Source organism: Platichthys flesus, chromosome 5 (genome assembly GCF_949316205.1).
Source record: "Platichthys flesus chromosome 5, fPlaFle2.1, whole genome shotgun sequence".
NCBI lineage: Eukaryota > Metazoa > Chordata > Actinopteri > Pleuronectiformes > Pleuronectidae > Platichthys > Platichthys flesus.
The window spans coordinates 605,089-749,267 of NC_084949.1; the positions used below are offsets into that span (position 1 = coordinate 605,089).

At 41.7% G+C, this 144,179-nt stretch overlaps 4 protein-coding genes and 1 non-coding gene across 8 annotated transcripts; all 5 read right to left on the bottom strand.

Annotated features, from left to right (window-relative positions):
* Positions 1-19,683: 19,683 nt before the first annotated feature.
* On the bottom strand, positions 19,684-23,837 carry LOC133953333 (fibrinogen-like protein 1). Its single transcript, XM_062387211.1, has 8 exons — positions 23,826-23,837; positions 23,644-23,721; positions 22,658-22,826; positions 21,669-21,828; positions 21,481-21,578; positions 21,251-21,339; positions 20,170-20,375; positions 19,684-20,088 (listed from the first exon to the last, which is right to left on the bottom strand). Exons 1-8 carry the CDS (start codon positions 23,835-23,837, stop codon positions 19,863-19,865), a joined length of 1,038 nt encoding a protein of 345 aa, XP_062243195.1. The 3' UTR covers positions 19,684-19,862.
* A 2,035-nt stretch (positions 23,838-25,872) lies between these two features.
* Positions 25,873-25,963, bottom strand: trnar-ucu (transfer RNA arginine (anticodon UCU)). The gene is given in 2 exon segments: positions 25,873-25,908; positions 25,927-25,963. It is a non-coding gene; the product is annotated as a tRNA-Arg (tRNA).
* Positions 25,964-28,679: 2,716 nt separating this feature from the next.
* patl1 (PAT1 homolog 1, processing body mRNA decay factor) lies at positions 28,680-55,720 on the bottom strand. 2 transcript variants are annotated; one of them, XM_062387566.1, is made up of 21 exons: positions 55,626-55,715; positions 53,342-53,461; positions 49,492-49,597; positions 47,882-48,121; positions 47,484-47,744; positions 44,307-44,395; positions 42,395-42,475; positions 41,448-41,648; positions 41,067-41,168; positions 40,069-40,155; positions 39,163-39,383; positions 38,051-38,195; positions 34,533-34,650; positions 34,332-34,429; positions 33,740-33,799; positions 33,495-33,640; positions 33,219-33,378; positions 32,107-32,232; positions 30,026-30,117; positions 29,302-29,451; positions 28,680-29,090 (listed from the first exon to the last, which is right to left on the bottom strand). In XM_062387566.1, exons 2-21 carry the CDS (start codon positions 53,342-53,344, stop codon positions 29,069-29,071), a joined length of 2,508 nt encoding a protein of 835 aa, XP_062243550.1. In that variant the 5' UTR covers positions 53,345-53,461; positions 55,626-55,715; the 3' UTR covers positions 28,680-29,068. The 2 variants fall into 2 exon arrangements, with proteins under 2 accessions (XP_062243550.1, XP_062243549.1); XM_062387565.1 differs by lacking the exon at positions 53,342-53,461 and having other exon boundaries at positions 55,626-55,720.
* A 10,533-nt stretch (positions 55,721-66,253) lies between these two features.
* Positions 66,254-87,262, bottom strand: si:ch211-89o9.6 (early growth response protein 1). Of its 2 annotated transcripts, none has more exons than XM_062387220.1 (8): positions 86,697-87,262; positions 85,319-85,422; positions 85,122-85,236; positions 80,478-80,605; positions 74,926-75,019; positions 74,374-74,489; positions 69,767-70,166; positions 66,254-68,409 (listed from the first exon to the last, which is right to left on the bottom strand). In XM_062387220.1, the coding sequence occupies exons 1-8, from the start codon at positions 86,989-86,991 to the stop codon at positions 67,760-67,762; spliced, it is 1,902 nt and encodes a 633-aa protein (XP_062243204.1). In that variant the 5' UTR covers positions 86,992-87,262; the 3' UTR covers positions 66,254-67,759. The 2 variants fall into 2 exon arrangements, with proteins under 2 accessions (XP_062243204.1, XP_062243203.1); XM_062387219.1 differs by having other exon boundaries at positions 66,254-68,412; positions 86,697-87,261.
* A 10,787-nt stretch (positions 87,263-98,049) lies between these two features.
* Positions 98,050-108,962, bottom strand: LOC133953342 (zinc finger protein 316-like). Of its 2 annotated transcripts, XM_062387222.1 has the most exons (5): positions 108,574-108,962; positions 106,034-106,107; positions 99,845-99,959; positions 99,254-99,283; positions 98,050-99,172 (listed from the first exon to the last, which is right to left on the bottom strand). In XM_062387222.1, exons 1-5 carry the CDS (start codon positions 108,833-108,835, stop codon positions 98,247-98,249), a joined length of 1,407 nt encoding a protein of 468 aa, XP_062243206.1. In that variant the 5' UTR covers positions 108,836-108,962; the 3' UTR covers positions 98,050-98,246. The 2 variants fall into 2 exon arrangements, with proteins under 2 accessions (XP_062243206.1, XP_062243205.1); XM_062387221.1 differs by having other exon boundaries at positions 98,050-99,283.
* Positions 108,963-144,179: the final 35,217 nt, after the last annotated feature.

The window sequence follows — 144,179 nt, forward strand, 5'->3', positions numbered from 1 at the left end:
GTGCAAAAGCCTCTAGATCAGTGATGTTTGATGGCTTCCATGCTGCAACTGCCTTCTTTAAATCCCACCAAAGATTTTCAATCAAATTTGAATCTGGTGACTGTGAATGCAACTCCAGGATGTTCCAGGATCTTTTTCTCAACCAAGCTTAGGTGGACTTGGAGATTTTGCTTTGGATCATTGTCTTGCTGGAAAGTCCAATGATCACCAAGGCTCAATTTGTCAACAGAAGGAATCAAATTCCTCTTTAAAATGGCCTGGTATTTCTGTGAATCCATGATGCCATGTACACAATAAAGATTGCTAGTTCCTGCCGCAGAAAAACAGCCCAACATCATCTTTGACCAACCTCCATGCTGGACTATGGGGATGGTATTCTTCTGGTCATAAGCCTGTCCGTTCACACGCCAGACATACCGCTGGTCCATACGTCCAAACAGTTCCAGTTTGGTTTCATCAGTCCATAGAACTGTCACCCAAAACTCTGTAGGCTTATCCAAATTCCTCCTGGCATATTCTAGTCGACTTTTGATGTTGCTTGTGGTCAAGAGCTGAGTGCGTCTTGGAGCCGGCCATTAAGTCCTTTATTATTCAGTGCATGTGTTATAGTTGCCACTGCAGCACTTGTACCAGCCTTCATCAGGTCATCCTGTAGGTGTCTTGCAGTCACACAGGGATTATCTGAGTTGTTCTGACTAAGTTGCTGAGGGTCCTTGATGAAATGCTGGGCTTTCTTCCATGGCCAGGCATGTTTGAAGCTGCTCCAACAGTTGTAAACTTCCTTATAATGTTCCCAATTGTGTCTCTTGGAATATAATTTTTTGGGGAGAGGAGATTATTTCAGGTGTGATGAAATAATCTCCTCTCTCAGCTTTTGTGTAAGCTCCTTTGTCTTTCCCATTATTGCAACTCACCTTGAATACCTTCATGGGTGGGGTTTATATATGCATCACAGCTGAAGCAAATGAAGGATCAGTATAGAGTTCCCAAAGGCTTAATAATGTTTCAACTCAACTTTAGGACAAAAAAAACTGTCAGACAGCTTTAAAAACAACAATATTATATAGGGGTTGAATAATTGTGACATGGCTATCTTAACAAAATATACTGCTACACACAAATACTACATCATGCATTTTCCGTGTTGATTTTCTTTATCACTCAACTCATAAAGAAGGCATCCCAAGCAGAATCTTGATCAAAGAACAAGATTCTGTCTATTTTAATTGATAAATCCTTAAAATCTTTGGGGGGTTGAATATTTCTGTTTGCAACTGTACATTGACAGTCTCTGCACAGTCATTTGGGCCTACAGAGTGTGCAGAGACTCCAATGGAAAAGACATCCTGGCGATGAGGCCACAATTGGTAGCCGCTGCTGTTTTTGTGGAAAGAATTTTTTTTTTCCTGTAATTAAGCAAGCATTTAAAATGAAAATATAAGAAAATCAGGTCAAACAAAATCATCATCAATCAATCAATCAATCAATCAATCAATCAAACAATCAAATTTTATTTGTATAGCCCATATTCACAAATTACAATTCATCTCATAGGGCTTTAACAGGGTGTGACATCCTCTGTCCTTAAACCTCAGCAAGAGTAAGGAAAAACTACAAAAAAAACCTTTTAACAGGGTAAAAATATGTAGAAACCTCAGAGAGAGCCACATGTGAGGGATCCCTCTCCCAGGACGGACAGAAGTGCAATAGATGCCACGTGCAGGACAACATCATCAATAAGTCTCTAGCAGCATCGATGAGGGTAGACATCCCGAAGGACAACCCCAACATGACATGCCAAGCAGTCCCGCTGCAAGCACAGTCCATGCTCAGCAACCATCTAGACCACGATCCAACATCCAGACCAGACGCCACTCCAGTCCTCAGTCACCGTCCATCGCCGCCCACCAGGAGGACCCATCACAAGCCACCACCGCGGTCCTGGTCCACCGCCCGTGCCCAATGCCAACGCGACACAGGGTCCGCCACCAGCACCACGATCAGCCCACATGACTCAGAATCCGCCACACTGGATCCAACACCTGTGTGGCGGATCCAGTGTGCACTTCTGTCCGTCCTGGGAGAGGGATCCCTCACATGTGGCTCTCTCTGAGGTTTCTACATATTTTTACCCTGTTAAAAGGTTTTTTTTGTAGTTTTTTTTGTAGTTTTTTTTGCACCCCCGGTGCGCGATCCACAAACCGTAATCCATGGTGCGGCCACAGAGGCCCTGGATCTGCGGGTGATAAAGCAAAGGGATTCCGGGGAAGGGGGATAGGGATGGAGAAGAGGAAGGAGAAGAGGAAGGAGAAGCTGGAAAGAGAAGCTCTGTGTGTCATGTGTCACAAAATAGAACAAGTAACGTTCTGGCGCACTAATTAGCTCTAACTATAAGCTTTATCAAAAAGGAAGGTTTTGAGCCTACTTTTAAACGAAAAGATGGTGACTGCCTCCCGAACTGAAGGTGGTAGATTATTCCACAGCCGAGGGGCTTGATGGCTAAAAGCTCTGGCTCCTACTCTACTTTTAGAGAATTTAGGGACGACAAGTAGGCTTGAATTCTGGGAGCGGAGTGCTCTAGTGGGTTTATAAGGTATTAACAGCTCTTTAAGGTATAAAGGCGCTATATTATTAAGGGCCTTGAAGGTGAGGAGGAGAATTTTAAATTCTATTCTAGATTTAACTGGAAGCCAGTGTAGCGATGCTAATATTGGAGAAATGTGCTCTCTTCTCTTTGTTCTCGTCAGGACACGTGCTGCGGCATTTTGGACAAGCTGTAGAGTCTTTAACGACTTCCTGCTGGAGCCTGATAATAATGAATTACAATAGTCCAGTCTCGATGTAACAAAGGCGTGGACTAGTTTTTCTGCATCTTTTTGTGAAAGGACATGTCTAATTTTTGAAATATTACGCAAGTGGAAAAAAGCGGTCCTAGAAATTTGTTTTAAGTGACTATTAAAGGATAAATCAGGATCGAAGATCACTCCCAAGGTGTTTGGGGCCAAGTATTATAACCTCTGTTTTGTCTGAGTTTAATAAGAGAAAATTGCGGGTCATCCAGGTTTTTATGTCCTTGAGACATGTTCGAAGTTTAGTTAATTGATTACTTTGTTCAGGTTTTATTGACAAATATAACTGGGTGTCATCCGCATAGCAGTGGAAATTTACCGAGTGTGTCCTGATTATGTTTCCAAGTGGAAGCATATATAATGCGAATAAAATTGGGCCGAGCACAGAGCCCTGTGGAACACCATGATTAACTTTGGTGCGCACAGATGACTCATCATTAATTTGCACAAATTGGGAGCGATCAGAAAAATACGATTTAAACCAGTTAAGGGCGGTTCCATTATTGTTAATTAACTGTTTTAGTCTTTGTAATAAAATTTGATGGTCAATTGTGTCGAATGCTGCACTGAGATCTAACAGAACGAGAACAGACACAAGTCCCTGATCTGAGGCTATTAAAAGGTCATTAGTGACTTTTGCCAAGGCTGTCTCCGTACTGTGATTGGCTCTAAACCCCGATTGAAAGTCTTAATATATATTATTTTCCTGGAGAAACTCACACAGCTGATTGGCTACCACTTTTTCTAAGATTTTAGAAATGAAGGGGAGGTTAGATATTGGTCTGTAATTGGCTAAAACCTCTGGGTCTAGCGTGGGTTTTTTGAGTAGGGGTTTGATGACAGCTATTTTAAAAGACTGTGGTACATAACCTGATGATAATGACAGATTGATAATGTTAAGTAATGAACTATCAATAAGGGGCAGAATTTCTTTAAGTAATTTGGTAGGAATGGGATCTAAGATACAGGTTGTTGGTTTAGAACCTGAGTTTAATTTGGTAAACTGATCACGGGTGATCAGAGAGAAGCTGTCTAAGTAATGGGTAGGATTCTCAGCCGTTTCTGAGATCTCTGTTGTTGGGAGGGTATTAGTGCCAATTGAGGGCAGGAGATGGTTGATTTTATTTCTAATAGTTTGAATTGTATCATTAAAAAAGGTCATAAAGATATTGCTATTTAGGGATCGAGGAATACTGGGTTCTGTGGAGGTGTCACTCTCTGTCAGCCTGGCTACAGTGCTGAAGAGAAACCTGGGGTTGTTTTTATTCTCTTCTATTAGTTCTTGCTTTGTGGAGAGCCTTTTTATATTCTTTAACACTATTCTTCCATTCTATGAGGTTTTCAACATTGTTGCTGGAGCGCCACTTCCTTTCTAGTTTTCTTGATAACTGTTTTAACTCATTTGTCTGGGAATTATACCACGGAGCTAATTTACTATGTTTGACATTTTTCTTTTTTAGAGGCGCTATTGAGTCTAATGTTAATCGTAATGAGTCTGCAGAGCTATCGACGAGGTGGTCGATCTCAATGGAGCTCAGGGTTTTAAAGAATTTGTTGTTTATATCTACTGCTAATACGGGTTTAAATGTAATTGGGATTATTTCCTTAAATTTAGCTTCAGCACTATCAGGTAGACATCTAGAAAATGATTTTTTTATTAGTGGCATATATTCAGTTATTGAAAAATCAAAGGTTATTAAATTATGGTCTGATAGAACTGGATTGCGCGGAAGTACTGTTAAATTTTCAATTGCGACACCGTACGATAATACAGGGTCAAGTGTGTGGTTACCACAATGAGTAGGTTTGTGCACACACTGACTGAAACCAATAGAGTCTAGTATTGAAATAAATGCTACGCTAAGGCAATCTTTATTATTATCAACATGAATATTAAAGTCACCAACAATAATAATTTTATCGGTCTTTAGGACTAAGTTTGATAAAAACTCAGGGAATTCCTTTAAAAATTCAGTATAAGCCCTGGGAGCACGGTAAACTACGGCAAATATGATTGGCTGTTGGTGGTTCCTGGATTGGCGTGGAAGACTAAGAACCAGACATTCAAATGACTTGTAGCTGAGTTTAGGTTTAGGATTAATTGATAGACTGGAGTTAAAAATAGCAGCAACTCCACCTCCTCGCCCAATTTCTCTAGGAACCTGTGAATTGATATGACTGGGGGGAGTAGATTCATTTAGACTGACATAATCATCAGGATGCAGCCACGTCTCAGTGAGGGAAAATAAATCTATGTTGTAATCAGAGACTATTTCATTAACTTAAAGAGCCTTTTTTTCCAGTGATCTAATGTTTAAAAGACCACATTTAAAAGTCTGGGTTTCCTGTATTGTTTCAGAGGTTGTTTTAATTTGTATTAAATTTTTAATACAAATTAAATTAATCATCCCATTAACCATTATCAAAATGTAACATTATGTATTTATTGGCAAAAGTAACTCATATTAAAATGTAATAAAACGTTAAATGTCAACATATAGTTTATCTAAGGTTGAAAATATATCCAGAAAAACCTTTTTAAAATTCAAGCCAGGAAGTAAAATTTATCAATCAGTCAAACATAATTTTTATAGCCCATATTCACAAATCACAATTTGTCCCATAGGCCTTTGATATGGTGTGACATCTTCGGCCCGTAACCCTCATAAGGAGGTGTAAGGAAGAAAATTTCTCCAAAAACCATTTTCACAGGGTAAAAAATAAGTAGAAATCTTAGAGAGAGCCACATGTGAGGGATTCCTCACCCAGGACGGACAGAAGTGGTATGTATATATAATTAAGTATGTACAAACTTCATAAAGTAACACATCAACCAAATCAAAATCCAGAGATTTAAATTAAGGCATCACAAAATATGAAGTTGAAAGGATTATTGCAGTAGCTTTTTTGTGTGAAATCACTAAGAAACACATAAGCAAGCTGGAGGGAGAAAATAACATAAAAAAATTGTACTAATAAAACTAAATTTGAGTATCGTGATCAGAATCGTCTGTGCTTTCAGTGTCCAGGTAAGTAGGAATGGGGAATAAGTCAGGAACATCTGCGACAGAGGAGGGTATGGGCTGATATGACAACATAGTCTTAGTAAGACTTGCATTAACTGTACGGGTGATGAGGCCACGAACACAAGGAATTGTACAACATCCGCAGAGTTTATAGATACCAAGGACAATCCTTGGACAATAAAATAGATCATATACGACTGCTGAGGTCAGCGAATCGGACAGTGAGTAACTGCTGTGTGCTTGTTCTCACTGAAACATGGCTTAATGATAACATCCCGACTCCGCTGTACATCTGGAGCAGCTAACATGCTATCGAGCGGACAGAGCCCTCGTCAACGGAGGTAAACAACGTGGTGGAGGAGTTTGTGTTTACACACGTGATGCGTGGTGCCAGGACGCTGTGGTAGTATTCAGACACTGTTCACCACTGGCGGAGTTCATGATAAAAGTGCCATCCTTTCTATCTTCCGAGGGAATTCACTGCGGTTTTAATAATCGCGGTATATATCCCTCCAACCTCCAGCTGCAGTGACAGGGATGCAGCACTTTGTGAACTTTATCAGGCTATCAGCGAACAACAGACAGCACACCCAGATGGATTTATAATCATCGCTGGAGATTTTAATCATGCTGATCTTAAAACCGTCTTACCAAAACTTCATCAGCATGTTAATTTTCCAACAAGGGAGAAATACACCTTGGACCTGGTTTATACCGCACACAAAGGAGCATACAAGGCCTCCCCCCTCCCCCACATCGGACTTTCCGACCACATCACTGTCATGCTAATGCCAGCATATATGCCCAGAGTGATAGTGGAAAGACAGGTCCGGAAAGAGATTACAGTGTGGCCGGATGGATCAAGGTGTGCTCTCCAGGACTGTCTTGCGACAACAGACTGGGATATGTTCAAGCAAGCAGCTACATACAACAACCACATAGACAATGAGGAGCTTACAGACACTATTCTCTCCTACATCCGCAAATGCACAGATGATATGACCCACACAAAGACCATCATCACTCGGGCTAACAAGAAGCCATGGCTGACAGGAGCTGTCCATCGGCTGCTGAGGGCCAGAGACAAAGCCTTCAGAGCCGGGGATAGAATTGGCTTGAGAACAGCGAGAGCCAGCCTGTCCGGTGGCATCGGAAGAGCAAAACAGGACTACTCCAAAAAGATAACCAGCCACTTCAAAGACAGCAGAGACACGCGCAGCCTGTGGCAGGGCATCCAGACCATCACGGATTACAAACCTGCATCACAGACCTGCGACGACAACATCTCTCTGCTTAACGACCTCAACAGCTTCTTTGCACAGTTCGAAGCAACAAACAACACAAGCCCACAGAAAACTCCACCCCCCCTCCCCACGACCAGGTTCTGTGCCTGTCTGCCGAAAGTGTGAAGAGGGCACTCTCCACTATCAACCCCAGGAAAGCAACAGGCCCAGACAATATTCCAGGCCGTGTACTGAGGGACTGCGCAGAGGAGCTAAAAGACATCTTCACGGATATCTTCAACACTTCTCTGAGTCAGGCTGCTGTTCCATCACATCTCAAGACCTCCATCATCATACCTGTGCCAAAGAAACCGGCTTCATCCTGCTTCAATGACTATCGCCCTGTGGCACTGACCCCCATCGTTATGAAGTGCTTTGAACGGCTAGACGCAATCTGCTCTGCTCTCCACCCAGCCCTCACCCACCTGGAAAATGCAGACTCACATGTGAGAATGCTTTTCATAGACTTTAGTTCAGCGTTTAACACCATAATCCCACAACAACATATGTAAACTGGACCAGCTGGGGCTCAACACCTCCCTTCGCAATTGGATTCTGGACTTCCTCAGTGAGAGGCCACAAGCAGTACGGGTCGGCAACAACACCTCGAGCAGCATTACACTCAGCACAGGGGCCCCACATGGATGTGTGCTCAGTCCCCTGCTCTTCACCCTGCTGACTCACGACTGCACATCAACCTACAGCACCAATCACATGGTGAAGTTTGCGGACGACACAACTCTGGTGGGTCTCATCACCAAGAACGATGAGACCTACTACAGGAAGGAGGTCAACCTCTTGACCACCTGGTGCAGAGACCACAACCTCCTGCTGAATGTCAGCAAGACAAAGGAGATGGTGGTCGACTTCAGGAAAAGCCTCACTGAGCACCCCCCACTGACCATCGATGGTGCTGCTGTGGAGCGAGTGAGCAGCACCAAATTCCTGGGGGTGCACATCAGCGAGGACCTCTCCTGGGCCACCAACTCTGCATCACTGGTGAAGAAAGCCCAAAGACGCCTCTACTTCCTCCGCAAACTCAAGAAAGCGAGAGCTCCCATACCCATCCTGAAAACATTATACCGGGGCACCATTGAAAGCATCCTGTCCAGCTGCATCACTGTGTGGGGCAGTAGCTGCACTGCACACAGCAGGAAGAGACTGCAACGCATAGTCAACACAGCTGGTAAGATCATTGGTGCCCCACTCCCTTACGTGCAAGACGTACACCACCCGCCTCACCCGGAAAGCCACCTCGATCGTGAGTGACACCAGCCACCCCGCACATGGTCTGTTCAGCCTCCTACCCTCTGGAAGAAGGTACAGGAGCCTCCGTTGCCGCACCACCAGACTCGGAAATAGTTTCATACACCAAGCTGTCAGGAAGCTAAATTCTCTCCCCTCACTCCCCCCAGCCATATCCTCTAGTCTGACTGGAGGCTTAAATCCCCCCCCCCCCAAAAAACTAAAAACACTCAGGACTCTGCAACAAACTGTCTCTTGTACTTCTTGTACTGTTTGCACTTTATCACTTAAATTACTACGTTTACACTTTTAGAGAACCTTATGCTGCTGTACAAAAAATTCTGTATGTTTACTTCTGCAACAAACTTTCTCTTGTACTGTTTGCACTTTATCATTTTAATCACTACGTTTACACTTTTAGAGAACCTTATGCTACTGTACTTAAAAAATTCTGTATGTTTACTTAGTATTAGGAAATGTCTTGTGTCTTCTGTTGTGCCTGTGCACTTTATATGTCTCACTGTGGGAGAGTGGGAAACGTTGTATCGATTCCTTGTATGTTCTGAACATGTAAGAAATTGACAATAAAGCTACTTTAACTTTAACTTTAACAAGGAAGAGAGCAATTACAGCCACAAAAGAGATAAGCATGCCTTTCCAGTTATTGAAAAGTGTCTGTATGGACTGCCAATCTAATGAGTGGGCGACGCCGGAATTCTCTGTCCATTCTTTACTAAGGGATTTTAAGGCATTAATGACTCTGGAGACAGAACCATCAGGTGTCGTGTTATTAGGAATGTAGGTACAACAAGCGTCTCCGAACACGAAACATATGCCACCTCTTTCAGCAAACAACAAATCCAGTCCCATCCTGTTTTGCCAGGACACAAGGGAAGTGGGGGACAATTGGTCCGCAAGACCTTTGATAGTGTCAGTTGTGTGGTTAATGAAACTTTGCTGATTATAGTAGATATAATTAATCAAATCTTTGTTCTTCTGAACTTCAATAGAAGAACCAATGAACGGAATCAGGTGAACAAACCCACTAGCAATTTTGTTACGAGCCTTATATTCATCAGTAACGCCTCTGGGCATACCAATGGCATCTAAGGTAACGGCGTTATCAAAGCTGCCAAAGTGAACCACAGCACGCTTTGTGATATGGTGGCGGGACTGGGGAGGGAGAGCAGACAGATCACTAACAACATTTTCTGAAATCGGTATAATGTGAACTTCCTGAGCTAACATGGTTATAGCACAAAAACCATTCCAATTACCTGGGAGGGAACGTCTAATATCATCACAAATCCAATACAAATCAGGATACAGATCAATAACAGCATCAAAAGCATCACGTTTCTATCTTCTACCAAAACTGCATCCTCTTCGATTTCCAGGCCAACCTTGGAGGACTGGGGATTTCCAGCAGATCTGGGTCGATAGAGGGTGTGAATTTTGTGACAGGGTACTGAAGTGGCACCGACACACTCATGCTACCGTAGGTCCGATTGAAGCAGGTAAATGTCGCATTAGGTGCAATCAGTATCTTACTTGAGGCTGCCCGCGATGGTGTTGGTGATCTAAGTGACATGTCAGAGCAGGTACTGAAGAGAGTGCTATTTTACTGCCAATGTGTTTGTCTAGAGGCGCGCAGAAAAATGCAGTCTAGTCCGTCCCTCGGAATGACATGTGCCATTATCAGGGAAAGAAACAAGAGTTAACATAGTTCTATAACCTTGACGGGCCAAACAAGATGAGGCAAATGACGTTTCGAACAGTGTAATTTATGTGCTGAAACCATTAGATCCTTTCTAACCACGACAGGGCCCAATTAGCGCTGTATGGATCCAGGGGACCTGAATCACATGTCTTGTGTCTGGTCAAATCTGCATGTGCTGGATGGCTCTGAGACGACACTGCAGGAAAAGAGGAGTTTGTAACATCATCAGAGACTTTTACAGGAGTGTTTTTAGACAAAATAATGGGCAAAACTACAATCAAGGAGATCATGGATAAGACACAAAGTGAGCCTCTGAGGCCACACTACCCTGGATGTCGAAATGGATGCCAAGGCTGTGGCCTGTCCATCGTCTCAGTTGTCAGGCAAATTTCTTCTGTGTTGTGCAGGAAGTCGGGTATTTATTTTTCAGACGACTTTTTACTTCTACCAGAGTTGCCAACTTTCACGCTTTTGCATGTTTTCACACGCACTCACGCCACACATCCAATTTCTCACGCCCAAAAAAAAACGGATCTTTGAAAATAAAAACTATGACTAAATCTATTTTAACTTGTTGACGAGACGAGACGAAAATGTTGGTGGTGGACTAAGACACGATCATTTTTTTAAACATCGTATCAGGCCGTCATGAAGTACCAGGAGCGGGCGAGCGTGTGTGTCTGTGTGTGTGTGTGCTCCCAGATAGCGCACCGGTCCGTTGGCTGGCTCCGCCCCCCGCCCTGCTCAAGGCCTAATTATAGTCCTGCGACTGCAACCGCGGAAGGCCACGCAGCTGCATCGACGGATCCGTTTTGGTTTATGCTTCCTAAACGTGTTGCACTTGTTGCAACGCAATTCACCGCCAGAACACTAGGCGGAGTAACTTTTTTTTTCGAAAACAAAACACACAAAGAAGAGACGTCTTCTTCTTCGTCGAATGTTTATTTACATCGCCACTCCAGCTCCTCATAGCCTATTTCTGGCGGACAAATCAGCCAGTCAGTGACGGGTTATACAAGTGGTCATACTTTCGGATCTCTTCTGCCAAGTGCTCTTCTATTTGGTCCATATTCGTTCTTCTAAATCTTCCGTGATTTCCGCGTATTGTGGGGCATGAAACCGGAAACTAGACTCCAGACGGGATGTAGTCAGCCGACCAATCACAAGCCTTGCGGGCTGCGTGAGGCTCGCGTCGTTTTGTCGTATAGTTAGAAAAATTGGTGGACGCACGCAAGCCGCCAGAGGGCTCTAAAGGGGCGTGTTGCGTGTCTTGCATGCATGCGTGCGTCCGTGCAACACGAGTATAATTTGGCCTTCAGAGCTTGTTCACTTGTGGGAGCAGCGCAGCAGCTTCTTGATCTGAGCAGAAGCTGCAGTTGGTCTCTACCGAGCTTCAGTATCTGTGTTCGCCTCCAGTCTGAACTGCTCTCTTTTTTTTTTTTTATATATATATATTATGCCGACTAAAATATATATTTTTTAGCTATTAGGCTGCAGCTATATGTTTTTATTTATTTAAAAAAAAGTACTTCTTATTTCATACATTTCCCACAAATATTGGGAGGATTCAAATAGCCCTACATAGTTCTGAGTTTATTTTATTTCAAAGTAGGCTGACACTTGCCTGTGTATTGTCTCCTGCTCTTCATAAGCGTTTGGTGATTTCCTTTGTTGTAACAGGTAAACATATCAATAAAATGTCACCAGTTTTCTTTATTGTTGTTCTATAATTTCATAAATGCAACAAACTATAGTTTAGTATAGTATAACTTTATATACAACTTTATTAGCTTTGTTATCAAATATGTTTTGCAGCTCCAGACAAATTTTATTTGGGGGAAGAGGGTCCATTGTATTGCTTAAAAAGGCTATTTTTGCTGTTTAAGCATTTTAAGCACTTTATTTGTTGCGCTTTTTTGTTTGATGGAACATGTGGTGAGAGGCTTTGATTAATGAAAATAATCTTGTGTAATTTTTTGCTGAACATAAATCATTAACTGCTCTTAAGAATACCATTATTAAAAATATAGGTTAGGTTTCAGTTAAGAATTAGTTGAATACCATTGTAATCAAAATGTCAATCAATCTACCTTGGTCAAATCTTAAACTAAGGTCCATTAATTCAGCTATATTGTGGTACATAGACAGTCATTGAGGCACAACAATAGTTTTCTGGTTGAATGTTCAGCTCAAGTCTAGAAGGCCCTACAAGTCATGATCAGAGGAACATGAATCAGAATAAGTTCAGGTATTGCACATCTTTTGCATTCCACCCAAAAATCCACTAGAATGCAGGAAATAACATCTACTTAAACCAACATTTCCTGGGGGTGGACCTTCAGCTATGTCTTTGCTTCTTAGAATGTAACCAATGTTGTCCATCTCCAGTAGGCCACCCTTATCAACGACTTCGGGCCCCAAAGACAACCAGAATGCACAACATGGCTACAACGGCAAATTCCAATTCACTGATACACTCCTGATCAAAATCTTAAGACCAGTTAAAAAATTGCATGAATTTGCATTTTGCACTGTTGGATCTTAGGAATGTTCTAAGTAGAGCTTCAAAATGCAAAAAGAAGAAATGGGAACAAGAGACCAAAAGTTGTGAGCAGGCAATTTATTGAAAACAACAATTTAACTCAAAAGTTTAACACCACAGTCTTTTAAAGCCAAAATCTGTGCAAAAATTTGGATTCCATGTCATTTCCTGTCATGTAATCACACTGGGAAGATCTCTTGATGGCAAAGGCAAAAAAGCTCACCGTCTTTGAACGTGGTAGGATTGTTGAACTGCATAAACAAGGTTTATGTGCCATCGCTGCTGAGGTGCAGTACACACATAGCAGTGAGCGACCATGTACGGCGCTCGGGGAGCAGATGTTGGGGGAGTAAGGTGCCTTGCTCAGGGGCACTAGACAGGGTAGGGAGACCCTTTTTAGACAGATCAATCCAGGTTCGTCTTTTGTTGTCTCTCCGTGGAGTCGAACCAGAGACGAACCAGAGACCTTCTCTGCCCATAGTCCAAGTTTCTACCACTAGACCACCGCCTCTCTTCCTCTTGGCTTCCAACTTTACTGGGATGACAAGGAGATGCCACCTGAGCTGTTTTCTACGTGGCACAGTGGAGGGGGCGCCATCATGATCTGGGGTGCTTTTTCCTTCAATGGAACAATGGAGCTCCAGGTTGTGCAGGGGTGTCAAACAGCAGCTGGCTATGTGGAGACGTTGCAGCGGGCATCCCTCATTACTGAGGGCCCTCGTCTGTGTGGTAACGACTGGGTTTTTCAACAGGACAACGCTCCAATTCACAATGCCCGTCTGACCAAGACTTTTTTCCAGGAGAATAACATCACTCTTTTGGACCATCCTGCGTGTTCCCCTGATCTTAATCCAATTGAGAACATTTGGGGATGGATGGCAATGGAAGTTTACAAAAATGGACTTCAGTTCCAGACAGTGGATGCCCTTCGTGAAGCCATCTTCACCACTTGGCGCAACATTCGCACTAGCCTTTTGGAAACACTTGCATCAAGCATGCCAAAACGAATTTTTGAAGTCTGTTTTTGACACTTTAATTTCTGTTTTAGGAGTTTTTTTTGTTTTTTTTTAGCTGTGATCTTAAACTTTTGATCAGCTGATGAACAGCCTACTTCAGTTAAATTGTTGTTTTCAATAAATTGCCTGCTCACAACGTTTGGGCTCTTGTTCCCTTTTCTTCTTTTTGCATTTTGAAACTCTACTTAGAACCTTCCTAAGATTCAACAATGCAAAATGCAAATTCATGCAATTTTTTAACTGTTCTTAAGATTTTGATCAGGAGTGTATGTTACATCATTTAAATTGTCAAGATTTACTTTATTTAGATGCATTTTTTTTTAATGTGCATCTAAGCCACTCCTGCAGTGATTGATAGTTTTTATATATATGTGCTTTTATCGTGTTCTATGGCACTGAACCAAAACCATGTGCATGTTAACATTTTAAAGTAAAATTTCAGTTTAAGAAACTGAATGCATGTGCACACAGAATGCAGGCTGTATCCAAGCCTTTCCTATGAGGATTCAGTGAAGTTGATTTCTTTATGTTTGAAAGCAAACAGTGCTTAACAGCATATATTTTGGCATTTGCCTAGTTTTCAATGTGTCACTTTATTCATTACAGTCAATGTGCACTTTACTATGTTATTACCTCTTAACATCCTGTCAAAACACAATACATTTTACTTGAGTACTTTTTCATGATATCCTTTTGTATACTTACTCATGTACTTGAGTACTCATGAGTATTTTTACTTCTACTTGAAATTATAATTATATTAACGATACTTTTACTTGAGGACTGTTTCTATTTACATATGAAACACATTGGAACCCCCATCACATCAGATTACATGTGCGTTATAGCTGGAGACTAATGTGAAACTGGAGGAGTGCCTGAAGAAGGTTCAGCAAGACAACGAGGACTACAAGACCAGAAATGATAAACATGCTGCTCTCTCCAAGTATGCGCCCTTGCTGTGTGTTTGTGTTTTGTAACTCCAGTTAGTTGTTCAGTGACAAAATCTGTCTTAATCAAACCTCTCAGGCTTTACACTCTGTGACCATCTGGAGTCAGTGTATTTTCTTTTGGGACTCATTTCAGTGGTAACGACCTCTCTGTAATGTTTGTGGCGTTTCAGCTCACTGACTTTGATGTAAGGAGGGAGGTGACTTCACTTTTAGGCCTGAGGAGTCAACACTAACAATAACTAGGCTGTGGCTAAAGGAGTAGAGCGACCGTTCTCTAACCAGATGGTTAAGGAACCCCGAATTGCACATAGATCACTGTATGTACAGAGAGGACAAGGTCAATACCCTGAGATCCAGGATAACAACCTTCATCAAAACGTCAGCAAAATGATGAAGCTGATGGTGGAAAAAGGAAGAGACAGGGAGAATAACTGTCCCACCTCACCATCAACAGGTCTACAGTGGAGAGAGTTAGCAGGTTCTGGTTTTTGACACACAGACTCCATCACAAAGAAGGCCAGACAACAGCTCTTCTCCCTCCGCAAGCTCAACATTGATTCTTGGATTCTCTACCACTTCTAAAGGTGCACCATAGCTGCATCACCGCCTGGTATGGCAGCTGCACTGCCCTGAACTGTAAGGCTCTACAGAGGCTGGTAAAGTCTGCCCAGCGCATCACCAGGAACTATACAGGAAGACGATGTAGGAAGAAGTCCAACAGGATCATTAAAGACACCTATCACCCCAGCCATAAACTGTTCGGCCTGCTGCAATCTGGCCAACAGAACTGCAGCATCAGGGCTGTCATTCTTCTAAACTTTGCACCTTGCAATATTTACACATCCAATCAATATTACTTAAATTATTTCAGTCTAATCAGAAGTAATATACTTTATTTTAGTTCATAACACACACTCATCGGCCACATTGTAAGGCCCACCTGTGGTGAAGAGGAATTGCTGAAGTTCAAATCGAGCATCAGAATGGGGAAGAAGGGGGATTTAATTGACTTTGAACGTGAGTATTTCAAAAGCTGCTGACCTACTGGGATTTTCACGCACAACCATATCTAGGGTTTACATAGAATGGTCCGAAAAGAGAAAATATCCAGTGAACGGTGAAGCAGATGGGCTACAGCAGCAGAAGACCACACCGGGTGCCACACCTGTCAGCTAAAACAGGAAACTGAGGCTACAATTTGCCCAGGCTCACAAAAATTGGACAATAGAAGATTTGAAAAATCGTGCCTGGTCTAATGAGTGTCGATTTCAGCTACGCCATTCAGAGGGTAGTGTCAGAATTTGGGGTAAACAACATGAAAGCATGGATCCATCCTGCCTTGTATCCATTCTGCCTTGTATCAACAGTTCAGGCTGGTGGTGTAATGGTGTGGGAGATATTTTCTTGGCAAACTTTGGGCACATTAGTACCAATTGAGAATCATTTAAATGTTTATTTTCAATTTTTTAATAAACATTCTTTTGATTCTGTGGTTTTTTAAATACTTTGAGCATGGCTAGAAAGGAGCCTGTGGCCCAAGCATTTTCATTGCACGTGACTGCTCTATGTAATTATTTTGCACATGATAACTAAAGTCTTGAGTCTTGAATCTTGACACTTGGTCATCAAGACTAGAAAAACTCTATGTAAATATATATATTGATATATATATAAATAAACCATAATTACCAGTGAAAAGAATCACATGGGTCTGCATACATTTTCTATACTGTGTGTCATCTGACCATTGAAAACGTGGATATGTGATATGAGTTTATTTTGCTGACTTCGTTGACCCTTCGATTGTGCAGAACTGAACAGTATGTTACATCCTGGTTCTGCAGATCCTCTCAGCTCTGTTTCTGTCACTGTGTCTCCATGCAGCATCACAGCTCTCTGTCTCCCCCTGCAGGCAGCTGTCCAATGAACAGGCCGTACTCCAGCAGACGTTGCAGAAAGAGTCCAAGGTCAACAAGCGTCTGTCCATGGAGAAAGAGGAGCTGCTGTGGAAGTTGCACAATGGCGACCTGCTGGCAAGTCCCCGCCAATTCTCACCCACCTCTTCCTCCAATCAATCAATCAATCAATCAAATTTTATTTGTATAGCCCATATTCACAAATTACAATTCATCTCATAGGGCTTTAACAGGGTGTGACATCCTCTGTCCTTAACCCTCAGCAAGAGTAAGGAAAAACTACAAAAAAAACTTTTAACAGGGTAAAAATATGTAGAAACCTCAGAGAGAGCCACATGTGAGGGATCCCTCTCCCAGGACGGACAGAAGTGCAATAGATGCCACGTGCAGGAGAACATCATCAATAATCTAAGTCTCTAGCAGCATTGATGAAGCACAGTCCATGCTCAGCAACCATCTAGACCACGATCCACCATCCAGACCAGACGCAACTCCAGTCCTCAGTCACCGTCCACCGCCGCCCACCAGGAGGACCCATCACAAGCCACCATCGCGGTCCTGGTCCACCGCCCGTGCCCAATGCCAACGCGACACAGGGTCCGCCACCAGCACCACGATCAGCCCACATGACTCAGAATCCGCCACACTGGATCCAACACCGCGACCCCCGGTGCGCGATCCACAAACCGTTATCCATGATGCGGCCACAAAGGCCCTGGATCTGCAGGTGATAAAGCAAAGGGATTCCGGGGAAGGGGGATAGGGATGGAGAAGAGGAAGGAGAAGCTGGAAAGAGAAGCTCCGTGTGTCATGTGTCATAAAATAGAACAAGTAACGTTCTGGCGCACTAATTAGCTCTAACTATAAGCTTTATCAAAAAGGAAGGTTTTGAGCCTACTTTTAAACGAACAGATGGTGACTGCCTCCCGAACTGAAAGTGGTAGATTATTCCACAGCCGAGGGGCTTGATGGCTAAAAGCTCTGGCTCCTACTCTACTTTTAGAGAATTTAGGGACGACAAGTAGGCTTGAATTCTGGGAGCGGAGTGCTCTAGTGGGTTTATAAGGTATTAACAGCTCTTTAAGGTATAAAGGCGCTATATTATTAAGGGACTTGAAGGTGAGGAGGAGAAATCTTAAATTCTATTCTAGATTTAACTGGAAGCCAGTGTAGCGATGCTAATATTGGAGAAATGTGCTCTCTTCTCTTTGTTCTCGTCAGGACACGTGCTGCGGCATTTTGGACAAGCTGTAGAGTCTTTAACGACTTCCTGCTGGAGCCTGATAATAATGAATTACAATAGTCCAGTCTCGATGTAACAAAGGCGTGGACTAGTTTTTCTGCATCTTTTTGTGAAAGGACATGTCTAATTTTTGAAATATTACGCAAGTGGAAAAAAGCGGTCCTAGAAATTTGTTTTAAGTGCCTATTAAAGGATAAATCAGGATCGAAGATCACTCCCAAGTTCCTGACTGTTTCATTGGAAGCAAGGGCAATGTCGTCTAGCGCAGCTATATCATTAGATAATGCATCTCTAAGGAGTTTGGGGCCAAGTATTATAACCTCTGTTTTGTCTGAGTTTAATAAGAGAAAATTGCGGGTCATCCAGGTTTTTATGTCCTTGAGACATGTTGGAAGTTTAGTTAATTGATTACTTTGTTCAGGTTTTATTGACAAATATAACTGGGTGTCATCCGCATAGCAGTGGAAATTTACCGAGTGTGTCCTGATAATGTTTCCTAGTGGAAGCATATATAATGAGAATAAAATTGGGCCGAGCACAGAGCCCTGTGGAACACCATGATTAACTTTGGTGCGCACAGATGACTCATCATTAATTTGCACAAATTGGGAGCGATCAGAAAAATATGATTTAAACCAGTTAAGGGCGGTTCCATTAATGTTAATTAACTGTTTTAGTCTTTGTAATAAAATTTGATGGTCAATTGTGTCGAATGCTGCACTGAGATCTAACAGAACGAGGACAGACACAAGTCCCTGATCTGAGGCTATTAAAAGGTCATTAGTGACTTTTGCCAAGGCTGTCTCTGTACTGTGATTGGCTCTAAACCCTGATTGAAAGTCTTCATATATATTATTTTCCTGTAGAAACTCACACAGCTGATTGGCTACCACTTTTTCTAAGATTTCAACTCACCGAGGAACTCTGCGTTCTTCCCCACGACTACACAATTATCGCCTAGATAGCCCCATAGAAAACAGCGACACTCCCTTCTCTTGTTTGGCCCCTATCCCCTTTTTAAGCCTTGGAAGGATGGAAGAGAACTCAGCAGAGTTGTTGGATGTTAGTTACCTAATTAAGTTGGAAATTTTAAATGAATTACATTCAAAGATGCTTATTTTGTAAGGAAGAAGACTGCAGTGGAACTGATGCACTTGAGTCTGAGCAGGGGACTGGCCTTGCTCTCTATCAGTCTCGACCAAACGCCTAGTTCATCAACAAATCTTTCTGAAAAAAAATATCAGGCAAACCTCAGGGACTCTAATTAGCGCCTCACTCTCGTTACTACTATCCGTACCATTTTGTGGTCTTTTCAGTGTTGTACAGCTCATCCTGTTCTTTTATACTCCTTCTGTTTGAGAGATATTGGGAAAAAATTCTTTAGATTTGTTACGTATGTAGTTTTGTGGAAAAGGTCTCAAAGTTGTCTAGATTTGGCCAATCAGAAATTAAAGGTACTTCTTGGTGGATTTGGAAGGACACTTTTTTCATTTTCCCCACATTTAAAGAGGATGTTTTTTTCCATCTGCCAAAGAGCGTAGCTCAACCATTGACCTGCTGTGGACCTCCAGAGGAAGTGGATGAACTTGTCCTGGTACTTGTCCTTCTGTTGGCAAACCGGAGGAAGGGACCTTATTGAACCTTTGAATGAATGTCTCTCTATGTAAGCTTTGCAAAAACTCTAACCTAAGCTACTATGTGGCATGTATTCACCCTTTAAAGTTAAATCTGAGCAGGCCAGTTCAGACACCCATAAAGTTTCAAAGCCAAATATGCAGTTTGTTTAATAAGAAGAAAAAACATTATCACTTTGTTTTGTTGTTGGTTACCAAAATGCCTCAGTGGAATATGTTATATTGTACTTTGTACACAGAATAAATACAATACGAGTTAAAATCAACATTATTTTATTTCAAATTATGAAATGAATACAATGGTCAAAGTCAAACTGTCACTGTCTTCACCCAGTTTGTCACCTGTAAGAAATGTGAAAAGATAAAAAAAAAAAAAAAAGAGAGTTTCTCAGCTCCAGTGAGTGGACCCACGCTGTTTCCTCACTTGTTCTCAGCCTATTGGCCAGGAGCAGCGTCAACATCACTGCCTATGCTGTCAAGTTGCCCAAGTAAAGGTGCAATGACTGGCAGTAGATGCTTGAGGTCAGTAGCTCGCACCATCATGACTACAGATTTGATGGAGTACCACCAACCGTGCCATGTATACCACACCACCTCGTCCTCAGCCATGGCTTGGGATGGCCCTTTGTAGTAATTGCCGTTTAGATTCCCTGAATCACACCTGTAATGATAAAAAAAGAGAAACACAAGTTGAATACATGTTATTTGAGAACTGAGTAACACTGAAGGGTGTGTCCATTACCTGCTAAACCACCAGCCTGACTTGCTGTGTCTGATACACTGGGCGTTGCTATTTTCCTGATCGCTGTTGTTCGGCTCACCTAAGGTACTGAATTTGACCCCACTTGGTCCTGTCCATTTCTGCCCAGTAGAGGGGGGAGTGTGAACATCAACCAGCGCGTCCCCTGCATTCCCAGTGTACTCTCCCAAATGAATCTGGTACTCGTCCTTTGAGTGGAAAGAGGGGAAAAACATTCTGAAATAATCTTCGATGAGTACGAGTGTATTTACACTGACACTTTTATCCAGAGTGAATTTCAATTTTTTCCTTTCTTCATAGAAAGCATTATAAGGATTGTTTTGAGTAGAGTAATACGTAGCATCTGGCATCTATTGCACTCCTGTCCGTCCTGAGTGGGGGATCCCCCACATGTGTTTTTTCCCCTGTTAAAGGATTTTTTTTTTTTTTTTTCCTAATTCTTAGTGAGGGTTAAGGGCAGATGATGTTACACCCTGTTAAAGCTCAATGAGACAAATTGTGATTTGTGAATATGGGCTATACAAATAAAATTATTGATGGATTGATAGTGATTACAAATTACATAAAAATATGCAAACAAGGGGGTGATAATAGGATAAGTGTTGAGAGGAAAATTAAAAAAATAGTGAGATGTAGACATATGAATAAATTAGGAGATACCGAAAAGGCTGAGTTGAGAATTAAAGATATGGAACACAGCTGGCAGACCTAGAGCCAGACATCATTGCTGCTATCTCCATAGCAAAGAACATAAAATACAAAGTAACTAGTCTAAATAACACATCTGCTGTTATGGGAAAAAGAAGAGGTGACAAGGTTAAAGACATAGCTGTAAAGAAGAAATGTGCAGTGGATTACAAAAGGACAGGATACGATTAATAGTACAGAATTAATCCATATTGTAACATTTAATAAAAAAAGTTAAATTTCCACCTAAGCGAGTGAAAAAAGCTTGTTGAAAATTAAAGCTTGCTTTAAAACCTTGCATCTTATCAACCTTATTTTGCAGTGACAACCCTCACTCATAACACATAAGGAAGGCTATTTCCTTTCTCATTGTTACCTTTTCATTGTCCACTTTGAAGTTCTTGTACTCTGCAAAGCGTTGATTTCCCTCAAAGTCCTCCATGTCAATGTGTAGGTCGTAGTTTCCTAGAAGACACAGTTTCATTGGTACCCATCACATTAGGCTTGATATATTGTGTAGGTCGTAGTTTCCTAGAAGACACAGTTTCATTGATAACCATCAGATTAGGCTTGATATATCGTCCAAACACTAATGTATACGCACACCTTGGGAGGTGAGATAGTGTAGAGGTTCATTTCCCAGCCAGAATTCTCCATCGGGGGAGTAGAGGTCTCCAAATCCGTGCTTATACTCCACCCATTCTCTGCATACAGAGGACACATTTGCATTGTCAGATTTCTGACACGTGCAACATATGAATTTCTATATTTGAAGAGTTGACACACAAACACACCTGTCAAAGATCTCTTTGCCGTCTCTCCTCCTCTGAAAGACGGTCCATCCTCCTCCATTGCTCATGTCACAGTAAACACTCAGAGAAGTTGGAGAGCCGTCAGGGATGATCACATAGAGCCCACTGGCCACGTTACCGTCTGCAAACACCTCAGAACAGTCTTTGCATAGACACAAACGTAATCTTTACAAGGTGAAATATTCGCCACAGGTTGAAACTGGAGGGTCATCACCACAAACTACTGATTTGCTGCTTGATAAATGTTTGCTCCATTATGATTTGCAAATATTGTTTTATTTTCATTCAGTTTTTCTTGGAAACATGATTTATTTCCTTTTAAAGTTTTTCAGCTAACTTAGAGCAGCTTATTAACATCAGGTCGGCACAGATCAAGATAAGCTTTCGTGTGGATTCCCTGCATAAGTCATATTCTCTCCCTGTTGTCTCCACCAACTCCACTGGAAAATAAGTGTTTTGTAAGTGCTAAATAATGCAAAATGCTACACTGTGTTCACCAACCATTTGTATTCTCCATGTGTATTTTTTCAGTTTGGTATCTGTCCCTTTTACCAGGGTCGTAGAAAGTCCAGAAGCTCTCATTCGGATATTTTTGTTTTTTCGTCTGTATTTCTTCTGTATTTGTAAAGCGCTTTTCTAGTATTGATAACTACTCAAAGCGTTTTATAGTACAGTTTTACCATTCACTTAAATATACAGTGCATCAATGTGCAGCACTTTCACAGATCAAACCTACAGGGGCAATTTGGGGAATCATTATCTTGCCCAAGGACACTTCATTACACGGAACGGGGGAGATGGGGATGGAACTGCCGATCTTCTGGCTAATGAATGAACCACTCTACCTCCTGAGCAAAGTGCAGCCCCACTGGAGAACGTCCAGAGATTATCTGAAATTCAGTGCATGTCTGAAAGTAGCTAATGATGCGCAGACACAAACGTATGTATCTCTGATAGAAATCTAACCCTACCTCTGTACAGGTTCTCGGGACCCAGGTGTAAGTTGGGAATGTTCTCCAGCTGCTGGGCCTGGCTGTTGTGAAGCTCCTGGATGTAGAGGTGCTGGTCATTGATGACATTCACCAGACCCTGGATCTCCACTTTCAAACTGACCACCTTGTCCTCACACGGCACCGGAGCCTGGATAGAGACAGAAAGAGAAGTCGAGTGAGAATTTAAACTTAGATTCGGAACCAGTCGAGAAAGTACTAACAAGTTAAATCCTTCACCCCTTATGGAAAGAATAAATGCTGCATGTTTTACTTGCTTGGCATATTGTGGATGTGCATTACTGTAAATACAGCTTTATATTGTCATATACACTCTCGTCGAGTCAGGAAATGTGGGTGATTAAATGATACCTATAGTTTTATTTGAAGGATTGGTTTTCAAATAGAAGAGAAGCTACTATCAATATAAAAAAAGGCATGGTAAAGATTACGTTTTTTTAAAGGTTTATATCACATCCTCAAGTGATCCATTCTTCCACTGTTCTAGAGAGTCAATGATGAATTTGATCAGTTAGCATACCCAAATCTGCACCAGATTAGAGCTACTGAACATGTTTTCATCATGTATGCATTGTTAGGACAGGAGGCACTGGCAGCCAGGTAACACGCTGAACTATTAAGAGCAGTGATTATAGAGACAGAGCCATCACCCTGAATCCAAAAAGCTACAGTGTATCCAATGCACACTACATGGTCCTCCCATGTATGGCTTGTCTCAGCTGTCTTAATGTTGAAAAATAAGGAGCACAACTACTCTCTATCAAAAACTAGTCTCTGAAATCTGTGGATTACTCACTCAAGTGAGGTGACCACCACAAAATAAATTCCAGTCACCTCTCTTCCAGACAAATATCTCAAAAATAATCATAATGAACAAAAACTATTCTTAGAAATGCTTAGAAATCACAGAATGTACAATGATATACTGATATTTTTGATTTTCTTACGGCCATGCATGCAGCCAGCTGAAGAAGAAGGGCCACTGATGTCCTCGGAGTTCCCATAATAAACGATCCAATCAGTAACTGAATCAAACTGCCACACTCTTATGTGACTGTTTCTGTATCATCTCACTGATACCCCTCCTCTCTCCTATGTCCTGTTTGGCTGTTGGATGTTGCAATATCACTTCACTGCTCATTCTCACCATGACTCTGTATAGCTGGAGATTATTAGAATGCACATAGTCTGACTTTTTGTGAAGTAGCCTCCATCTAGTGGTTGGAGTTAATAGACATATATATTTGTTCATTTTTAACCTTCAAACTGTCCTCAGAAAAACAACAAAAACAACTCTGATACCAATGAAACATGTGTTCATAAACATGACATATTCCTCTCTGTTTTTATAAGGACATAAACAAACATACGCTTATATCAATACATAATTAAACAGTTTACAGTTCCAGTGGATTAGAATTTCATATCATGTTATTATTTTTTGAATAAATTAATATAATAACTTCTGTTTGCACACAGCTTCCCTGTCGAACAAATATAATGATTGCCCTATCCTCCCTCCAGGTCTCCTGCACAGTGGTGAGCACAGAATCATCACAGTCACATCAGACAAGCAGCCCCTCCCACCTCCAACCTGCCATCTCCTGTCCCAGCTGTGGTGTTTTTTCTAGTCTTGTGTGGAGGTGAGTGGTGATGAACAGAGGACTAAGCTACCAGGGCCACGAGTTTACAGCTAATTAGCCAAAACACAAAAACAAATATTGTGTCTTGTTAATGTACATGCATGAGCTAGCTAATGTAATAAGTTAGGGCATACAGGAACTGCAATTAAAGGGAGACACTACAAGTGAATATAGTCAAATTTGTATATAATGACGTAATTAAAATCGCCACATCGATATGCAAATTATGCTATGTTTAAATATGCAGATAAGCTTGAGTGGTGCATTTAAGAGTAATCTACTGATACAAACAGACAGAGGGTAAAACCAACACCATCAACATGTTTTCTTTCCATAAGAGTGAAAGAAGACATCAAACCTAAATAGACACAAATCTCAAACTTGACCAGCACATGAAACACAATTTTGTTGTTTTATTGCCTGTAGAGTTCTGCATTAACCAGTAACTGCAAATTGTTTTATTTTAGGCTCCGCATCTAACAACTCTTCATTCTACTAGTTTGTTCTATACGCTGATAGATCTTTATCAATACATGATACAGACAGCGCTCCCTCAAATCTGAAAGGCGGGTTGTAGGTGCACTGAAAAAAGGTCTTTGTCAAAATCAGTTATTTTGTGTGAGTTTGTTTGGTAAGTATAAAAGTAGTAATAATAATAATAATTATAATGTTTAAGATCATTACTGTATTCAGGCTTTTTTTGAAGTGAAGATGTTTGAATTATTTTGGTGGTATTGAAATAAATAGCACTTCGAAATACACAAAGGATTTATTGTAATGTACAAATATAAACAAATTGTGCAATAGTGCAATTTTTGAGAATTCTTACTTCACTACTTTCCTCTCCCTGTGCAGTCAGTTATTCTAAATAAATACTCGAAAACGTGAACATTGTGGCACAGTTAATTATGTTGTTGCTGCTCTTGTGATAAACCCAGTGAATACTCAAAAAGACCAAAGGGTCATCATAGATTCTCCTATACCCTTAGAGGGGTAGGTATTGCAACCAATTGAATACCTACCCCTGAGTAAGGGGTATTCAATTGGTTGCAATCTTCAACCTTACCCTTAAATGTAATTAAATTCTACACCACAGAACCTTTAATGCACAATAAACATTTAAGTTTACAAGCTTTAGTAGTTTTGTCCTTACCCTTGTTGAGGGTTAAGGACAGAGGATGTCTCACCCTGTTAAAGCCCTATGAGACAAATTAGGATTTGTGAATTCTTGTCGTTCTTGGTATGTACCCTCGGGTTTGAATGCACTTATTGTAAGTCGCTTAGGATAAAAGCGTCAGCTAAATGAAATGTAATGTTATGTAATGTCAATATGGGCTATACAAATAAAATTTGATGATAGACTGAACGAAGTACATAAACATTTGATAAAAAATAAACCAATAAGTGTCCGTTCTAGATGGAATTCAAATTAGTTAGCACGCTTGACCAGATGGCCACACCAGATCATTAATTGGAGTGCTTGGCGTTGCATTTACATAACCTATGGTTAGAATGAAAATCCAAAAACGTTTACGACTCCGGTGGGACTCGAACCCACAACCTTTGAATACCAACTCAATGAAAGACTAGAAGTCCAATGCGCTATCCATTGCGCCACGGAGCCATCAGTAACTTTATTGGATTTATTCGTAATCATTCCGGGGTTATCAGAGCACGGGTTGGACGTGAATACAATTGTAGGCACTTTCAGTCCCTGCAATTGTCCAACTTCACATATCCGGTCGTAGCGGATATAGGAAGCGCACTATCGCGCACGCGACATCCTCGTTTGCTCTGCACGGTATGTGCACGATCCCCGCGGACCGTGACCTAGCGCGGGAGCCTTAGTTGCAGGGCGTTGCAGGACACATTAACTTCATAAGCTTGTATTAATTCCATTTCAAGTAGTTTATTAGTTTGAGTGCAGATAAGGAAATGCTGGAGTTGCCAACATTTATTTTCATTCAATGCTTGTTTATAGCTATGCATGTTCATTGGTGGAATTACTATTATATGTTGTATGTATACATGTATTAGGGTTAGGGTTAGCTAAAAAGTTTTGAAAGGCTTTTCTTCTCTTTAAACGTTTTTGTATGTTTTTATACTGCAGGATTTGAACTACAATATGTGACGATTATTTACAGAAGCTTTCCCAAAAAGCCAGTTTTTTGGAAGGGACATGATATTAATATCTAGGTGTGGCACTTTTTACAGCACTGAAAGAAGTCCCCTTCCTGCTCCCTTTACTGTATGTTTTTCAAGGTATGTTGGTTTTGCTTAATTTTTTATCTTTGTGTTTTACTTTGAATGTTTTCATTTTCATAAAGGGCCTCCCATAGTCTGTATCTCTCTCTCTCATATTGTGCAGGTATCTCTGACTCCAGAGCTGCAGGAGCCAGATGACAACAATTAATTATCTTTGTTGCTATTATATTAACTGGTGTTGCTTTCATTTAAAACACTGTTACATTTCTAATTGTCACTTATTATTCTAAAAACAACCAGTCTGACAGAGCTGAAATGTCAGGCTGTAGCAATGGTTGATGATAACATGAAAACAACAGGACCTGATCCATCACGTCAAGTATGTGCAGTTTACACATTGAGGATTTGGTGTTCACAGACAAGAGGATTGGCAGATATTCACTAATTACCCTATTGATTTAATATTTGTAATATACAAAGTATAAAAACTGTACTTAAGTTTAGGATATTCAAACACGAAGGAAAAAAAGGCCAACATTTTGCTTGCACGGTTCGTATACAGTGGGTACAGAAAGTATTCAGACACCTTAAAATTATTCACTCTGTTTCATTGCAGCCATTTGCTAAAATCATAAAAGTTACATTACATTACATTTCATTTAACTGACGCTTTTATCCAAAGCGACTTACAATAGCACAAAAGTTCATTTTATTTCTCATTAATGTACACTCAGCAACCCATCTTGACAGAAAAAAAACAGAAATGTAGACATTTTTGCAAATTTATTAAAAAAGAAAAACTGAAATATCAGTCATAAGTATTCAGACCCTTTGCTGTGACACTCATATTGAACTCACATGCTGTCCATTTCTTCTGATCCTCCTTGAGCTGGTTCTACTCCTTCATTGTAGTCCTGCTGTGTTTAATTAAACTGATTGGACTTGATTAGGAAAAGCACACATCTGTCTATATAAGACCTTAAAGCGCACAGTGCATGTCAGAGCAAATGAGAATCATGAGGTCGAAGGAGCTGCCCATGGAGCTCAGAGACAGAATTGTGGCAAGGCACAGATCTGGCCAAGGTTAAAAAATAATTTTTGCAGCATTCAAGGTTCCTAAGAGCACAGTGACCTCCATAATCCTTAAATGGAAGAAGTTTGGGACTCAACGATCACTGCAGCCCTCCACCAGTCGGGGCTTTATGGTAGAGTGGCCCGACAGAAGCCTCTCCTCAGTGCAAGACATATGAAAGCCTGCAGAGGGTTTGCCAAAAAACACATGAAGGAGAGCCCTGACCTAAACCCAATTGAGCAACTCTGGAGAGACCTGAAAATGGCTGTCCACCAACGTTCACCATCCAACCTGACGGAGCTGGAGAGGATCTGCAAGGAAGAATGGCAGAGGATCCCCAAATCCAGATGTGAAAAATTTGTTGCATCATTCCCAAGAAGACTCATGGCTGTACTTGCTCAAAAGGGTGCGTCTACTCAATACTGAGCAAAGGGTCTGAATACTTATGACCATGTGATATTTCAGTTTTTCTTTTTTAATAAATTTGCAAAAATTTCTACATTTCAGTTTTTTACGGTCAAGATGGGGTGATGAGTGTACATTGAGAAATAAAACAAACTTTTTTGATTTTAGCAAATGTCTGCAATGAAACAGAGTGAAAAATTTAAAGGGGTCTGAATACTTTCTGTACCCACTGTACATCACAAGGTAACGTCACAAACATATCCAGGACATCAGGGTTAAAGTGGCCGGAATGATACGGATTCATGATTCTGTGGTGGCTTCATGAAGATGATTCTTCCCGCAGATTGTGATGCAACACAGTATTTTAACATCATTGTTGTAAACGAAGTGAGGCCCTGCTTAGTTTATCCAGGAACAAAATTAATAATTCAACAGGTTGTAACAAAGATCAGTTCTACGTGTAAGTGAGGAGAAGAGCAGAGTCACTTGTTAAACGACACTGAGTAATGCGCCAAATTACAAAAAGTCATTCATTAATCGTAATCAAGGTTAAAGTTTGAAAGAATCAGGATATTGATTTGAAGTCATATCGCCCAGCCGTATTACACAAGACCAAGACTTTAATAATGATTATGTTTAGGAAAGACCGGAGTCCACATTCTTATATAATAGAAATATTTTTAATTTGAAGGTTCATGACAGGCATAATTCAAACAAGATATTTTAAAATGCAGATTTAATTTTTAATCGTACACACACACACACACACACACACACACACACACACACACACACACACACACACACACACACACACACACACACACACACACACACACACACACACACACACACACACACACACACACACACACACACACACACACACACACACACACACACACACCCCCCCCCCCACCCCCCGCTGGATTAAAATGACCCACAATGGATTCACCTCATAACTCACTCATGCCATTCCCTCTTACACGCAAACAGAAAGGTCTGCATCAGCAGGGGAAGGTCTCATGTTGATGTCTGAAGTAAATTCTACCTGGACAATGAAGAGATCCTGGGAAAGGCAAAGAACACATTATTAGTTTACTATTCATGACATCACCCAAGTAAAGTTTAAAAAAAAAAAAAAAAAAGACATGTAAAGTAACATTAATACCATATACGATTCAGAGTTCTTTTAAAGCTAAAACAATGAATTATTCAGTACAACCAGTTTCTTAACATTTGTATGTCACCTTGTATGCTTGTGTGTTGATGTAACTCACTGTAACTTGTTCTGTAACAGCTCCAGCCTCTGCCGATCGACATAGCGGGAGAAGAGGGAGAGCAGGTTGGCAGGGGTAATGAGGGGAGGAGAGAGGGACGAGGAGGGAACACTGAGCAGTTCCCTTGTCACAGCAAATACCAACTCAGTCCTGGACAGAGAGAGAGGTTAAGTGTGTGTGTAAGAGAGAGAATAGGGACAATTTTAATTAAAGGGGACATATTAGGCCTATTTTACCGCAGTTGATATGGTTCCTTGGGGTCTTATTGAAATGTCTAACATATTTTGGTCAAAATACCACAAGGATCATTTAATACAGCACCTTTTTACCCTGTCTCAAACAGCCTCCCTCAGATTGACCTGTTTTGAGTGCCCCTCCCCCCCGGTGAGCCGGGCTGCAACAACCCCAGCTCCCAAGCGCAGCCCCGCAGTGAGAGCCTGAGCTGGCGCAGCAGCAGCATCCTTCCACACTGTTGAGTCAATGTTTAGAGGTGTTCCGGGGGTCCCTTGTTTATGCGGCCACTTAAATGTCTGACTGGTAGCAGCAGACATGTAGCGAGACTCCCTACATGGGCATGGTGTGAATATGACGTTTACTTCATTCGTAATCCCATTCGACATGGTAGACATGCAAGATACCCAAATTAATGTGTAGAAGCACTACAAAAGTGGCATTTTCATAATATGTCCCCTTTAACAATGATTTCACAGCATTAATAACTTACCATCGATTGTCATCCATGAGTTGACAGTTGGGGTCTGAACTTTGCATCTTCTCTCCTTCACTCAGGATCAGATACAGAAGTGTCACACCAAACTAGACAGAAACAAGCAGAGAGGTGTGATGTCTGTTTGTGTTTGTGTGTGTGCGTGTGTGTCCACACTGCCTGCATGAGCAGTGTGGTTCAGCTGCTCTTCCAGAAATTCAAGATCTCACTTATTTCTACATGTATAGTTCACAGATAGTGAAAATTCTGATTCACCACAGTTTCAATGTTTATCTGAAGAATATGACACAACAAAAGTGTTAACATCTTGCGTTTCTTTTGACTGACTCCATTTATTTGTTTTAACAAGGATCTTATTTTATTACAGGACTAGAAGATGCAAAACTTAATACCTTAGAGTCTTACGCAGGAAGTGTTGACTGGCTGTTTGTCTCTTAATACTCAAGATTTCCTCTCCCTCCCAGTACAACCCCAGCTCACAAATATAGTAATTCTTAACTGTGGCTAGTTAACAATACACATAACTCTGATTGCAACACACTCCCTCCATGGCTCTGACCACACAAAACCGTAATTACTAGCTACCTAACAATCAACTCTACAACAACAAAATGCCTTAAGTATGTCTTTATTTCTCAAGCAAAACAGGTGTTGAATCATTCTGTAGTCTTAAGAGTGGACTGTAATCATGTGTCATTGGTTTGCAGCACGAGGTTGGGCGGTATCCAATTTTTAATGCTGTTAAAATGTTATTGAAATTATCCCTCTTTTTAATGTGAAGCCCTAAGTGCATGTCATTTTCAGCTGGATTTCTAGCAGCACAAATAGTATTTTTTTTCTCTCGGATTAACAATTAAAAAGGTTACAAATCTTTTTTTTCCTTCTTACTGTCTTCTGAGGTATAGCTGTATTCTGACAAATTATACAGATGAAAAGTTCTGTCATCAATTTCATGGCATATTTTACCATGCAGGCAATGTTGGTGGACAAATTCCATCTCGAATTAGACCGGATGCCATACCCCTAAGCCAGTGTGGGACAATTGCAGGCAGCCTACTTGGGAGCCGGATACGATTTTACGTTTTATATGTCATAGTTTTCAAGACGCGTGAAATTCATTGCAATTCTCTGATAAATGCAAAATGCATTATGGGAAATGTAGTTTGTTTTTTCAGTGCCCTTAGCCTGCAAAAAAAGTATTTATGCTGCATTTCAGACAATGACTGACGATCAAATCAAGGGGGGCATTATTCAAGCAGAGTTTCACTGACAAATACAGCGATGAAAATATTTAAAAAAGTTTCAGACAAAGGCAACGTTTCTGCCAATCCAGACTCAGTCTGTGAGAAATGGAAGCAAGGAGGATCAGTTCCTGCTTAAAGCAACCTATGACGTCCTTCCCAAATCCAAAAACCTACAGTGGTGGCTAAATTAAGATCCATCCTACTATGCTCAACTCCAGCTACCCTCAGACCAAACTTCACTGGTTGTAAAGTAGGTCTCTCCCAGGGTAGGTAAACGTGAAGACACAACTAAGTACTCAGATGCCTGCCAGCAACAATTGAAACGAAGATAACTGCTACCAATGCTTTGCCATCCTGAACATCGAGTGGAGATCCACAGACACCATTTGTCCGAGAAGAGGAACAGGGACAGAGAGGGTCTCCTTCGCTGACCAGGAGTAGTCAGCTGGAGCAGCCCAGAGATTTGAAAATATTTTGCTTATAGCCCCCCCCCCAAATTGTAACTACCACCCTGAGAACAGACTTGGTACTCTGGTCCAACACCCTGCATGTTGTCTACTTCGTACAATTTCTCAGTACCCTGGATAATGTTGATAAAGCAAAAGAGAGAAAAAGGCTGTGGTATACAGACATGGCGTCTGAGGCAAAATAACATGACTCGAGGAAAAGGGTTTGTCCTGTTGAGGTTGGCTGCAGGGGTTGCATTGCAACATTTAAACCACTAGTTAAGCTTAATCACTGGACAACATATGGAAAGAGGTTTATTTATCAGTCTGACCAGATGGTCATTGTTCTTTCTTCTTGACTATTAAGTTATTGAGTTGCTGGGTGTACCTTGTTGTGCAGTACTGTGGCCAGTTGGCCCTCGCTGCCTTGAAGCTCCTGGAGCAGGTCTGTGATGGCGGAGCTGGAGAGTGACTGGATCACAGCAGAAAGGGGCTCCACTAACCAGCAAAGCACCTGGAACGGATACATACCGAGAGTGGAAGAGGTTAATGTGTTCAGAGCATTTCTGGATTCTTAGATGCATCGCGATGCGGACATGGACAACTGTGCACCAATGCAGGTAAAACTGCACACACAGCCAGGACATCAGTGTTAAAGTGACCGGAACGATACAGATTCATGATCCAACATCCTTGATAAATAACTTAATACACATGATTATCAGTTTGTGTAAATAGCAACAGGGACCAGCAGACACACACAAACCTAAAGGCTGGGGACAGAAAAGATGTTCTTCCCACAGGATATGATGGAACGCAATGTTTTAGTTCATTGTTGCAGAAGACGCAACACCCAGTTTTTCCAGAAGCATAAATATGAATTCAGCAGTTTTGTTAAATAAAGATCAGTTCTACGTGTTAGTGATTAGAGCACCACAGCCGGTCGAGGCAGATTAACACACACATTGAGTCTGGTTCTGCTAGAGTTTTCTTTCAGCAATTACTCTCAACAGTCGCCTAAGTGCGGCTCATTGTGGGACCAGTTTGGTCTCTATAAATGTAAGGTCTTATTTTATGATCTGGCTCTTGAAATTGAACTGAACTCCTATTTTATTATAATTCAGTCCTCATTTTGCCATGGATTTTTTGTGTGAAATACTTAGTAACCTTGTTTAGATAAGTGATATGCAAATAGTTATTTTTGTTATTATTAGAGGAGTAATGCACCCCAATGCAGTGGCGCCAGGAGGGGCAGCACACAAGTCTAAATCTATGATTGTCTGTTGTAGCCTGATTTTTTTTATTTATTCATTTTGTAAATTACATCACACAATAGCAGTAACAGTCAATAATATTTTTAAAGCACTTTCTTAATAAAAAGGGACATCATATTACTATTATTTAGGTTATAGCAGAGACACTTTTCCACCATTACCAATCATATTTAAGGAATGTTGCTGTTTTTGATTAGAATCAAGAGGAACATCTTGAATTCATTACCTGGTCCTGCTTGTCCTTCTTGGCCAGGGCAGGAAGGTTGCGTGCAATCGCCATGACAATGGCGGTGGCCTGGGGTGAGGGCAGGAAGGGGAGGAGCCTGGATATGAGCCGCTTGCCCTTCCTCACTGACATGATCATCACACATCGCTCATCACTTACTCTTATCAAGAGGAATAGAAAAAGAGTTAGTTTGTAATTCACATATAAGAACTTCTATGTGCAGCTCTTGTAGTCAGGTGTTCTTATACTTATGTTTAATCTATTTCTCCATCCTACCTATCATCCCACTCCTTCTCTCGCAGAGAGTTGCACAGCTGCACTGTGTTGGTTTTATGCTGCTCCAGCAGAGCCTCCCTGTCCTCCTCTGGGGCCTGGATAAAACGTTTCTCAAAGTCTTGAACCTCCAGCAGCAAACTGTACATCTGTAGGACAGGGTTGGATAGACGGAAAGAAATGGGTCACAGAGGTGTATTTAGGATCAAGGGTTGTATCCGTCTCTACATGCACAGCCATTCTCATACCTTCTCCACAGTGTACAGGATCTGTCGCCTCTTATTCCAAACCTGCTTCTCTCTTTTCTCCTGAAGGCAGACAGACAGGAAGACAGGAATGAGCAGGAGAACTTTTAAGTTTTTAATTAGGGCCACAGTACTACCTCAATGCTGCCAAGGGGGAAGACCTTATAAAAATTTATTTTGTAAATTACAGACCACTGGTCATGACAGTAACAGTTTAAAGTACTTTTTTAAAGCACAAATCATGAGCAAGTGAAGACGTACACATCAAGAAGTCAGTGATAAAAAAATCTAATAAAAATAAAATATAGAAATACATATCAAAATAAGATGCATCAATTGTTTTATCATTGAATCGTAGCCCTCGATAGGAAATCGATTGAAAGACTATATTTTCCAACCCATAATATCCAAGCGAAATTGGGGTTTTACAATGACATATCCTTAGTTGCTGCAGTTATCCTTAACTGAATCAATGTGCATATATATTTATTTACATGTACAGCAAATTTCCCTGCCCCAATCCTCCACAGGAAACACTGTAGAACAGACTTAATTACTTCAAAATAAAAGAAAACCAGTTCATATGCAAACCGACCTCGTCGTCTGTGCGAGTGGTCACCACAGCATCAATCATCTTGCGGGGGTTGTTGACACTAGAGACCGTTAGTTTACCCAGAGATCCTGCAAACTGAACTTTTGACACAATACCAGGCAAGATTCAATACAGGTTTCAAGTGTCCATGTGGGTGATGTTATATGGAGAGAAGATATTCAGGTGTGCTCTGTTTTCATTTACCTGGTCTGTAGGTGTGTTCCACCTTCGCAACCTGTGGTGTGATGAGTTTGGTGGTGTATTCTTTCTTGCTGCTGTCTCTCTCTCTTTCCTGCCGTTTCTCCATCTTTTCATAGTAATTCTAATGTCACACACAAAACACACTCAACATTCTCATCCAATGTTAAAACTGAGTACAGGACTTTGAGCAAGGTATGATTGTTGGCATTATTGTTAAAACTCAATTATAATGATTTATGACGGTAATGGTTTCATTAAACTGCCCTCTAGTTCATTTAAATGTCAAACAGAAGATGTCTATTTCACCAAATCCTCAAATCTGATAATTCTGAGAAGGTAAATTTCATATCAACAACAGAGCAGTATCAGTAAAAACAACATAATGAATCTACTCCCCCCAGTCATATAAATTCACACGTTCCCAGAGAATTTGGGCGAGGAGGTGGAGTCGCTGCTATTTTTAACTCCAGTCTATCATTAATTCTAAACTTAAACAGGGCTACAAATCATTTGAATGTCTTGTTCTTAGTCTTCCACACCAATCCAGGAAACACCAACAGCCAATCATATTTGCTGTAGTTTACCGTGCTCCAGGGGCTTATACAGAATTTTTAATGGAATTCCCTGAGTTTTTATCAAACCTATTCCTAAAGACCGATAAAATTATTATTGTTGGTGACTTTAATATTCATGTTGACAATAATAAAGATTGCCTTAGACTAGCATTTATTTCGATATTAGACTCAATTGGTTTCAGTCAGTGTGTACACCAACCTACTCATTGTTGTAACCACACACCTTGTATTATTGTATGGTGTCGGAATTGAACATTTAACAGTACTTCCGCGCAATCCAGTTCTATCAGACCATAATTTAATAACCTTTGATTTTTCAATAATTCAATATATGCCAGTGATAAAAAACTCATTTTCTATGTCTACCTGATAGTGCTATAGCTAAATTTAAGGAAATAATTCCAATTACATTTAAACACGTATTATCCGTCGATATAAACAACTTATTCTATAAAAACCCGAGCTCCACTGAGATCGACCACCTCGTCGATAGCTCTGCAGACTCATTACGATTAACATTAGACTCAATAGCGCCTCTAAAAAAGAAAAATGTCAATCATAGTAAATTAGGTCCGTGGTATAATTCCCAGACAAATAAGTTAAAACAATTATCAAGAAAACTAGAAAGGAAGTGGCGCTCCAGCAACCATGTTGAAAATCTCAGACTGGAAGAGTAGTGTTAAAGAATATAAAAAGGCTCTCCACAAAGCAAGAGCTGCCTACTATTCAAAACTAATAGAAGAGAATAAAACAACCCCAGGTTTCTTTTCAGCACTGTAGCCAGGCTGACAGAGAGTCACACCTCCATCGAATCCAGTATTCCTCGATCCCTAAATAGCAATACCTTTATGTTTTTTTTCAATGATAAAATTCTAACTATTAAAAAATAAAATCAACCATCTCCTGCCCTCAATTGGCACTAATACCCTCCCAACAACAGAAATCTCAGAAACGGCCGAGAATCCTTCCCATTACTTAGACAGCTTCTCTCTGATCACCCTTGATCAGTTCACCAAAATAATCTCAGGTTCTAAACCAACAACCTGTATCTTAGATCCGATTCCTAGACAAAATTACTTAAAGAAATTCTGCCCCTAATTGATAGTTCGTTACTTAATACAATCAATCTGTCATTATATTCAGGATATGTACCACAGTCTTTTAAAATAGCTGTAATCAAACCCCTACTCAAAAAAACCACCCTAGACCCAGAGGTTTTAGCCAATTACAGGCCAATATCTAATCTCCCCATCATGTCTAAAATCTTAGAAAAAGTTGTAGCCAATCAGCTGTGTGACTTTCTCCAGGAAAGTAATATATATGAAGACTTTCAGTCTGGGTTCAGAGCCAATCGCAGCACAGAGACAGCCTTAGCAAAAGTCACTATTGACCTTCCACTAGGTTCAGATCAGGGACTTGTGTCTGTCCTCGTTCTGTTAGATCTCAGTGCAGCAATCAACACAATTGACCATCAAATTTTATTACAAAGACTTAAACAGTTAATTAACATTATTGGAACAGCCCTTAATTGGTTTAAATCTTATTTTTCTGATCGCTCCCAATTCGTGCAAATGAATGATGAATCATCTGTGCGCACAAAATTTAACCATGCTGTTCCACAGGGCTCTGTGCTCGGTCCAATTTTATTCTCATTATATATGCTTCCACTAGGAAACATTATCAGGACACATTCTGTAAATTTCCACTGCTATGCGGATGACACCCAGTTATACTTGTCAATAAAACCTGAACAAAGTAATACATTAACTAAACTTCGAGCATGTCTCAAGGACATAAAAACCTGGATGACCCGCAATTTTCTCTTATTAAACTCAGATAAAACAGAGGTTATAATACTTGGCCCTAAACACCTTAGAGATACATTATCTCAAGATATAGCTGCGCTAGACGACATTGCCCTTGCTTCCAATGAAACAGTCAGAAACTTGGGAGTGATCTTTGATCCTGATTTGTCCTTTAACTCACACCTAAAACAAATTTCTAGGACAGTCTTTTTCAACTTGCGTAATATCTAAAAAATGTCCTTTCGCAAAAAGACGCAGAAAAACTGGTCCACGCCTTTGTTACATAGAGACTGGACTATTGTTATTCATTATTATCAGGCTCCAGCAGTATGTCGTTAAAGACTCTACAGCTTGTCAAAAATGCCACAGCACGTGTCCTGACGAGAACCAAGAAAAGAGAGCACATTTCTCCAGTATTAGCGTTGCTACATTGGCTTCCAGTTAAATCTAGAATAGAATAAAAAATTCTTCTCCTCACCTTCAGGGCCCTGAATAATATGGCACCTTTTTATCTTAAAGAGCTGTTAGTACCCTATCAACCCACTAGAGCACTCCGCTCCCAAAATTCAGGCTTACTTGTCGTCCCTAAAGTCTCTAAAAGTAGAGTAGGAGCCAGAGCTTTTAGCCATCAAGCCCCCCTCCTGTGGAATAATATACCACCTTCATTTTGGGAGGCAGACACCATCTGTTCGTTTAAGAGTAGGCTCAAAACCTTCCTTTTTGATAAAGCTTATAGTTAGAGCTAATTAGTGCGGCAGAACGTTACTTGTCCTATGTTCTAAAATAGGAAGCGTTTAGTTAAAAAAGGCATTGAGGTATTGATGGCTGATCTACTGCGTGGGCCACATGGTTTTCATCGTACTACCATACAAACCAGTAGCAAGTCAGATTTACCTTGAGCCTCAGTGTACCCCAAGTTCAGCCTGTATCATTGATTACAAGGCAAAAACCCTGATGATGCTAAGACGCAAAGGGAATTTATGACACTTGACACACGGAGCTTCTCTTTCCAGCTCCGTGTGTAACATTAAAATAACTGAATGCTAGAAATATTAATAGTTGAAGCCCTTAATATTATTTGCACTTAACTGACTGAGGTTATATAAAAATCATTAAAACGGCACTTAAGTGAGTAACTGACCTGATAGTAGTAGTCATCAAGGTAAGGGTCAGTACTCTGCAGCTGCATCATCTGGATCTTTGTTACCCACTCTTTCTCCTTCTGAGTCATCAGATTACTGTAGGGGTCTCTGCTGTGCCGGTCTCCTCCAGTCCTGCCATGATCCCTGCAAGGAGGCAGAGATTAGGGCTGTACAATATATAGTAAATGTATTATCATCGCAATATCAACACACGAGATTTATACTTATCGCAATAGACTGCTTGAACTACAATAAATGGTGCTCAGTGTGCCATGCATTCACACTCTGCATGTCAATACATTTGGCCAATCAGGTTAAGCCCTACTGCCAGTGATAATATATTAGATATTATGAACATTGCCAGGTTTTTCCGTCAATGTATCATTGTCGAAAGAAGAGAATAGAGAGAGCATTGCAAGGCAGTTCCGTCAAATCTTGTGCCGCCTCCTCAAGAAAAAATGCTACTGTGGAGTTTAGTTTAGTTGTCCGGAGTCAAATTCATCACTGCGAGCGTTTGATTATATAAAAGAAATGCGTAGCTTATTTATGAAATTCTCAGAACCTGGTACACACACGCACCACAGTTTAAATGTTAAATTGTTTGAAATGGTGCCTTAAAATCAACAGTGATTATAAAATAATGACAGATATTTTTCTAAATTAGTGAAATCTTTCTTCAGAGCAGCACGGCGTCCCTCCCACTCTTTTTCTCTATCTCTCTTTCAGACGATGTATGGAGCTGGAGGAGATGTCGGCGAACCCTTTGTTTGGCGTGATGCGGATGGCGCAGTGCTTAGCAGGATTGATAGACACAGAGGGGAGCAGTAAATTACTGACAGAGCTGCTAAAAACTGTAAAAATATACTTTTCACATGGTAAGTAGACTTAGTGGAGCTGTGCATGGCTCTCTGGGTGCCTGACCCAGACTTGTTGGTGCTGCGGACAGGCTGTGCGCCTTATTGTACTTAAAGGTGACTGGCAAGTTTTCAAGTTGAGTGTTACATGTTTCACCTGCTCAGGGGCGTGTTGAGAATCACATTTGCTTTTTGATGGTGATACAGGACCACAGTGCTGTGTGACACTGCAGCTCGAGCTGCACAAACACACTTACCCTCCTCGGCTCTGCATGCGCTGGGTGAGCATGCGTCTGTGCTGAGGGTGGAGGTGGGTGGTGTTGTGGCGGATGGGGGGCGTGTGGTTAGGGGGACCATGAGGGGGCAGTGGGCCCATTCGGTGACCATGTGGAGGAGGAGGGCCCCCGAAGAATGGCCTGAAAACTCCACCACCTGGTAACAAAGGAGGGGGTGGTCCGCCATGGACAAAACCAGCCACCTGGCGAGAGACACATACCAAGATGATGAAGAGTGTGGGAGGAAGAGTTGTGATTCAGTTGTGAACTACTCAATTAGTGGGGATCCTGTGTCAGTTATAAAGCTTACAGTACAAGTTCAAGAAGGGGACGACCTTCAGCTAGCCTTACCTTGGTATTACGTTGAGGCCGCAGTCTATGCCATTCACAACTACGCTCTTTACCACCTTCAATGTAAAGAATGGCTGATATTCATAGACCCTAGAAATCTCTTAAATTGACTTCTCTACAGCAAATTTGGGTCTTTTCTGATAATTGAGTGAGTTTGTACAAACCCTAGCCAGTCAACCTCTAATGAGACTGGATTTTTTTAGATTTTCATTTTAGATTTGAGGTGAATGGGTTTTTCCTTTTGTCTACGCTTTCAGTTCTCTAAAAATAGTAGAGCAGTCATTCCATGTGTATTTTAGAAAAATAAAGTCCACCTTAATTCTTTTGGTGCTTTCGTAGAATTTCATTAATGAGTTTTTCTCTTTCACAATTATTTTAGTCTTCAGTATTCCATTACTTTGGCATTTCATCACATTACTCAGGAAGACTCATTACAAGTTGTATTATTCTGTTTCCAGAGTTGTCATGTAAATCTAAGTGGTGAGTCAGTAGCATATCCGGAGTCTGGAAAGGGTGTGGGGTGTGTGTGATACTTACTTGAGAGTTGAGCAGCTTGGCCTGTTGAATCTGAGACAGAACTGGAACAACTCCAGGAGGGAAGGGACTGCGACACAGCGGAGAGTTCTGGGCATAATCAGTAGATATAAACTTTACATATAGCTCAGGATAACTTGGAATAAATAAGATGGAAAGTTTGTTACCCTCATTTTTTCTCTTTATTCAGTAAAAGAAAAAGGGTGAAATCTAGAGAAAATTAGTTTACATTACACAAAATTATTCTTAAATAAAATCAAAAACAGTGTAAAAGTAAAAAAATAGATGTGATATGTGCATAGAGCAATACCCATGGCTACCAGCAGAGATGCGAGGAAGTTCTCCTTATATCTCTGTAAATCAGCAACCGATAATGTGTAGGAAAACTAGGGATGGGCATAATTAATCGACGATCGATTAATTGATCATTAAGAATTTCGTCCACGCGGAGGGGAACCCAGACCCACCCGGGTCTGGGTGAGGGCGTGACAACAACCGGACTGAGAGGTCGAGAAACCGTCAAATCGAGCTAGCTGTCAGCGGCTAGCTGCTGCTCGCTCATCAAGGCTAAAGAGTACAGCAGCGCATACTTTAAAGTGTAACAATTGAACTGATCCTGTTTAACTGCCACAGGAGTTGTTCACCTTCTAATAAAGATCTCAATGAGGAAACACGCCGTGTTTTTTCCATTTTCACAGCATTTTTATATAGCCTATAAATAGTGAATTTTAATTCAAAAATATTAAAGATTAATCGAAAATCAATCGTTTATTCTCCCGACGATCGATTAAGACCATTTAATCGAATGCCCATCCCTAAGAAAAACACAATATGAACACTATGAAAAGCTCTGTGATGCATAAGCACAGTTTATCATTACAAACTGACTTGTGTTGTGCCATTAAAACTTTAAAGGACACTTTGAGCACATTATAGGATTTCATGTAAACCCAGATCTGGATAACAGGAAAGGATGGACAGAGGATAAAGGAAAAACTTACAGCTAAGTTGAGGAGGGTGTTGGGGGACAGACGCTCAGGAAAAGGAGGAGGGTATCTGTGCTGGACCGGGGCTCTCACATGAACTGCTGTGGGATGATGCGCCTACAAATACAGATAGAGATGTGCACACATGTATGCTTAAAGGGGACATTATGAAAATTACACTTTTTTTGTGCTTCTACACGTTAATTTGGGTATCTGGCATGTCTATCGACCCCTCTGGAAAAAAACAACCCCCCGGTTTGTTATGGTTCCTCTAAGTCAGAAACGTCATGCTTGAGTGAATGAGAATGAGCTTCCGTATCATTCTCTCGTCACAATGAAATGGGAGTCTCTCTTAAATGGCCTTTTGTAGTACTAGGGTAACAGTTGTCTTCATACCTGATGATTTAGACTGTGGCTCATTGGCTGTTTGGGCGGGGTCCCAATAGGCACAGCCCTAACTGGAGGGGAACCAATCACAGGGGAAGAAGACCGAGGTGGGGGTACCCTCTCTGACAAATCCAATCCTTCATCATTCCTACCCCGAGAAGGTAACTTAGGAAGGCCCACCTCTTTGATGATAGACATTAGTGGACTATCCTGCAAGAGGAAGAAGTTGGTATTTTAACATGAGAACATTTTTAAATGGGATGAGATATTCAAACTTTTGATCAGCTGATGAACAGCCTACTTCAGTTAAATTGTTGTTTTCAATAAATTGCCTGCTCACAACTTTTGGGCTCTTGTTCCCATTTCTTCTTTTTGCATTTTGAAACTCTACTTAGAACCTTCCTAAGATTCATCAGTGCAAAATGCAAATTCATGCAATTTTTTAACTGGTCTTTAGATTATGATCGGGAGTGTAAATTCCCCCAACCTGAACAAGAAATCACGACAGAGATGATTATGTTCTTGGAAGCTGGTCCTGGAATTTGTCCTCTAAATTTAAATGCATATTTTAGCCTTACTAATCGAATACAATGAGTCACAAGAATCTAATTAACAGAAATCCTACAATTTTAATTTAATCCCTCTAACGATCAAAAACAGCAGATAACTTCATGAAAGGACTGAGATGAGGATCAGAGCCTAAAAAAGCTGGAGGCAGACAATTAAAAACCTAACTTTTTCTAGTATGTTTTTATATAATGTCTCCTCAAACATGTATTCTAAAGGAAAAACAAAATATTTGGTACATTTTCCTTTGTGCCCCTAATAATTGTTCTGTGCTCCTTAATGTTTCATAGGGGAGAACATCCACATGTCAAGCCTTGAAACACAAGCTGAGGAAAAGAAATTCAACAAGACAGTGATGAAGAAGAAATAGAGGAGTTAGTGACCCTTACCTCCATGTGCGTGATAAGTCCTGGGGTGACACTGACCGGCCCGAACCCCATATTGTTCTCCCAGATACTGTGAGAGTTCATCTGAGAGTGAGAAAGAATTAAAGCCAAATTCAAGTCAAACAAAAGGATTTTACACAAATTATTTTAAATCATTGTTAATGCAGTGCTTTTTTTTTATTTGGCAAAACAGTTATATCAAATATAATACATCTGATAGTATGATGTTCAACATTGTAGAAAACACTGCAAACACCTGATGTGTATCAAAACACTTTGTATGAAAGATATGTTAATTCATGCAGTGGGACCATTGAGAGACTAGTGTGAAGTCTGGAAGCCATGAACATCACCAGATGCTGGGTTTCCTCCTTTGTGATGCTTTGCCAGGCCTTGACCGCAGTTGTTATTTGTTTTTCTGTCTTAAATTGTCTTAAGCAAGTGGAATCCAAGCTTGATTGGATTGAGATCAGGTGATTGACTCCGCCATTGTAGAATTTTCCACTTCTTTGCCTTGAAAAACTCCTGGGTTGCTTTCGCAGCTTGGCAGAGGGCCTAATTAGTTTGTGAGGCTACCAGTAGTGTGAAGGCTAATCCTGGGTTTTAGCTGAAATGCCAGACGTACAATGTAATTTACTGTATGTTAATTATTTCCATGCTCATTAAAATTTTAATTTATCTTTCAAGTGTTTTCTTGTTTGTACTCGGTTCGTGTCTTGCTATTTTTTTTCCACTGCGGTTCAGAGCACAACAGAGAAAAGTATGTTTCAGTACAGTTTCAATGTTTATCTGTCCAATAAAAGCACTCCAGCGTTTCTGTTGACTGAATCCATTCATTTGTTTAAATTGTGAAATACTTGCAGGAGCGGAAGATGCACCGCTTCATACTGTATAGTACCGATATTTATGCAGCCATTCCCCTGCCGCTGTGCTCCATAAAGTACAGATACTAGTAAAATAAGGTATGGTACCGTTTTTTAACGGCTTGTGCAATACCTCTCTAGTATCTGTATATCGTGCAACACTAGTTCATACGTACACCTCCTCCAGAGTTCATCGCATGTCTGAAAAAAGCTAATGACAGTCGGTGAACCCTGTTCAGAGCTCCTATTGACATGTCCCGAGTGATCGAAACCCAACCGTTCAGCTCTTACTAAATGGTAATGGTAAATGGTTTTGTATTTATATAGCGCTTTTCTAGTCTTGATGACCACTCAAAGCTCTTTACAGTACAGTTTTACAGTCACCCATTCACACACACATTCATACAGTGCATCTATTCGCAGCACTTTGTTATTCTATGGGGGGGCCATTCAGGGTTCAGTATCTTGCCCAAGGACACTTCGGCATGCAGATGGGTCATACTGGGGATCGAACTGCCGACCTTCAGGTTGGAGGATGACCACTCTACCCCTCAGCCACAGCCGCCCTGCTCCAAGGCATATCACTCATACAAGTCTGAACGCACCCATTTGTGTCTTCGATGCATCCTTTGATCTGATCACTCAGATCACATTTGAAGAGAGCAAGTGGCCATATTCTTTTTGCTGTTAAAATGCAAATGCATAGTGGCCAGTTCAAACACGGATTTGTTTGTGGTCACCGCAACAATATCAACACTGAGCAACACATTATTATATTATTCAGCCCACTCTTTCATGACAACACACCCACACTGTCACACACAAATGCAACGTCATTGGCCATATTTGGGTAAAAAACACATTTGGTTATCACAAACACATATAACTTACATGATTATTTGAATATAAAGAAGTGAAGTGTGATGCGATCACAAGTGGTCACAGGAGACATTCAGGACAGATTTTATGTGTGAATTGTGCTGTTCACTTGTGATCAGATCTCTCAGGATGGACGTTAATACCAGGTCTGAACAGGGCCTTCGAAAGCTTACCTGGGCGATTGGAGCAGACCCTCTGCGCAGCATGTGCTGCTGCTGTTGGTAGCTGAGCATTGATGTTGAAGGAGGACCAAGGGAGATTCCTGGAGTAGTACAGGGTTCATTAGAATGCAGAAGATTTTGGTAAACCAAAAGCACTACATAGCAATGTAATACCAAGAACAATATGTTGACAAAACAGAAGATATAATCAGGGATAAACAATAACACCACTGCACCATTTAACTGAACAAAATGAAGTGAATTATTGGATTACCTATGCGTGTTGTTTTAGATGGGAGCATTGCACTTTCAAAGTAGGGGCAGGCTGTCCCAATACTTGCTGGGTTTTAATAATGACTTTTGTTGAATCTGGTTACATTGGCGACTACTGATGATGTGACGGGTTTTCGCAATGACTACTGAAGATGTAACGGCTTCTTGAAGTGCTGTCCTAATTCGTAGGGTAAGATTTCAACCACTACCCCCCCTTCTGACTCCGTTTCAAGGGGCAAGATAACCCTTGAAAGCATGAGGTAGAGAGAAGGGTTGAAATGGGATTGTGTGTAATTCTTGGGATATGACCATAGGCTTATTCTATGAGGTAACAGTGACCCCTGACCAATAACACTGAATCAATTAACCTCTTAAGAGGCGGGTGAGATTCGCCTAAAACGCCTGTTTGAGGAATACCCAAATTAAATTGAAAGCTGTTCTTGAACCATTTGGAGTACATGCATGATCTTGGTCTCTTTTGAAAAGGTAACATTCTGAACTTCCCCCCCAACAGTCAGAATCACTCTAAGTGCTACTGGCATTAGGGCTGAAAGATAAATTGCATTTGCGATAAAATCGCGATATGATAAAACTTGATTTTCTAAATCGCAACGTGCGCGATTAAAACGTGCGAAAGAGAGTAGGGCACTGGGCTGTTGTCCTCACCCACAGCCAGAATGCCGCGGGACAACAAAACTCCTATTAACCAGAAGATAACTAAGCAAGCCTGCATCAGCTACAGGGGCCTCAAGTCTTCAACCGACGTGGCGGACACACAGAGTGAGCTCATCTCGCTAGTGACCGCGGTGCAGGCGGCGGACCTGAAAATCGCTCCCCGGAAAAGCAAGCCGAGCTACGGGGTCCCCCGGTCACCTGCATGCACATCGGAAAGACGGAGGTGTTCAGCATGGGGGTGTTCCTGCTGAGGCCGCTACTGCTCCACTGACTATAACAATGCCGCATTCCTACACTTGTAAAATGCAATGTGAATGTGGAAGTAATGAGAAGTATTGAGAATATGTTACTCAGATTAGTTAATGTAACGGAATATGTTACAGATTACATTTTTAGGCACGTATTCTGTATTCTGTAACGGAATACATTTTGATATGTTACTGATTTGGGAGCAGTAAGACACCTATAATTAAAAAAATGTTTTTATCAAGATGGTAAATTTTGCACACAGGTTTTAAAAAGTGCATGGCTTGTGTTTATAGTTACAATGACTTTGATTAAATAACTTAAATGCACACCGATTTGTTGTTCTTGTTTCTGTAATGAACAGTTAAATAAAAATGTGGGAAAGGCTATTGTACAGTAAATGTATCTAATTGAGTCGGTCTTAATTAAATCATTAATTATGTTTTTTTTGGGGGGGAAAAAGGATTAAAATAAAAAATTTGCATATTAAATCGCAATAGCAATATTTTTTTTTGGGGGGGGGGGGAAATCGCAATAAGATTATTTCCCCAAATCATTCAGCCCTAACTGGCATTGAGTAATAGCAGTTGGCACACATTGAAGTAGAAGTTTCTTTTTTCTTCCGGCAGAATATTTTTTAATAAACAGATGCTTGCAGATGACTCTTGCTGGGACTTATGAGCTGGAAAACACAATGGGACCCTAGCATGAAGCCTTGACTAGCCAAAGTGAAAATATGATAACAATACCACAGCAAATGTATATTTGACAGATTTTTTCCTAAGCGCACGTCTAGGCAATTTCCACAAAGGCCATTTGGAGACTCCAAAAGACCTTTTGTAACCATGGTAACAATTAGGCTAAAAAGGCCAATTTTACACTCAAAATCATACTTTTATATAAAGGAGACAAAACAGGTCATATGGTTTAAAATGTATACAAATATAAACATCTTTAATATTTTTAGCAACATGTAGCAGTCACTACGGGGACGAAACTAGGGGCGCACGACGCTCTGGGACCAGGTGGACACTGTTGCACAATTTTCTGCATGGTGTCTACTTTTTCCCCCCCGTCAAACAGCACATCATTATTTGGGAAATTTCATTGGCTAAACGTTACGCCAGTCATCAGAACAATCGGTTGCAATTGGCTGAGCCTTTACACGTCAGAAGAGGGGCAGGCTCTTTCCAATAACAAGATGCCTCATTGGCTATTGCAGGCTGTGGACAGCCCATGCCAGCTCAGATTGGGTCACGTTAAGATTGACAGCTCACTTGAACAAACAGGATATGGCTATCCACCATTTGGAGATCTTTGTTTACGAGTGAGAGTACCTCCCAGTTTACACGGAGGAGGTGGCTGCGCTGACATTATGCAACAGCTGACAGTGGCTATTCTTTGATGTAATAGTGTATTTTGGACTGATTATGTTACTGGATTGGATCATCTGGACCTTTGGCAATGTACCAACACTGTTTTTGTTGGAATGTTATTGATCTGTGGATTAATATGAAGCTGCTTAGGTGAGTCGCTTCGACTTTGTAATCGTCTTTTTTTCTACTTCAGGTCTGACTGAGACGTTGATTGTACCGGCAGTGGTGACCGGATCTTGATATGGCTCAGAATCAGTGGAATCAGAAGAATCTTAGCTTTCTAACGATAGGTTGCATTAGTACCTAGCTGTAAGACGCAGTTCTGTAAACAACACTATTTGATGCTGATTGGTAAAACAGCGCACCTATAGGCGCAGTCGGGCTGATCGGGAACAGGTTAATATGCTTTTCGCACTTGGATATAGCATGACCTGGATTACTGAGAATCTTTACAGATGAATCAGTTAATCTTTAAATCCAAGTGAATATTTATGCCGAATTTGCACAAAATCCCACAAGGTATTCTGTGACACTGGGTTGATGAGAACTTGACAAACAGACAAAACACAATGTGAATGCACAAAGGCGATTTTAAGTAAAGTACTGCATTCATTGTCACCTGAGATGGAGGGCCCAGTAGGCAGCTGGTGCTGAGGGTGTTGTGGAGGCTGATGTGAGTGGGTGGGATTTGGGATGGAGTGCTGCGGCAGGACTCTGGGTTGATCCAACCTGTGGAAAGTGGTATGGGTGGATGCTGTGGAGCTCAGGGATTGACAGGGCCTCTCAGTGGCTCCGACCCCAGCGATGGCTGGGTCTGCCTCCAAGATGAGTCTGGCCAGGGACTCTGCCAAGTCACCTTCCCCTCCTCGATCCTCAACATCTGAAATTATAGATTTTCCAAAGTCTGAATTATTGTGCTCCTTGTCAGAGCCAAAATCACATTATTTGGCCAGCAATTCTGTCGTGATCCAATCAATTTAGCACTGATGGTTAATCTCTTTTAATCACATGACTGACCTGGTGGAGGCAGTCCGGAGGAAGACGAGGAGAAGTTGAGTGATGGAAGAGATGATGGAAGGGGATGATGGCCTGCATATGTAGAGAGATGGGAAGAGGTTGAGTCATCTGTTCCTCCTAAATCTGATTCTCTCTCCATCCCTCCTCCTCCCCCTCCTCCTCCTCCTCCTCCTTCGGCTCCTTGCCCATCCCGATCATCAAGGTTTGCTAGGCGTTTGTGTTCCTCCTGCCAGTCATCATCTGTAAAAGGAGAAGACGCAAAAAGTGTGATTGGTTGACAGAAACTTATTATTATTTATATGCAAACTTGTGCTATTTAAAGGCAGATTAGCCTTTAATTGTTTATAAATTTAGTCTCCTAAAGGCAAATTCACAAATGAGTATGATCTTGTAGTTAACGACAGTAACCAACAGCTGAAATCATCTTCTTTAAACTTTTCAAACACCGTAATTTCATCTGCTGTAATTGAAATTTAAATAGTATGTCTCAGTGTAATCTGAAATTAAAGGGGACCTATTATGAAAATTCCACTTTTGTATTGCTTCTACACGTTAACTTGGGTATCTGGCATGTCTACCGTCCCAAAAACTCTGTAAAAAACAACTCCTGCGATTTGTTGTGGTTCTTCTATTTCAGAAACGATACGCTGGAGTGCGTCGAATGGGATTACGACTGAAATAAACGCGAGCTAACGCTAGCCGGGCTCCACCAGCCCGGTTAGCTCGGTTAGTAACACAACTTTGACCTTTGACCACCAAATTCAAATTAGTTAATCAGTGAGTCTAAGTGAATTGTTAGATGATTTTATGAAATGTCCTATGGGCAGTCCTAATATATCACATTCACAGGGACGTGAGGTCACTGTGAACATTCCCTTGAGCGGATCATCAGATATAATGTTCATGAAAAAACGTAAACATAATTTGTGAGGCCACAGTGACCTTAACCTTTGGCTGTTAAAATGAAATCCAAGTTCAAGTGTATGTTTGTGCCAAATTTCAAGATATTCCCTCAAGCTGAGATCACCGTGACACTATGTCGATGGAGGGTTGGTTGAAGTGCTTGAGTCCACAACACACTATGGAAGTTTCAGGGGTAAATAGTAGGGCTGCATGATATTAGGCAGATATGCGATAATGTTGTTTAATATCGCATTGACAATATGACTTGCGATAAACATAAACAGTGCCTTGCTAAGGATGCAGAGACCAGGGACAGCTCCACAGCTGGGAGAAGGCACAATGCTCCACAGCTGGGAGAAGGCACAATGCTCCACAGCTGGGAGAAGTCACACAGCCACCAAGTGAGGGGCAGACACCAGGGCGCCATGCACAGCTCCACTATATCCACTTAGAGTTTGGGCCTTGAAAAATATTTAATTTTCTTTTACAGCTTTTAGCAGCTCTGTCAGTAATTTATCATTCCTCTTTGTCACCATAATTCGCACTGTGCACACAGAGTAAATTTTTACTTTTATCAACCAGGGGTCAATTCAAAAATGGATGAGCAGACACAAATTTAGGTATTTGAGGTACACGGAATCTTCACACAAATTTTAAGAATAGTACCTAACGTAAACACATTTGCAATTTAATTATTTGAGACTTACCGATGGCCCCAGCTCCGAAGGTGTCGTCATTGAATTGGTCGATTTCATCTTCCTCTGCTGCCAATCCCACATCTTCCTCCTCCAGCGTACAGTCTTCATCCAGGGACTGCAAAGACAGCAGGGAAGATGGGGAAGAAGAAACAGGGTGAGAATAAGGTGGTAGGGATGCAGAATAGGGCTGCACGATATATCAAAAAACCGTATCCCAGTCAGCGCAATATCAACATGTGTGATAGACTTTTCGCAAAAAAAAGGAAAAAACGATGTATTTGGTGCTCCTTAAGCCTGAAACATGCTTCTGCGACTGCGTCTGCGTCTTTTCACGCCGCTGTGGCGCAAGACTCGTTTTCATTCATGCTTCCCCAACCGTTGCGCGTCTTACAAAGCAATTCCGCGCCAGAACACTAGGCGGAGTAATGCTTTTTGTCGAGACGACCTTAGAGACGCCTTCTTTCTTCTTCGTCGATTGTTTATTTACATAGCCACTGCGGCTCCTCGTAGCCTTTTTCTGGCGGACAAATCCGCCAGTCAGTGACAGGTTATACAAGTGATCATACTAACGGATATCTTCTGCCAAGTGCTCTTCTATTTGGTCCATATTCGTTCTTCTAAATCTTCCGTGATTTCTGCCGGTATTGTGGGGCATGAAACCGGAAATGCAGCTCCAGAAGGGATGTAGAGCAGACCAATCACAGCCTTGCGGGCTGAGTGAGCTTGCGGAGCTTTGCCGTAAATTTTAGAAAAGGGGGTCGACACCCGTCAGCACGTAAGGAGGGATACATAAGCACGTAAGGGACCCGGAAGGGCTCTTGCGCTTACGGGCCCGTGAAAACGCAGAAGCATGTTTCAGGCTTTACATCACACACACTCGCACTCTGTATGTCAATTAGAGGTATTAATCTTAACATACAAAATTTTTTATATTACTGCACATGGCTGCTTTTTCATCAGCTAATACAATCAGTCAGACCAACATAAAGTCTGTTGCGCATTACGCTACATGTCTCAAACTCTAGTACAGTGGTAACCAACCTATTTGACCTACGGAGTGGAGGCTATCACCAGACTGCTTGCTACAGCTGCTAACGTCCTCGCTGTGCTGCGTTCAGGGCAGCTCGGATATTCCAACCCTCCCGACACATAGTGAACATGCAATAGTTTTCCTCGATGAAAAAGTAATGTCCTCGACGAAATTCTTAATGATCAATTAATCGATCGTCGATTAATTATGTCCATCCCTACTTGAAACGCATTCAGAAGGAGGTTTTAACATTTTAAAATGCAAGTTTGTGACATAATTTCAACAGATAAGGATTAAAACTCAAATGAAAGATCACTTTGTTTATTCATCTGGTTATTCTACACAATGGTTATCTGTATATGACACAACATATTTTCAACACTCCCGAATCCGTTTCAAAGTAGAAGCCCTCTAGCGTTTCCCTTTCTTCCAACAGGGCTTTGAATTTTATCGACAGATTGGAAGATGCGCGTCTTCATACCGTAGTGTCCTGGTGTTACATAAACCAACTTGTTTCTAAGGCAATGCAGTAGATAAACCAGTATCTCTTCCGCCAGTAGCGGACACATTGACATGTGAACAACAGACAACCAACACACAGAGAGTTCGGGATCGACAGTGAAGATTGCGAGATCGACCGGTAGATCGCGATCGACCAGTTGGTGACCACTGCTCTACAGCAACTCAAACAAACACAATTTAGTAGCACTTCAATGGCACTTACTTATGGCACTTTGTAGTTTTGCTTATTTTTTTATGAAATTGTACTTCTTGTTGTTCTGGGTTTGTACCCTCATGGTTGAATGCACTTATTGTAAGGCACTTTGAATTAAAACGTCAGCTAAATTAAATTTGACCGGGAGTGTGGTGTATAGGGCTCGAAAGCGCACCTGATTTCCCTTCACTTTATGCCTGATATGCCGAGAAGCTGTCCCAGTTTTCAAGGTGTACAACATCAGCCATCACTTTGCTATGAAGCATGCTAACTACATTAGCAAATAGTCAACGCAAGAATGGTCGGCTATGGCTCAGAGGTTGGCGGCTAATTTACAGACTCAGCAACATTTTTTTCACCGACAAACTGCGATTCAAGTGTCAACTACCAAGCCAATTTTTTTGTTGGCATTCAAAATAGCAAAGGTTAGCAAGCCTTTCTACGAAGGCGAGATTTTGTTAAATTGCCTTGCAAATAAATGCTTTGCTACTCGTTAAAGGCCAAATCCTTTCATGTAATTCTTTTTCCATGTCATTTATATTAGTTCACAAAAACACTCCATCGATCTGGCCCTGGCCCGAACCCTCCGTCATTTTAGAACACATTGTGGCCTGCGAGTCAAAAAGTTTGTCCACCCCTGGTATAGCCCATATTCACAAATCACAATTTGTCTCATGGGGCTTTGACAAGAAACTAAGAACGTCCGGTGGTTCTAGCTCCACCGCTAGTAAGTGTTGATCTGTGGATAGGGAAGTAATGCTTCTGGGGAAATCCCTGCAAACAGGCAATTAGCATATTTTATTTGTTTGTAATTTCAGTTATTACTCAGTCAGCTGTCTGTCAGTGTCTAACAAGAGGGGGGGGGGGCATCAAGATGTGGACTCTACTCAACTACAGACACACTCAGACACCTGCAAAATAATTTCTTATAAAATTAAAACAAAAGAATACTTGATTACTAAATTAATCAATAGCTGCAGCCCTAAATTGCTGCAGACACATTTCTTGTGTTGAAGATTGGGACATTTTGGTTTACTTTTGTGTTACACAAGCATCAGTTAAATGGACATAAGATACAATTGAGGCAGTACTAAAGTGTGGCTACAAGTATAAACACAACCAGTGTCAAGGACACGTTTGTAAATTATTCCCAAGAAACATTAATATTCTAATGGTTTGTAAACTACAGATATAAATTCAAAGTTTTTTGTAAAAGAATTTTAGCCTGACGTTGTCATACTCACAATTCTAGTCAGAATGTGAGTCTGATACCGCTCCATTGGGCTGTGATTATGGGGCGTGTTTCAACCGAACCAGGGAAAAAATGCCTCTTGTCTCATTGGATAGACCTACAACTAATCAGAGCAACGTAGTATGTGACATATGTTAAGCGACGCATTGTGAGTTATTTACTAACGCCGGGTTCACACCGGATGCTCAAGCCTTAAATAACAGGTGGCTCTCATCCACTCCCATGTTAAACCTTTGTGAGGGTCACACCGGAGGCTGAAGCACCGTGCTGCGCCAAGGCTGCCTGGCGCCGTGCAGCGATCGCTTGACGCGAGCGTATCGCGCCAGGAAACACACAAAAAAATTATTTCAAACGATATTGATGACATATTTTATATGATATAAATGATCAGATATGCATCCCATATTTTGAATTCCCCTTCTTTTGTCCTGGAGTTTTAATTTTACCAATGACATTATTAAATGTCCCCCTCTGCCCATCCACTACAGCCACACAAGCAGTGATAAAGATAAAAAAAGATAGAGTGGGGGCTACGTATTCTCCACATAGGCTTGAGTGGATTGTGTCGAGGCTTGTGTCGAGGGTAAGTTACCCTCGACACCCGACATTTAACAGAGCAAACAGCGGAGAAGTTCTTCAACATGGATGACATTAAATTAATAATTGAAGTGGAGAAGTACAGTGAGTCGTATGATCCTCGGAATATGTTGTATAAAGACAACACAAAAAAAGACAAATGTAATAGTACTAGTAATAACAAAAATGGATAAAAACAAACAATAAAACAAATTAATTATTATCACATTCCAATGACATAAAGGGATAGTTGACCGACAAATTGACATCCATTCCATCTACTCACCATAATAGTGCTGATGGAGGACGGGTGAAGTGTTTCAGTCCACAAAACAATTCTGTAGTTTCAGGGGTAAACAGCGTTCCAGCAGAAAAAATTGAACTCAATGCTGTCCTCTTCTTCAGACTGAATTAAACAGAAAAAAATATAAAATGCCTCCATACTACTCATGTGGTGTCATCCAGGCGTCCGCAAGTCCCGACATTAATCGAAACAAGGTAATTTACAACGTGTTTTTCAACTGACATTTTCCTACGAGGCTGAAAACGTGGTGTAAATTATGCTGTTTCAAGTCGAATTTGAATATTGGGTCTTACGGACACTTTTTACATTTGAAGAAGGGCTCGCCATTTACTTCAATTGTTTTGGATTTGGCTGCAATGCTATTTACCCCTGAAACTCCAAAAGTGTTTAGGGGATTCAAAAACTTCACCCACCCCCAATTTGCATAATGGTGAGTACATAATGAGTGTTGTTTCATCTTTAGGGAAACTATCCCTTTCAATTCAAGCAACAAAATAACAGTTCACCACCTCAGATTGTCACCAAGACAATATCATGACAATATGTTGAAGAATTTCAAAGTAAAAGCCCTTGGAAATATACAAAAATGACATTACTGCAAAGATGGCAGAGAGCAATGAGTTACTTGTGCTTTGCTTGAAAAGACTGGCCTTTAAAAGGGAGTCAAATTCCCTAGCCCGAATTATTTTTCTAGTCCGCGCCTGTTGGCACCTATGTAATCCGTTTCATTAGCTAAATTAAATAATTACTAGTTTTAACATCTGCTTCTTAAAATTGTTATGTTATATAGGGCTGCACAATATATCCAAAATGAATAGGTGAAAACATGAACATGCGCGTTATGTATCGCAAAAGTTGAAAAAAACTGTGATAAATGGTGCTCCAACTGCCATGCATTCCCGCTCTGCATGTCAACATATTTGTCCAATCAAATGGTGCCCTGCTGCCTTAGAGAGAAAAATGAAAGATATTCAGATCATTGTCTGGGTTTTCTGTCAATGAATCATTGTCTGAAGGCGGCATGGCGATGCATACAGCAAGAGCTGGGATTGGTCCGCTTGGTAGAATTGCAGAGCTGAATTGAGGTGAACGAACAAACACAGACGTTTTAATTTTCTTCAGTGCAGTTTAAGAAAAAATGATTGAACTTTAAACTCCATCAGTTTCCACTACAACATGATATGCTTAGAAATTCTCTCCATTGTTTTGAAGTAAACAGAGAGGCCAGAGAATTTGTTAATAAGTGGACCAGAAAACGGATGATGCTCAACACCAGAAAAAAGCTCTACTGCCTCTAGCGTTTCGGAGGTGTAATAGCAGCGCGGCTCCCATTTACTCACGCTTAACTATGAATGCTCGGCCCATGCGTGCCTAGGTGTTGCTTGAATGGGGTTTCACGCTATCACATTTAACCATATAACCAACGGGTGGGGTTGAGCCGATGAAAACACTATGTAATATTGAATTTATTACCTAGATTCCATTAATATCTTAGTCGGATGGATGAAAACTTTCCCTGTAGCATGATGTAGCTAAAGCGCTTAAGTATGCCAAGAGTTTAGAATCCTGTTTACCTTAAACACTCATGTTTGTCACGAGTAAATTATAGGTTTGCTTTAGAGCCTCTGGACATACCTCAACATATCAGCAAACTAACGTAATATTCATGTTGTGTCATATCTGCAGTTAGCGAGCGTGTTTTCTCACTCAGACAATGCAGATGCACATCAAACACGAGGTATTAACCTTATAAAGCATTGTGTGTACACGTTATTAGCTCCATTATGTCTGTACAATATTAAATATTATAAGTAAATACAATCCAGGACCTCCTATCCCTGACACTTTAGTACCCTGAAGGGAGCAGGCAAAGCCGTTAGCCGAAAATGCTAATGCTGACGTTACATCAAGTAGGACCCACGTCGTTTTAAAATTGCTGCCCTAGAGACTAACATGATACGGTCTATGATGAGATTATGACTGCTTTCTAACACCAGATAATTATTTATGAAACAAGAAGCCAATATCTTGGCACCAATGTTGAGAAACGGCTCCCTTTCCCTGCGGCTCAAGTCACCAGCCAGGCAGTCTAGCGGCTTCTCAGGCCGCCGCCAACCGGATTGAATATGGCAGGCGCATAAACAATAGACAACACACACCTTGTAAAAACACATGCAGCGGTTTAAAATAATCGCCTGATCTCAGTGAACCATAACAACCAAGACTCACAAAAGAGAAATTGAGTTTTTTGGGACGCGATGCTCACCTGAAATCGAAACATCTATCTTTAGGCTTTCGGGAAAAGAAGTGCATCAGAAACCAGGCGGCGCGCAAGTGACGTAGCCGAGACGTCCACTTGGGCGTGCGTCATGGAGCGACGTGAACGGGCACGCATCTAGGCACAGACAGGGGCGGTGTCGCTATTTGGTTTGAATTGCGCGCTTCCTTGTTGAAGAGTTGAAAGAGATGTCAGTACTAACTACATATAAATTACCATTATATGTTATCACTTTTATTTTGTAATGACAGTAATGAAGTGTCTCAGAGATTTTAAACACATTGACGTTTTGAATAGGTGAACACTTTCACAAAAATAGTTACTCATCTTTAGGTTTCACAAACATAGTTCCATGGTTTTACAGCTATGGCGTTTGGTTCTAATGCTCAGTCCAAATGAATCCTGATGATTATGAAAAGTTTATTTCTGATTCTGGGATTAGATATGACCAAGGACATGCAAGCACCTCCCGAAACAACCCAATTCTAAACCTGGCTTGAATTAAGGTTTTTTGTGGCGGACCCCAGCCCGAGCCAAAGGCACCTAATTTAGCTGCACTGTGTTTGTTTTACTGTGCCCCAATTTAGTTTTCAGTTCTGGGATTTCTGTGTGTGCACATGGCACTGCAGTCTAATGTTTTTTTATGACATTTGGGGGTGTTTTCGAATACAAACGATAATATACATTATCTCAAGTCACTTTGTATAGAAGGTAAAGATCTTAAAAATGATAGAGAGACCTAACTGTTCTCACAATGAGCATAACTGTGGCAATTGTGGAGAGAAAAAACCTCTTATTAACTGGAAGAAACCTCTGGCAAAACCAGACTAGAGGTTGGCGACCGGTTGGGGAGATCAGAGAAAAATGGGGAGGAGTGGTGAGATGGGTCGAAAAGAGGGGAGAAAAGAGAGATAGATAGTGGGGAGGAGAGGAGGAGAGAGAGAAAAGGAATAATAATTATTATTATTATGATTCTAATAATACAAATTATAACTATAATTATTGTTTTCTGGGCGAGAGAGAAAGCGAGCGAGAGAGAAAGAGACAGACATTGAGAAAGAAAAGAGAGAACCCAGAGTGGGAGCTAGTTCCACAGGAGAGGAGCCTGGTAGCCGAAGGCTCTACCTGCAATTAATGGAAAACGTATTTTCCAGATGTGTACCTGATAGTACTGTTGCTAAATTTAAGGAAATAATTCAAGATACATTTAACCATGTATCATACTTCAATTTAAATGACAAATGCTTTAAAAACCCTATTTCCACTGAGATTGACCATCTTGCCGAAACCCCTGCAGGCTTACTACGAGTAACATTAGACTCCATAGCATCTCTAAAAATGAAAACATGTAAAATGTAGTAAATTAGCTCCCCTGGAAATATAGTATTGAAGTATATAAGAAGGCCCTCCTGTAGCCAGGCTGACAGAGAGTGGTGATGGTGGATCACGAAATCAAACAACTTGATGTATTGTGATAGCAACAGAGATGGAAGCTGATGGTGGATCCTGTTGTCAGCAGTGGATCAGGACTTTTGACTTTGGATAATGGTGGTATCTGATTGTGGTGATTTTCAACAAGACTGCTTGATATACAATATTTCTACTCAGATACTCTACCAATACTGACAGTAACCCCTCAATGAATTTACTTTCCATTATGTTATGAACTGTAACTTCTAATAAATGTTAATACTCCTGGCAGAGGGATCCCTAACATGTGGCTCTCTCTGAGGTTTCTATGTCCTTCTTCCCCTGTTAAAAAACATTTTGTTTGTTTTTCCTTACTCTTGTTGAGGGTTAAGGTGAAATTGTGATTTGTGAATATTGGCTATACCAATCAAATTGGATTGATTTATTGATTGAGAAGAGCTACAAATGTTCTGGCTATCACATCAGCTGCTGCCTGTGTTGTCCTTTCACCAACTTCCATAGAACTTCATAACAAATTGGCGTCACGAACAGGATCTCAACACAGCAAAGATACGGTAAGTTACAAATTTAAAGTTAATCTTTGATTTGCCTTACCCTGTAAGAGCTTGACGAGATCATAAAGAAATTTCTGCCATTTGACTGTAAAATCTATATTGATCTACCTGAATCGAAACTGAAATTACCATGGTGTCATCCGATTGTGAATCCTGATCTTGGTGGCTGCTGACTGTGGAATATGATGATTATGATATGTCTACTCAGATATTCTACCATTACTGACAATAATCCATCATTTAATTTGTCTTCCATTATGCTTGTTACGCCCCCTGGTGGCTCGGAGTGGGGCATTGCATAAATGCGACAGGTATGGAGAAGTGAGGGTGCAATCACACAAACCATTACACGATAAAAGGCAAAGAAAGTATTTATTTAAACAAAGCAACACAGGGATCATCAAGGACTCTAAGTGGCACCAAAGAAAAGAACACAAAAAAAACCCCACCCCCCCCAAAAGTACAGCGGGTGGTGCTTACTCTTACCTGGGGTATTAACAAGAAGTAAACCTATGTGTGTGTTATATGTAGACCCCGGAGTATCTTACCTGTCCTTGTTGTCCCAGTGCACACAACAAACAAACATTGACAAAGACAAAGACAAAACCAAAAGTAGGCGGCAGCTAACAACTCAATTAATAAAGACAAAATGAAATCAAGGCACCAGCAAATATCTACGCTAAACCAAACAAAAACCAACAGAGCTCTGACACAGCTCCCTCCAAAAAGCCTCCTCTTCGCTAACAAAAAACAAAGGACTATTTAAAGAGGAAGGGTTGATTGTTGTTCTGGACCAGGTGTGGTGATTGTATTGTTGGCACCAGCTGAGATGATGCTTCTTCCTCTGGCCACTTCAGACGCATCCTGCCCGAGAGCTCCCCCTTCCAGTCCCTGCAGGCATCACCATTCACCCAGGAATAGAAGACAAAAAAACACAAAACAGAACACAATACATGTACACATACAGAACATAAACATGGTTCATAACAATGCTACAAACCTTTTCTTCTAATCAATGCTGCAAATACACTTATGTTTCTGTTGTTCTCCGTTACATGTGGCATCTATTGCATTTTTGTCCGTCCTGGGAGAGGAATCCCTCACATGTAGTTCTCTCTGAGGTTTCTACATAGTTTTTACCCTGTTCAAAGTTTTTTTTTGAGTAGTTTTTCCTTACTCTTGTTGAGGGTTAAGGTTAGAGGATGTCACACCATGTTAAAGCCCTATATGAGACAAATTGTGATTTGTGAATATGGGCTATACAAATAAAATTTGATCGATTGATACAAATTCAATGGATGAAACACAGTGTAAATTCAACATGAAGGTCTTGTGATGGAAATTTGACCTGGTGAGACTTCTGAAATAACGAGATTTGAGAAAAATAGTCTTTTAAGTATACTTTATTCCTTGCAAGGAAGGTCAGACAATCATACAGCATGCAAAGAGCATTCTGCAGCGGGAATGACAAAGAAACAGTTGCTGGCTGGTGCTTTTTATGCAGATGCAGACTGAAAAATTCTTTAAAAACCGAGTGAAGAGATATGTGTGTGTGTGAAGAGTTGAACTACGTTCATGTGTGTGTGTGTGTGTGTGTGTGTGTGAAATATGTGTGTGTGAAACATGTGTGTGAACTGAGTAAATAGTAAAAATCAAAGGAAATAAGACACAGACACATGCTGAAGGCCTCTTAGAGCTCTTGTTGGGGGGAGTCTCAGATTTGTGGCCCTGATGTTATCTTGGCAGTTACGCAAACAGAAATAGTATGCATAAGCAGAGATAATATATAGTGTGGTATAATGGTAAAAATGTCCATTACAGTCTCACATATCAAGCATTAATTTGAACCCCCCAGTCTGTGGCAGGTAAACGTCTCTCAACCAATAAGTCCTTCTGCTTATTTTCAAGATGTAGTTCAAAGAATGCATGATAATATAATAATCAGAACATGTACAAAAGGGACATATTTCTTGAATGTAATGGAACAATTCTTTAGTCAAAACAAAACGCAAGCAAAGTAAGAAAACATCCATTTGACAACACCACACAACACATTACAGAAACGGACACGTCCCGTTGTTGATGCTGCCGCAGTTTGGAGTTGTTAAAGTCGGTGTCCGGCAATGATATTGGAAAATTAGCTAAACTGTAAACGTTTTTGGTTTATTTTAATAAATAATTAACTTTATTACTGCAGATGTCTACTGTTAACCCTCTGATACCCACTTGGCCGTATATGATCTCAAATATGTTGTCTTTAGAGTGTCATGATTCCTCAATGGTTGAGGTTACAAGCTACAACAGCGCTAACTATAAAGTCCCTGTTTGGGAGTAATTAACAGTGCTTAGCATTCACATTCTCCCTTTTCTCCAGGCAATGTATTGGTCATTTTGTGGAACCAAATTTGTTGGACATATATGACGATTTTGTGGCTCCTGTGGCAACAGTATCACTTTAAGGCGTTCCCTGGAAACACCTCAGTTGTCGTTTTCTGTAATTGCAGCGCATTTCTGTATTTGCAGCGTGTTTCTGTAGTTGCAGCGTGTTTCTGTAATTGTAGTGCGTTTCTGTAATGTGTTGCGTTGTCAAATTAATGAAGATTTTTCTAACTTTGCTTTTGTTTTGTCCACTTGCATGTGTTTCTTAAATTGCAGTGTTTTGAGCTCTCAGGGCCACCGTAGAATTCCTTATATATTAAGGACCAGTGATACATAAAGAGAACTAGTTATTTCAAAATTACATTCAAACCATTATTAATCATATGTATAGCACCAACTCTTCCCTCTCATTCAGAGTTGGGACCCTTTTCTCATATCTATGTTGTCTAAAGCGATTACCTCTTCATGGGCATCTGGGGGTAGGTGTAGCCTGATCTTGAAATATGGATTCATTCTGCTTTACCTTAGACCCTAAGGGCTGTTCTGGTTGTTAACAGCAACTTGAACAGACCTTTTCACGCTTTAAAAACTGTAGAGATGGTAGCAGATTTCAGGAGGAGCCCAGCCCAAACCGCCCCCCTCACCATGTGCGACTCCCCAGTTAAAACAGTTGTGTCTTTCAGATTCCTGGGGACGATCATTGCACAGGACCTGAGATGGGCGGAGAACATCACCTCCATCATCAAGAAGGCCCAGCAGAGGATGTTCTTCCTGCGGCAACTGAGGAAATTCAGCATGCCGCGGAAAGTGATGGTTGACTTCTACACAGCCATCATTGAGTCCATCCTCACCTCATCCATCACCGTCTGGTTCGCTGCCTCCACTGCCAAGGACAAGGGCAGACTGCAGTGGATCATCCGGTCAGCTGAGAAGGTCATCGGCTGTGACCTGCCGGCTCTCATAGATCTGTTCCACTCCAGGACCAGTAAGAGAGCAGGCAAGATAATCGCTGATCCTTCCCATCCCAGTCACCGCCTGTTCCAGAGACTCCCGTCCGGAAAAAGGTTCCGGGCCATCAGGACTAAAACCTTGCGTCACCTGAACAGTTTTTTCCCCATGGCAGTGGGGCTCACAAACAAGCCCCCTGCATCACACTGACTCTGCATCACACTGACTCTGCTGGGCCGAAGGTTTTAGAAGTCTGCTTGATACCTGTAAATGAAAGAAGGTTTGGTTTAGGTTATTTAAAGTCTGCTAGAGACTTTGATTATTGATGATGTTCTCCTACACGTGGCATCTATTGCACTTCTGTCCGTCCTGGGAGAGGGATCCCTCATATGTGGCTTTTTCTACGTAATTTTACACATTTTCACATATACACATCAGTCCAAAGCGATTTTTTTATGGGGTGTCACAAGTAGGCTTGCACTAGGTGTGATTTGATTGGAATAAGGCGCAATAGGCCATTTATCAATCAATCAATCAATAAAATGTTATTTGTATAGCCCATATTCACAAATTACAATTAATCTCATAGGGCTTTAACCGGGTGTGACATCCTCTGTCCTTAACCCTCAACAAGAGTAAGGAAAAACTACTTAAAAAAGCCTTTTACAGGGTAAAAATACTTAGAAACCTCAGAGAGAGCCACATGTGAGGGATCCCTCTCCCAGGATGGACAGAAGTGCAATAGATGCCACGTGTAGGAAAACATCATCCAGATTAAAGTTTTTAGCAGCATTGATGAGGGTAAACATCCCGAAGGACAACCCCAAAATGATATGCCAAGCAGTCCCGCTACAATCACAGTCCATGGTCGGCAAACAGCAGGACCACGATCCACCATCCAGACCAGACGCCACTCCAGTCCTCAGTCACCGTCCACCGCCGCCCACCAGGACCCACCATGAGCTACTGCCGCGGTCCTGGTTCACCGCCCGTACCCAATGCCAACGCGACACAGGGTCCGCCACCACCACCACGATCAGCCCATACGACACAGAATCCACGACACAGGATCAACCAACACGACCCCCGATGTGCGATCCACAAACCGCAATCCATGGTGCGGCCACAGAGGACCTGGATCAGCTCTTTTAAATGTTTTTTGGCAAACTCTAATCTGGTCTTCCTGTTTTTGAGGCTCACCAATAGTTTACATCTTGTGGTGAACCCTCTGTATTTACTCTGGTGAAGTCTTCTCTTGATTGTTGACTTTGACACAGATACGCCTACCTCCTGGAGAGTGTTCTTGATCTGGCCAACTGGTTTTTCTTCACCAGGGAAATAATTCTTCTGTCATCCACCACAGTTTGCCGTGGTCTTTGTCGTCGCCAGGCACTAAATTTGACCTCGCCTCCGGCGATTGGACAAGCGTGTTTGTTGATCCAGGATTTGAGAAGGAATAATTAGACACTTATACATGAAGTTCTGGAAATTGAATATTTATTGTAAAACAATGAAATACTTACAGAGAGTCTCTGGGGTTCTGCCGGACACGTCACCAGGTTCACTGGATCATGTCGAGAAGAAACTCACACACATCCTAAGTCCACAGTATTTATACAGACACAGGGGGCAGCACAGAGGCGGTTCTTTTTCTTTGAGAGAATTCAGTTTTTGGCCAGATGTATACTGTTTCCTCAAAGTGCAGTTTTTTGCAAGCACATCACTTTCAACTGACCAGGTGTCCCACTACTGTGGCCTTGGCCAACAGGGAGCCTGCTACATCGGAGAGAGACAGATTAGACAGAGAGGAGGATTTCATATATTTTTCTCACCACGTTTCATGAAACACCTCTTTGTATTAATTCTGGCATGACCTCTCTCTTTCCTGAGAACCTGTGCTTGTTGTGCAAACCCTGTGTCTGAGTCAAAAAGATAGACATCATCCCAAGAAAAGAAACAGTTGTAGCATAAGCATTATTGATTATCTAGATTATGCAGCTAATATTTATTCACATGATATAGGTAAAATATAGTCACAAGATACAGAGAAACATAGATATCTCAACATCTTCCAGGTCTTTTGGTGTTGCTGAGCTCACCAGTGCGTTCTTTCTTTTTAAGAATGTACCACACAGTTGATTTGGCCACACCTAATGTTTTCGCTATCTCCCTGATAGGTTTGTTTCGATTTTTCAGCTTAATGATGGCTTGCTTCACTGATAGTGACAGATCTTTGGACTTCATATTGAGAGTTGACAGCAACAGATTCCAATATTTTCTCTAAGATTCAAATCTTACACTAACTTTCATTGTTCTATAGGAAATACAGTTTGTGGCAAGCGAATTGCCTTCTTTCTCTCTTTTTGTTCCATCTCAATAACTTATCCTCTCATCTCTGAATTGATGTCAACATCTCATGATTATTATCTTTTAAACCATATGGTCACCACTGCTCTGCATTTGTGAGAAAAAATCTATGGCGAGGGTGTTCGCTTTTGCACCGCCCACTGGAAGTGGTCCCCTTTATTTAAGTTTGATCGTGTTCATAGAGAACACGATTAGAGTAACTTCTTATTTAATGGCTTTAAACCTTTCATACAATAGAACCGCAACCTCCAGCGAGTGCTCGTTCACTGCGTAACTTTCAATAAATTGGACTTACTAATTTTAAATTTCATGCCGTAATGTGATTTACATTTAGCCGAATCTGAACAGTAGTGATTATTACTTGATATTGCTGATTTTGAACAGTAGTGATTATTGTCCTCTATTTTTATTGTATGTCCCAAACAGAAGAGGAGAGTTTAGATACTGTCTGTCTCTCCCTGCTCTCCTTTGGATCTGAACTCGAAGGTCATCTATCTTTTTTGCTATTGATACAATAAACTTAACTTAACTATCTGAGTGGTACAGTTGCTCTACAGTATTTCCATTTTCATTATTTTAGCTTGTGCTGCTAAGATAAAGGTTACACACAATGAATATACTTACACTTGTGTTATGTTGATGATTATGTACTTTTACATTTAACACTTCATGGCACATTTCATTAATTCCCTCAAGTATATCACACATTATCTAAATCCTTGATGGATTTTTCTTAATTTGGTCAAGAGACAAGCTCTGTCTCAGAAAACAGTGGTAGTAACATCAGTAGTAAATTCCTAAAAAAACAGGAATGTCAGCACATATAAATTAAAACTTTACTTCCTATTAAGTGCAGGTATGTTGTATCTTGTAGGTATGTTTAAAAATCATTTAATCATCATGTATTCTTTTGAAATTTTCAAACATTAATTCATCAGCATTTATCAGGAACATTTATCACTGATATTTGTGGAAATTGGAGCATTATTCTTTATCTGCTCCAGTTATTTTAATCCCCTCGGATTTTGATCAACTTTCTGGGGTAAATGACCCAGGAACTGACAATTCACCATCAGTCCACTCACACATGTCCACATTAAAGACACAACATTCTATATTTGTATCTGCTTATGATTCCAGCTGGCATTCTCAAGCAAAGCTTTGCTTCGGACCAGACACCTTGTATTGCCGGTTTATCGCTGACTTCAATTGCTTTTCAATTTGCCATTGTTAAATTTTGTTAAAGTTTAGTTTTAACCTCGGCTGTGGACTGAGTGTTTCCCTTTTTGTCATATTCACATTAATTTGAAAGTTAAAAAACATTCATTATACATTCATTAACCCTGCTGTAGCATCAGAGCTTACATTTTGCTTTACTACATCAGTGGTGGCAAACTTAAAGGATTTTGAAAGAAAACTCAGAAAGTATTTCGCCTTGTATACACACTCTTAAAACTATCGGCGCCTCGACTTTGGGATCAGAAAATCGAACGGAGTCTCCTCTTTTCCCAAAGGACACAGAGTAGACAATCCCGTTATTGATTCAAACAAAATAAGCCTCTTCACACTACTTTTGTGTAGTTTAAACCTCAAGTCGCCCGGAGAACAACGACTCCTTTTGGGGCTGTGGGGTTCAGCTACCACACCATAGACTTTTTTGCCTGTGCGGGGCACAACCCATAGTCGCCCCAGAAACTAACCAACCGCTGGTAAACAGATTAAAAACAGATACTAATATAGTGCATTATGACATTATAAATATACAAAATCCAATTTTCACTACAGTTAACTTCCCTTAATTTCTGCTCATTCACTTTGATTCAGGTAGATCAATTTGGATTTGATTCTCATGTGGCCTGAGGTCAGGCATCTCAGAAAAAACGACAGGCGACTCCCCTGCACAGATATATTTGCCTTTGAATGTTTTATTTTATTACAGTCAAATAGCAGAATAGTCAGACCTTGAAAGCATCAGTATGTCACTGTCATCAGGGATGGATTTAAGTATCTGAAACCCATTTTAAGAGTTAAAGATGTGCCCAACCTTATAAGAAACACTCGAGAACAAAAAGGAAAGGGTTCGATTAGGTTTGCATCAATAATGGTCAGAAATCTGTTTATAGGTATTATGTGCAGTAACTAATCTGCATTGAATGTGAAACAACTTAAATAATTCCTTGAAATTAAATTAACTACAAAAGCAATAGAGGGCAGTAACGTACACCCCTGCAGTCCTACTGGGCCCTGCTACAACATCTGCTGTATATTTGGAATGGTAAATCCTGCCAGTTAATGGGCCTTGTTTAGATGACAAAAGATCATGATGATTTTTTTTTATATATATCTCCAATGTATCATTTTATAGAAGATATATATGTGAAGTTTGCTTATAGACGTTAATTTCAGCTTCTGTTTTTTTTTACATTTGTACATTCCCTACATGGAATTTGTCTTTATACAAAATAGACTCCACTCTACGATCACTACTGAGCAGACTCTTGTCACTAAATGATGTCCCCAGCATAAGATGGCAGTGGCTGTATCTGAGACATTTAGTCTTAATCTTTTTACATTGGGAGGAAGTGGAGATGCATCACACATATTTATTTAGTTTTGTATTGGAAGGGCACACATTTTCTGAGCTGAATCGTTGTGGCTGGTCGAAGTTGTTTATTGTAATGAAGAGATCTGAACTAAGATGTAAAATGTAATGTTAAGGGTTTGTGAAAATGACGACAATAGATTTGATACAGCACACAAAAAATGCAAGTAAACAGATTTATAGGAGCAGAATGAGATCTGCTGTTGTAATCCTAGGCATAATCATGCTTGTTTCCATGTCCATATTCGTTTTTGATTAATGATGTCTAAACAGGATGATATTTGACTTCCAGGTCGAACCTTTGTCCCCCGATATAAATATAATTTTTTTGGTAGTTTTTCCTATACTTGTTTAGGGTAAAGGGCAGAGAATGACAACTTGTTACATCCTGAGACAAACTGTGATTTGTGAATATGGGCTATAGAAATACATTTTCATTGATTTAAAACTGAACAGGTGAGGTTCTGCCTGCCAAACAGTTACAGAATTCATCTTTACTGCTCAGATCATTTCTTGGTCACATGCATCTGTCCTGCCTCCAACTATCAATACTTTTGTAATCATTATTCGTATGTATGCAGAGGGACTGGTTGTTGCACTTGAGAAACAAAATGTATTACGGTGAAATTTGAACTGTTATTTTTATTTTTATTTCAATATTAACAATTACAAGATTTTGGCTTAAGCTGGCACCGTTAAAAGTCTTCATACAGTTTAAACCACACATGCAGAACATTTGTTCTTTCCATTCAATCCTTTGTCAAACAGGCTGAACATGGTTGTTATCATGGGCAGTTGGGGCAGCTGTGGCTGACAGCATAGAGCATACATCCTCCAAACAGTAGGTAAGCGGCTCAGATCCATGCCGAAGTGTCCTTGGGCAAGTGTCCTGATTCCATGAATTGCCCCACATAGATGTTAAATGCACTAATCGAAAGTCGCTTTGAATAAAAGTGTCAGCTAAATAACATGTATTGTAATGTAATATTATCACACACCTCTGCATTAAGTCCTGCAATTAACTGTGGTTTCACTTACGTGTGAATTGTGTTTCTGAGAACAACCCAAGAACAGGTTGGAGGAAGACTGGGCAACAACCACAGTCTGAAGTCCATTTTCTTCCATGTGCTGTCTTTCAAATCAAGCTGAATTAAAGAAGCAGTGAGTGCCTGGAACAACTCACAACTCCAAAACAACCTAACCAACATGACTCTAAAAATAACAAAACCTACTTTGGTCAAGACACAAAACATTAGACGTTTTCACATATTGCTGCTGTGCCACTGTTTCACACTAAAGAAAGGCCAGGTATCTGTGGGTGTGTACCTGTACAGATATCTCTGTGAGGACCATTTTGAGTGGAGACCTTAGAGCAGGGTTGTCCGAACTACAGCCAGCGGGCCAACTGCGGCCCGCCATCCATTTTAAGTGGCCCGCATCAAAGTCCACAAATATAATATATTAAAAAAAATATATATAAAAAACATAAAAGAAAACTAAAAATGTTTTTAACTAACAATTTAGTAGCACTTTATTTTGCTTTATTTTTGAAGAAATTGTACTTTCTTGATTCTTGTTGTTCTTGGTTTTTACCCTCAGGGTTGTACAAAATTATTGTACACTTATTGTAAGTCGCTTTGGATAAAAGCGTCAGCTAAATGCAATATAATGTAATAGACTATGGCCCACTGTATTGCATTTCTCAGTTTACACGCCGTCCAGGGGAAAGGATTATGCCAATGGGTGTCCTCACTAAGATAGATATACAAGGTGTGTGTTAGTGTGTGAGTGATATACTACTAAAATCAGCAGAGTGTGTGAGATCAGCCGAGTCCTTATGCTCAACTGAGCTGTGATCCGCAGCCTGTGGCAGACTGCTGGTGCGTCCGCAGATTGCAGATCCAGGCAAAACTCTTCCCACACTGCTCGCAGCTAAAGGGTTTCTCCCCGGTGTGAACCCTCTGGTGCTTTTTCAGGTTCCCTGCCTCTGAGAAGTATTTCCCGCAGGTGTCGCAGCGGAAAGGTTTTTCCCCCGTATGGACTCTCTCGTGGGCCTCCAGGTTTGACAAGCCGGAGAAGGACTTACCACAGACTTGGCAGACATAGCCTTTCCTGCGGTGCTCGCCGGAGGCAATACTGGCTGGCTGGCTTTTACTGAGGTGACCCAGGAGGCTGGCTCGTTGCTGTGCAGCAATTGCTAAATCAATGCTTGCCAACAGTGCTGGGGATCCCCTGAGAGCTAAAGCTGACTGTGAAGCCACAGTGGAGCTCATTATCCTGCAGGTTGAGGTGATACCAGAGACACTTGTTTTATCACCACTGTTACTGTTGGCGGCAGCAGCTGTGCTGGAGGTCAATGTGGTCTGTGCAGAGGGATTGTTGTGTTGCTGTTGTTTCACTGACTGTGCACTTTTAATCATGGCTGGTGTTCTGCTCCATGGATGCTGGGAAGATGGAACCTGGATCCTCTGAGGTACAGACACAGAAGTCCCTGCTGACAGAGCAGGCCACAGAAAAAACATGGATTCAGCTCACTGTCATTACTCCATCCTCCCTGAGACATTCACATCGCAACAACAAATCAGTATCTACAACATGAGCATCATGTAGCTTATTAAAGGTAATACAACTTTTACTGGCCTCTCAGCAGATTCTGCCCCGATCCTTCTATTACATGAAGTACAGTCCGGCCCAAACTTGCAATATACCGCTCATCAAGATGTATGTGTGTGCTTTGTGACGCATTATTCTTTTCCTCTGCCATGCTGAGTGAAGCATAATCTCTGTAACCATCTGTTCACAGCCCACAGACATAGCTAATGTTGCGGATCTATCAACTGAATCAATAAAAACCTCAATAAAAAGAGAAAGTTATCTTAAAAACCAGATGAATTATACATCGTTTCAAAGTTTGACTAACTTTGCAAACGTGTAACAGCCTGCCTCGAAAGGGAACAGTATGGTGTATTCTGCATGTTGTCTGTCCGTGTAACTAAAACAATGGTAATTGACATGTTAATGAATATTGAACATCTAAATCTAACTAATTACTGCAAAGCAGAAAAAAAGACTTCAGAAGCAGTGATGTCTGTTCCCACCGAACTGACTTAAGCAGAGGGAGGTTGAGACATGTGAGCTCGTCTAGCCACTGAGACATAAAAACGAAACTTTCCACTTAATAGCGAGGTGCATTTTAGTCTACAGCGCAAGCTATGCCCAACCTAAACCATACCTCAAGTGTTGATTACAAACAAAAGTATACATTTTAAACTCAAGCAGGCCACAGCATTGTCTCTGTGTGCATCCTACACACAGGTATAAACCAAGCCTTCAAACTGAACCTGTTTTTTTTATCTTGTCATTGCTATCTGTTCCAACATGCACACTTTAAGGATAGAGAGCTCCCCTTACCTTCATGTCATTATGTGATGGGACACTGCTGCATTCACATCTTCACATGCTACATTTTAAAATTTTAAAAATATTCATATATAACACATATTTATACATTCTGTTCTGTGCATCTACTGAGACCGGTTTAGTGACCTCTAACCCTGTTTGAAAAGCTTGCTTCTCAGTCTTTCCACCACAGAACCTGATAAGCCGTTTGATATTTATATCCTGGAGTATATTTTCTAAAAGATCCATCTTGGATGTAAAAATGCCCAGGGTTAGGGTGAGGGTTAGGGTTAATAACCCATAAGCCATAACAGAGAGGCACAGATACATTATCTAAAGAAAAGTTATCAGGAATGTTTCTGCTATTCTTCAGCATCCTGACTTACTATATATACATGTGTAGTTGCTGCAGTTGCCAGTGTCTGATAGGAAAGAAGAAGGCTAATTACCTTGTGACCCAGGGGGCTGGATGTGAACTGTAGAGCATCCAGCTGCAGGGGACAAACTCTGCCCACCACTAATCCTCACTGCTGGGGAGACTGATGGCTCAGCCTCTACAATAGTTACTCCCTCTATGTCGAACTCTACTGAGTCATCAATGCTGAAAGAACATGAGGGGCCACTGGGGGTGGACACAGAGTCATGATCAGGAGCCCAGCGGGTGAAGAATGTCTCGATTTCAAACAGAGAGTACTCAGAGCTTAGCGAGAGGCTGTTACTTGATCTGTGCGCTGCTGGTGGTTGTGCGTTGGGGTTAGCTGACGTCTTGGTGTCTGGTACCCGTTGATGGACTGCCACTTTACTGCTGGAATCTTCTGATATCATGGGGGTCGACTGAGGCTCTGCAGACTGGGCAGGGGAAGGGAGGAGGAGAGATGTTTATTCAGACTTACATCTCTCCAGGTTGATGGGACTCAATGAACAACAAAACACAGGTTGGAAAATATGATATGTTTCTCTTAGTTTTAGATGAGAAGATTAATATGAACTCCATAAATTTGAGTTAAGTGGAGAACTTGTAGTGTTACTACAGGCTAATGTCATGAAATAGTGAAACTACTCTGTAAATTCATGCAAGGGAGCGCAAAAGCAGGGTAGTCCATGTGAGAGAGGATCAAAAGTCAGCATTCATGTAACATTGTGCCAACAGAGCCCTTCACCTATCAGCTTAGGTCTGCAGATTTTTTAATGACCATGAATAGAGTTTGTTCAATCATTAGACAGAATGAAATGAAATCTTGGCAAACTTTTTGTACATAGAGTAATGTACTGGAATAAGTTTCCCTGCATCAATGAATTCCTTGGGTCAAGAAAAAAAATTTCATGCATTTTATGTAAGTGTCCCTTTTCTGTGCTCTAACTCCGCTGTGATAGGGGACTCCTGATAACCATGATCCCTGGGGAGGATTATGATACCTCTCTGCCAGTGTGGATCTGCCTTAACTTGTGAAATGCTGCTGATGACAGGATTGAACTGTAAAACACATTACAGCACTGGCAGTAGGTTCACACTGGGGGCTGGCACTAAACAAAATACCAATACAAATTAACTGAGATCTGATTCTATGTAATCTAACAAAAATATTGTATCACAATTTTGTAATGTATAATAAAAAGACAAATTCATGTTGATGTTTTTTTATAAAGTTTTAATTATTTACAGTACAAACTGTGGACACTGAGGAAGACTTTACAAAATCGTGACACAATAGCTGTATACATTTGTGCTACAGTAACACTTTAAAAAAAACACTCCTCCAGAAGAGTTTCTTGTAGATAAAACAAAGAGGACACAGATTTCACAGATCCTGTATTGTTATGAGCAATTGAATGCATTTCCACTGGAAGACAACCGCTTAAATAAATTATAATTAAAAGGCAGACACGATTACAAAGTTAATGATTCTCCAGACAGTTGTTCAATTATGGCCTGGAAAGTCAAAAATATCTCAATCTCAGTGGCTGGGTTTTTCTTGTTTTAGTATCTGTGTGATTGATACGTCAGCATCTTAGGTTGCAATGCAAAGATTCAGTATCAGAAACAGGCTCATATCAGAGATGGACTATCATTTCTATCTTCCCATGTTTGTTAGCATATCTGATCAAGTGCAATGAATGAGTAATCCATCCTCACACTCTGCAGCTCTCACTTTCTGTTGTTAACACAAACAGACCCAAACACTCTTATTCCCTAATTGTTTCCAAACATGTTTTGCACAGATGTTTCACATGAAGAGTACTTGTTGCACAAAGGGCATAATAATGATACTCTTCCTGGCAGGCCTTAAATGTGAATCATCTGTCCGGGAAATTCACTCACACTCACCACAACACAAACACTGACTGCAAATTAAATCGGAATTTTTTTTCAATGTTAAGATACTTTGCATGGAAGCCAAAACGTATGCACAGATTTGTCACATTTAAAGCATTGTTGCATTTTCTCAAAAAGTTTTTTTTGTACATGTGGTATCATCAGTGATGGAGAAATAATAACATCCTTCAGTTTTAGTAAAAGTACTACTACTAAACTGTTAGTTACTCAGTTACACCTTAAAGTACTTCATTGAAAATCTTCAGTAAAAGTACATCTGTATTATCAAGAAAACAAAATAAAAGCATTTAATGAGCCATGTCACTGCTATACTGTTAAATATTATATAATTAGTTTATCATCACTTATTTATGAATGTCAAAGTAGGATGTTACTGGGATGGTAATGGTTCAGCTCTTTTCAAATGTTTTGTATACAACAGCAGTTAATGACTATTTTCACTATAATTTTCTCTTCTGAATGATTATTTGATCAGAATTATTATCGTTTGCAAACATTCTTAAAATAGTGAAAAATGTCAGTATGTACTTAAAACTTACAAAATGTCAGCATTCTCAGCGAGGAATGTTTGTGTAAGTGTTTCTTTATGGGGTTAGATCAGGGTCAGTGTGTCTATTTGTAATTTAAAGGTTTTTTCAGGTTGTTTTCAGTGTTCGCATTATTATGCAATCTGCTGGATATTTTATTTATATTGACAGGAACTTAACAGCACTCAAAAAGAGTGTTTTAGAAAAGCGATTAGTTATTGTACTATGGCCTGTTTTATAAAACAGTGGACAGGATTCAGGATTCAAGTGTAAGTGTGCACAAAATATGAAAATGGCGCATGCAAAAAATAAATAATAATAAAACCGTGCACACGCACACCTGAACGCAATGTTCCCTTTATAAATCAGTCCACCTGAAAATGTTCGTACATGGATCTGCCTCATATTCTGCCCTCTACAAGCCTATTTTCAACCATAAATGGTGAATGCAAAGCACCAATATTATTAATTGTCCTGCTGACCAATGGGTTTCATGTTGAGTCATGACAGCATCATGGCATTAAGCGATGAAAAGAAGAAGCTAAACTCTCTGAAACTGAGATTGCATTGTTTGTTAGTGAGGTGGAGAGCGATTTTATGGGACAGCATTGATGTCATCAATAAAGAAAATGCACTGATACACTGCTGCTGAAAGTGGGTTTTAAGAAGAATTTTCTTATAAAAGGGTCCATATTTTACACCTTCCTGTGATTTATTTGAGGTATTGGTACCCCTAAGATGACATATCAGTGGTTTAAAGTCAAAAAATGCTATGGTGCACCAGAAAGAACAGGCTGTTTTTGCCTGCCTCTTTAATTATTTATGAGCCCCTCCTCTGATTGGCTGACTGTACTTTGAGTAGTTTGAGTACTTTGTCTTAGGTTCGGAGGCTGGACTGGTACCGGCAGCGTGGGGCTCAGAGAAGGAGAGGAGTAGCTGACGTCATCCTACCTCCAAAGTTTGAAACAAGCCGTTTCAAAGACATATTTCTTAGAATGGACTGAGTGCAAAAGTCCATGGACTAACAGTTTTCATACTCTGAGAGTCCCTACTGACCCCCTTTAAATAATTACAGTTAGTAAAAGCCCAGAAAATACAGACATTTTACTTGTATGGAGGACATGGACACTTACAGCACAGAAACAGCTGCGTATGGACACAGACCCCAAAGACATTTACCCATCTGTCCTTTGGAGAAAGTGTGGTGTGGTGATGACGCAATTCTGCTGTTGAACTAATAATTCATGCAGTGGAAATGGACATCATACTATTTATTATGTGGGCCAATGTACTACAAGTCTACAAGGCGGAGCACCCATTACTTGTTTATGTTGGCTATTGCTTGAAATATTGTATATGAAAAGCAATTTATCAAAATATTCATGTTGTTTGAAAGTGTATCCTTTAAGAAGGTTCATTTCCTGTGAATATTTTGGCTCCAGCGAGCTACATGTGGTCTTGTTATAATTATGATTATATCATCAATAAAATACATTAGTATTTATGAATTCTTAGTTCTAGATGTCAGATGATGCTGACTGCAGGTCTATGTCTTTGGCTGGTGTCTTTTTTGGTGCTTTTTTAGGTTGCTGGGGTCAGAGAACCTCTCAGGGCAGAGAGGGCACTGGTATGGTCTCTCCCCTGTGTGGATATTCCTGTGGATCTTCAGGTTCCAGAACTGAGAGAATTTTTTGCCACAGATTGTGCAGCCATATGGCCTCTCTCCAGTGTGAGTCCTCAGGTGAGAGTGTAAGTTTGCCTGTGAGCTGAAACCTTTCCCACAAAACCTACATATGCATCCCCTCTTCCTGGGGATTTTCTGATGCATATTAGTGCTGCAGTAACTGCCCTGACCTTTACTTGGACCTGGGTCTGGGCAGGGTTGGGACACCTGAATAGACATCTGCGCCCCCTGTGTGTGATCTAGAGCCTGAATAGGGCTAGATTCGTCTGACAGATCTATAACAGGAGCCTGCGGCTCAAAAGAGGCATGGAGGCTTCTGGAGCTTTCAACAGCCAATAAAATTCCTGATGAATTCTCAACAGCCAACACAGAGCTTCCAGCCTCTGCGCTAATGAGTTTGCCTTGCAGGTATGGCAAGGGGGAGCAGTGTGAGGATGGCCCTGGGAGGCTGTTGTCATAAAAATATCTACTCCCCCCATTCGTCCACAGTGAAGAACTGCCATAGCTGACCTCTGAGAAGCCCTCCTCAGACTCCTGCAGGCCTAAAAGCTGATTGGTGGAGGCTTGCGTGGTGTCATCAAATGGCAGCCCTCCTCTGTAGTCATCTGTGCTCGACTCCACCAACCCTGGATAAACAAATTGACTTTCTTTGTCACACTCAATCAATCAACTACACAAGATTAAATGTAGCTTCTTCAGGCTTCTCAAATGATCGGCTGTACTATGTGGCTTATTTTCCATGCCGCTACAGTGTGTGCTAATCAATGGCTGACCAATAAAAACTGATGGTGACTTGATGTTGTTTTTAATCTGCTGCCATGACATGAGAAGGGGCATTTACATTTGATTATGATAAATGATGAACATGTTTTGTTCAAATAGATTTTTCAATGATTGATCTCCTTTGCCAACGCATAGGAAGTGTGCATTTTGTTTTGAAATAGATAAACTTACAAGTGGACATAGTAGTCAAAAGAGGATTTGGCCGGGCGCACATATTTCATGTATTAAGATCCAATAGGATGATGTCAGTTGAATTTCACAATGCATGAGTCCACTCACCCTCCTGTATGCTGAGGTCTGTTCGGTTATGAGATTCCGACAGTGGCTCCACTTCCTCTACCTTCACCAGCACCACATCTGGCTCATCATCCTTCTGCACATGACAAAGAGAGAACATGTAATGTTAAAAACCACAAAACACACAACATGACTGCACATGACACACATTGTCCATGAGACTAAACGCCTGAGTGGCAGATGCAACTATAGTCAAAATGTGACGAAGATTATCAAGAGATAAACTATATACTAAACTATATTAAGACCTCTGTTTGAGTGGATATCAATTATTACTAGTGTATAGGACTATGGTACTGCAGAGGGGTCGTGAAATGTTTGGTTGATTAGAAAATTTGTTATAAATTTTGATTTATTTTCTAACCAATTTTTTTCCCACAAATTTAAATGTCTTTAAATACACATTAACATGCATCCAACATATTGAGAGGCTGATTTGACCCTCTGCCTGACAACCTCCATCTGTCCAAGGTTAGATAAGTTGTTTGAAACCCATCAGCGTCCGACATTTCACTAATGTATGTGTGCCATCCACAAATAGATTGAGGATTCACTGTCTCTTCTACATGTATGTTTAAAATAAAAACATGAATATATGAACCCGTGATAATTTGAATAGCTTAGTATTGAATGGACAATAACAGGGTAGCTATGTTTATATATGGCACTAGAGCAAGTTTAATATAAAACACAATTTTATACTATATATATATATATATATATATATAGTAGGGGGTCCCTGCTCCATCTCTCCACCAGTTTGGGGGTTCGTGGCCTGAAAAACGTTGAAGACCCCTGCAGTAGAGAAATGCAAAAGCACTGACTAAGGTAATTCATTAACTAAACTAGAATAACCGCACTGCGGTTGTATGCCTCCACCAGCCAGTGCAGTGTCTGTGTACATATTTCTACAATTTCCCCCCCAGATTCATTTATGGTCACTGTGAAATTTGACCTTCGACCAATAAAACATAATCCCTTTATATTTGAGTTGAAGTGACAAAAAAATCAAAAGTTCTCAGGCAGTCTTTAGATATCACATTTAAGAGGCCAAAAAAATTATTTTACAGGCCGATGTGACTTTGACCTTTGCCACCAAAATCCTAGTCAGTGAGTCTAAGTAAATTATGGAAGATGTAGCGATAGGCCGTTTTGACTTTCACGCGAGTCCAAATGAACACTATCAAAGCTCAAGTGAATCTACAACCCTTGAGTCCAAGTTAATGTTTGTACCTGGTCTTGCTTACAGATGGACAACTAAAAATCCTAATGAAATTTACAAAATGTGCATACGAGACGCAAAAATCAAGGCAACCCCATTCGGTTTTGCATGTGCTGACCACAGACAGCTGCTCTCTCTTTATCCTTCCTGACTGATTCTTCTCTAGTTTTGTGTTCTGCTAGTGTCCTTGTCACTATTAGTAGCATGAGGCGTTATCTGCAGCCCAATCAGGTTGCACAGGTTGTCCTGCTCCTCCAGGAAGGCATATCCATACCTTCCGTTGAAAGAAGGCTTGCGGTCTCTCCCAGCATAGTCTCAGGAGCATGGAGGAGTTACCAGAAGACCAGAAGTTACAGCTGGACACGGCCTTAGAAGGCCATCAACCCAGCAGCAGGACGATATCTGCTCCTTTGTTCAAGGAGCACTGCCAGAGCCCTACAAAATGACCTCCAGCAGGCTACAGATGTCCATGTTTCTGACCAAACTGTCAGAAACAGACTCCATGAGGGTGGCATGAGGGCCCGACGGCCTCTAGTGGGACCTGTGCTCACAGCCAAGCACCGTCCAGCTTGATGGCATTTGCCACAGAATACCAGAATTGGAAGGCCCACCATTGGCACCACGTTCTCGTCACAGATGAGAGCCGGTTCACACTGAGCATGCGACAGGCGTGAAAGAGTCTGGAGAAGCTGTGGTGAACGTCATGCTTACGTTAACATCATCATGCGGCCTGAGTGTGTAGGCAGTTCCTTGATGGAGAAGGCATTGATGCCATTGTCCTCTCGTTGCCATCATCTAAATTAATTGAGCGCCTATGGGAAATTATGTATCAGTGCATCCGACGCCACCAGGCACCATCACAGACTGTTCAGGAGCTCACTGATGCCCTGATCAAGGTCTGGGAGGATATCCTACTAGACACCATCCTCCAACTCATCAGGAGCATGCCCGGACATTGTCGAGTGTGCATACAGTTGCAATCAGAAATATTCAACCCCCCAAAGATTTTAAGGATTTATCAATTAAAGTAGACAGAATCTTATTCTTTGATCAAGATTCTGCTTCGGATGCCTTCTTTATGAGTTGAGTGATAAAGAAAATCAACACGGAAAATGCATGATGTAGTATTTGTGTGTAGCAGTATATTTTGTTAAGATAGCCATGTCACAATTATTCAACCCCTATATAATATTGTTGTTTTTAAAGCTGTCTGACCGTTTTTTCTGTTCTAAAGTTGAGTTGAAACATTATTAAGCCTTTGGGAACTCTATACTGATCCTTCATTTGCTTCAGCTGTGATGCATATAAACCCCACCCATGAAGGTATTCAAGGTGAGTTGCAATCATGGGAAAGACAAAGGAGCTTACACAAAAGCTGAGAGAGGAGATTATTTCATCACACCTGAAAGGCCTTGGGTAGAAGAAGAATTCCCCCAAAAATTATATTCCAAGAGACACAATTGGGAACATTATAAGGAAGTTTACAACTGATGGAGCAGCTTCAAACATGCCTGGCCATGGAAGAAAGCCCAGCATTTCATCAAGGACCCTCAGCAACTTAGTCAGATAAATCCCTGTGTGACTGCAGGACACCTACAGGATGACCTGATGAAGGCTGGTACAAGTGCTGCAGTGGCAACTATAAGACGTGCACTGAATAATAAAGACCTTCATGGCCGGCTCCAAGACACACTCAGCTCTTGACCACAAGCAACATCAAAAGTCGACTAGAATATGCCAGGAGGAATTTGGAAAAGCCTACAGAGTTTTTGGTGACAGTTCTATGGACTGATGAAACCAAACTGGAACTGTTTGGACGTATGGACCAGCGGTATGTCTGGCGTGTGAAAGGACAGGCTTATGACCAGAAGAATACCATCCCCATAGTCCAGCATGGAGGTTGGTCAAAGATGATGTTGGGCTGTTTTTCTGCGGCAGGAACTAGCAATCTTTATTGTGTACATGGCATCATGGATTCACAGAAATACCAGGCCATTTTAAAGAGGAATGTGATTCCTTCTGTTGACAAATTGAGCCTTGGTGATCATTGGACTTTCCAGCAAGACAATGATCCAAAGCAAAATCTCCAAGTCCACCAAAGCTTGGTTGAGAAAAAGATCCTGGAACGTCCTGGAGTTGCATTCACAGTCACCAGATTCAAATTTGATTGAAAATCTTTGGTGGGATTTAAAGAAGGCAGTTGCAGCATGGAAGCCATCAAACATCACTGATCTAGAGGCTTTTGCACTTGAAAAATGGGCAAAGATTCCAATCGAGAGGTGTAAGAAGCTTGTCCGCACTTACCGAAATTTTTTTCCAGAAGTTATAAAAGCTAGAGGATGCGCCACAAAGTACTGAAGCTGGGAGGTTGAATAATACTGCACATGCACATGTGTTGAAAGAGTTACATTTTTCATTTGAACTTAAAAGTTAAGTCAACTTCTGTTGTCAAAATAACTAAAATACGCATCAATAAATATCTTTTGTTGTTTGATGAGGTTTTTTTGTCATTTGTCATTATCTGTCATCCACATCACTATAATGTCTATTGAGGTGAGGGGGTTGAATATTTCTGATTGCAACTGTACAGGCACATGGGGGCCATGCACAGTACTGAGTAATATTGAGTTGCTTTGATTGAAATCACCTAAGTTGGATCACCCTGTGATTTTTTTTCGGTGTTCAGTATGATTTTTGTAATTCTCAATGGGTAATGAATTTGGTTTCCACTGATTGTTTAATCATTTTTTTCTAAACAAATTATAGAATGTACATCGTGCGCACAAAATCTTGGACTTTTATTCAATGTGTTTAAATGTGTACCTCATACATCAAATCAAGCAAATACAAAGTAAACTTCAAGTGCATTACAGGACCTAATCACTTGATTAGTGTTGGTTTTTATTGTTAAAACTTAAAGTGAGTGTAGACCGGGGGGGGGGGGGGGGGGGGGGGGGAGTAGGGAGGGAAGACACTCCAACAATCAAGACTCCAGCAGGCAAAAGGTGGCCAGAGACACATAATGAACGTAGCATAAACTTGTAATTTAACATTTGTCACTCCAATGGCGAACCGACTAAATCACAATGCATTTTAGAATTGATAAATTCCCCACCTTTAACTGCTCATTTGTTGTGTTCAATAAACTGAACGTTCATGGCAAATATTATGGTTTACCAAACAAGGACCGTTTTCCAAAGCAGAGAGAATTAAGACAATTTTATTACCATTCTCATTCTATGAACATCATCATATCATCTATGTGTGGTAAAACAATATATTTCCTGCGGTCAAAATATCAATGTACAGATCCAAGCTAACTGTCTCCTGCTATATGTGAACCATTTCTAATAATCTACCTTCCAGTGGGAGCCTATTTGCTGAGAGCCACAGATACAGTGAGGAAATCAGAAAGTGCTGCGAGACAGACAATCTCTGTTTTGGTTGTGATCCAGTACAAGTACAGTATAAACTCCAGCAGAGAAGATCCTCATGGCTCCGGCTGTGTACCACCAAAGCATTTATATAGTAAAAGGTGAAGGAAACAAGAAAGTATATGCCCATCTACACAAGTAAAAATATATAATGTGAAACTTTTAGCAATCTGTTTTAAAACTGGTGCTTATATTCAATCTGTTGAGCAGAACTTTTTTCTGTCTTAGAGGATAGTTCAGATTCGTTACTGGGTCTCTTCCTCAGTACAAATTTCAGGATGGCTCTTTTGCTGGTGTGTTTTTAAGTTTCTAATCCAGGCAAATCCTCTGCCACACATCCTACAGCTGTACGGTTTCTCCCCAGTGTGGACTCGCTGATGTTTCCTCAGGTTTCCAGCCTCGGAGAACATCTTCCCACATGTTGAGCAACTGAAAGGCTTCTCGCCTGTGTGGATACGCTGGTGGATCTCTACCTTCTTTGGCCGGTTAAAAGCTTTGCCACAGTAACTGCAAACGAACAGTCTTTCCTTGGTGCTAGTCCGATGATGTACTGAGCTGCTATCGCTGAAGGGTAGGGACATCAGGAAACCAGTGCCGTAACGAGCACCGCCATCCACCCTTGACGAAGTCGATGGGAAGTCAGCTGCCGCCATCGAGTATGAACAAGACAGCCTTTGTCCTTCCACCCCAACCCCTGAGGTCTCATCGGAAAACTCCTGAACCAAAGGGTTTTCACTTTTAATGTCACACAACAGGTCAAACTGTGAGTCCCTGCTGTCATCGATATACTGCTGTGGGTTTATGGTTTCTTGCAGGGAGTCTTTATCCTCAACAGAATTACTGAGTTCACAGTTAAGAAGAGGAGAGGAGTCACTGACCTCCACTCCTCTGCTGTTGTTGCAGTTTTTGCCTGTAGGCCTGGTCCTGCTGATTTGGATCTGGGTATCCTGCTCTTCAAGCCTCAGTCTCTCTCCAGAAACTCCACGATGGACACATTTCAGCACTCCTTCAATGAGACAACATGGAGCAAAGGATAGAGATAAAAGACTTATACACTGTCTCTTGATGGTCTCATTTTAGTCGGTAGAACCACTATAAGATTAACTGAATTGACAAATAACTAAAAATCTATCTACGATCTGATTTTACAGAGCGATTTTTCAAACTCGGCGTATACATGAAAAAGTGACAAAACTAAACTAAGGCATACAGTATACATTAAATGGCACAAATGAATGAGACAATATTTTGATTAAAAGAATAAACATTTATAAATATACTATGGTCGACAGGCATTCATAACATGGCACATCAATAAGAGCTTTTGTAGGGTGTAGCATCCAGCTAGTGCAAACATTGCTTTCCCTTTGGTAGTGCAAATTTTAACAAAACGTTTGGTTGGCAACTATTTGACCATAAATCAACAAACAATTTCACATTTAAACAGGTTTATAAAACAATATTCTATGGAGGACCATACATGACTTAAGTATAAATAAATAAATAAATAAATGTTTAAATAAATACAGAAAGAGATAAAAAAAGGAAATAAATTAATTAATAAAGATAAATACATTAATAACAGAAACGTCTAAATAAATGTCTTAAATATATTGTATTATATATATTATATTGTTTCCTCCTCCTCTCTGCTGTCTCATTGTGCTCAGTACAACACCAGACGTGACACTAATAGTCAGGACTAGGGATGGGATTAATTAATCGACGATCGATTAATTGATCATTAAGAATTTCGTCGAGGAATTTATTTTTTCATCGAGAAATTCACTAATTACACATTTGACCACGGGGCCAAAAAATGCCACAGGCCTACTCAGTTACCTGCGACTGGCTGCGAGTTAACGTGTATATCCATTTCCAAAGTAAACATTAAGAGGTCATAGTGAAGTGTAGAGTGGGACCATTTTGAGTTAAAAAATGACTTGGTTCACTGCCAATACTGCGAAGCTATCCCCGAGACTGGGGGAGACGAGGAGCCTGCATTGTCTGACAAGGACGAGGGGAGCGCAAACACCGGAGCCGCAGCCAGGCTAGCCAAGTTAGCACGGAGCTACCTGTGTATCACGGGGATGTCAGTCCCCTCGGAGCGAGTTTTTTTCCGATGGCTGGAATGACGGTCACCAGGCTGCGTTCGCGTCTGACCTCAGGGAATGTAAACATGCTCATCTTTCTCACCCAAAATCCGTAGGCTGGTGCTGAGGTTGAATGTGAGTTACTGGTTATTTTTATGAAGGTTTCTCGACTCTCTGCCTTGTTTGATAGTTTTGAGTTACATTTGGCAAAACTTGTCAGACCTAACTATTATACATTTGTGGTTAAGTTGTTGTTTAACATGATTTTTTTTATATTATTATTATTGTTATATTATTTAGGAGGAAAAAAAATGAGGGTCAGTTGTGTTTTTTAGTACTGGCTTCTAGCTGTCGGCTCCGCTGCTTAAGATTACGGCAGCGCATATTTTGTTCATCTTGTAATAAAGATCTCAATGAGGAAAAACGCTTTATTTTTTCACTTCATTTTAATATAGCCTATAAATAGTTAATAGTAAATTAATCGAAAATTCGTCATTAATTCTCCCGACGATCGATGAAGACTATTTAATCGAACGCCCATCCCTAGTCAGGACTACTGACACCTAAATCATCCCAATAAAAAATAACCTTAACTAACCCTCTGAACTTGAACTAGTTCATTTAAGTGTGAACTGGCTCAACGCCGCAAACAGCTAATGGACACCAGTCAGCATTGAGAGGCAGAAATAGTAGGGCTGGATCATTACACTCCTGTGACCAATCCTGCATGAGACTGTGGTTAGGCACCGCCTTTCTCATTAGCATAAGGACACTGAAATCGAAAAATAAATCAGGGAATAAATAAATAAATGTGCAAATATATTTAAGACATTTATTTAGACATTTCTGTTATTAACGTATTCATTTATTTATTTCTGTATTAATTCATTTATTTTCTTTTTTATTTATGTATTTATTTATACATTTATACTTAAGTAATTTATGGTCCTCCATAACATTTGCATAACGTGAATAACTAACTGAGTTAGTATGAGAGCATATGCCTGCTTATATTTTGAGCGTATTTCTTTAAAAGAATATGAATTATTCAAAACTCAGCATAAATGAACGAAATGAAAATATGAATATAACACATTTCCATGACTTTGGGCATTTTTTTTTTCATGACTTTTCCATGTTTTCCATGACTGTAGGTACCCTGTAAATATAAGAGACCATGTAAATACCCATTGAGGTGCAGCATGTTAAAAGTTAACTGATTCTAAACTGCACCGTTATTCTATTGTAAGATTATCCTTATTAATTACAGCTATGAAAAAAATTAAGAGACCACTCCCACAAATGTTTCATATATCAGCATCTCTACGTGTATGGGGCAGCTATTTAATTTCAGTGCCTGTTGAATTCCAATACAGGCAGACTTGATTCTACTGAATGAGGTACTGATTAGGTGATCTGCTGAACCAAATCTTATTCAATGAAGAAAAGTATAAAAAAAACAGTGCTGCGGTCATCACCATCCCCTTGCAATAAGACCAGCTGGATGACAGAAACAGTGCTAGTGGTACCGAAAAAGTAATTGGAAGAAAAAAGTGACCATTGACCTGCAAAACGTTTTGAGTGAGGAAAAGAGGGGTTCAATTCTGGTTTTACTGGCAGAGGGTTACAGTGAGCGTCAGGTTGCTTCCATCCTTAAAATTTCAAAAACAGCGGTTCATAAGATCAAGCTCAAGCAGCAGACATTAGGGACAACAAAGCTACAGACCGGCAGAGGACGAAAAACGATTCTCCACTCACCAGGATGACCGCCAACTCATTCTAACGTCACTCAACAACCGTAGGCTTTACGACGAGGACAGGTAGAAACAGGCTCCTAGGTGCAGGGCTAAAGTCGTGCAATGCTAGAAAAAAGCCCTTCATCAACGAGAAGCAAAGAAGAGCCAGGCTGATGTCTGCAAATGACCATAAGGATTGGACCATAGAGGACTGGAGTGAGGTCATCTTCTCTAATGAGTCAAATTTTCAGCTTTGCCCAACAATAGGCTGTCAAATGTTTAGATGGAGACCTGTAGAGGCTTACAAGCCACAGTGTCTCGCACCTATTGTGAAATTTGGTGGAGGATCGGTGATGATCTGAGGGTGCTTCAGCAAGGCTGGAATTGGGCAGATTTGTCTTTGTGAAGGATGCATGAGTCAAGCCAAGTACAAAGTTGCCCTGGAAGACAACTTGCTTCCTTCTGCTCTGACAGTGTTCCCCAACTCTTGAGGAGTGGATTTTCCAGCAGGACAATGCTCCATGCCACACAGCCAGGTCAGTTAAGGTGTGGATGGATGAAGGACCACCAGAACAGAACCCTGTCATGGCCAGCCCAATCTCCAGAACTCACTCCCAATGAAAACCTCTGGAATGCGATCAAGAGGGAGATGGATGCTCAGAAGCCATCAAACAAAGCCGAGAAGCTTGAATTTTCTGAGCCAGGAGTGGCATAGTCACCCAAAAGAAATGTGAAAGACTGGTGGAGACCATGCCATGACACATGAAATCTGTGATTGTAAATCAAGGTTATTCCACCAAATATTGATTTTTGAACACTTCCTAAGTTAAAATATTAGTATTGTGTTGTTTACAAATTTACTTGTTTTCTTTGCATTATTTGAGATGTGAAGACACTTTAATTTTTGTTATTATCTAACCCTAACCCTAACCCTATGAAATGTAGTCAGTAGTATATGATAAAACTAAAATACATTTTACTCAAACACATACCAAAAAAATGAAAAACCAGAGAAACTGATCATTTTTGTGGTCTCGTAACTTTTTCAGAGCTGTATATGTATTTCAATTTCTTCTAAATAATTTACTTGTCCACATTGTACGCAGAGAGGGTTGACCCTGCTGACACCAACAATGTCTCCGCTGTGGAGAACACTCATGAAGTTGATTCAAAATTCTGTCTGACAGGCTTGGATTGGGCCTCTTCTCGGCCCGGGTTAAAGTATGAAAGTTAAGTCTGTTGTCATGATGAAACTCTCCTGGTTTCCCCTATTCCCTTTTTCTCTGGCTAATTCTCAACACACATTTCATTCTTCCTGGAGATATAAGAGCCTCCTCAAACAAAAATAGGGGTGTGCGATATTAGGAAAGCTTGAGATGGATAACGTTGTTTAATATCGCAATGTGGATATGTCTTGTGAATAATAAACAAAAACAGTCCCTGGCTATGGACGCAGAGATCACAGGCAGGAGAAGGCGCACAGATAATCAGCACCACCGAGGAGGAGGCAAAGCGTGATTTGACCGAACCATTTCCCCTGAATCCCTTTTTGTAGCTAGGATAAAAAGCTATCCGGGTTAGCTCTCCAACTGTGATATATTTTAGTTAATTGACAGAATACACAGGACCAAAACTCTGTTTTTCAAAAATTCTGAAAAAGCAAACACTCCATCGGTATTCTGTCTGTACTCACCATCATCTCCTATAAGTGGCACGTCCACCGTTTCTTCATTGCAAGACATGTTTGCTTCCACCTTCTCTTCCTTTACCAGCATTGCATCTGGCTCCACCAGTTCCAAATCTGGAGACTGCACAACAGAGGACGTTTACCAGTCTGTCAACAAGAGCACGTCAGAATAGCTTCCCAGTACAATCACGCGGTGTGCTTACCATACTTTGGATGTTGCCAGAATGGTTTGCTTGGCTAACTGTGTTGCGTGTAGCAGTTCTGTCAGACCACAGAGTGATATCCATCTGCCGCTCAAACACTCCACCTAACCAAAAACCAGACAAATGTGTATTTAGATATAATGACAGTGGAAATTGTCAGTGACATGACAGTGGAAGCATAAAACCCTGCATAGTGAATTGAAAGCGGTCTCCCCTTTAAAAAAAAAAAACAATCTCTCTCTCAGCTCTGACATTTAAGGCAATACAGTGTCATCTTGAAACACACTGTGGTAACAACGCACTGTGCTCAAAATGGTCACACACCATCTGTAAACGTAAACATCTTCAGTGTTTGCTTTTTTTTTAACTCTTCAACCACTAAACGTTACTTGTTCTATTTTGTGACACATGACACACGGAGCTTCTCTTTCCAGCTTCTCCTTCCTCTTCTCCATCCCTATCCCCCTTCCCCGGAATCCCTTTGCTTTATAACCCGCAGATCCAGGGCCTCTGTGGCCGCACCATGGATTACGGTTTGTGGATCGTGCACAGGGGGTCGCGGTGTTGGATCCAGTGTGGCAGATTCTGAGTCATGTGGGCTGATCGTGGTGCTGGTGGCGGACCCTGTGTCGCGTTGGCATTGGGCACGGGCGGTGGACCAGGACCGCGGTGGTGGCTTGTGATGGGTCCTCCTGGTGGGCGGCGGTGGACGGTGACTGAGGACTGGAGTGGCGTCTGGTCTGGATGGTGGATCGTGGTCTAGATGGTTGCTGAGCATGGACTGTGCTTCATCAATGCTGCTAGAGACTTTGATTATTGATGATGTTGTCCTGCACGTGGCATCTATTGCACTTCTGTCCGTCCTGGGAGAGGGATCCCTCACATGTGGCTCTCTCTGAGGTTTCTACATATTTTTACCCTGTTAAAAGGGTTTTTTGTAGTTTGTCCTTACTCTTGCTGAGGGTTAAGGACAGAGGATGTCACACCCTGTTAAAGCCCTATGAGATGAATTGTAATTTGTGAATATGGGCTATACAAATAAAATTTGATTAATTGATAAACAAACACAGGGGCAAAGACATATGGGCGCACCAGCTGAAAGTGTGTTTGATTCGAAAAACAGCTACAGATTTTGACATTGCTGTACTTAAGACAATTTATGCTGTGGTCTGGTGCTATACAATTAAAACTGAATGAATCGAATAGAACATTTTCACGGCAGCCATTTTGACATAAACCAGTGGTTTAATACAAGCCTACCCCACTAAATAGAGCAGTGCTTTAATTAATGCGATAAGTAACACTTGTGTTGGCCTAATATTTCATATCAAAATGACTGCCGCAAAAATGGTGTATTGAACAGACTCTCTTATCTCACCGGTGGACGGTGAGGACTCCCGGCGCCTGTCGCCGCAGTTTATCTGCACCCTCGGTCGGGTACTGTTCGTGGAGCTCTCTCGGAGCCTCCGCTCGGCGTTCCCTCTCGCCATCTTCAGTTCAAGTAGGTGCAGTTTCCTCTTCAGGGATTTGTTCTCTCTATGACATTGGGACATCTGCAAACTAACCACGGCATAATCATCGTCAACCAGCTTACAGATCTCCGCCACGGCAGCGTTAGCCAGGACTTCCATGATGGAGGCCAGCTGGGTCTGGAAGGCAAGACGGTTGGACATTGTTCCCGCGGTCAGTAGCTCGCTGGCTGCTCAGTCGGTGAAATACAGTTCAACTCCTCTGGTGGGGATAGGAAATGTTGTACGTGGTTAAACCATAACAGCAGTGGTGGAAAACTATCGCGGTAAATGTTTACAGGGCGATTGCTACGCTGTAATGGCCTCTCCTCTGCCGATAAGCTCCGCCCCAAAACATATGGCGTCATATCCGGTTAAATAGTGCCGGAGAAGGATTTATTTCCAGCTTCTTTCATTCATTGTTTTTACAGTAAAACAGGATACATAACAAGATCAGCACCAAAAGAAAATGTACATATAAATGTTTTTTGTACAAACATTTGTCTTTGCTTCTAATGTTTAATTTTCATTTCATGCTTAACTGTGTTTATTTAAAGATTATTCATTAACATAAAACTTATAAAGTTAGAATATCTGAAATAAATGTTATCATGCTTTGCAGGTATTGATGTCATCTTGTGTTACTTGTAATGGTCTATATCTTCAATAGGGGGTCCGCGACCCCTAGGGGGTCCACTGAGGTACTGCAGGAGAGTCACAACATTTTTGGTTGATTAGAGATGTTTTTTATATTTTTTTAATTTGTAATCTTTCCCCCACAAATTTAAATGTCTTTAAATACACATTAAAATGAATCCAACATATTGTAGCGAACGGATAAATGGAGGCAGGAGACGTTTTCTTTCAGTCAGCAATGCACACACTGCAGCTCTGAAACCATGCACATGGTTATAATAAAAACACGAAAATATGAACCTATGTATTATTTGAATAACTTAGTATTGATTGCCCAATAACAGGGTAACTATGCTTATACATGACACTAGGCCCAGTTTAATATAAAACACCATGAAACAGTTAAACAGTTTAACATGGAATGCCTTTTGCATGCACAAATTCATTATTGTCGATGGAGATGCTCACAACCAAAAGCAACACTGTCACAGCATATATTTGTTACGATACACCTATTGTTTTTTTCGAAATGCAGGAAGCACATGACAGGTCAAATATGTGCAGAGTACCTCTGAAAGATGCCCAGCTGTTTAAAAGTAGAGGTGGTTCTGCAACAGAATCTCTGTTTTTTAATACTCATACATTTTTACTTTTAATAGGTACATAATTTCTTGATCCCTCCTTGAACCGTCACCTTATCGTGGTGGAGAGGTTTGCGTGTCCCCGTGAACCTGAGGGCTGTGTTGTCTGGAGCCTTGTGCTCCTGGTAGGGTCTCCCATGGCAGAGTGGTCTCAGGTGAGGGGCCAGACTAAGAATGGTTCAAAACCCTCAATGAATATCGACGAAAGAGGAGATGGGACCCAGCCCGGAGGAAGCCCGGGGCCCCCGTCTGGAGCTAGGCCCAGACGGAGGGCTCGATGGCGAGCGTCTGGTGGCCAGATGCGTTCGCTTTACCGCACCGTTGTAACGAAAAGAGAGCTGAGCCGCAAGGCAAAGCTCTCGATCTACCGGTCGATCTTCGTTCCTATCCTCACCTATGGTCATGAGGGCTGGGTGATGACCGAAAGGACGAGATCACGGGTACAAGCGGCCGAGATGAGTTTTCTCAGAAGGGTGGCTGGCGTCTCCCTTAGGGATAGGGTGAGAAGCTCAGCCATCCGTGAGGAACTCGGATTAGAGCCGCTGCTCCTTCACTTAGAAAGGAGTCAGCTGAGGTGGTTCGGGCATCTGGTAAGGATGCCCACTGGGCGCCTTCCTTGGGAGGTGTTTCAGGCACGTCCAGTGGGGAGGAGACCTCGGGGAAGACCCAGGACTAGGTGGAGAGATTATATCTCAACACTGGCCTGGGAACGCCTCGGGATCCCCCCGTCAGAGTTGGTCAATGTGGCCCGGGAAAGGGAAGTCTGGGGCCCCCTGCTTGAGCTGCTCCCCCCGCGACCCGACCCCGGATAAGCGGATGAAAATGAGATGAGATGAGAATTTCTTGATCCTCTCTGAAACGTTTTATTTTATTAAGCTCTTGGATTGTGAAAGTTTAATTTTTTTTATAGTTGAATAGGGGGATACACAGACTGGACAAGGTTTGCATTAAATCCATGAGTAGAGCAACTGAGAGAGCTTTACAAAGGAAATCCATTTATCTTTGTCTTTACTTTTGGGTAATTTAGTTGGTTTAGTCTAGTCAGTGAGGCTTATTTCTAAGTGGTTTTGGTTGCTTAATAACAGCGTGAGAAACAATAGCAGCCTTTGAGAGCAGTGTAGCTTAAGTTTTCTCGAGCTCCAGTCTGATTTGCATGGCAAGACTTGGAGACATCAGAAATGAAATAAATGACCACTATGAGTTTTTAAGGATTTTTAACAAATTTTGAATGTAATGCTGACTAGTACAGAGTGAGATTATTATTGTGGATAACTTTAATTACTGCTCTTGCAAGTGAGTAAACATTCTGTACTAGAAGAAATTGGAACTGTAGGAGTGTGATTTTATTAACACATCAGTCCACCTTACTGGAGTGCAAATTATAAATGACGATAGTGATACACTAGACTAGGTTTTATTGTTTGAAAAAAGTTTATTTATTCTTTGTTAGCAAGTTGACTTCCTCATTTAACTATGAAATACAAAATATCAAAACCTCCAAAAAAAAATTCGAGTAATTTTGAAAATAAATTAAGGGCTCAGTTTCATGGTAAACAGTGTATCTCAATGTGTGTGTTTACTGGAAAGGAAATGTCAGAATTTCAGAACTTTCCTGAATTTCTTGCAGACATACAGCTGCAATCAGAAATATTCAACCCTGTCTCCTCAAAAGACATTATAGTGATGTGGATGACAGATAATGACAATATATGAAAAAAAAAAAACTTAAACAACAAAAGATATTTATTGATAAATATATGAGTTATTTTGACAACAGAAATTGACTTAACTTTGAAGTTCAAATGAAAAATGTATCTCTTTTAATACTTGTCCATGTGCAGTATTATTCGACCCCCAGCTTTCAGTACTTTGTGGGGCATCCTCTAGCCTTTATATCTTCCAACAAACGTTTTCGGTAAGTGCGGACAAGCTTCTTAAACCTCTCGATCAGAATCTTTGCGCAATTTACACGTGCAAAAGCCTCTAGCTAAGTGATGTTTGATGGCTTCCGTGCTGCAACTGCTTTCTTTACATCCCAGCAAAGATTTTCAATCAGATTTAAATCTGGTGTTCCAGGATCTTTCTCAACCAAGCTTTGCTTGACTTGGAGGTGGTCTTTGGATCCTTGTCTTACTGGAAAGTTTAAATTTTTCGACAGAAGGCATCACATTCCTCTTTAAAATGGCCTGGTATTTCTGAGAATCCATGATGCCAGCTACAAGATCAAGATTGCCAGTTCCTGCCGCAGAAAAACCGCCCAACATCATCAATGACCCACCATCAGGCTTGACCTCGGGGATGGTATTCTTATGGTCATAAGCCTGGCCTTTCGCATGCCAAACATACCGCGGGTCCATATGTTCAAATAGTTCCAGTTTGGTTTCATCAGTCCATAGAATTGTCACCGAAAAACACAGTCGTCTTATCCAAATTCCTCCTGGCATATTCTAGTCATCTTTTAATGTTCCTTGCGGTCAAGAGCTGAATGCCATGAAGTCCTTGTTTATTCACTACACCACTTAGAGTTGCCACTGAAGCACTTGTACCAGCCTTCAACAGGTCATCCTTTGGGTTTCTTGCAGTCACACAGGGGTTTCTCTTAGTTTTTCTGACTAAGTTGCTGAGGGCCCTGAGGGGTTAATATATGCATCACAGCTGAAGCAAATGAAGGATCATTATTACATGTCATTTTTTTTATGGAGTTCTCAAAGGCTTAAATAGGTTTCAATTCCACTTTAGGCCATAAAAACTGTCAGACAGCTTTAAAAACAACAATATTATATAGGGGTTAAATAATTGTGACATGGTTATCTTAACAAAATATACTGTTACCAGTGGCGATTCTAGAAAATTTTACATGGGGTGGCAGAAGGGTGGCAAGTTAAATTCAAGGGTGGCAAATCACACACACAAAGTCAAGTCAAGTCAAGTCTTTTTATTGTTGGAAACACACATGCCTGGTGTCTATATGTATTTATTTATACCAATCGCTAATGAAAACAGTTAACATATTCACATATCCAGCAGCAAAACAATTCATATTTCCCTTCATAATGACAAATACTTTTCTAAATGGCCAATTGAATTTCTAATGTATTAGGTTATTACATACACATGTACATATGTATTATGTATTAGGTTATTACATACAAAATCATGTTTACCAAAGCTAAACTAACTAGCTACCAAAAGATTCACTCATGAATGCTAACCGCGGCGCCATCCGTTTCAATGGGAATCGCGACTCTCCGTAATTTCAACATTAATTTTAACATATTTATAATTCGAAATTCGTCCCAGCCTTTATACCACATACACAATAGGGTCTATAGCATATAACCGAGTCATCCTCTCACATTTTAATGCAGCTGTATAGCGAGCTAGCTACTAGTCCTATCGACTTTTGCAAGCTAGCAATTAAATAAACGATTGAAATTACAACGGAATTGTCTATCACATATGACCACCCATCACATTTTCTTGATTCAAGTTTCAGCTGTACTGTACCTTTTTTCATCACTGCAAGTGTACAGTTGGCTTGTCTCCAGTTCTTTGGCTTTCAAACCGTTTCTGTCTTCATTTGAATGAAGCGGCAGATGCGCACGGTGAGAAGAGAGCAAATAGGATTCATGGACTCAACCATTTTATAGGGGAGGGGGAACATAAAGATTTTAGTTCTTAAACTTAAACAAGTTACCAATGAGATCAACAGCTTCAGTAGCAAAAAATATAATACCATTCAATAAATGTATATTGGAGACACTTCTAACAACCTGGGTGGCAAGTGGGGTGGCAAGCATTTTTTGGGGGGTGGCAGCTGCCACCCCTTGCCACCCCGGTAGTTTCGCCACTGACTGTTACACACAAATACTACATCATGCATTTTCTGTGTTGGTTTTATGTATCATTAAACTCATAAAGAAGTCATCCGAAGCAGAATCTTACTCTTTGAAGAAACTGTAATTTATAAATCCTTAAAATCTTTGGCGGGTTGAATATTTCTGATTGCAAGTGTATATATTCAGCTCCCATAAACTCATATCTTCTAAAATGCTGCTATTTTTTGTTCAATAATTTAAAGTTCACCACTCAAGCACATTTTTTATATTACCAGTGTCAAGTTTACATTACTCTTACTTGCCTTCATATTTGAACATTGAGCTGGGAGAAGCACAATTTCGTTTAGCTGTGCATCTCTTTAGGTATGATCTAGATGAAAATAAAGTTCACTTTGACTTAAATGTTCGCTGTTATCCTCCCCCGGAGCCACGTTCACGTGTGGTTCAAAACGAAAATTTTGGCTAAAAACACAGTGTAAATGACCACGTTTGAATTTGAATTTGAATGTTGGAGCTTTCAGACATTTGGATGACACCACAGGAGCAGTATGGAGGCATTTTATGTTTTTTTTCTGGTGTTTTTACACGTTTAAAGAATTGGTCACCATTTACTTCAACTGTAATGGATTTGGCTGAAACGCTGTTTACCCCTGAAATTCGAAAATCTTTTGTGAACTCTTCATCCACCCCTGCATCGACATAGTTGTGAGAAGATAATGAGTGGATTTAAATTTTTAATCTGTCTCTTCTAGTTGTATGGCACCTGCGTTAAGACACATCAAAGTGGATGCTTTCCAAAGTTCTTCCTTCCTTTTCCAAGGGCTTTCCTTTTGAGCCGCAGTGGAGTGATTTTAACAAAACAATTCATTTCAACAAGATTGTGAGGGACCTATCCAGCATTTTCACACCATATTTCCTACAAATTTTATTGTCATTATAATTGTATTTGTGGTAAGAAAATGTTTTCCTTGTTTGCTTGTGTATATGGTGTAAGAGAGAGAGAGATGACTAAGGTACTCATCTGATAGGCTGTTACAAGCTTTGTAAGAAAAATAACTTAACAGCACTTATGTCAATTATTTGCACAGAATTTATTTAGTATAATTTTTTTAATGTAGCATAACAAGCGGAGGAAATCTGTTGTTACATAAAACCTGTCCGTTTGTGGTTGATTTAGTTTATCACTTTCAAACACAGCTTGATGCATAAATACTGGACATTAGTTACTTTGTCATTTGAAAGACAAATAACTCCCCCTCCTGCCAGCATGTTTTAATCTGAACATCTGAAAACAAATTAGAATCCATGAGTAGTCCAGATTACTGAAAGATAGCAGCACATACATAATGCCGACAGCACAGGCAGATTCATTGCACAAACCCTTTTACATGTTTAATGATACCCATACATTTTAAAACACTGGAAAAGGTTATAACATACTTGTTATAGCTGTGTCCCTACAGCTAGTGCCAATGATATCCAAACAACAACACACAAAAACACAATCGTTCGATATATGTTCTACTTTGCATCATTTTACAGTACATACTTTCTTGATATTTCATTGAGAACAATAATTAAGATGAAAGAACAGTTACAGTTCCCAGTTGGGGAAACAAAGCAGCAGAGGGGTATCATTACATGTACCCCTCCATGTACATAAATACTGTATACAGACAGTGAGTGTGACGGACGCAATCATCAGAACACAACATATAATCAGGACACCATCATACATGAGAAAGTGCAGGTCTGAATTACAAGGTTGATTTAACAAAGAATTTTCAACAGCAGGTGCCTCTGAGAAGGCCACTCATTCACGATACTGTAGCTATATGAGTAGTAGACTACAAGGGACGAATACATTATGAGGAACAAACTGTGTATCATGGCTTTAAGGATTATATGGGGACATTTAAAGTGCTTTAAAGGAAGTCTGTAATTTGAGTTTTTTTTTCTTTCATAGATTCCTGTTGTATTACCCCAGTAGGAAAGGAATATATTATATCAAATATTATTTCTGAGTAAAGGCAGATTAGTCTAGCCCATTGTTCGCCTAGCCTAGCAAAAAGACTAGAAACAGCTAATGTCATCAAGAAACATCTCCCAACAACTCCAGAGTTGTTCTTATTCGCTATTAAATTGGTCTCCAATAAATCTCAATGTGGTTCATTGACAGTACTGCTCAGGACAGGCTTCCCTGTTCCACTGGAACAGCTTCCTTACACCTACCACGGCAAATAAAATAAATGAGGAGTTGGTGTTGTATTTATAGATGGTTGATGTGAAGCATTTCACCATGAGATTCTCATTTCTTAACCTTCTATGTTGAATTTTTCATCTACAGTAAAGCAACAGTGGGGATTTATCTCACAATGTATTCCAGTTAATGATGCTCTAAGTAGGTGTTGATCCTAGCCTGGATGCCAGACGAACTTAGCCCCGCCCACAACATTTGAGGTTGAGAAGTTCGGTCTGGAGTCGCTCCGTTGGGGAGAAATTATGCCCGACCGGGCCAATCAGATTGTCAGGGCGGGCTTTATACGATGATGGACAGATGATCAACGGATCAATAATCAACCACGTCATCAAAGTGCCCTTGGGTTGAATTCGTTTTCAACAAACATGCCTGCCGCTGGAGAGCTCAGATGTGTAGATGCTGCCATTGAGTCTGTTTTAGAAGACATCGACAGCACATTCATTTTGAAAGAGGAACAGAGAACGTGGAGGCGACGCCAAAGCACCGCGCTAATCCCTATCGCGCCGGCGCTTGGCTGTTCACACCGGACACTGAAGCGACGCTGAACCGCCGGGCAGCGCTAATAATATCACCCGTTGATCCAGTAGATTAAAAGCATATACTTAACAGCGTCCCAACATTTGTCTTTCTTGGTGTTGTCTTCATCAACTCAGTGTACTTCTCCACTTCAATTATTCATTGAATGTCATCCATGTTGAAGAACTTCGCTGTTTGCTCCGTTAAATGTCGGGTGTCAAGGGTAAATTATGTATTCTCCACTCAAGCCTATGTGGAGAATACGTAGCCCCCTCTCTCTCTCTTTTTATCTGTATCACTGCTTGTGTGGCTGTAGTGGATGGGCAGAGGGGGCATTTAATAATGTCATTGGTCCAATTAAAACTCCAGGACAACAGAAGGGGACTTCAAACTATGGGATGCATATTTGATCATTTATTTCATATAAAATATGTCATCAATATAGTTTTAAATCATTTTTCATTGTGTTTCCTGGTGCGATACGCTCGCGTCAAGCGCAAAAAATTGACTCAAAGCCGAAACGATCTCTGCAAGGCGCGAGGCAGGCTTGGCGCAGCGCGGCGTTTCAGCCTCCGGTGTGACCCGCCCAAAGCTTTAACATGGGAGTGGATGGGAGCCAGCTGTTATTTAAGGCTTATTAGCTGCTCTTAAGCGTCGCTTCGGCATCGCTTCAGCGTCCGTTGTGAACCCAGCGTTAGTAAATAACTCACAATGCTTCGCTTAACATACGTCACATACTACGTTGCTCTGATTGGTTGTAGGTCTATCCAATTGAGCGAAGAGGAATTTTATTTCCTGGTTTGGTTGAAACACGCCCCATAATCACAGCCCAATGGAGCGGTCTCAGACTTACATTCTGACTAGAATTGTGAGTCTGACAACGTCAGGCTATGTTGATCTCATTTTATGTATGGAATGCCGTTTGAATCTAAATAAAAAAATATATAAAAATAGCACTATACAAATATATAACTGAATCGATATTCTTCAAATGTCGTCTTTTGAAAAACATCATTTTGAAATAAGTAATTGTATTTATTTATTTTTGAAAATGGATCAGTTATATATTTATGTTCTGCTATATTTATTGCTTACTTTCATAGCCATATTTTTATTTATTTATTTTATCTACCTATTAATTAATTAATTCAATTTTGACTAAGACAGCATTCCATAAGTGGAAAGTCCGACCAGATAGCATAAAGAGTTATAGCTTTATCAGACAGTGTTAAGCAGATGTGAGGAAACTCCAGCCTCTAGGCCACATAAAGACTCATGAGACAATTTATAAATACAAAAACACAAAAAAATGACAGCAATTTTTTTTTTTGCAGCAATAAAAAAAACAGACTCACATGTCTGTCAGGGTGTCAGAGTAAAGGACAACAAAACACTGCTATCATATCCAGATTTTTTAGCTTTCACAAGAAACAATTCAGTTGTACAGGCAGGTTTTTATGTATGTAAGATAATATCTAAGTGACTGAAACCTTTATCTGAAGGGGAAATTATGAGGGAGTCTTAATGCCTATGTGGACAAATATTTAAGTGTTACTTTGTCTCAGTAACTGTCAGAGAGTAGATCAGAGATATGGTAAAAGACATTGTAAAAATGCTGAAGGAAATAAATAAGAATTTGTATAACAAAAACAGAACAACTAATCATTTGTGTGTTTGGGATCACTGCTGAGTTTGATACAAAGGCCAAAATACTTTCTTTGCGATCCATGCATGGCTCGACCCGTAGTGATTAGTTTGGGCAGGTTGTGAATAGCATCATCATAACTACTTAAATATGATATTCGATCCCTCGCTAAGAAGCAGTTCCTGCCATCTCATCATATGAAAACTTATGATACATATCAATCACATTTTATTTGTAAAGCCAATATTCACAAATCAAAATCTCTCCAATAGGGCTTACAAGGTGTGATATTCTCTGCCCGTAACCCTCGGCAAGAGTAAGAAAGAAACGACCAAATAACACACCTTTAAGAGAGTGAGTGTGTTTGCGTGCCTGTGTATGAGAGAGATGTACCATTGTGTGTACTTTTGTATTGTTTCCTGTTAGTTTAGTGTATCTCTGTCACTTGGCATAGTCAGTTGACTTTTAATCTAACTCTGGTCCAACAGATCATGTGCAAATTAATATTCTATTTCGTATATTGTCCCTTGCAATTAAATAAAATGAATGAATAAATAAATATGTTGACAAGAGTTTAGCAACACTGTGCCGTCATCCCTCAGCTCACGAACAGCCACTTGATCCTGATGTCACATTTTTCATCACAACATATAGATGTTTCTCTGCTAACTGAGATAACATGTCCCCCCTGCTTCCAGTGAAAAAACTGAAAACCCTTTGGAAACTGAGTATCTCTAAAACAGACAACAGAGCTGTAACTGTGTGGAAATATGAAACCACAGTTGAATAAGGCAAGATTTGACATTTGTAATAAATTGTAGTCAAGGTTTGATGTATTTTAGGTAAATTTTACAGGTGAACTCATTACTCAAATACAACCATAGTAAGTTACGTAAACCAGATGTTCTTTCATAAACCTGACCATTCCATAAAAGGCTGGATTGAGTGATGTCAACACTGAGACACTCCTGTACAGTCCACTATGTGATCCTCTGTCTGCTGCATAGAGGAAGAAAAGGTTGAGGGTCTGACAGGGAAAGCCACCTTAATACAGAGTTCACATACAGTGGGGCAAAAAAGTATTTAGTCAGCCACCAATTGTGCAAGTTCTCCCACTTCAAAAGATGAGAGATGCCTGTAATTTTCATCATAGGTACACTTCAACTATGAGAGACAGAATGGGGGGAAAGAATCCAGGAAATCACATTGTAGGGTTTTTAATGAATTAATTTGTAAATTCCTCTGTAAAATAAGTATTTGGTCACCTACAAACAGTAGCGGCCTAGCCAGTCTCCAGATCTCAACCCAATAAAAAAAATCTGTGGAGGGAGTTGAAAGTCTGTGTTGCCCAGCGACAGCCCCAAAACATCACTGCTTTAGAGGAAAATATGCATGGAGGAATGGGCCAAAATACCAGCAACAGTGTGTGAAAAGCTTGTGAAGACTTACAGAAAACGTTTGACCTCTGTTATTGCCAACAAAGGGTATAAATCACAGTATTGAGATGAACTTTTGTTATTGACCAAATTTTCACCATAATTTGCAAATAAATTCTTTAAAAATCAGACAATGTGATATTCTGGATTTTTTTTCTCATTTTGTCTCTCATAGTTAAGTATACCTATGATGAAAATTACAGGCCTCTCTCATCTTTTAAGTGGGAGAAATTGCACAATTGGTGGCTGACTTAATACTTTTTTGCCCCACTGTATGACTTCTATGGTTTAGGAAAAATATACGTCATGATATCACAGGATACAACCTTCTCTTGTTTGCTCATGCTTAGAGAAGATGCATGAATTCCCATATAAAAGGAATTTGAGCGAATAACCCTTCAGGTGGGGATCAATTTAAGATTGGATCCACCTCATCCGGGGGTCAGTCTACAGTCCACACTGGGACTGCTGCCGGTGTCTGCGAACACTACACATCTGGCTGAAGGACTGTCCACAGCGCGAGCAGCTGTAGGGCTTCTCCTGCGTGTGGACTGTGCGGTGCCTCTTCAGGTGGCTGGATGAGATGAAACTCTTCCCGCAAAGTGTGCATCGATAACGCCTCTCCCCGGTGTGGATGAGGAGGTGGACCCGCAGGTTGTTGGGCTGGGCGAAGCCCTTTCCACAGTGGGGGCAAGTGTAGGGTCTGTCCCCTGTGTGCACCCGCTGGTGCAGCTCCAGGGCAGCTGCACTTGGGAAAAGACGACCACAAAATGCACAAGACACAGGCTCTTTTGAAGAGGTAACTCTGCTCTTATAAGGCCGCCTCTGGCTGGTCGTTATGGCAGAAGGAGCTGAAGGGGGAGGGGGTGGAGCTGGTGCAGTGACAACAGCGGCAGCAGTGGTGGCCGCAGCTGCCATGTCAAAAGAAGCAGCAAAGGCAGCCATTTCATGAGCTCCACCTGTGAAAAGCATAGTTGGAGGGCAATCTAAAATGTCTCCACCTCCCTGTGAGGGAAAGGAGGCAGAGGGGTGTCCAGTTTCTGTGTTACCCAAACCCAACTGTGCTACCGCATAAGCTGCACCAAGATGGCTGACCCTCTCCTGCATCCAGACCAGGTCAAGGCCCAGGCTGTGGAGGCGGTCGGGGCTGGGCTCATCTGATGCTACAGGGGCTGACAGCTGAGAGAGATGAAGTCCTTCTTCCATGCAATCATCTGTCTGGATCTCTGTTTTCAGAGGACCATCTGTAAGGCTCACTCCAAGTTCCCTGCGAACAGCTTCAGGACCCAGGAGGCCCCCACTGCTGCCTGCCAAACTGTTTCCCAGGACCTCGATGGCTTTACCTTTGGCTCGTGGTTGGCAGGTCAGATCCACTGTGGAGTCAGTAGGAGAGGAAGAGGGTTGGTTGGTGGAGGGGGTAGAAGGGGTGAAGACACTTGTGTCACTAACATTACCATGGAGGATCTCTTCATTGGGCTCCAGAGCTGAGGAGGTGCAGAAAGTCAGAGAGCAACAGGGTGAGTGGATTTTAAGGAAAAGGAAAGGGGAACAACTCAGAGACTTGATGAATTGAATTTAGGGACCTCAATGTACATACATTGGGGTGGGGGCAATGTAAGGCGATGTGATAAATTGAGATGCATCAAGATGCATCGAACTGTTGACTAGAAAATACTAATCGAATTGTGTAAATGGTAAAGAATCACACCTTTTTTGGTTGGATTGGTCTGTCTATGGGTGCTAAGGTGGAAAGATAAACTAATTGCAAAGATTTTTAGGGGGAAAAGCATGTCTAAAACACGATGTTAACAAAAAGCAGATCTGTCTGGTACATTTGCTACTATGGTAAATATCTCAAGTTTTCTGAACTTTAAAACAGAAGGTTTTACATGTTTCAAACTCATCAGGTAACTCTAGTTAATCAACCAATAAATATGGTGGTGTTAATGTAGAAAATCTGAAGTTCAGACGAGGTGTAAATGTTTTTACCAATTAACATGTTCAGACTACAGTTAAGGCTGTAAATAAACAAATTAAGCACTCACCATTTGATAGGCCACTCTCTGCCCTTATGTTCACCTCCACCTTGAGGTCCAGGTTGCAGTTGTCTCTTTCCACTTTCTCCTGCTTCACCAGAGCCATCACCTTGGTTTCACCCTGCTGTGAAGGTTTACAGGACAACAATTTGTTTAACTCTGAAGCAGACTCAGCTGCAGAACTGCCACAACCACCGAATCTAAAACTCTTGCGGTGTTGAAAAGAGATGAATTCTTCCATTGTGAAGCACCCTCAGTTTACATGGATTGTGATGAAATCCACGAAAGTTTCCCGTGGCCACAAACTGCTTCACAACCGGGGCAAATTCTCGCCGAATACGGACCGTTTCTGCAGATAAATCCTGAGAGAAAGAAAGCTTGCCGTCGTCGTGCATGAGTTCTCGCTTCTTTGCTTCGCGATACACAAATTCCTTCTCCTGAAGCTTCAAAAAGCGGACAAGAACTGCTCAGCTCTGGTTAGGTTTGGCCGGTGCCAGTGTGCGATGAGCTCGCTCCAAAGTGAAAGCTTTATCAGGAAAGCCGAGCCATCGCGGCAGCATGTCGTTGACAAAGTCGAAGAGTGGCTTATTTCCTTCAGCTCGTTCACGTAGACCAAAAATCGGCAGGTTCTTTCTTCTGCCTCGATTTTCCAAATCTTCTGTTTTTGATTCAAGATAGGCAATTCGTTTAGTGGTTGAGGCGAGTGCCTCTTGAGTGTGCTGCAGCCTGTCTTCTGTTGTTGCTACACGTTTTTCTGCCTCTCAGATACGCTTTGCATTTGCCCGTTCCACGTCTGAAAGTTTACCTTCAATCGCCACAATTGACAAACATCCGACAAACGGTTATCAATGTTGTCCAGTTTTGATCCAAAATCCAAACAGAGGGACTTCAGCTCTGCCAGCACATCAGATATATTAGCCATGCTGTTAGCTATCATTAGCTACCGTCGTCACTGCCAGAGACGTTGATGCCTCGACGATACTTGTGTGCTCTGGTGAAAATATCGTAGGGTTTCGATTCGGATGATCCTGACATATCAAGAGGCGCTCTGTTTGCTCGAAAATTATCGGTGCATTTGTGGGGTTTTTCTAAAGTTTGAGTTCGGTTGTGTGGAGCTTTCAGGCTACGCCGCCATCTTGATCCGGTGTTCCAGTTTAACTCAGAGATGACCCAGTTAATGCAGAGAGAGTAGCTGAAGTAGGGAGGGAGATGCAGATAAAGCTGAATGGACGGTCAGCCACATCGACCATGGAGCTGAAGTTGAAGGTACAAGCCCTGTCATCACTCAGAAAGATTCCCAAGGTCAATGAACAGAAGATTCACCTTGACTCACTCAAGTTGTTCAACCGACTGATTATTTTGGACGAACGGGCTATGACAGTTGAGCTTACACTATGAGCTGACTTCCCTTCCGTTGTCCCTGTTCAGCAACAAAAATCAGAAAATGAACAAGGCAAACAAGGCAGGCTTTTCCAAGACTAGCCTGAAGGATTTAACTGATCCGCTTGGCCTCACTCACTAACCCTCCTCCACTCTGGTGGTTGAGGGTGGATGGCTCCTCTACATGGTGAAGTGGGAACAAGGTCAGAGTTGGCAGGAGATTGCCAACAGTTACCTGAGATACTTGCAGGGTCTTGGCTGTCGCTCTCAGAAGATCATTGTGGTCTTTGATGGCTATAGCAGATCGCCAAAAGATCATGACCACATCAGACGTACCAAGAAGTCATGCTGTGATCTCCAGATTCGACCAGATCTGATACACTGGACACCAAGAGCAAAGTTCTTGGACAACACTCATAACAAGAGTGAGCTCATCCACCTCCTTTCTTCAACATTTCGAAAACATCACTGTCAAGCAGTGTGACAATGATGCTGACACTTCAATTGTGAGAGAGGCATTGGCTGCTGCTAGAGATGGCTCTGTTGAGGTCAGTAACATTTGTGTACATATTTTACAGCTATGATTACTTTGAAAAGAAGAGTATTCTAATTGTATAATGACTTTTTTTAAACAACATTTTCATGGTGTTAACTGGGTTATTTAAATTTTTTATTGTTTTTGGGGAGGCGGGGGTTTTTGGAACCCTTTATTCGTGAATAATTGCTGAAAATGCAGTGAGTGGGAAAAGAGGGGGTGGCTGTTTTTGCACTAAGGAGTGGTTTTGGTGAAAAACTACTGCTTGCAATCAACTCAGAATCATGAAAAAACCCTAGTTTCACCCCTCACAAGTTACTTAAAGCCAAATTTAACATTTTCGATTTTTCAAAAAGCGGTTACAGGTACCCCAACTTTGAGCAATTTTTTAGGAGGTTTCCCACAGGAGTTGAATTTCAACATTTTAAGACATGATATAACACACCTTCCTAAACACAATTGTAAAGAAATTTCTTGGTAAGGATTTAGTTCCCGGATTTTCATATGTTGCCCTCACTAATAAGACGCAAGTGGACTCAAGTCTTCCATCCAGAACGATATTTTCATGATACTTCACGCCCAGTAATAATGTGTAAAATTGGGCAGAGTCAAGCCAGCTAGCCCCCTGGGTCTTTCAGGCGATTGCCTTTTAATCCTGTGAGATTTACCATTCCAGATGAAAGACGCTATGCAGTGGTCCAAAGTTTTAAAAAACTTTTTCCTTATCAAGATAGGAATGTTTTGGAAGAGGTAAAGAAATTTGGTAATAAAACCATTTCAATTAGGTTAACTCGACCAACCAAGGAGAGCGGCAGACCGGATCATCTCACCATATCCTATTTACACTTTTCAAGGAGCACTCCAAAGTTCTTTATAAATAGCAGTGAAAAAGTGGGCGTGATTTCCACTCCAAGGTATTTAAATCCCTTCTTAACTACTTTGAATGGGAAATGTGATGGGGAAATTGAGAGGCAGCCTGATTGAGAGGGAACATTTCACTCTTCTGGAGATTAATTTTGTAGCCAGATATCTTCCCAAAATTAGTATTGACAATTGACGGAACAGCAGTTATAGGGTTAGATGTATATAAAAGTAAGTAATCTGTATAGAGGGATAATTTGTGAGTAAGTCCACCTCGCACTATGCCTGAAAACTCATCAGATTGCCTAAGGGCAATGGCTAATGGCTCTATTGCAATGGCGACGAGAAGGGGTGACAGGGGGCAGCCTTGGCGGGTGCCTCTACCCAGGGAGAAATATTCAGACTGCTGACCGTTGGTAACTACTGCAGCTAAGGGTTGAGCATATAAAAGTTTTATCCAGGATATAAAAGCTTCACCAAATCCAAATAGCTTGAGCACTGAGAACAGGTATGTGAGGGACCGAGCAGGAAGACCAGAGAGCCACAGAGTTTCTTTGAACAAAAAGTAGTTTTTTAATTAAGTTTCCATTAACAAGAGGGGAAAAAAGTAAATTTCACAACTGGTAAAAAGGTAAATTACTCCAACTAGCCTCAAGTATCAAAAAAAGTATATAAAAAAAGAAAAACTCTCAACTGAGAGATGGGCACATATATAGCGGCTGGTCAAGCCACTCAAAAAAAAGAGGGGGATACACAAAGACATACTAACATTGAAAACAAACTACAGCAACAACATAATATCCCAGTACATCCCAGTCTTCTCAGGTTTGAGCTAGAGTGTCTATTTAAAATAAAACCTGTCTGATCTGTGGATATTATTTGTGGTAGTAACTTCTCCAGTCTAGCGGCTAGGTTTTTAGACAGAATTATACAATCGCCATTCAGTAAAGAGATATGGCAATAAGAAGCGCACTGTAGTGGGTCTTTACCTTTTTTAAGAATAAGTGTAATAGCAGCTTGTCATAGGGTTGATGGAAGCTCTTCAGACAACAAGGAGTCATTAAACATGGCTTGGAGCAGTGGGGATAGTTCAGGTGCAAATCCGGCCCAGGTGTTTTATTGCATTTTAAAGATTTAATAGCATCTAAGATTTCTGTGTTTGAGATCTCTCCTCCAAGTGGTGAATTGTGCTCCGGAGGGATAGAGGGAAATGTGAGTTTGTCAAAGAAGCTCTAAATTTTTGGGGAGTTCTCATCCTGTTCAGACCTATATAGGTCACTGTAGTATTGTGTAAAGACCTTGTTAATCCCGGAATGGCTGGTCACAGTCTCACCATGAACCTTAGGTATGAGGCGAGAGGAGTCAGATTGGAAGGCTTGTTGGGCTAACATTTTGCCAGCCTTATCACCAGATTCATAAAAAGTAAAAATAAAAATAAAAAGGCTGGGCTGAAAAACTTGCTTTAGCAAATAGCAAAAAGAACACCTGCTACCTATGCTTAATCTCTTCACTCGTACTCTGTTATTACAGAAAATATGTTTTCCAATAAAAGGATATGTGCACAACACAGAGTCACTAGGAATAACACTCTTTAAGAGTAGCAGGAACAATAAGAGGAACAGATTGTGGGTGACGTGTGCCACCCTTTTTAGATTTGAAAGATAATAAAGCCTAACTATGAAAATATAGTATAAAATAGTATAATTAGCCTCTTAAAAAATATAGTACAACATAGGAAGAGAGAAAAATAGCTTTTCAGAGGCATCTGTACATAAAAAAAAGTTAAACGACCAAAATTAAGTCACAACAACATAGTAGGCAACCAAACGTGGCATATAACTAGAGCATTTTCTAAATCTAAATCAAATTTTTTAAATCCAACCGGGCCTCTTAAGCATCATGTAGCAGTCAATGTAAATCGAAAAATTTCCATTTATAACGAAAGTTGACTAATATGAAGTCCTATGGAGTGGGCTACGGTTAGAGTTCATTTAATAGGATGTATCTGGAATTAGATTACTCACCAGCGTGAAGTTGATAGCCTACCCGCGCTATGTTTCAGCCTGCGTGGAAGCATCCGAGCCCTGATTGCCCGCAAGTCTTCCCAGAGATAAGACAGCTTCGTCGGGTGAGAGAAAGATATGCTTCTCCTGTCTGTCCTTGTCGATAACCTAGAGCTTGGCAGGGAACAGCATCCTGTAGTTTAATCCAGCATTTTCAAACTGCGACTTCACTGGGATGAATGCAACTCTCTTCCTGGAGATATCAACACTTAAGTCCGGGAAAAATTGAATTTGTGATCCACGAAAAGAAATGGAGGTGGCCTCTCTTGCTAGCTTCAGGATGCGCGCCTTGGTCTGGAAGTGGTGAATTCGCACGATGAGGGGACGTGGTGTGGAGTCCGCTGGATTATTCCTGACCATGGCGATCCGATGAGCCCTGTCATTGAGGTAGGGAAAGCCTCCGCGCCAAAAGTTTCTTTCAGCAATGTGTCAATGAATGAAGTGGGATGCAGTCCTTCAACTTCTTCAGGCAGTTCTATTATGCAAATATTTTTTCGCCTGGATCGGTTTTCTAGATCATCCAGTTAATTAGACGGATTTAAGAAGGATTTTGACCGAATGTGAACAGAGTATTCCTGGTTTGCTACCTACTCTGCCAAGTGTCAAACCGGAAGTCCCTAATAGGATTGTTTTGACTCAAGAACTTTTCTATTACAATCAAGAAATATGTCCCATTTGACCTTGTTATGATTTTAATATTATCACTCATCTTCTGAAAACCTTGAAAATAAGCAGGACTAATTGGTGGCTGCAGAGCCCTTACTCAAATTAGCCGAGAGATGTTTGCCTGTGGGGGGTTCAAATTAACTTGATGTGTGAGACCTCCATGTTGAATTTACACAGTTGTATCCATTGTATCATACAGCTTTTCTCATTCCAGTTATTGTTGTTCTCATGATCAAAAAGGGGGAACTGTGAGAGAATTTTCAACCATCCTCATTCAGTAAATCTTCTCAACACGAAGGGAACAGTTTTGTTTGGTTGCAGCCATCTACTGTATGTGCAACACAGTGCTTATTAGCACCTACCTTGCACCTACCATTAGATATAGACGCAGTCAAAATCCCTGCAATTTTTTTCAGGCTTTGTAAATCCCAATACATGTGCTAAATTTAAGTATTTGCATCTACTACTCCCAATATTTCATGTAGAAATGCCTGATATTGCGTATTTATTAAGGCAAACATACTACATGTTATTCTCAGCGCGCACCGTTAGTAGATCAGCTTGCATGTTTTTTTGCCGGTAAAATCAAGTTTGCACACGTTTTTGCACGCACCATCCTTTAGTAGATCAGGCCCATTGTATGTTGATCTGTTTTCAGTGAAACACAGAATCATTCTGGCGATTAATCTTTACCTCTGAAATGTGATGAAAGGATTTTTCTTCTGAGGAGGGATGAAGAGACACCAGAGGCTGATGGTCATCAGGTCCTGTAAAATAACAAAAGACCCTGAGCAAGTACTGTCCAATGAAGCTTTTACGCCTCTATACCCTGTCTGAAAACCTAAAAACCTCCGGCAGTGGCTAAATGAAGATCCACCCTGCCTGCTATGCTCATCACCATCTCCCCTCAAATACATCCTCACTGGTTGTAAAGTAAGTCTCTCCCTAGGTATGTAATAGTTTGCCCTGTTAAGGTTGGCATCAGTGGTTTTGTTGCAACATCCACCTGCAAGCTCTGGATCAGGAGGAAACATCCCCAACTACAAAAAAACGTTTAACAGGGTAAAAAAAGAACATAGAAACCTCAGAGAGAGACACATGTTAGGGATCCCTCTCCCAGGACGGACAAAAGTGCAATAGATGCCACGTGTAAAGGATATCATCATCAAGATAAAGGTTTTAGCAGCATTGATTAGGGTAAACATTTTGAAGGATAACTGAAGGTCAATGAATAGATGAATTATTGTCAGTAATTGTCAAGTATCTGAGGAGAAATACTATATATCAAGCAGTCCTGCTGCAATCATAGTCTATGGTCGGCAGCCAGCAAGATAAAGAAAAAGAAAATGCATTCATCTCACCTACTCACCACTATGCCAATTGAGGGGAGGGTCAAGTGTTTGAGTCCCAAAAAACACTTTGGGAGAACACCAAATCCAATAAAATAAAATTCACTGGTGACAACTAATTCAAACTTTAAAAACAACAGAAAAAATACCTTAAATGCCTGGATACTCCTTTTGTGGTGTCATCCAAGTGTCCGGAAGCTCTTATATTTTTACTTGGATGACACCACAAAAGGAGTATCCAGGCATTTAAGGTATTTTTTCTGTTGTTTTTAAAGTTTGAATTAGTTGTCACCAGTGAATTTTATTTTATTGGATTTGGTGTTCTCCCAAAGTGTTTTTTGGGACTCAAACACTTGACCCTCCCCTCAATTGGCATAGTGGTGAGTAGGTGAGATGAATGCATTTTCTTTTTCTGTGAAATATCCCTTTAAGATAAGCAAATAAAACAATATTAAATAAACAAACCTAGGATAAATAACTAATAAGGCGAAAAAATGTCAGTTTGATGATTTAAGTTAAGTGGGAAAAGTACTACTAAGTAAACATGCAGTCTTTATTAATGTAGGGACATACAAAATGTCTGTTTGTCTTTTTCAGTGCACAACAACACATTCTTTCTGTTATTTATATAAAAATCAAACTAGAGAAATGTATGTTGTGAAGTACCAACAGAGTGGAGTTCCTAAATAAACTATGATCACCACACTGCTGTTGTATTGCCCCGCCAACCACTACAATTTCAGTGTACATTTTTTTTTATAATTTCTTTTCAATGTGACCTTTACTCATGACCACTGAAATGCAATCACTTCATCTTTGAGTCCTAGTGACAACTGAACAAAAGAAATTCCCTCAAGTCAGGTGTTGAAAATTACGATTCAAGAGGCAAAAAAAAAATAACTGACTACCAAAATCGAATCAGTGTATACAAAATTTGAAGACATTCCCTCAAGCTGATCTTAAAATATCATGTTCAAGAAAAATATAAACATACTTTTTGAGGCCACTGTACCTTGACCTTTTTTTTTTTCATCCGCAGTCCCTGGCAGGTTGATAGAAAACATACAAAAGTACATAAGCCTTAACAAAAAGTAAGGTAAACTACCTGATGATATCACAATATTAATGTAAATTAAAAAGGACACAACAAATATATTGCCTACTCTCTGTCTGCCAATGGTGCTTATGAACTGGGCATGCTTTAGTAAATAAAAAGTTCTTATTAGTACTTATTTCAATATTCATTGTGTGGGTAGTCAGAGAGGTCCTGAACACAGCCATATCAGTCTCACTCTGGAATTATTGGGGAAGGTATTTTTATAGTACTTTGAAATATCCAGAAATTATGTATTCCACAGTTGAAATGTTGGACTTTACTTTGAAATATCTTTTAATTTATACAGTAAAAATGTCTAATATTCATTGTTTGGGTAGTCAGATAGGTCCTGAACACAGGCATATCAGTCTCAGTCTGGAATTATCGAGCAAACAGTTTTTATTGTACTTTGAAATATCCCCGTTTCCGTTATGGGCGGTTCGGATGCGTTTACCATAAATATCAGTATATGGGTGCAGTTGAATTTCTGTCGGCTGATTTGACCACAGACACGCGAGTGTCGGCTGGCTTGACCGCAGTAAAAATGAAGGGGTGCCAATAATGGTGAGCGGGACTGTACAACAGTGGGATGAACAGGAATGAACCGGAGCCCAGCAGCAGTAGGTCATGTCGAAACCTCATAGAAAATATGGGTTACCAGGTTGTAACATTCATGAAGTCAGTATGTGGTTTCATAACAGTGTATATGAGGACATGTGTGTGTGCCCGGCCTCCTTCGGACTAATGTCTCCTCCACCGCGGGCCAGCTGCTGCCTGCCCCTCTTTACCTTCGGGTGGCCTGACCTCCTCCCGCTGAATTCGCCTCCTCATCTTCCTCTGATAGCTCCTCATTTTCACGTCCATGTATCGCAGCTTTTGCCGCAGCGCGTCGTTCTCCTTCTCGCTCTTGTCGCGTTCCTGCTCCATTTTGGAACGCAGCGCCGCGAAGCCATCGTCCACCAGTTTACAGATCTCCGCCACCGCAGAGTTGGCCAGTATCTCTATGATCGAGGCAATCTGCGCCTGAAAGCCGACACAGTCCGCCATCATTGTCTTGGCTGTCTGTGTGTGTGTGTCCGTGCACTGACAGGTGTGCGCGTCAGGGCTCGGGTGTCAACTAATCCACACGGTGGTGTCTGATCGGAGAGACATGCAAAATACTTGGAGCCGGATTCACAGTCTGTGTATGTCCCCGACTGTGTGCCGCTAAAATGTTGTGTGTCTATGAAGTGCATGAGGCGCCCTCTGATGACGTCAGTTTGTTGTTAAGCTTTACTTTAGTCAGCTGAGTCAGAATCTTTCCGTTCCCAACCTGATACTCTGAAATCCAAATAATCCTTGTTCAGAATAGTGTATGTGATCTTCATCTGGTTTGAAGCTTCCCGTCAGGCTGTAAACCTAAGCCTAACCCTGAATATGAAACTTCACTCATCATTAGATTAGATTAAACCTTATTGTCATTGCACAGTACAAGTACTTATACAATGAAACGCAGTTTAGCATCTAACAAGAAGTGCAAAAAAAGGCAGTAAAAGCGCAGAGTATTGTGCATATTTAAAGTGGAATGTAAATAAAATAAAAAAAGATATGTTCAGTAAGAATTATATATGGAATAGTACAGTATTAACAGGTATTGTATGATATAAGAACGATGAATACACTATGAGCAAGATAAATATATAAATATTAATATACTATAGGATGGATAATACAGTAGTAAAGAAAGTAACAGTCTAGTGCAAATGTTCAAATGTACAAATGTTAAGTGGTTGGTCCGGGAACGAAGGACCCTGTAGCGCCTCCTAGAAGGGAGGAGGTCAAACAGTCTGTGGTTGGGGTGTGAGCTGTCCTTGACAATGCTGCGCACCCTCCACAGACATCTCTTAGTCTTGACAGCTTCAATGGTGGGGAATGAGGAACCGGTCATGCGTTGGGCAGTTTTCACCACCCTCTGCAGTGATTTCTGGTCCGCAACAGAGCAGCTGCCATACCACACTGAGATGCAGTTAGTGAGGATGCTCTCGATGGTGCAGCGGTAGAAATTCACCAGAATCTGAGGGAGACAGGTGGGCCTTCTTCAGTCTCCTCAGGAAGAGATGCTGGTGTGATTTCTTGACCAGGGTTGATGTATTGAGGGTCCAAGAGAGGTCCTCAGAGATGAGGACACCCAGGAACTTGAAGCTGGTGTTACCCTCCAACCTCCATCCTGTTGATATGGATGGGGGTGTGTCTGTCACCTTTCTTCCTGAAGTCCACATTGAGCTCTTTGGTCTTCTTGGTGTTAAGAGCCAGGTTGTTGTCGGCACACGACTCCGCCAGATGCTGGACCTCTTCTCTGTAGGCCGACTCATCGTTGTTGCTGATGAGGCCAATCATCTGCAAACTTGACAATGGTATTAGAACCATGTACAGGTTTGCAGTCATAGTTGAAGAGGGAATACAGGAGAGGACTCAGCAGACAGCCCTGTGGCATGCCGGTGTTCAGGATGAGGGTTGAGGAGATGTGGTTCTCTAACCTAACAGACTGGGGTCTGTTGGATAGGAAGTCCAGTATCCAGTTGCAGAGGGAAGTGTTGATTCCTAGGTCACTGATTTTCATGATCAGTTTGGAGGGGATGATGGTATTGCAAGCTGAACTGAAGTCAATGATCAGAATTCTTATATAGGAGTTGTTATTGTCCAGGTGAGAAATCGGGAGTGAAGTGCTGGGGAGATGGCATCCTCCGTACTCCTGTTCTGGCGGTAGGCAAATTGGAAGGGGTCCAGTGTGGGTGGTAAACAGGTTTTCAGGTGAGCCAGGACCATCCTCTCGAAGCACTTCATAATGGTGGGGGTGAGTGCAACAGGGCGGAAGTCGTTGAGGCTCGCTGCAGTGGAGTGTTTTGGCACCGCCACGATGGAGTTGGTTTTAAAGCACGTGGGGACAGCTGCTTGGGCCAGTGACAGGTTGAATATGTCAGTCAAGACCTCAGCTAGCTGCCCAGCACAGGCCCTGAGCACGCGTCCTTGGATGCCATCAGGGCCAGCAGCCTTACGTGCATTGATCTTGCTCAGTGCAGCACACACGTCAATGAAGGAGAGTGTGAGGGGCTGGTGGTCTGTATTGAGCACAGCCTTGATAGCCGCTTACTGGTTGTCCCAGTCAAAGCGAGCATAAAAGCTGTAAAGCTCATCAGGGAAGGAGGCATCACTGTTTTGGGGGGGGGTGTTGGTGGGTCTTTAGTCTGTTAAAGCCTGGATGCCTTGCTACATACGTCTGGGGTCGGTGTTGTTCTTGAAGTGCTCCTCAATCCTTAACGTCTGGCAGTGCTTGGCCTTCTTGATGCCCCTATTCAGGTCAGCCCTGGATGAACTGTAGGCATGAGCATCACCTGATCTGAAAGCGGTGTCACATGCCTTCAGCAGTAGGCGGACCTCTCTGTTCATCCATGGCTTCTGGTTAGGGAATGTAGTGATTTGTTTGAGGGTGGTGACACTGTTGATGTTGGTGTTGATGAAGTCCAGAACGGAAGAGGCATAGGGGTCGATGTCCGTGTGGGAGTCCAGTGTGGCCTCAATGGCAAACGCCCTCCAGTCTGTATGTTTGAACAGGAGCTGGAGTGCAGTGTCTGCTCCCTCTGGCCACACTTTAACTGTCCTCACTGTGGGTTTCAGATGTTTGATGAGTGGTGTGTATTTGGGGAGTAGGAACAAAATCATCTACTCACCACTATGCCGGTGGAGGGGTGGGTGAAGTGTTTGAATCCACAAAACACTTTTGAAGTCTCTGGTGTAAATAGTGTTACAGATAAATGGTGGATAAATGGTGGAAACTAGGAATTGCAATGTCAAACATTTCCTCAACATGAAAAAGGGGGCATTCAATCAGGGGGACCAGGCAGAGCGAAAGCACGTACAGGGAGAGCTGAAGACCATGCTGAAATAGGCAAACGATTCATACAGAAGGAAGGTGGAGCAGAAGCTGCAGGAGAATAACATGAGAGAGGTGTGGGATGGCATGAAAACCATCACAGCCTGCAAGAAGAGCAGCGGCACTGTTGAGGGGGATGTGGTGAGAGCAACGCAGTTTAACCACTTCTACAATAGGTTTGACAACCCTGCTCCAAGGGGTAATGACTGTTTGGGGTCTGGCCCCACTCCCTCCAGCTTCCAGCCCTCTGCCATTCTCCACAGCTGCACCCCTCCCTCAGGCGATCACACAGAGCCCCCCCTCCCCCCTAGCATCACGGCGGAGCAGGTCACAGGAGAGCTGAGGAGACTGCGCCCTAGGAAAGCAGCCGGCCCTGATGGGGTCTGTCCAAGACTTCTCAAGGCATGTGCTGTGGAGCTGGGTGAGCCTCTGCAGCATATATTCAACCTGAGCCTCCAACTGGGGAAGGTCCCTGCACTGTTGAAAACATCCTGCCTCATCCCTGTTCCAAAGAAGCCACACCCCAGTGTGCTGAATCACTTCAGGCCAGTGGTCTTAACATCACACATCTCAAAGACCATGGAACGACTGCTTCTTCACATCCTCAGACCCCAGGTACGCCATGCACTTAACCCGCTGCAGTTTGCCTACCAGGAGAAGGTTGGCGTGGAAGATGCCATCATCTACCTTATGCACAGGGCACAATCGTATTTGGACAAGGGGAAATGTGCTGTGAGAATAATGTTTTTTTATTTCTCCAGTGCCTTTAACACCATCCAGCCCCTTCGACTGAGTGACAAGCTCTTGCAGACGGGTGTGAACATCCACCTGGTATCCTGGATCACTGACTACCTGACAGAGAGACCACAGTTCGTCAGGCTGAAAGACTGCGTCTCTGAGACTGTGTTGTGCAGCACCAGCGCTCCACAGGGGACTGTGCTCTCACCAGTCCTGTTCAACCTGTACACATCTGTCTTCACCTACAACTCGGAGTCATGCCACATCCAGACGTTCTCTGACGACTCTGCTATTGTGGGATGTATCAGGGATGGCCAGGAGGGGGAGTACAGAAGCCAGGTTGATAACTTTGTGCAGTGGTGTACACATAGCAACCTGCAGCTGAACACCACTAAGACCAAGGAGATGGTGGTGGACTTTAGGAGGTCTCAGCCTCCTCTGCTTCCAGTCTCCATCAGGAGGGTCAGTGTGGAGGTGGTCAACACCTTCAAATATTTAGGAGTCCATATGCAAAATAAAGTGGACTGGTCAGCCAACGTGGATGCAATCTACAAAAAGGAGGAGGTTGAGGTCGTTCAACATCTGCAACAAATGCCTGCGCATGTTCTACCAGTCTGTTGTTGCCAGCGTCCTTTTTTATGCTGTGGTGTGCTGGGGAGGCAGCGTAAAGAAGAGGGATGCAGGGCGACTGGACAGGCTGGTGAGGAAGGCGGGAGCTGTTGTTGGATCTGAACTGGACTGCCTAACAACAGTGGCAGCGAGTAGGACCCTGAGTAGGTTGCGGACTATATTTGACAATGAGCACCACCCACTACACAAAACTCTCATCGGACAGAGGAGCTTATTCATTGGCAGACTCCTGTCACTGTCATGCTCATCCGACAGGCTGAGGAGGTCCTTTGTCCCCAGGACCATTCAGCTACATAATGCCACGCAGAAGAGGATGGGGGGTGATCTGAGTCTACCTCAGTCTGGCCTCCCCTCTACTCTTCTCATCTCATCTCATTATTATATACCAACCCACTGTCCATCCCTTTACTGGCTATACTAGCCCCATGCACGGACTTTACCACTACATATTCTTATATATTTATATATATATTTTTTTTTTCTGATGTTTTTATATATATATATTTTATTGTACAATCCACTCCAGCAGCACAAGACCACTTTCCTACTGGACGCTGACACAATCACATCATTGCATTCCATTCCTGTATCTGTAAATATGTTCTCCGTATGTGATTTATGTATGTATGTCAGTGATGTGTTTAAGTGTACAAGCCACCCTCATTAAGAGCCACTGACTGCACATGATGAATTAATAGAGCATGATAAACATGTTCTAAATATAGACTGCCAAATATCATGATATAGAGAGACTATAATTAGAGGATCCTAAGTGTTGTCACATTAAAATGCACTTACATTTCATCATTTTAACCGTGTTTTTAGCCTAAATGCTCTCTGTTATCCTCCTGCTAGTTACTGGAGCAGTTATCGCTCTTGAGTATTGCCAATTCTCTTTGATCTTGTCTTGCAAGAACTTGCAAGTATCATGAGAACTCACGATAGCTGCAGTTACTGCAGCAGTAAATAGGATTTAAGGGGTGAGTCATATGGTCACGCTCTCTCGCTCTTTAGCTAACTTATACTGTCTCTTTCACTGTCACTAACGTTTACATACTCTCTCACCCAGATGCACTCTCAGGTACTGAAATTTGGCACCATTTAATGTGGGTCATGTTTTGTATTTCTAAAGGGCGGGTTGTGGCTGAGGGAGGGAGTGTGGAATTAATTGTCGCGTCTCTCAATAGTGCAACAGCGAGCATGGTGGTGAGCCTATTGGAAAACCCTCCAGAGCACGATAAATATGGTGCGTTGAAGAATCATCTGTTGAAAGCTTTCGGGCTCTCCGACTCCGAGCGCGCACGCCGGCTTCTGTCGCTAAACGGTCTCGGCGACTCCAAGCCTTCGGAGTTAATGGATAAGATGCTGTCTCTCCTGGGAAGCCACAAGCCGGAGCTTCTGTTCAAGGAGCTTTTCCTGCAGCAGCTGCCAACTCAGGTGCGGTCTGCTTTGGCCAACACGAGCATCACGGATTGCCGCGCACTGGCTGAGGAAGCCGACAAGTTTTTCCTGGCGGGGCAGCAGAGCTGCGCAGCGGCTTGGGACTCACCCGGTGACGGTCCATGGTGCCAGGGGGACAAGGCCGTGGTCAGCGCCGCAGCGGTGAAGCGGCAACAGAGCTCCCACCTGTGTTTCTACCATGCACGGTATGGTTCCAAAGCTAAACGGTATTGCCCCCCATGCAGCTACAGCAGGATGGGAAACAGCTCGGCCGGCGCCCACTAGCTGCCATGAGCGTCGGCAGGACATGCAGGCTGCTGTTTATTCAGGATTCCATTTCTGGGCGGCGCTTTCTGTGCGACACGGGAGCGCAGAAGAGCGTTTTGCCTGCATCACAAGTGGACATGCTGAGCGACAGGCACGGCCCCCCGCTACAAGCGGCCAACGGCACCCCCATCCGCACCTACGGGATCAGGTACGTGAAGCTGTGTTTTGGTGACCAACGTTTCAGCTGGGATTTTTTAACAGCCAAAGTTACAGTTCCCCTGCTAGGGGCAGATTTCCTGTGCGCTTATGGGCTGTTAGTAGATATCAAGGGCCACCGCTTAATTGATGCGGTGACTTTTTCTTCTTATACCTGCTCAATCGGAGTATCAGACTTTGTGAGGCTCTCCAGCATTATACCAGCCACGGATGAGTTCCACCACCTCCTGATACGGTTTCCAAACTTAACAAAGCCCACGTTCGCATCCAACAGCACCAAACATGGCGTGGAACATCATATGTCTACAGCAGGTCCACCAGTTCATGCCCGGAGCCGGCGCCTAGACCCGGTAAAGCTGGTTATTGCTAAGGCTGAGTTTGAGAACATGGAGGATCACCAGGTGCCGGTGCACCCACTGGATATACCCAAGACAGCGGTTATCACACCATTTGGCCTCTTCGAATTCCTTCGGATGCCGTTCGGTCTTAAAAATGCAGCACAGACCTTCCAGCGACTGATGGATACAGTACTGAGGGGACTTTCTTTTTTATTTGTTTATCTGGATGATATACTGGTGGCTAGTACATCTAAGGAAGAACACACGTCTCACCTGTTGACACTCTTTGAGCGACTCAGTCAGCATGGCCTGATTATAAACCCAGCCAAGTGTCAGTTTGGGTTGGAGGCTATTGACTTCTTGGGACACCACATTACTAAGGACGGGGCAGTTCCTCTCCCTTCAAAGGTGGAGGCTGTAACAAATTTCCCACGCCCACTCTCAGTGAAGACACTGCAGGAGTTTTTGGGCATGGTGAACTTTTACCACCGCTTTCTTCCTCATGCAGCACAGCTAATGCAACCCCTTTATGAGGCCCTGAAGGGTAAATCAGCCAGGCACGCAGTGATTTGGACGGAGGAAAGGAATAAAGCCTTTGAGGATGCTAAGGCAGCTTTGGCTAAGGCGACGATGCTGGCACACCCCGCACCCAATGTACCGATATCCATCACAAGCGATGCTTCGGACTATGCAGTTGGAGCGGTGCATGAGCAGTGGGTCAAGGGGGCCTGGCAGCCGCTCGCCTTTTTCAGCAGACAACTGCGCCCAAATGAGCGGATATACAGTACCTTCGATAGGGAGCTGCTAGCCCTCTATCTTGCCATCCGACACTTTCGTTTCCTGCTAGAGGGCCGAAGTTTCACAGCGTACGTGGACCACAAGCCGTTGACTTTCGCTATGGTTAAAGTTGAAGAGCCGTGGTCTGCTCGCCAGCAGCGCCAGCTTTCCTTCATATCGGAGTTCACAACTGATATACAACATGTTGCGGGCAAGCACAACCTGGTGGCTGACTGCCTATCCCGAGCAATCACTGGAGCCGTCCAGTTTGGTGTGGATTATGATGGCATGGCAGCAGATCAAATTTCGGATCCAGATGTTCAGGCGTTGAGGACGGCTGAGACAGGACTGAGGTTGGAGGATGTTGCTTTTGGTGCTGCTGGCACTACACTTCTATGTGATGTTTCCACAGGCCAGACACGACCAGTCGTTCCAACAGGATGGAGACGACAGATTTTCGACACTGTCCATGGCCTGTCACACCCAGGAAAAAGGCCCTCACAGAAGTTGGTGGCAGCAAAGTTTGTCTGGCATGGGCTTAAAAAGGATGTGCGGAAATGGGCTGAAACATGTGTGGTGTGCCAACGCTCTAAAGTCCACCGCCACACTAAGGCCCCCCTGGCACATTTCTTAGTTCCCGAAAGAAGGTTTGACCATGTTAACCTGGACCTGGTTGGGCCCCTGCCCACTTCTCAGGGGTTCACACACCTTCTCACCATGGTTGACAGAACCACTCGTTGGCCGGAAGCTGTTCCGTTAGTTTCAACAGCAGCGGCTGATGTGGCTCGGGCATTTATCACCACCTGGGTCGCTCGGTTCGGCATCCCATCTAACATTTCGTCTGACTGGGGCCCGCAGTTTACATCGGGGCTCTGGAACACGGTGGCAGAAAGCCTAGGGACTAAGCTTCACCGCACCACCGCATACCATCCGCAGGCTAACGGGCTGTGCGAGCGGTTCCACCGTTCTATGAAAGCTGCTCTACGTGCCAGCCTCAAGGACGGTAACTGGGTCAATAGGCTTCCATGGGTCATGTTGGGGCTTAGGACCGCCCCCAAGGAAGACCTACAAGCTTCATCTGCCGAGTTGGTTTATGGCCAGCCATTGAGAGTCCCGGGGGATTTTGTCCCTGACACTACAGTTTCTTGGTCAGCAGCACAACAACGAGCTACGCTCCTGGACAATGCCAAGGTTTTCGCACCAGTCCCCACATCACAACACAGCATCCCTGGTTCTCATATCCCTGTCAAACTTCATTCGGCAGGATATGTGTTCATTCGTCATGATGCTCATCGCGGGCCATTTCAACTTCTATATGACGGGCCATTTCGGGTCATTGAGGCTGGCCCCAAAACATTTATCGTGGACATTGGCGGTAAACCAGAACATGTATCGGTGGACCGGTTGAAACCTGCCCACTTGGATCTCACTCAACCTACTGAGGTAGCTAAGCCTCCACTGCGGGGCGCCCTCCTGCGCACCCCCTGGGCCAACGTACAGCCTTTTGTGTTCCTCCTGTTAAACCCCCGACTACATCCCCGGATTACGTTTTAAGGAGCCGTGCAGGTCGCGTGATTCAAGCTCCAACGTATTAACTTTGGGTGTGAATTCTGGGGGGACGTATGTAGGGGACAGGTGATGTTACAGAATTCACCAAAGACAGTTAACACTAATGTGGTTTGCACACTTACATACCTGGTAGGGAGCTGTGGGGTTACCAAGGTAACAGGTGCACTGGGTGTGGTTAAAAGCAGATGTTTTGGTGGCGCCCGGAAGTTCTCTGGGAGTGAATTGTTTGGTCAAAATAAACGCACGCCGAGAGGCGCACAAAACAATAAGATCTGCGGACTCCGTGATTCCCTCGACTCCTACAATACCACATTTCAGGGCATTACAATTATATTGTATCCTGTTATATTCTATTTAAACCATAGCCTCATAGTTTGATGCTCACCCTGTCTCCTGTTCATGTCCACTTTTAACTTGACCTAGTGCCATACAATCTAAGCATGGTAAGAGAAGTGACATATGTTCAACAATTCTGGTTGAAATCATAAAAGCCAGGCTGCACTGAGAGACTTTGAGCTTCTTGTTGTTGACTAAAGAGCATCCACCTGCAGGTATGGAATGAGCCTAGAAAGACTACTTTCTTTTTCTTGATTCCTCTGTTAATCACAAGTTCCAACTACATACTCCAAAGACGATGTGAGAGAAAATTGGATTTGTCATACCTATAAAAATGTATTTAATACTCAAGGGTTATCTCAAATCAGCTCTCATACTGTTAGACTACTGTTTATTTACTGACAAATGGGTTTATAATTTACGTATCTTTATAGGGACAGTTCACAGATATTTAATTCACTCATTATCATAACATCACATGTCTCCATACTAGTCGTATGGTATCACTCAAGTGTAAGGCCTGACATTCATAATTGACTCGAAACTGCATCATAAGCCCGTTTTAAGGGTACGCACGGGGTGCCCATAGCTAGTCATGCTATGTCCGCTAGCACCGCTAGGGGACTTTAGGCTTAAAACATGGTGTAAATCATGATGTTTCGAGTGGAATATGGATGTCAGGGCTTGCAGACACTTGGACGACACCACCAAGTAGTTTCTGCACTATTGAGGATGTTGTATTTTCTTTTCTGTTGTTTTACGTCTGAGAGGGGTTACTTTGGCTGCAACACTGTTGAGACTCCAAAAGTGTTTTGTGGACTCAAACACCTCTATTGGCCTAGGGGTGAGTAGATAATGAGGGAATTTTCATTTTTATCCCATTAACCTAACCTCCTAAGTACCGTAGTTAAACGTCGAAGTTACCCCTGAACTTACCCTAATAAGCCAGTAAATGGCCACTTATCACCACAAATGCACTAATGCAGAATAAAAACTGAACTCATTCAATGTCCATATATGTCCATATGTTTACCATATAGATCTCTAAATTCAAATACTGTTCATGGACATAAACAACTCCGAACAAGTATCAAATGATTGAAACTTTATTTAAAGTATAACCTTTTAACTGTATTTAAAACAGAGCATCTAAAACAGTGAAAAAAAGTGCAGGTGCATATAGAGTAGGGTTACTATTCTAATAAAATAATCTCAAGAGAAAATTGTAATATAGTTCATGCTGTGATATGTGATAACCTTTTTTGGCACAAACCATAAAACAATCTACAGGAACAAATTACAATTAGTCTGACAGATGTATTTCGTAGTTTAAAATAATTTGTGTTGTGTTATTTTCTTGAGGGCCGACTGCACGAGGCATTGAGAGAGAAAGAGGGTTCTAACACAAGGTAAAGGAGAAGATGAAAGTATAAAACTATGTCTGGTTATCCCAACGGGAACATATCCACTACATCTCAATCTCACCCTGTTTCCAGATGCGCAAGCTGCATCCTGTCAACATCATGCCAGAAGTGCACATTCATGCTCTTGGCACATAACTGCGGTTTGCCCAGTAAGGAGGATAGAGCCTTATGTTATTGTAAAGGTTTACACCACAGTATGGCCTCAATCAAAGAGTGTACAGTGCACAAATTCTCTAGTCTCACTCGTTATTATAATGTGGCTTCGTAATAATTTTTCACCTAAATGTCACCAGAAGGGCTCTGTGGCCTTTTAGAAGCACAGTGTGAGCACTCAGGTTGTGGCTGACCATCGCAATGTACAGTCTGAGTGCTTAAATCTTCAGCTTTAGCTTCACATCGCAGACAATGTGCATGAAAAGAAGAAAATGTGTCAGTTAGTGCCCCTTCAAATTTCAGTGGAATTTCAGGTTAACAACTGCTCACAGGAATCTACAGGCAGCACAGAATACTGCCAGTGACCTCTGAACTGATAAGCCAGTAACCTTGCTTTCTAGTACAGGCCCCAGTTCCCTAAATGTGCCTGATTTCTTTTTAACATGTCAAAAACCACAATGTTTAAGAAAGTAGAGAAAGTGATAAACCTTCCTGGATCTGTCCCTATGTACTCATCCATGCAAACATTTTGGATTGGATTGGATTGGATTCAATTTATTGTCATTATACTGAGTACAAGTACAGAGGAAACAAAATGAAAAGAAGGTTGAAAGATTGCAGCATAACATGAGGGGAGGGAGGAGGAAAAAAACAACCCCCAGACTATGCTCCTAGAGGAGTACAATGTGGGAACAGGAAAAAAGACACCTCAGCACATAAGCACATACATTTTAAACATGACTTGCAACAGGGGAGGGGGGAGGGGGGATGGAGGTAAGCCAGCACAGACAAGCAGCCATCCGGTCCTGCAGCCGCGAGGCACTGGTCACAGACCCGCCTGTCAAACTGGGGGTATGAACCAGGCGATCAAGAGATCCTTCATTAAATTCCCTCCCCTACAATCAACCAAATCAACAAACAGGGATGAGAACACAACTTCCTTGAAATAGGTAATTTAGTTGAGTAAAAGTGTTAGATCTGGATGCTGCAGCTCTAAAGTCAGAGATACCTGCAGAATGAAAGAGGAGAGTAATGTTTTAAGACTAACTTTAAATGTAGAGATGAAAAAAGGTATATAAAACAAAGTGACACGAGTTATCAGAATAAGCAAAGAGGAATATTATAGTAAATTGGCGGTTGAAAGTCGAAACGGCATAAAAGATACATAAAAGGCAGTTGAAAAATCTGAATATTCTCAGTTTTTGACAAAAGTAATGATAAAAGTATAAACCATAAGAAAGAAAATGCAAAAAAATTATATATTTACTTGTGGGATCAAGCATAACATAAGTAGTAGTAAATCATGGCAGCACAATGTAGAGTTAACTTCTCTCACTGAACAAGACAAAGTGGGGAACAAAGAGAAAAGGAAGTGTTAAAGATGTTTAGTTGTTAACATTTGTTGAGATTATGTATATGTGAAATGTAGTTAAGAAAAAAGAAGAAAGGGTAAACTCAAACTAAAATTAAGCACTTTTATTTAAATTTAATAATGCAATCCTTATCTTACTTGAGTTCCCTCGAGTTCAATGTTAAAATTAAGAATAAGCATTGTTGAAATTCCCTTGAATTGTACTTTCTCTATGACTTCATACAGAATACAGATGTTGATACAACTACTAGGGAACTTCACAATATATGGCAATGAATAATATTGCATGTTAGACATTTTAATTTTTTCGGACCTTGTCTTGAAGAGATTCTCTCTAACTCAGGGGTTCTCAAACTTTTGCAAGCTGGGCCCCCCCAAAGCTGGTTAGGGGTGGCTGTGAGCGACTTGCACACGAATAATGAATAAGGCTGTGCTAGGCAATGGTTCCTAACAAAACGAACATTACATAATGTAGATAGGGACAGCACAGAATAGTATTCAAGTGCTGGTGTTTTATGTATTGCAACACAGTGGATGATTGAAGATGTAAAGGTAGGTGATAAGGAGAAAAGGGCTAGCTGCAGTTAGAAGAAGTTAGCTAGCTAGAAGGCTAGCTCTTGGGGCTATGACCTTTCGGAAAAAGACTGTGGAGCAAATTACTCCTTAGATTAGGCCACGAATAGGCCTGCTGTCAGTGCAGGAAGGTATTACTAAGGCAGGAGTGAGTCTTTAAAAAGACTGTATAAAGCAATGAATATCTAGCCTGACGTTGTCAGACTCACAATTCTAGTCAGAATGTGAGTCTGAGACCGCTCCATTGGGCTGTGATTATGGGGCGTGTTTCAACTGACCAGGAAATAAAATTCCTCTTCACTCAATTGGATAGACCTACAACCAATCAGAGCAACGTAGTATGTGACGTATGTTAAGCAACGCTTTGTGAGTTATTAACTAACGCCGGGTTCACACCAGACGCTGAAGCGATGCCGAAGCGACGCTTCAGCGCAGTGTCAAGCCTTGAATAACAGCTGGCTCCCATCCACTCCCATGTTAAACCTTTTTGCGGGTCACACCGGAGGCTGAAGCACCGCGCTGCGCCAAGGCTGCCTCTCGCCGTGTGTTGAGATATCTATGTTTCTCTGTATCTTGTGACTATATTTTACCTATATCCTGTGAATAAATATTAGCTGTATAATCTAGATAATCAATAATGCTTATGCTACAACTGTTTCTTTTCTTGGGATGATGTCTATCTTTTTGACTCAGACGCAGGGTTTGCACAACAAGCACAGGTTCTCAGTAAAGAGAGAGGTCATGCCAGAATTAATACAAAGAGGTGTTTCATGAAACGTGGTGAGAAAAATATATGAAATCCTCCTCTCTGTCTAATCTGTCTCTCTCCGATGTAGCAGGCTCCCTGTTGGCAAAGGCCACAGTAGTGGGACACCTGGTCAGCTGAAAGTGATGTGCTTGCAAAGAACTGCACTTTGAGGAAACAGTATACATCTGGCCAATAACTGAATTCTCTCAAAGAAAAAGAACCGCCCCTGTGTTGCCCCCTGTGTCTTTATAAATACTGTGGACTTAGGATGTGTGTGAGCTTCTTCTCGACATGATCCAGTGAACCTGGTGACCAGTCCGGCAGAACCCCAGAGACTCTCTGTAAGTATTTCATTGTTTTACAATAAATGTTCAATTTCCAGAACTTCATGTATAAGTGTCTAATTATTCCTTCTCAAATCCTGGATCAACAAACACGCTTGTCCAATCGCCGGAGGCGAGGTCAAGTTTAGTGCCTGGCGACGACACGTGCAACGATCGTTTCGGCGTCGAGTTTATTTTTTGTGCTTGACTCGAGTGTATCGCACCAGGAAACACACTGAAAAACGATTTTAAACTATATTGATGACATATTTTATATGATATAAATGATCAAATATGCATCCCATACTTTGAAGTCCCCTTCTGTTGTCCAGGAGTTTTAATTTGACCAATGACATTATTAAATGTAACCCTCTGCCCATCCACTACAGCCACACAAGCAGTGATTCAGATAAAAAGAGAGAGAGAGGGGGCTACGTATTCTCCACATAGGCTTGAGTGGAGAATACATAATTTACCCCCGTCACCCGACATTTAACAAACAGAGCAAACAGCGAAGTTCTTCAACATGGATGACATTAAATTAATAATTGAAGTGGAGAAGTACAGTGAGTTGTATGATCCTCGGAACATGTTGTATAAAGACAACACCAAGAAAGACAAATGTTGGGACGCTGTTGCTTAATGTTGGAGCAACAGGTAAGTATATGCTTTTAATCTACTTGATCAACGGGTGATATTATTAGCGCTGCCCGCCGGTTCAGCGTCGCTTCAGTGTCCGGTGTGAACAGCCAAGCGCCGGCGCGATAGGGATTAGCACGGTGCTTTGGCGTCGCCTCCACGTTCTCTGTTCCTCTTTCAAAATGAATGCGCTGTGGATGTCTTCTAAAACAGACTCAATGGCAGCATCTACACATCTCAGCTCTCCAGCGGCAGGCATGTTTGTTGAAAACGAATTCAACCCAAGGGCACTTTGATGACGTGGTTGATTACATTACCGTTGATCATCTGTCCATCATCGTATAAAGCCCGCCCTGACAATCTGATTGGCCCGGTCGGGCATAATTTCTCCCCACGGGAGCGACTCCAGACTGAACTTCCCGACCTCAAATGTTGTGGGCGGGGCTAAGTTCGTCTGGCATCCAGGCTAATGAATATCTGAATTATAGAGGAAACAAGAGCAATCGCACAAACTCTGCAGGGTGTTGTCTCAGTGAGGGTGAGCGCTGACCATGCCTGCAGTTACTTTTATACTCGGAAGCATACGAGCAACTCGCGTTAAAATGATAACACTCTTCTTTTGATTTGTGGATCAGGAACGAAACAGTATTTGATTTGTTTGTGTCAGTCCAGCCCCTAGCATTTCGCCACTGGGGGAGCTTTCACTAACCAGTGACAGGTCGTAGGTCTTTCTTTTCTTTCTTTCTTTTTGTCTGTGACATTGCGCCCCCTCTGGAGAGTGTCCGAGCCCCCCCAGGGGCCCCCCACATTGAGAACCACTGCTCTAACTGGACCCCTTTGAATTTTCTTCAATACCCCTGGTATATATTGTGTGGCTATTATAGAACTGCAAAAAGGATTTGATACCATTCAAAATATTTTAAAATAAAATGTATAAATATGATATCAGAGGAGTATTGATTAATTGATACGTTTCTATGCATAATACGTTTTCTGAACTTTTGAAGTTAAACTGTGGCGTTCCACAGTGTCCAGTATTGTTGAAAAACCTTGTCGGAGGACGGCGCAGAGGAAGGCTGCTTTGTCTCACGCTCTCCCACAGCTCTGCTCTTTTTTAAAGCGGTAAAGCAAGCCCTATCATCACGTATGATCAGGGCCGGTCTTTCCTACAGGCGACATAGGCGGTTGCCATGGGGCGCCACCCAGGGGGGGGCGCCAAAAACTGCGCCGAGCAAAAATAAATAAAAATATATATATATTTTTTTTTTGCTATGCAGAGTTTTTTGCGCCCCCTTCTATATGTGGTATGGCCAAAAATATTGTATTTAATTACTTTAACAGTAATTTAAGTAGTTTCATTAGAGAAATCAGTGAATGACAGCAGCACTCAGGTTGAACGTTTGGCACGGGAGCAGTTGCACCCCGTACTGTCAGATGCAGACTGGATGAGGAAGTGAATGCTCATTCATCCTGTACTCTACAGGTTAGTAGTGGGTGAGAGTCACCTGCGTTAGCACCTAAAGCCTCGCTTGATCACCACGGATGTCATTGAGACGTGTTGATGTTGTTTTGATTATCTACTTAGACTGGTAAAACTTAGAAACTCCGCTGGGCAGTGAGGGGAGACGGTCGCGCACTAGGTGGGCGGGGCTACATTCGCCTGTATAGGTGTTTATTTTACCTGCGCGTCCTCTTGCAGGCGGGTCGCGATAGTATATTGTTTACTTTACAGTGTGTAGTTCAGCTCCGACACACACAGACTCTGTAATTCATGTATAGTTATTGTGCCTTATAAAGACCACTTATAAGCTAATGTTCAATAGGTCTTTTGTAAATGTTTATATTTCTTTATGAGTGATAATGTATATTAAGATGTTTGGAGGAAAGAGACACCATAATAATTGAATGTATGTTTTATGCACTTTAAAATGCAGTTACACTTAAAAAGAAATTGTGTTTAATTTGAATAAGATGCAGTCTGGATGAGGAACTGAAGGCTCTGTGTCGTTATTGCGGCTGCATTCATGCTGTATTCTACAGATATACTTTGTTGCTGTGGTATCAATTTTTGGACCCATAAAGTATATCTCCAACCAATACTTTGACATTAAAAAATTAGGGTAAAATGAGACGAAAATCGAGGTACGAACCTCCTTGGTGTTGCTAGCACAATGAGGCTTATGGTTAGAGTGTGTGTGTCCAAGCAACTTTGACGAAGAAAGAAATAATTTTATGATAAGTTTTCGTGGGGGGGGGGGGGGCGCCAGGAGTGAAGCTTGCCTAGAGCGCCAAATGTGCTAGGGCCGGCCCTGCGTATGATAGAGAACAACTTCTGTCCATCAGGTTGATGGTAAAAAACTTTTTTTCACTGCCACCAACTACAAACAAAGGAGACTTCCCATGGCGCTGTTTACCTGCGGCGCCTGAAACACGGAGGCGATGACGAAGGAAACAAGGGTCGCGGGCCGGCACAACGGAGTGGTGCGTGTTTCAGTAGCAGATGACCGTACACAGATGCGGTCATCTGCTACATCAGCAAAGCATTGATGACGTCGTACCCAGGATTACTGTGCGAACATTTCCAAACCTGAATCCCTGGATTTATGGTGACGTCCATGCTAAACTCAAAGCACGGACTGCTGCCTACATCTCAGGGGATCTGGAGGAATACAGGAAATCCAGGTACGCGCTCCGGAGTGCTATTAGCATTGCTAAGAAACTCTACAGGGACAAAGTGGAGTCCCATTACAAGGGCTCCAATACTAGGAACATGTGGGCCGGACTGAGACCCATCACAGACTACAAAGCTAAAACCAGCAGTGCTGATATAGTGTCTGCATCTCTCCCAGAGGATCTGAACACTTTTTATGCATGCTTTGAGTCTCGGCTGCGGAGATCGAAGAGGCCCAGGAGGACCGCTGCCCCCGTCATATCCAGGGCAGACGTGTGGAAATCTCTCAACCGGACCAACACGCGAAAGGCACCTGGTCCAGATGGGATCCCTTGCCGAGCTCTCAAGGTGTGTGCAGATCAGCTGGCGGATGTGTTCACAGACATCTTCAACCTGTCACTGCTCCAGTCTGTTGTCCCCGCATGTTTTAAGAAGACCATCATTGGTCCTGTTCCCAAGAAGACTAAAATCCTCTGCCTGAACGACTACCGCCCAGTAGCACTCACTTCCATCATCATGAAGTACTTTGAGCGGCTGGTCCAACTATACATCACCTCCTCCCTCCCTGACTCTCTGGACCCTCTTCAGTTCGCCTACAAGTCAAATAGGTCGACTGCAGATGCCATCTCCCTCACCCTCCACACTGCCCTCTCCCACCTAGACCAGAGGGACACATATGTGATAATGCTGTTCATCGACTACAGTTCAGCATTCAACACCATGCCCCTGAAGCTCGTCACCAAGCTCAGAGACCTTGGACTCAACATCGCCCTCTGTGAGTGGATACTGAACTTTCTGACGGGCAGACCACAGGTGGTGCGGATCGGCAGCACTAAATCCTCCACCCTGACTCTCAACAATGGTGCCCCCCAGGGCTGCGTGCTCAGTCCTCTCCTGTACTCCCTGTTCATGCATGACTGCGTGGTCACCCACAGCTCCAACACCATCGTCAAGTTTGCTGATGACACATCTTTCATAGGCCTGATCACCGGCGACGATGAGAAGGCCTACGGAGAGAAGGTCAGAGCCATGACATCGTGTTGCCAGGACAACAACCTCCATCTCAACGTCAGCAAAACGAAGGAGCTGATCGTGGACTACAGGAAGAGACAAGGAGTGGAACACGTCCCCCTCTCCATCAACGGGACCAAGGTGGAGCGAGTCAGCAGCTTCAAGTTCCTCGGGGTCCACATCACTGATGACCTGTCCTGGACCCATCACACAGACTCCATCAGGAAGACGGCCAGGCAGTGACCCTTCTTCCTCCGCAGGCTGCGGAAGCTCCACATGAATGACAGGATTCTCTGCAACTTCTACAGGTGCACCATAGAGAGAATCCTGACTGGCTGCTTCACCGCCTGTTATGGCAACTGCACCGCCCTGAGCCGTAAGGCTCTACAGCGGGTGGTGAAGTCCGCCCAGCACATCACAAGGTCGGCGCTACCATCCATGGAGGACCTCTACACCCAGCGGTGCAGGAAGAAGAGCAGCCAGATTATTAAAGACCCCTTTCACCCCAGCCATAAACATTTTTGCCAGCTGCCGTCTGGCCGACACCTGCACCTACAGGCTCAGAGACAGTTTCTTCCCCCAGGCCATACGACTTTTAAACTCCTCTGAACTGCAATAACTCCACAAAACTAGCACTGTTACATATTTGCACCATTGCACAAATTGCACTATTGTTGTTTTTTTTTATCTTCAGCTGTTTTTATATATATTTAGATATATATACTTTATTTTCTATTTTAAATTTTGATATTCTATTTTATACTATTTCAATTTTATTTTTTAGGTTGTAATTACTTGAGCATTGCTAGAAGAGAGCCTGTGACTCAAGCATTTCACTGCCAGCGACTGCTTCATGTTATTGTTGTGCATTTGATAATAAAAATCTTGAATCTTGAATCTTTAAGTTGTTTTTAAATGACCTTTGTAGAATGTCAAAAATGTTTTTAAAATTAACATCTTTGTAGATGTCACAAACCTTTTTTGTTCTGAGATGAATTAAAATGACATTTTGGAATTTTAGATTAAATTAATTAACATGGCTTGATATGAATAAGCTGTGCATAATTACAAGAAAAATAATATATCATTTTTGAATAGAATGTCCTGCAGCAGAACTTCAACCGGCAATTGAACTGCACACCTCAACAGGACCGCCACGGCAAAGCCAGAAGACGTCACACAACTGGCAGGACGAATTGCAAACGGAACTTCAACTCCCTTTTCCCCTTTCTAAGGACTGGTAACATAATCTGGGCTTGGTATCACTTTTTAAGCATTATTGCACAACACATTATAAATACAGAGGTTGAATTAAGAATAAATTATGTGGCCCTGAGAGCTCAATGCACTGCAACTTGAGAAAACACATGCAAGTAGACAAAACACAAGCAAAGTAAGAAAACATCTTTATCTATTTGACAACACCCTGTTAAAGCCCTATGAGATGAATTGTAATTTGTGAATATGGGCTATACAAATAAAATTTGATTGATTGATTGAACGCATCTAATCACATTACGCACAGCTCAAGACATTCCAGAAACAAGCTGCAATTCAAGAAACAAGCTGCAAATACAGAAACGGGCTGCAATTACAGAAAACGACAACGAAAGTGATGGAAACTGCTGCCACAGGAGCCACAAAAACGTCCAATACTTCCAACAAATTCGGTTCCATAAAATGGACAATACATTGCCTGGAGAAAAGAAAAAATGTGAATGCTAAGTTCTGTTAATTACTCACAAACAGGGGCTTGCTTATAGCGCTGTTTATTCAGTTTAACAGGAAAAAAACATAATGTCTCTAGCTCAAACCATTGAGGAATCATGACGCTCTAAAGACAATATATTTGAGATCATATACGGCCAAGTGGGTCTCAGAGGGTTAAAAGACATCTGCAGTAATAAAGTTTATTATTTATTAAAATAAACCAAAAACGTTTACAGTTTAGATAATTTTCCAATATCACTGTCAGACACCGACTTTAACAACTCCAAACTGCGGCAGCATCAACGGGACGTTTCCATAACTTTTAGTTGTCCTCTGGAAACACTGTATTTGCAGCGCGTTTCTGGAATTGCATGAATTGATAAAGATGTTTTCTTACTTTGCTTTGATTTGTCTGCTTGCATTTGAGCGTTGAGGTCTCACAGCCACTGATCATTATACTTGATCAGCACACATAAATTATGTAATTCAAAAACATCAAACTTAATCACAATACTATATGTGTTGAAGAATCCTAACAGCCCTTAGAGAATTATTTCTGACTTACACTAAGCCTGAGACTTGTTGAGCTGAAGTCTGGAGGGCCTTATCAGAGCACAGTATGTTTTAAGAGCCTATCGTCAAGGAAGTGCCGACCTATCTGTGACGGACGATAAGGTTAACCTTGAGAGACTAAGCGGAGATCCAAGGAAATGCAGGCTTGTAACTTTTTCTGTCGACAAATCCTTGTCATAAGAAACTTAAAGAAAGGACAACTGTGGCTAATCGAGTTTTATTCATTATTTCCTTCAACCATCATCATCAGAAAAATGTGCAAAAGAGATTTCAACGTTCACTTTATGTTTTATGTAGCATAGTTATTGTTCAAAACACAACCTAGTGTTTAGAAATATGAGGAAATATATACAAATGTTGGGCCAGAGCCCAGAGGCTGACCACCAGACACTGGAGCCGAGGTTAAGACAAAGGATTGTTAAACTTTTGGAGGGAAAACATTCTCCAGCAGGCCTAACGCCGGGTTCACACTGGACGCGGAAGCGACGCCGAAGCGAGGCGTAAGCGCTAATCCCTAATGCGCCGGCGCTTGGCGGTTCACACCGGGCGCGGTAACGACGCCGAAGCGACGCCGTTATCAGCCTGCAGTAAAAACGGCATTTAATAATTTTTTTCAAGCATATACTTACTTGTTGCTCCAAAATTAACTGCAACAACGTCCCTACATGTGTCATTTTTAGTGTTGTCTTTATACAACATGTTCCGAGGCTCATACAACTCACTGTACTTCTCCACTTCAATTATGAATTTAATGACATCCATGTTGAAGAAGGGGAGCCTTTAGGACCCCCGCTGAGTTCCAAGCCCACTGAGATTGAATCCTGACAATTCAATTGGCTAATAGCCGTGACCAACTCCTCAAGGAGGAGGACCTCTCAGGTAGTATAAAACCGCTGAGACATCAAAAATCTTCGCCATTTACCCTGCTCTGAAGACGTCAACAGACCCCTCCGGGTCTTCCAGATGATTTAGTTGCTAAAAGGGGGCAATTACAAACATTTGTTTGTTTAATTTTCATTTTCTTTTATCTTAAGTCGAAGCTTACTTTGAAAGAAAAGTTTTTAACTTGAAAAGGCCGCAACAGGAAGCTCACTCGGCAGGCCGAGCATCATAGACTTTCTGTGAAGTCACTGTAGCTTGTCTCTAAAAATGTTTTGAGAGCTTTTCTTTCTCTCTCTGATCTCTCTGATCTCTCTCTCTCTCTCTCTCTCTCTCTCTTCTCCAAAACCCGCCTTTATACGCGTCCCGACCTTTCCATACATTTCATGTTACATGGATAAATCTTGACTAAAAGAGCCTAAATTCATCCCGACGCCGTTTGGCGCCAGAACCAGGAGATAAGAAATCTCTTTGTCTAAAAAGTTCCTTTGTGTAATTGGCGACCGACCACCATCTTTGTCTTCGACCTCATGTTGTCACCGGGGTCATAAACCTCAATCTTAAAATTACTTGAACGTAACATCTTGATTTCGGCCAGACGACGTAACCACGTGACCACGTCATTACACCATAAGTACTCCCCCTTCTCTTTCTTACACACGCACACACACACACACACACACACACACATAGAGAAACAGACAGGCAGACACACCCACGACCACACACACACACACACATAGATACTCAGTATCACATGTGTGACAATAGTGATAAGTGCTGCTGCTGCTGTTGCCATCTTTGAAATATTGGAGTTTGTTAAATGAAGAATCATTGAATAACATTAACTTTATTTCCCTTTTAATAAATACTTTTGTAATTAAAGTATTTGTAATTGTGATTATTTGTGCATATGTATGTGAATACAACTGGATTACTATATCCTGTGCTCGAACTTAAAACCCTTCATTGTTTATTATATAATCATTAATATAAAATATTGAGATTATTAATTCAACTTTTATCACTTGAGACTGATATTTAAAGATTGACTCGTTGGTCCCTGTAAACAGGGTGGTGCCCCGCGACGATAAGCAATGATTACAGTTTGTATTATTCTTAATTGATAATTTTATTGTTTTCATTAATTATTTAACTATTATTAATAGTATATTTTATGATTAATAATAATTAGCCAACGTCAAATTTACTACTACTATTGCACAACACAAAACTTAAAATCTATAAAAAAGACCAAAAATATCATTGATAAAACTGCTTTCAGACATGCACATGACATGAACTCCTCGGCTCCTCCGCAGTTTTTCCGGGCTAAGTAGCACAGCTGTTAGCTTAATACTTCCCAGTTTAAGAGACAGCTGAAAGAGCTGCTACTAGGGACAGACGCATGGAGAGGAGACCCAGAGAGACCATGAGCTGTGCTGCCAACCGAAGAGGTTGTGTTTCGGACTTTATGTTTTTTTTTTATTAAAAAAGATGTTAGGCCTAAAACAGCCAGTAAATCACAACTCCACTCAGTGGCGGCTTTGGCTCAAATGGAGGACAAGAATTCGGCGGATGGGAGTTTGAGGCCCATGAGTTCCAGGCAGAGAGGCAGACCAAGCTGCTGGACCGTCTCCTGTCTGGCCTCTGCACAGATGGACCGCGGTCGATGACAGGGCATGAGCGTGGCCTCGTAGCACGCATCCAGCAAGTTGCTCCACTTGTGCAATGGACACACTGCATGGTCCATCGCGAGGCACTTGCTGCCAGGAAAATGCCACTGCTCTTTGAGTCAGTGCTAAAATATCAAATATGTATCCCATACTTTGTTTTCACCTTCTGTTGTCCAGGAGTTTTAATTTAACCACTTTTACCGACCACATTATTAAATGTCCTCCTCTGCCCATCCACTACAGCCACACAAGCAGACATAAAGATAAAGAGAGAGAGAGGGGGGCTACGTATTCTCCACATAGGTTGAGACGAGAATACGTAATTTACCCTCGACACCCGACATTTAACAGAGCAAACAGCTGAGAAGTTCTTCAACATGGATGACATTAAATTAATAATTGAAGTGGAGAAGTGCAGTGAATTGTATGATCCTCGGAACATGTTGTATAAAGACAACACTAAAAATGACATGTTGGGACGCTGTTGCAGTTAATTTTGGAGCAACAAGTAAGTATATGCTTGAAAAAAATTATTAAATGCCGTTTTTAAGCAGGCTGATAACAGCGGCGCTTCGGCGTCGCTACCGCGCCCGGTGTGAACAGCCAAGCGCTGGCGCTAGGGATTAGCGCTCACGCCTCGCTTCCGCGTCCGGTGTGAACCCGGCGTAAGAATAGCCTAACCTTGACATGTCAGGCCTATCAATACCAATATGCTATCTATCTATGGAGGTGTGGTTGAGGGCGGCGGTGGCGGGCGGCGGGTGGGTGGGACGGCCCCAACCACCCCTAACCAGCTTTGGGGGGGCCCAGCTTGCAAAAGTTTGAGAACCCCTGTCCTAAAAGATTGGGGCATTGCTGGTTATACTCAGTGTTGCCACAGTTACTTTGAAAAAGTAGTCTGATTACTGAATACTCCTTTAAAAATTAACTTAGTTATTTTACAGATACTTCATTAGTTACATTCAGCAGCTGCCGACAACATCCTCGCCGCCAAAACATAAAAATGACAAACGGCATTTTTAACAGTTATGTACACAACAATGTACAATGTATCTCCTGACATTTTAAGTTGAGCTTAAAAACTATTTCCTGAAAAAATACATGTTTTTATATAAATAAAATAAAGACAGATTTTCTTGACTTCACTTGTTAACACTGTAATGGCAATACTTACTATTTATGATCTTGTTGGGCAAGAGTCCCTACAGAACTAACCATGTGGTAGGATCCACACACAATGGGTCGTAAAAGCGTGGCCTTTGAGCCAAGATGAAGCCAGCTAAAGTCTCCCTCTAAGATCCAGCACGGAGATTGTATCTTCTGGTGTTAACTTAATCCCTGGGGTCTCCCCAGAAACCCCTGCTCTGCTCCTGGCCCCTCCCACTCTCCTTTGACCTCTGACACTCAATTGGCTAAAAGCCAGCATCATCCCATGACCAGCAGCTCAAGGAGGCAGAACCTCTCAGGTAGAATAAAACCACTGAGACATCAATAATCGCTGCCATTTTTACCCTGCTCTGAAGACATCATGAGGCCCCTTCGGGGCCTCCCAGCTGTTTTAGTTGCTAAAGGGAGTAACCTTAACTTTTAGTTTATCAGCCATTTTTCCCTGCTCTGAAGACGTCAACAGACCCCTCCGGGTCTTTCCAGATGATTTAGTTGCTAAAGGGGGCAACCAGAGTTATTTTCTTTCATTTCTTTCATTTTCTTCTATCTTAAGTTTGATCTTACTTTGATAGAGACTATTTTTGTTTTAACTTGAAAAGACCAAACAGGAAATTGCACGCGGAACAATCTCAGACTGTTTCACTTTCCCCACGGACTTTACTTTCTTTTCCCAATGATCTACAAACGGCTTCCACAGCCGTCCCCTGCAGAAGCGCGAGATTCATTCCGCTGAGGAGCACGACCTCCACATCCCTGAAGAAGAAGGACGATGTTCATCCCGTTGAGGAGCAAGCAGAATCCGTTCCTATTCGGCCCAGCCGACGCCGCTGCGACAGAGGAACCAGCGCAACAGAGCTTGAGCGGCCACGATTATTCACTGGACTTCGGAAATATCCGCGCGACACGCGCATGCAACACCGTGAAGGTCACAGTAAGAGAAAGAGCTTTATTGTCTGGGCAGATGTTAATCTAATACGTAGCGTATTGTTTTAATACTTGAATGTATTTGTTTTGTATGAGACCGCAGAGTCTCCAGTGTTTTAGCGGCTATTCGCCACTTCCGGTTCCCGGTTACGGCCTTGTGCCATAGTTTTTAAGCGCCGTGAGCAGCGTCTCCAGCTCATTGTGACCGTTTGAACAACTTTAAAGATACTTTACCGGTCAAACCTCAGCACACAACGCCACTTGGGTGCTGAGTGGTAAAGTAAATGTAACTTGTCTCTGACGGTGCTTTTAGAGAGCTTTGCTCTCTCCTTGTATTCTCTCTCTCTCTCTCTCTCTCTCCTTCTAAACCGACCTATACACACATCCGATCTGTATTTAGAATACAATTCATGTAACATAGTTAAATCTATATTCAGAGAGGCTGGACACATCTGGAAGCCATGCGGCCGAACGCCAAAGCAGAGACAAAGAATTCTCTTTGTCTGAAAATCCCTTTGTGTAATTCATGTGACGACCACCAGTGTGAGCTCCGGCCACATGGTGTCATTAACATAGACTCCATTTTGAAGAACGCAAGTTAAACCACCATTTTGAGTCTATTATTGCCACGCCTCCTCTCTCACTCTCCTCCCATTCTGGCTCTAAATTCATAACGGCTCCGCCATCTTGTTTTGTAGTCAATTCGCCATTTTGAGAGTTTTTAGGCCTTGATTCCACGAATCATGATCGGCCGCCATCTTAGAGGTGACGTGACTTTGTCATAGCCACGCCCCCCCTTCTTTTTCTCTCTCTCTCTCTCACACACACTCACACACACACCCACACAGACACAGAGACACAATGATAGACACGGACAGATACACATAGATGAATACATGTGTTTTCTAAATTGTGATAAGCTGCTGCTGTTATCTTTGAAATATGGGAGTTTGTTAAAATGATGAATCATTAAATAACACTAACTGTATTTCAAATGCACACACATAGACACACACACACAGAGAGACACTTTGACACAGACACACACACATACCGAGACAGACATACATAGGTAGACCGCCGGTTTTACATGTATTTCCTGAATTGTGATAAGTGCTGCTGCTGTGTTTATCTTTGAAATATCGGAGCTTGTTAAAATGATGAATCATTGAATAACATAACTTTATTTCCCCTTTTTAATAAATGCTTTTGTAATTAAAGTATCTGTAGTCTGTGATTATTTGTGCATATGTATGTGATTGCAGCTGGATTATGATTGCCTGTGCTCGAACTTAAAACCCTTCATGTTTATTATATAATCATTAATACTAAATATTGAGATTATTAATATAACTTATATCATTGAGACTGATATTTTATAGATTGACTCGTTGGTCCCTGTAACCAGGGTGGTGCCCCGCGAAGCAATGATTACAGATTTGTATTATTCTTAATTGACAATTTTATTGTTTTCATTAATTATTTTAACTATTATTAATGGATAACCGTATCATTTCTAATTAAATGTGTTACTGTTCTTAATTAATAGCTTTATCATTTTTGATTATTTTTAATAAATAATTGTTATTTTAATAATCATATTTCATGAATATTAATAATTAGCCAACGTCAATTCTACCCCTACTATTGCACAACAATCTGCATTGTTTATAAATGTAACTATTAAATTATTTTCAACATGTTTATGAACATTGTACCTGTTGTTCACAGCATTAGAGAAGCAAGGAGTGGTTTTACAAAAAAAAAACAAGTGTATAACACCACATGTAGGCTGATATCATGTCAACATTTGTAACTTTGGCCTAATCTTATGTTGTAATCGCATGTTGGGAGTGAAACAGTGGAGTGGGGCGAGTAAACCAGTGGTTGTACCTCATTAACAGAAGCATCTCAAACCTCTTGTCAGAAAGTCTATTTCTTCTAAGAGTGAGCTCCAAACCTCCCAGACTGAAAAGCTGCTCCACAGGAGCACTTGATGGGGTTGGAGTGTTATACTTCAAAAACATTTTCTTTATATTTGAAAACTGATGCAGAATCTGAAGGTCATAGGCTGACCTCAGGTAGTTAATTTCTTCAATTTCTGCCGAGTAGGTCTCCTCTGGCTCTGCCTCAAAAGTGAAAAAGTCCATCTCACCTTGGCTGTCAGATGTGGTGGGCACACTGGCAGGGCTCTGTGCTGCAGGAGCAGTGATGCGGCGGCACACTGCTGTCAGAAGCTCTTTTACGCGCTCCCTCCTACCTGCATCTCTCAGCCATCGGAGTTTGAATTTTGGACAACTGGCAGCTGCGAGAAGAGCATCTTTGTCATCCAGCACACTGGCAAAACGTGTCTTGATAGCCTGAAAAATATAATTCATATGTTTATTCCTACAAGGCCTACAATTTATTATGTCATTGAATTACTTGCAAGCCAAGCCTAATGTGGGATCAATATTATGGATTTAATTTTGTTTTAGGTTACTTACTGAGACATTTGTATTTGTTTTATTCTTCTTTTGCGATGATAATGAATATTATGTTCCATGTTCATAAATAGTGTGATGCAATACATTTTAACTAGCTTAAAAGATGGAGTATACCTGCACTATGGCATCTGGAAGGCCTGCAATCATCCTGGAGAGGGCATCTTTCACAGCTAGGGTCTTCTGCATCAGAACTTCAAGTGTGGGTAGTAAAGTCCCAGGACAGTCGCACTGCAAAATGTCCAGTGCTGCAGTCAGAGGCTTCATGGCGGTGCAGTACTCATTCAGGAACTGGTACTCTTTGTCTTTGAAGCACTTAACTCCCAGCTTGATGCACAGAGTATTCAGCTCAGTCATGGGGATATCTGCCATTCTCTTTACAGCATCAAAAAAGGAATTCCGCCTTGTGGATGTTGGTACCAAGGGCTTTCTTTTGCTGACTTCCTCCACTGTTTCTGATGCAAGGGTATACCTACTGGATTTGGTCCAAAGAGCTGTGCATTTTGCTGTGCTGCTCCTATACACAGCCTTGCAATCTGCAGTGGAAGTTAAATATTTCTCCACATCATTTGTAGAAATGAGGTTGATGGTGTGTGAAGCACACCTGTGGTGCGGGGGAAGAGACAGTTGGACATCACTTTCATCCTCAGCTGAGAGGATTTCCGACACATCTAAAAAAGTGACATCATCATCATCTGTGGGGGTAGACTCTCCCTCCTCATCATTGGACTCTGTGACAGGCTTATGAACTTTAAACGCCTTGACAAAGTTGGATCCATTATATGTCACTGTTGCAACTACTTTGTTGAGTAGTCCATATGAAGAGTGAATGTCTTCGATTTCTGCACCAATAACATCATATGTGTGCCTAGCACGAATTATCCTACATGCAAATGCAGCCTTTTGGCGCTCCTCCTCCATTGTCGTTTGTGTCGCTGCGTGGTAGGTCTATGTATATACACGTTACCCTCATGCTGAAAACGTGACTTAATTGTCGAATAGGCTACATGACTTCACTCCAAGAAATGCAAGAAGAAATCAAATATATATTTTACTATTAATGACAAAAAAGTAACACACAGTGACTTGGACAAGTAACTTTAATCTGATTACTGGTTTGGAAATAGTAACGCGTTAGATTACTCGTTAATGAAAAAAGTGGTCAGATTAGAGTAAGGCGTTACTATATAACTATGTAACGCCTTACTCCGGCATCACTGGTTATACTTTTAGTGATTTATTCAAAATTCAAGGCATACTTAACCAGCATGGCTACCAAAGCATTCTGCAGCGACATGCCATCACATCTGGTTTGCACTTAGTGGGACCAGCATTTGTATTTCAACAGGACAATGAGCCAAAACACACCCCCAGGCTATGTAAGGGCTATTTGACCAAGAAGCAGAGTGTTGGAGTGCTGTGTCAGATGACCAGGCCTCCACAACCATCCAGCCTAAACCCAAATGAGATGGTCTGGGATGAATTGGACCACAGAGTGAAGGCAAAGCAGCCAAAAAGTGCTCAGTACCTCTGGGAACACTTAAAGACTGTTGGAAAACCATTCCAGGTGACTACCTCATGAAGCTGGTTGAAAGAAGGCCAAGAGTGTGCAAAGCTGTCATCGAAGCAAAAGGTGGCTCCTTTGAAGAATCTAAAATATAAAACATATTCTGGTTTGTTGAGCATTTTTTTTGTTTACCACATAATTCCATATGTGTTCTTTCATAGTTTGGATGTCTTCAATATTAATCTGCAATGTAGAAAGAAAGAAAAATAAAGATAAACCATTGAATGAGAAGGTGTGTCCAAACTTAGGACTGGTACTGTATATATTCATATATAAACACTTGCACAAATACAGTACGGCAAATATTTTTATGTGTAAACCTTCTTGGCAATAAAAAAAACTTCTGATTCTGTGTTCTGTTATCTGAAACAACTTTCAATCTTATATGAAGCATCACAGAGCAGCTAAGGAGGAAAACATGGATATACAGAAAATGCTTCACTACTGTTTGGGCAGCCACTGCTTGGTAGTGATGGTGCTTGGTGCAGGTCCAAATTATGTCAGTGGCACAACAAAACAATGGGAAATGAAAAACAGAAGGATACCTTGCGCTTCATAAATAGTTTCCTCCGTGCTCTGAGGACTGCTTGTGTTTTTCAGACGTCCATGGCCCTGGAAAAAGGAGGAAGACGTTTAGCTGACAAAAGAACCAAGAGGCTCTGACACACAAAATAAGTATTACTTTACACAGGGTCATTGGGTTGACGTGTAAAATATACTGATCAGTAATAGTTATTCACTTTGTCTATTGCACCACTATTAATAAAATGAAACCAAACTACTTTTTCTTCCAGGGAGGACTCTCCCATCCACGACCTGACTATTAACTTTGAAAACGCCGTGTTTTCCGTGTGACACTCGACAGCCAACTCTCCCTTATTGCCAACATAACTGTAACAACACGGTCCTGTAGATTCATGCTGTACAACATCAGGAGAATACTTCCCCTTCTCACTCAGAAGGCAGTGCAGGTTCTGGTCCAGGCCTTGGTCATCTCACGCACAGACTACTGTAACTCCCTACTGGCAGGTCTACCTACTAGTGCCATCTGACTCCAGCTCATCCAGAATGCACCAGCTCGACTGGTTTTTAACCAACCTAAATTCACTCAAACTACTCCGATCCTCCGCTCCCTTCACTGGCTACCAGTGGCTGCCCGCATCCGGTTCAAAACACTAGTACTTGTGTACCATGCTGTGAACGGATCAGGTCCAGTCTACATCCAGGACATGGTCATGTGTTATACCCCAGCACGCTCACTCCGCTCTGCTTCGGCTAATCGGCTCGTTGCTCCCTCACTGCAAGCTGATCACTCATTAAAATCACGACTGTTTGCTGTCCTGGCTCCTAAATGGTGGAATGAGCTCCCAATCGACATCCGTACATCATAAAGTTTACACATCTTCCGCCGAAAACTAAAATCACACCTCTTCCGACTATACCTTGATAAAAAAAAATTAAAAAAAAAAATATATAAAGCAACTTTTTGAAACTAACACTTTAGTAGCACTAACTTATAGCACTTTGTAGTTTTGCATTATTTTGAAGAAATTGTACTTTCTTGATTCTTGTCTTTCTGGGTCTGTACCCTCGGGGTTGAATGCACTTATTCTAAGTCGCTTTGGATAAAAGCGTCAGCTAAATGAAATGTAATAGCGCTTTTTAGTCTTGATGACCACTCAAAGCGCTTTACAGTACAGTTTTACATTCACCCATTCACACACACTTTCATACAGTGCATATTCGCTGCACTTTGTTATTCTATGGGGGGCCATTCGGGGTTCAGCATCTTGCCCCAGGACACTTCGGCATGCAGATGGGTCAGACTGGGGATTGAACTGCCGACCTTCAGGTTGGAGGACGACCACTCTATCCCTCAGCCACAGCCGCCCGTTAAGTTTAAGTCCTAGACAGGCAGGTGTTCATGAGAGCATGCTCTATGTTCAAAGGTCAATCAAACTAAGACACTGCAGATCTACTCACCAGTGTTAAGGCTACTAGCACTTGTACTCTCTCTGTCCAAACATATCTGATGGAATGAAAATATCATCGTCTCATCCTCATATATAAGATGATCCCCACCTTTTCTAACCTAATTTCCTTGAAAAAATACATGTCGTTTTGAACCATATTGTCTCTCCAGAGTAGAGATTTCACGAGAACCGATACGTACGATACTAAAATAACAGAACAAAAATGATTCCCATTTTTTTGAAGCACCGAAAACACCGCGAGCGCCAGCTATTAGCATCGGTGCTGCGCCTCTTCTGGAGCTGCGGCGCTGATCTCTGAGCAGCTGAGACAAAAGAAACTCAGTGTTTTCATTGTTCCCACTGATAAGAAGCTGCCGGTCATTCAGTGAGCGGCTGCTTCACGTGAACGAGCTGTGATCTCACTGTGTGAGTCTCTGAGCATTTGAGCAGGCGGAGCCCCGGGGCCTGCGTGTGACCGCTATCTGGGAGCGCGCGCACACATACACTAGTTGTTACACATTCCCCCGCTCCTGGTATTTCATGATGGCCTGATACGATGATGATTTAAAAAATGAACGTGAACCTGACTTTCACTCAAGTTCAACATATGAATGGCTGCACGGTTATAACCACTGTTTTGTTTTGCACTGTTGTTGTATTTGCACAGAACCTTTTGAAAAATGCCTGGAAGTCTGGAATGTGTCTGGGGACACTAGTTGTTGCACTTTGACCATTAATTGCACTTTATTATGTTGTGCTATGCTCTATTGCACATGTTTCGTATGTCTTATGAAATTTTTCTACGTTTTAAGTTCAAGTACATGGTATCTTCGAAAATCCTTTTTTTTTTACCGTGGAATCGAAATTGGCATCGAGAATCGTGTTATTTTACTGGTATTGGCACCGACTACGGAATTTTTGGTATCGTGACACCCCTACTCCAGAGTAGAGACTGTTCAGGCTCTGTCATTCACTCACATGGCTTTTCCTACCATAGCTATGCTGATGACACCCAACTAATTTAGTCTTTTCCCCGATCTGAAACACAGGTAGCATCACAAATCTCTGCCTGTCTGACTGACATCTCTCAGTTGACGTCTGCACACCATCTAAAGATTAACCTTGACAAGACTGAAATACTTTTCCTTCCAGGGAAAGACTCTCCCATCCACGACCTGACTATTAACTTTGACAACTCTGTGTTAACCCCCACTCAGACTGCTAGGAACCTGGGTGTGACACTCGATAGCCAACTCTCCATTACTGCCAACATTAATGCAACAACACGGTCCTGTAGATTCATGCTGTACAACATCAGGAGAATACGCCCCCTTCTCACTCAGAAGGCAGTGCAGGTTCTGGTCCAGGCTCTGGTCATCTCACGCCTAGATTACTGTAACTCCCTCCTGGCAGGTCTACCTGCTACTGCCATCCGACCTTTGCAGCTCATCCAGAATGCAGCAGCTCGACTGTTTTTTAACCAACCGAAATTCACTCACACTACTCCTCTCCTCCGCTCCCTTCACTTGCGTACCATGCTGTGAATGGATCAGGTCCAGTCTACATCCAGGACATGGTCAAACGTTACACCCCAGCTCGTTCACTCTGCTCTGCTTCGGCTAATCGGCTCGTTGCTCCCTCACTGCAAGCTAAACACTTCAAAATCACGACTGTTTGCTGTCCTGGCTCCTAGATGGTGGAATGAGCTCCCCATCGACATCCGGACATCTGAAAGTATACACATCTTCCGCCGAAAACTAAAAACACACCTCTTCCGACTTTACCTTGAATGAAAAACAAAAATACAAAAAACTAACAACTCTTTGAAACTAACACTTCTAGTAGCACTTAAATGGCACTTAATTATAGCACTTTGTAGTTTTGTTTTATTTTGAAGAAATTGTACTTTCTTGATTCTTGTTGTTCTTGGTCTGTACCCTCGGGGTTGATGCACTTATTGTAAGTCGCTTTGGATAAAAGCTTCAGCTAAATGAAATGTAATGTAATGTAATGTAATATTAACATCCACATTTCACAAGCTTCTCCTCCTCCAATGTGACATCATTAACACATCACAAAAAACTCTGATGTCCCCCTCTGCTGACAACAGTCCACAACTGAGACAGTTTAGTTCAGTTTAATGTCATAATAACAAGAAAAACAGACACTGGACCAGAGCATGTGTAAATGATTAATCATGAAGTAGAGATGCACGATTTACAGCATGTCCGATGAAAACTGCGTTGCCGGTGTTTTTTACACTTTCTAAGAGCGACTGTAGAGCGATTTGCACCAAATGTGCAAAGGTTGACAGCTCAGTTGCTGGATGATAATCATGAGTAGGGCTGCCGCAATAAGTCAACGTCATCAATGACTAATTTCGATTTCTAAGACGTTTCATTTCAATTCATTATAACAAATGTTTTTCTTTAATATCACTACGTAACGCCGGGTTTGTGTGAAAGGCAGACTCTGGGTAGACTCAGTAGCCAATTCTCCGGATTTTACCTTGAGGTCATGTCTGAATACAGCTTAAGTGAGAAACTGAGTTCACAATCATTTCTAGTGTGAGATATAACTGACCAGTTTATTCAGATGACAAGTTAATATATCAGTTGTAGTTGACTGGTTAGTGGGTGTCACTCCCTTCATAACTGACTGCTATATGATAATGTTTGGCAGTATTTGTAATAGCTGTCACATATGCCTACTTCAGTCACCATGTTACATGTCAATTATTAAGAGGGTTTGATATTTAAGAATGTTTTGTTTAAGTTTTTTTGAATGTATGATGTGATGCGAGTTATTGTGAATTGTTTTAGTCAGGATGATCGCTTAGGGGAAATTTATTATGGGGACAGTCTAAACTGGAGTAAAAAGTGACAATCGAACCATAATATTTTGAAGTCTGTGGTGATTCACATTCAATCAGTGTAAAATAGTTTACAATGCCATATTAAAATATAATAAACAAAGGCTTGGACATCCCCATTTACTGTTTTGACATTTTATATCAGCTTGAGAGCCCCCCTTTAGACTTTTGAAATTCACAACTAACTTAGGTGAGTCCTGGTAGAACAAACAAGGCAGCTTGGATGAGCTCAGTCTGCTAATATGTCAAAGTCAGACTTTTTGAGATCCTGCATACAGATGCCTATGAGAAGATGGGTTTCTGGTGTTTGTAATTGTGGAATAGATCCCTCAGTCTTGGTAGTGGTAACGACCTCCTGATCAGGATCCTGGTCATGGTTGATAAGCTGGCTTTTCTGCACACACTGCTGAGTCCCTTCAGGAACCTGGTCCTGCCCTGCAGATAGGGGCCTGGATGGACATTAGAAGGAGAATATCTGTGCAGGTTCTCAGTCATCCCAGTTTCCCCTCTCATCCAAAAGGCTTTGTCAGTTCTAACTGACTAAATGGAGGTTTCAGTGCCGGTGTTGAGAGACGGTATGCAAAACAGACAGTCATTAAAACCCCAACCGGCTAGTGGGTTAATGGGGTCCAAGGAGTTAAGGTGTGAATGGCTATAGATATGCATTTGTTGTAGAGCCACCATGAAGCTTCACTAGCCAGACGATTCAATAATGATTCACATATCAACAAACCATGCATGTCAATGCATCACATAGGGCTGGGTGATGAAATTAATATCACTATTATATCTAACGTGACTCAGCTTCTCTGCCCCACTGAGCTTTCTAAATCACTGCAGAATTCACGTTCATGTCTTTGTGCTTATACAGGGCTTCGCGTCTTCAAAGAAGTTAAACATTGTTAGATCTTTCTGCGGGAAGAACATCCCTCCTGTCTGCAGGAGTGTATGTGTGCATGCTTTTCTGTCGCTCTTCACACATTATTTAGTTATGCATAATGTTGCATGGTGTATCAGTACTAGATCGCATCGCTTTAACAGCAGAACACTAAAACAAGTTGTTCTTTCGCAGTAGCCAGGGGTCGGCAACCCGTAGTTGTAAAGCCCCTCTGCAGTGGCTCCCTGTGCAGTGTTCATATGTTGAATGGTAATGTGAGGGATTGATGGTGTTGGATCCAGAATCTGGATCGTTCCTGTCACTTTAACTCTGATGCCCTGGCTGTGTGCTTCAAATTACGTCTCGTGTGGCAGATGAACTGCCAGCGCGTAAATGTTGGATTTATTTTCAATGTGGTTAAACAAGTGTCTCATTAACTTTTGAGTGAATCAAACCAACACAAAATAAACTTCAGTGATGTTCAGATCCTAATGACTTCTGATTAGTGATGGTATTTATTGGTAACATGTGAAGTGAGCGCAGATCAGCAGGGGAGTG

Excerpts from the sequence above, each read along its gene's own strand:
- LOC133953333 (XM_062387211.1), bottom strand. Across the intron at positions 22,827-23,643 it reads AGCTGGCTGCATGCATGGCC|GCTCCGGTGCCGTGTGAGGA; the intron begins GTAAGAAAATCA and ends GTCTCTATCCAG. Across the intron at positions 20,089-20,169 it reads TCAGGCTGGTGGTTTAGCAG|GTGTGATTCAGGGAATCTAA; the intron begins GTAATGGACACA and ends TTATCATTACAG.
- patl1 (XM_062387565.1), bottom strand. Across the intron at positions 48,122-49,491 it reads CTTCGGAGCTGGGGCCATCG|ATGATGACTGGCAGGAGGAA; the intron begins GTAAGTCTCAAA and ends CTCCTTTTACAG. Across the intron at positions 41,169-41,447 it reads GCCACAGTCTAAATCATCAG|GCGCATCATCCCACAGCAGT; the intron begins GTATGAAGACAA and ends CTGTATTTGTAG.
- si:ch211-89o9.6 (XM_062387219.1), bottom strand. The coding sequence starts at position 86,991 with ATGTCCAACCGTCTTGCCTTCCAGACCCAGCTGGCCTCCATCATGGAA. Across the intron at positions 80,606-85,121 it reads GCCACTTATAGGAGATGATG|GAGTGCTGAAATGTGTCCAT; the intron begins GTGAGTACAGAC and ends GTCTCATTGAAG. Across the intron at positions 74,490-74,925 it reads AGACCTCAGCATACAGGAGG|GGTTGGTGGAGTCGAGCACA; the intron begins GTGAGTGGACTC and ends TTGTTTATCCAG.
- LOC133953342 (XM_062387221.1), bottom strand. The coding sequence starts at position 108,835 with ATGATGGCGGACTGTGTCGGCTTTCAGGCGCAGATTGCCTCGATCATA. Across the intron at positions 106,108-108,573 it reads GGAGGTCAGGCCACCCGAAG|GACCTGATGACCATCAGCCT; the intron begins GTAAAGAGGGGC and ends GTTATTTTACAG. Across the intron at positions 99,284-99,844 it reads AGAGAGTGGCCTATCAAATG|CTCTGGAGCCCAATGAAGAG; the intron begins GTGAGTGCTTAA and ends GCACCTCCTCAG.